The following is a 144,179-nucleotide window of genomic DNA, read 5'->3' on the forward strand; positions in this document are numbered from 1 at the left end:
TTTAAACTTTACTCAAAAGCCAGCTAACGTGATATCGCCTATGTATGTTGTATACAGTTCACTAATTTAACATATGTATGAGCCATGATTGATGATGTCTATTCTAGATGAGTAATGGAACTTCACTCTGTTATCCTTCGGCTTCATTATTTTCTTGACCTACGGACTTATCAGTTGCATCGATGTCCTCTGACTCTATCTTTGATGTAAAACTTCTCTTTGAACTGTCTCCATTGATTCCAGGTTGATTCACAGCAATGTTGAGTCTGGCAACAATTGAATCAGCTTTATTCACCATAGTAACTGCTGTGCGGGATAGAAATATGTCTTAACAGCAAAATGATAGTGATAAGCTGTTTTTTTCTCATTCAGTATACTGGTGGCATAGATAACATTAACCTAGGACACAATACAACAAATGCTATAAAAGGATAGACTCCCTTGATGAAGATCAAAGAAAGAAACTTAACACGCCCCAACATAAGAAGAAAAGAGAGTAAAATCAGCTCGAGTAAAGCAGTATGGAGATACAAGAGTGAACTCCTTTCCTCCAACCACAATTCAGAGAACAACAATCATCTAATCAAACAGAAGATCACTAGAGGAAACAATCAACTGTTGCCTAACTACCAATACTCGAAAAACCAAACACCAACGAATAATAGGTATGTCAAGTGTCAATAGAAGTTATGCTGGCTAGTTTTCAAACAGATTCAATCATAATAGTTCAATGTCAAATTTTTTTAAGTAAACAACATATGCTAATGGCGATTATTACTCAGCTAGTTCTCAATTTCAATATGTATAACCATTTCAAGTGAATTTCATGATCATTTACTATCTATTGATGAAATTCTCCTGTTAACACGAAAGCTGAGAATCTAGTCAAAGGTTCTATATGGGGTTAAACAACATACACTATGCTCCAATTTCATCTTAAATACAGACAACATAGAAAACTCCATAAATGAAAGTCCATTTATACTAGCCAAAAAAGTACCTACAAGCAAAAGATCTGATTCTTTCTTAGCTCTTTTGCGAAAAGAATCAGAAACAAGAAAAGCAAAGCATCGAAAAAACAGCATTTATCTTTTTTCCAAATCAATTGATGAATCCAACTTTAAACAAAGTCAACTCAAGAAATACCACAAAATTTCATTCACAAATTCAACATCCAATTTCCCATCTCGTTTCCACATCATCCACTACTCCAAAAAAAATTGTTTTTGTTTCCCATCCGGTGTCCGGTACCCATACTAGAGCCCAACTAATCCAGATTCACATCGGGTAGGGCTCCATTCAAGGAGAAATGTTCCCTACCAAGTATTTTTCCATACCCAGAGCTCAAATCCGAAACCGCAATACTTCAAATTCCGAACATTACAAAAAAAAAAAAAAACGAAGTAATAACCAAATGGGTCAGAAAGAATTCAACTATAAATGAATAAACCTAACTCCACACATCATAAAAAAGAATCTTGAAACACATTCAGCTGAATCAAAAAACACAAAGATAGTGGGATTTTCAGTAAAAATTACCGGGGCTAGAGAAAACCCACAAAACAATAGCAGAAAGCAGCAGTATTAAAGGGATAAGATGGATTGCATTTTCAGCAGATCTGAGACGATTTCTTTCCTTTTTAGCAACATGAGATTGGGGATTAAACGTCGGTAGTTCTTCAGTTTCAGTAGAAATTGTTGATTTCAGATTCGGAGAAGAATTAAAAAAGAACTCTTCAGATACTCGTGAAGAACTCGATGAACGGTACATGGCTGATTACAGAAATGGAGGAAAAAATGGAGTATTTTGACTGTTATTTAGGCGGGTTCTGGGAAGTTGGCAGGTAGCAGACAGCGTGGGAAATGCGAAGTCTTAATAGAAAAATGGAATTATAAAAAAATGAATCAAGTGGACCTATGACTAATTTATCACCGACGATAGTACTTATCGTACTGCTGAAGAGAAATTTATTGCTCGAATTTGACATCTCTGATTAATGACAAAATAATTTCAGCATCGCAACACACTTCATGTTGTTAGTGAAATTGATTCTCTCATATAGAAAGTGGATAATTAATCTAAATATAATTCCTCCAAATGATTTGATGAGATATATGAACAAAAATTTTGAAAAAAATTGTGAAAAATAAAGATAAGTTTGAGTGGATCACAAACACGTGAAAGAATCATATCAACCCTAAACATAATGAACTTCCAAATATGTTTGAGAAGTATTATACAATGGTTACGTTATAATAAGTTAATGAGTTAAAAGGGTAAAAATTGTGTTAAAATATTGTGATTTTTTGAGTTTTATAATTGCATTATATCGATATGTGAGTTTCTTATTATATATATTTCAATAAACATAGGTGATATTTGATCTATCCTTCTTATGGTGGACCAATTGATCATTTATTTGTGCTATAAACTATAATTTATATTGAAATATATATATATATATATATTACTGATAATAGCCTACAATGAATCACCTTAAAGTACTCTTGTTTGCTGTAAATAATGAATAAAGTACTCCCTCTGTCCCATATTATAAGTCATCTCTTTCTAAAAATAGCTGGACCATAATATATATTATTTTATTAAATTTATGCATAAATTATTATATTTTGTCCATTATATCCTTGATTGATTAATTAATTAATCGTGAAAATGTATTTTCTTTGACTAACCTAGGAACTCTACAAGTAATTAATTTCATTGGGAGAGTATTTCATTCATTAATTAACTATTTTCTTTATTCACTACTTATTCTATAAAATCTGTTTTTAAAAAAATATCAACAAACAAATTAAAAATAAAAGATGAAAAAAAATTCAAAAATAATCTTGAAAGTTGAAGCTTCAACAAATTTAATCAAGGAAGATGACAATTCAAAAAGTTCAAAGGATATAAAAATAGAAGACTCAACCAAAACATGTGAAGGCCAAATTGAGAAAAATCAAGATCCAAATAAAGGAGTTATGCACCATTTAAATAAAAAAACAAATGATTTGTCAAACTAGAACTAAAATTCATTTGTCGTCTAATTTCATTATCAATAACATCAGATTCAGCAGGAAAATTTAGATCAATTTGAAGTAATGGAATTTAAATATTTTGTGATGTTGTCATGTTTGCTTTAAGAATTTATATATAAAAATATAAAAAAACATTTTACACAAAATATATAGGAAAATTGAGGTGGGAAAAACTTGATTTTTAAAATTTTTTGGATCAATTGGTGAAAAAAATTGGCTCCAAAAAAGTAAGATTTAAATAGTCATCCAAATGCATTTATATTTTTGAAATCTAACATTTCATCATTTATTACAAAGTTATCATTGGCAAACATTAAACAAGGGCATAAGGGTAAAATTACCTTATTTCTTAATACAAGTGCAAATGAAAAATGTGACTTATAATATGGACGAAGGGAGTACCTATTACGGTGAACCCACGTGACCTAACTATATATATTATTCCCTCTGTCCTATTTTATGTGAGGTAGTTTGATTTGTCACAAAGTTTAAGAAAAAAAAGGAAGACTTTTAAAACTTGTGATTTAAAATAAATTATAGAAATTTGTGTGGTTGTAAATTATTTCATTAAGGATAAAATAAATATTTGATAGTTAAATTATTACTTAATGTAGAAATGTGTCATTTTTTTTAAACTGACTAAAAAGAAAAGTAAGTTACATAAACTGTAACAAAGCGAGTAGTTGAATTACTCCATTTAATCAACGGAAAAGGGTCAAAATTGCCCCCGAACTATATGAACTAGACCATTTATACCCTTCGTTACATTTTGGGATAAAAAATGCCCCTGCTGTTATCCTAAGAGACCACAAATACCCTCAAGAGTTAACACCCCAATTTTTTGTTGATGTGGTAAGCCACGTGGGACTAATCCTTCCACCTAAGCGTTACCAACTAGGATTCACTACAAAAGAACTAGACCTTTAGCGGCAACAACAGTCGCCACAAAAGCCCAGAAAATCGTCACTAAAAGTTTTTAACATTAAATTCTAATTTTGTGTTTTTTTCTTCATTGTTTTTAAAAAACCAAATATGATATCGATTAAGTAGGAGTTTGAAGACACTATATGTTTTATTTTTATGTCATATGTAAATGTATAAAATGTACAATGATGCATTATATATATATAGTAGGAGATTTGAATCGAGAAGTAATTTTGATTATTTTTCGTAATAATATTGGATGTTTTTAATATGGATATTGCAAGTTATTTATTTTAGAAAATTAGGTCGCAATCGAAAATTAATTATCATATTTTTTTGTTGAAAAAATAGGTTTTACTAGCGAATGGTTGTTGGAGCCTTAGTCGCCACTAAAAATCACTCATAACCTTTAGTGGCAATATTTTGGGATTTTGTGGCGACTTTGTCGCCACTAAAAGTCAAGTTCTTTTGTAGTGAATCTTAGTTGGCAAAATGCTTAGGTGGAGGGATTAGTCCCATGTGGCTTGCCACGTCACTAAAAAATTGGGGTGTTAACTCTTGAGGGAATTTGTGGTCTCCTGGGATAACTGCGGGGGTATTTTTGATCCCAAAATGTAATGGAGGGTATAAGTGGTCTATTTCGCATAGTTCAGGGGCAATTTTGACCATTTTCTGTTTAATCAATAGTCGAGTTGTTTAAGATAAAGAAAATGAGATGATCACGTCAGAAAAAGGTCTGCTCCGTAAGATGGCTCTCTTAATCTGTCATGCACAATATATCGATGGACTTAAATCTTAATTACTATTGAGAATTATACATTTCATAGAGTATTTATCTTAGGGAAAAAGTAAAAATATATCTCGAACTATCGTAAATAGTATGCAAATATCCTTCGTCATATTTTTGGGACATTGGTGCCTCTGTCGTCTAAAAACTAAAGCATATATGCTCTAGTTTTTGGACGACAAAGACACCAATGTCGCAAAAGTATGACGAAAGGTATCTGCATATTTACAATAGTTCAGAGGTATATTTGTCATTTTCCTTTTTATCTTATTATTGGATGAAGTGTTAAAATTTCAAATAAAGATTCATATGTAGTATAATAAAACATAATCATGTAATGGCATAGAAATAGGAAGTGCGATATCTATACAAACAACATTCTTTTTTGGTGAAGGACAATTTTATATTCTGAGGCCAAATTATTATTGCGACATATCATTTGGCAATTTATTTTTTATTATTTATTCTAATCTCCCTTCAATAAATTAAACTCAAGATTAAGCTAATTTTATTTTTAAAACATTTAAAACTGAGTAAAATAAAATAAAAATAACTATTTTTTTTAAGGGAAAATTGTATGAAATAGCAAACTATTAATTAAAAAATGTTATAGTCATAGTTTATTTTATTCGTAATTCGCAGCAAACGTCCCATTTTTTTGTCATCTGGTTCGGTATACAATTAGCCATTTTCGGTATACAATTACTCATTCGGTGTACAAATGTATAAAATGTGTTTGTGTTTGTATAAAACGAGAGAAAAGTGTATATACAAATACAAATACATATATTTTCGTCCTATACACTTATAATTATACAAATACAGATCTTATTATACAAATTACAACGTATAAATGAATTTATAGAAAATTGATCAATTTGTATAAAATTGGATGTATCTAGTGAATTATACAAATCAAAAGTTCCATAGCAAATATAAAATTTGTTATGAAGCGCAATTATGCAAACTATAGCTATAACATACAAATATGATTTTTATGTTTGTTTTTAATCTTAATTTGGTAAATTGATAAATAAATTAAGATAAATACTTTTGATAACTCCTGATAATTACTCCATCTGTCCCTAATTACTTGTCCACTTTTTCTTTTATAGTTGTCCCCAATTACTTGTCAATTTTCACAAATCAAGAAAGAACAATTGTTTTTACCTATTATATCCTCAATTAAATGACTAATTACTTTGAAAAATGTAAAACTTTTCATCCAATTCATAATTAATAGGGGTAAAATAATAAACTCACTATGTCATTAATTATTTTCTTAATTATGTGTCAATTTAAAAATAAACAAATAATTAAGGAGGAATAACTGATATGGAACAGAAAGAGTACATTATTTTATTGGTAAAGGACAATTTTTATATTCTAAGAGCAAATTATTGCTACATATCATTTGGCACTTTTACAGCGCATTCCACTTCTGTACTCTTTTATACTCTCTCGATTTAAAAAAGAATGACTCAATCTTTTTTTTAGTTTATCTAAAAAAGAATGACTCATTTTTTTTTTTAATAGTAATACTTTAACTTTAACTTTCCATGCGTCATGTTTAAGATCATAAGATTAAATGACAATTTTGACACATTTGACATAACTTTAATTTAGAACCATAAGATTAAATTATTATTTTTTTCTTAAACTCCGTTCCAAATCAAACTAAGTCATTTTTTTAAAACGAAGGGAGTACCTTTTTTTAAAAAAGAAATATTCCTCTCAATTGCTTAAATAAAAATAGATTCCTTTAAGATAAACATAGATCGTCACAAAAAACAATTCATATAAAACTTTTCTCTAAAAGTTACTTTACAAAAAGCTTCTTTGAAAAGTAAACAAAAACCAAATTAAAATGTCACCTTACAATTAACTATCGTGATAACTAAGGTTTGTGTTTCACTTATTCCTAACGTTGGCCTAACTCTATCTAATTTAGACTTCTGGAATCATTATTAGTTTACGATCATTTGAAGATATTTCCTTTATATTTTTAGGTCTTTAATAACAGTCGATTTCATTTTATCACTTTAAGAGTCTTACAAATTTATTTATCACGACCAATTAAAAAGATTCCATGAATCCCTTTATTCTTGTTGTACGTTATTTTTGCTTTTTGCTGACTTAATTCCCTTTCATGTGAGGAAAAAAAAAACTTTTATTGATAATTTAATAATTTTCACTTTATAATTTGTGAAAAATTTAGCGTGTTGATAATTCTTCTGGCAAAATTTAATAGGGTCCATGAATCCCTTTATATTTTGTGAAAAATTTAGTGTGTTGATACTTCCTCCGTCCATTTTAATTGTCATGTAGCAATTTTCGAAAGTCAATTTGACTAATTTTTAAAGTTAAATTAGAATATATTAATTTGATATTTTAAACAAAAAATTTAGGTATTCAAAAGCTATATGAAAAGTACTATAAATTGCAATTTTTTATATATCAATACAATGAAAAAATGTGNAAAAAAAAAACTTTTATTGATAATTTAATAATTTTCACTTTATAATTTGTGAAAAATTTAGCGTGTTGATAATTCTTCTGGCAAAATTTAATAGGGTCCATGAATCCCTTTATATTTTGTGAAAAATTTAGTGTGTTGATACTTCCTCCGTCCATTTTAATTGTCATGTAACAATTTTCGAAGTCAATTTGATTAATTTTTAAAGTTAAATTAGATTATATTAATGATATTTTAAACAAAAAATTTAGATATTCAAAAGCTATATGAAAAGTACTATAAATTGCAATGTTTTACATAGCAATACGATGAAAAAATGTATCGTAAAATGTTAATCAAAATTCTTATAGTTTGATTCTAAAAAGAACTGCGATAATTAAAAATGGACGGAAGGAATAATTTATTTGGCAAAACTTGATGGGGGCAAAATGCGTACACGTAAATAACGCTTCTAAGAAATTCCCAATTGTCTGCTGCCATCCCAATTTCCAGAAGGGTAGAAAGCCTTGTATTAAATTACCAATATATCCTTTATAATTTTTTTTAAAAATTTCATTTGGAAGTAATAGAAATAAAATAAAATAAATTTACCATCATGTTGTAAGATACAATAGTTATTGTCATTTTGTATTTTCTTTATACTAGTATTCAAATAAATGAAAAAACAAAACAAACATTATGCTAATTAGGTTTTGTTTATCAAATATTGTGTAAATTTTTATCTGAACATTTTGATAACTTAATGATAGGATAAAATCTGCATATCAATGGGATTTCATTCATACATATTGTAATGTTAATAGTTGACTTTTGAATTGTGATCTTTTAAAATTATGATCTCGAATTCAAATTGAATGAGCACTCATTATTATCAAACATGACACCATATCGTATTATTTAAGTTAGTGTTGTTGGATTCCTTTCAATAGTCTATTAATCGTACATTTTTTTATTTTTTTTAAAAATAATATTTTTGAATCTATTTATGAAAAAAAAAGTCTCATAATTCTATAAATTTACATGAGTTTGAAATTGATAAAAATAGTAAAAAGAAATTAAAAATAAAATCGTCATATATAAAAATAGTAATCAACCTCTATGAATTCACAAACTATCAGTCAACGAAGGGTAAAAAAGGCTAAATTTTAGTAATTTGTTGATTGCCAGTCTGTTTGACCACGTGGCACACACCAATATAATTGCCACGTCACGCCAGTTTAGGCTTCTTTAAAAAGAAAATAATTGAGACTTGTTTTTGCCAAATCATTATTTCATCATTTTGTCTCTCCGAACTTTCTCTTCTCATTTTCTCCGGCGACCCTTTTTTACTCCGGTCAGTTATCCGCCGGAAAATCCTGAATTCTTGGTGTATTCATAGCTTCCTTGATTGTACCTTCTCTTCACCGATCTCAAACTTTAATTAGTCATCATGAATCCAGAATAGTAAGTTGTTCCTTTTTTACATCAAATTCGTTGTCTTTGGATTTGAATTTCGAATAGTATCTGCTGTTTTGTTGTTCATAAATTAGTTTTTTGATAACCCTTTTTAGATCTGTTTCAATTTTGCCTCCTGAAAAAGAAAAAAAGAGTCAAAAGTTTCCATCTTTGTTGGGTTTTTTTTGTTTCTGTATGGTTGTCTGTATGTGGGGTTGAGGGAATTTTCTAGATCGTATAACATATTTATTGATCGATTTTACCGTATTTGCGTTGACCCTTTTTTGTTCTTGGGATTATAATTATGTGAACTTGGTAAATTCCTAGTATCATGTATTTAGAATTTTTCAATATGTTTTACTTGAGGCGAGGGTCTGTAGGAAACAGTCTCTGTCTCTTTATCTTTACAAGGTAGGGTAAGGTTGCGTATATGAACCCCACTTGTAGGATTACACGGGGGTATGTTGTTGATGTGCTTAGAAACTTAGATGGGAGAATGGAACTGCTGAAACTATATTTGGAAAACTTAGGAATTAGTGAAAGATCATGTTTTTATTCCTAAATAAGCATTAGTTATAGTTATATATATGGTGATTTAATCTTTTTAAGCTTTATTTTAATGAGATTAGATAGTTATGTGGTTAATTATTAGCTATTGTACAAAGTTGGGAACTGAATTATGAAGGAAGGAGAATTTCATCTATTCATGACATGTGTTTAGAGAACTTTTATGTGTAATCGTGGTTATGTAATATGTAAGGTGTGTTCTCTTCCATAAATAGTCATATGCTAAAAGTTTGCTGCACTTGGTGAGAGTTAATATATAGCTTCTATTATAAAAGTTTGATCTTGGTTACATGACTGTATGATGCTGATGTCAAGATATTAAATCCATGTTCTGTACTTTCTAATTAAACCATTAAGACATGTGAGGATTCTAAATTTATTGGTTATTGCTTTCTGCATTTTCCCAGTTTTATGTGCTAAAACTTGTAGAAAATTGTAGAGGAAGAACTTCTGTTTAAAAATTTGGGACTTGATGAACATATGTTATTTTTCTAGATGTTAACTCAATAGGTGCAAAATTATCGCCATGTCAATATTGTGCTACATCAATCTAATTAACTGTTTTTCGGGATGTTTTATGAACTTCTGTAGCTCAACTGACATTATAATCTTACTTGCAGTGACTATCTTTTCAAGCTTTTGCTTATTGGAGATTCTGGTGTTGGCAAATCGTGTCTTCTCTTGAGATTTGCTGTAAGTTATTGTTGATTTATCTGACCATTATGCTTGCATACACCTGAAGAGTTTTCTCCTTTTGCACCGTATGTATTAGTTTCTTGCTTGTGGAACTTGTTTCCCCAGATATGCAAAGTATTTCTCCTTAGCATTGTGATTTTTGCAATCGTATCCCTTTTGCTGCTGGTTATCTCCTCTTGCGCTTTCCCCCCTCCTCAAATTAGAAAAAATATGTGCAGACAGATGCCTGTGTCTCTGTCTATGTGTAATTTTCTCTTCTCGTTTTGGTTGGTAAAAGTTCAACTTATGCAGGGTGGAACTGGTGAAAGCTTCTGGTTAACTAATCTTTGATTCGCGATTTGAATGTCATATGTGTAGTTCATTTGCCTTTTAAAACTGCCCCATTATTATATTGTAAAGATTGACAATCTTTGTGGAAGGAAATTGCTTTTCTTATTGTTACTTCTTTTCTCTTTTCAGGATGATTCATATCTTGAGAGTTACATCAGCACCATCGGTGTGGACTTTGTAAGAGAAACTTCCTGTTCTTTGTAATGTCTCATTTTAATAGTTCAGCGGGATATTAGTAACAATTGTCTTCTTTTTTCTTCTAGAAAATCCGCACAGTTGATCAGGATGGGAAAACCATTAAACTTCAAATTGTAAGTATCTAATTTTGACTTGGCCATTCATTAGAAGTTTGCGTGCATTTTGGTTGCTTACTATAGTCTGCTATGCTTACTTACTACAGATATATTACTTTATCTTAAATTGTGATCCATTCTCCGTTTGATTTTGTTCCTTTGAGAGGCTAATATCTTTTCTGATGCATTGTCTCCCCCCTCGTATATGCAGTGGGATACTGCTGGTCAAGAACGTTTTAGGACAATTACCAGCAGTTACTATCGTGGTGCACACGGCATAATTGTAAGTTTTGTGTTTCCTCACATGTTGTTTTCTGACATTGTACTATCCTCTCTGTCCCGAGGTCTTACTGTGATGGCATCTTTGTCAGGTGGTTTATGATGTAACCGATCAAGAGAGCTTCAATAATGTCAAGCAATGGTTAAGTGAAATAGATCGATATGCAAGTGATAATGTGAACAAACTTCTTGTTGGAAACAAGTGCGATCTCACAGCTCAGAAGGTGGTTTCTACAGAGACAGCTCAGGTAATCAATCCCCTACACTCCTTGATGTGAATATACTCCATCATTAGTGTATTGTTTTCCCCGTAAAGACTTAGTTACTTGAATAGTTTGTCCAACGATCCATTTACCTTGTTGAGCTGTATATCCTAATTGATGGACAACCATTTTGTAGGCTTTTGCTGATGAGATCGGCATCCCTTTCATGGAAACTAGTGCAAAAAATGCCACCAACGTAGAGCACGCTTTCATGGCTATGGCTGCTTCAATCAAGAACAGGTTTGGGAATTTTCAGTTGACGTTACTTTCATCATAGTTACAGTTTGCTCTTTTCGCGAATGGGAAACTTAATATCTTATGCATTTTGTAGAATGGCAAGCCAACCGGCATCAAACAATGCACGACCTCCAACTGTGCAGATCCGAGGACAACCTGTCAACCAAAAGAGCGGTTGCTGCTCATCTTGAAAAAGGACGAAGCTCGATGATGATTCTGATGTGTCATGTAAAATTAGTCTCTCTTAATGGCTTGATAGGAAGACTGTTCACTGTTATTACTTTCTTTCGACTCTTTATCGACACTCCATTCTTTTCAATCTATTTGGATAAACAATATGTAGAAAATCTAGGAATATTGGTGAATACTAGTATTTGCTTTCTATTCTTTGGACCTTCATCAAAATGATTTTATCTGCAATTGTGCAATCTTAGTTATTAGAGTGTTACTATGCTTATGTTTTTTCATATGTTGATTGTTCCTCCTCCTGAATCTCATACGCCATATAAGTTTTGATTATCAACATCAATCGAGAGAAGTTAACTCATCATGTATATGTGATAGCTTATCTCATCAGTATGGTATAAATTATGGGATAAATAATTCAAAAGAGGAAAAAATAATCTCAGGATTATTATACCTTATACCCCGCACCACCAAACCACATCTGACGAGACGTGCTAAAATCACAACAATCTCTCTTTTTCTCTTATATCGAATAAAGAATGAAACTTTCCCAATAATAAATGTTTTGTCACTCTTAAAAATAGTTTACCAGTAATCACCACAAGAACAAGTTCCATTTTTGAAATGGTGAAACCTAGTTGTATCTCTGACAATTATTTCCCTATTTTCTATTGCTGATATAACTTTAGTGGCTTGGTGGCAATCACCACAAACTCTGAGGTTCTTGAATATCCTAATTGGCATTCCTGGTGGCAATTTCATTAAACCAAAGGCAATGGCTAACTTCTCACTGTGCCACAGAAGTAGCTGCTCTTTCTGTTCCTCGCCTACATCGTGTAATGAAGAGTCGAGATCAGGTACATAACCTGCTAACTTCATTTTCTTCTCGAGATCTTTTAGTTTCATGCGTATGCTTTCGAGATCTGGATGAAGTCTATCCCCTGATCTGAACTCATGAACCACTCTCCCAACCTCCATCCAACTGTATCCTGGTGTTTTGATAACTTTGTTTTCTTTCATTGATTTCCGAACTTTAGAAACACCTTCCCATTGGTTCTTGGCTGCATAAACATTAGCAAGTTGAACATAGCCTGCTGCATTTGTAGGTTCAAGGCTAAGCAAGTTCTTGGCAGCAAACTCTGCCACTTCTAAGTTTCTGTGGATCCTACAAGCACCCAAAAGTGATCCAAATAGTGCTATATGGGGTTTGAATTGCATCTTTCTTATCAAATCCACAGCTTCATTTAGCTTTCCAGCTCGTCCAAGTAGATCGACCATACAAGTGTAATGGTCTGGTTTTGGCTTAACTCCATAATTATTCTGCATTTGCTCAAAATATTGAATACCGAGATTGACCAAACCTGCATGGTTACAGGCTGATAGAACTCCAACAAAGGTTATCCAATCTGGTTTTATTCCTTTACGCCTCATCTCATCAAACAAGTTGAGAGCCTTCTCGCTTTCCCCGTGTTGAGCATACCCTGAAATCATGGCGTTCCAAGTGACAACATCCTTTCTTGGCATCTCACGAAACAATTTCCAAGCATCCTCTAAAACTCCACACTTGCTATACATGCTAATCAATGAAGTCCCCACCGTCATATCCAAGTACAAAGGGGACTTCACGACATGCTGATGAACTTGCTTCCCCAATTTCAATGCAGATAAATTACTACAACCTAGTAAGAGACTACTCAACGTTGAGTCGTTCACCTTTATACCCAATCCCACCATTTTCTTTACCAGCTTCATACCATCCTCTGCTCTCCCATTCTCAATATAACCCGAAATCATGGTGTTCCACGTAACCATACTCTTCTCTTCCATCTCTTGAAACATCTTTTCCGCCATTTCAACATTTCCTGATCTCATATACCCCGTCACAATCGCTGTCCTAGCAATCACACCTTTCACAGGAGCTTCCTTAAACAACTCCAATGCTGATTCCAATTCCCCAGACTCAACATACCCAGCTACCATTGCATTCCAAGTAACCTCATTCCTCACCGGCATTACCCGAAACAACTCTTCCGCTTCACCCATCAGTCCATTTTGAGAGAACCCTGAAATCATGGTATTCCAGGAAGCAACATCTTTATCCGGCATTCGATCAAAGAAACTCTTAGCAGCCTGAATATCAGCATTTCTCCAATAACAAGCTAACAAAGTGTTATACGACACAACATTCGGTTCAGGAATTTTATCAAACAGTTGGCATGCTTCTTCAAGAAACCCATATTTTCTTGAAAACCCAGCCAAGATTGAATTCCACGTGATTACTGTCTTAACCTTCACACTCTCGAAAACTCTAAACGCAGAATCTAAATCCCCAGATCGAATAAAACTTGTAATTTTCTTGTTCGATAGTACCACATCATCGATTTCAAGATGCTCAGAGTGTCTTGTTTTGTACGAAAACTGACCATTTCTTGAAAATTTTACGTTATTGGAGGGTACCAAATGGGACTGGCGAGAAGATGGAGCTGCAGGCAATACTTCTGGGCTTGAAATGTCATCTGGCTTTCGATAAAAAGAGGTGTAAGAGATACAAAAATGGCGATTACATGACAAGAAAGGAAGGGACGAAAAGGAGTAAACTTTGCTTCTAAAGTGATGTTGATAGAACATTTGACATGTTTGGTACTGTGAGGGAAATTTTATTTTAAGGCTAACTAATTCGGAATTAATTTTAGAATGAATTTATTTTGGGATTATAACTTTATTTTTATCTCATGTTAAAAGTGGACAACCAACAAGAGGATGACAAAGTTTAGGGTTAAAAAAATAAATCAAAGTTCTAAGTTATTTATTTTTGTATGGATCTATTTTTTATATCAATAAAATCAATCGGTATTTGTGTCAAAAATCATTTTGATATATATAAATAATTTGGATTATAAATTTAAAATTTTTAACTTCGTATTTATATATAGGACATGATGAATCTCATTAAAATTTTGAGATCGTTTGATAAGGTGTATAAGAATAGTGTTAAATATGGTGTATTAGTTTTATTGACACTAGTTATGTTTGCATTAGATCTATTGAGATCCTTTCTTATGCAATTGTGGTTTGTTATATTAAAAATAATATGCATTATATAATTTTTAAAAGATATTTGTTAACTAAGATCAAACACCCTCAACAAATACGGTAGAAAGGATGTGAAAAGAATTTTGAGCGGAGATTGTATCTCTAACTATGCTAATGCATGACTTAAAATCTCTTGTGTTGCTGATGCTATGATTTTCCATGTATTAATCATACCGAGCATAATATCAAATAGAATGTATAACTAAGACACAAACATTAAAGGAGTGTATCAAACAAAGTTAATACACATATTCTAATGCCAAGTAATCTATCAAAAGCGAAAGCTGAACGAGTTGCAGGCTACTGGGTTTTTCCATTATATATAAATATACTTTCATATCTTATTCTGTAAATCTCATTTTCCTTAATCATATAGGAACCTATGATTCAAATTTTATCTTTACTAAACGACCCCCTTGAGTGGAAAAAATATTCTTTAAAAATATTTTGAGTAACGGAATATGAAAAAAATTGGAATATCAATCAAATCTTAGAATTCTAAGTATTTATTTTCTTCAAATGGGCTTCTCTTGTAGGCCTTCTCTTAGCCCACCAAATATTATCCATTTTAATGCATGACTATTTTCAAGTTTTTCACAAATTGTCCTTAGGGTGGTCTTTAATTTTTGCCATTCAGATTTTTGGTTTTAATTTTTTTNTCTTAGAATTCTAAGTATTAATTTTCGTATAAATTATAGGAACCACATATTATAAGTAATAAATAACATCCTATCCCTTCTAGTTTTCTATTTACCAAAAATCCTTTAAAAATAATGTTTGTGGAATACATAACATTGTGCACGGGATACATTAGGTTTGATACATTCCACATAGCGGGATACATAGCGTTGTGCACGGGATACATTAGGTTTGATACACTCCACATAGCGGGATACATAGCGTTGTGCACGGGATACAAGCGAGATACATAGCATTGTGCACGGGATACATAGCGTTTGATACATTCCACATAGCGGAATACATAGCGTTGTGCACGGGATACATGCAGGATACATAGGTAAATAAGGGATTTTTGAAAATTTTGAAATAAGTAGGGACAAATGGATATTAAGGTAAGTAAAGGAGTGTAGTTAAGTAATTTGTCCTTAATTTTCTTCAAATGGGCTTCTCTTGTAGGCCTTCTCTTAGCCCATCAAATATTATCCATTTTACTGCATGGCTATTTTCAAGTTTTTCACAAATTGTCCTTAGGGTGGTCTTTAATTTTTTCCATTCAGATTTTTGGTTTTAATTTTTTTAATATTCTCTAATTTAATTAAAAAAAAATTGAGATCATTGTACCCATAATTACTATGACCTAAATTCACTGGGCACAACTAATCTCGCAGACTAAACTTATTAGAAAATATTTTGCCTTAAGCCTAATTTCTTATTTGCAAGACAAGATTTTTAGAGAACTTATTTCATAAGTCATAACTTATGTTGCCCCGTGTCATAAGTTGACCATTAAATTTATGTCTTGAGGCATAACTTGGGTAACTAAAGTTCTTAAGCTTAGTTTCTTTTGAGCATAACTTACTTATGTCTTGCAAATTTTCATTTTTATTTTATTTTTCGTTATCAAGGACATTTTCTATCTTTATTACTTCAAACTCAAAAAAATAAAAATAAAAGACCAATAATTTTAAGGAGCAAAATTTAAAAACAACTCAAAATAAGGGCATTGTGCAAATGACCCGGTTATTATCTCAAATACTTTTTGGATCTACACCTACCTACAAGACTTAATTATTTAGGCATGTGTCTCAATAAATTTCATTAGTTTATGATGTAGAGAATTAATAAAAATACACACATGGATCCCTAGTTCATTTTTTTTAATTATTTAATACTACTCGGTGTTTAAAATATAATTTTAAAATCATGATCTTTACAGCAAGTACAACCACATTTTATTTTATTTTTTGTCTTTTCAAGTATTAATTGATGAGTTTATACATGCACGGTGGGCGCCGTATATTATGCCCATTCTACAACTATACACATTTTTTTTAACGATATATACAATTTCTTAACAATAATAATAATATCAGCCTCGCCAAGGACATGGTTGAGTGACAGAGAGGTGAGTCTTTGATGTGGGGAGATCTGAAATTGAATCTAGTTCTCGTTTGCTATTCAATCATGAGCTCATCACATGAGACTTTTCTAGTGCGATTTATATCTCAGGTGTTGCTTGCGAGCTATTGCACAATGAGTAGGTTATCACAAAGTGCTCATTAGAAAAGCAGAGATTGTGGATTGTCCCGGGGGTTCCAACAAAACACAAAATTGTAATGCCAATATTTTGTGTAATTTCATAAGTACGATCTAAATAAGACAATGTATATGCAAACTTACTCCTATTTTTATGAAGGTAAATATATTATTTTCGATAGACATTTATATATACAATTTGTTCAAGTTTTGTTATTCTTATATATATAAAAATAATTTATTAGGAAACATAAGCATCAAATGTTTAACAGCAATCCTATCAATAATTATATATTTATAACGTGGCTAGTTTAGAATTTAAAACTAAAAGACATTTAGCTATGAGCAGGTTGAATAAGCGTTAGTTTGTACACGTTGAAGGTGACACCAACCAATTATTTGGATCTAGTACTTGGATTAAGTGCTCATTAAACTAGTGGGCGTTGATGTTAGTTAATTAATTAATAAATAAAGTGACAGTCAATCATATTGTAATTAAATCTATGCAATAGGGAACACATTATTAGACTGTGGATGTTCAAAAGGTAAATGATCTATCGTGGGCAACACTATTATATGTGGTTGAATTGTAATTAAATCTATGCAATAGGGAACACATTATTAGTGTGTGGATGTTCAAAAGGTAAACGATCAATCGTGGGCAACACTATTATATGTGGTTGAATGCTGGTCAATTAAGAATGTCCACGTTTAGAAGATGAAAGTAGTAGAGATGAGAATTAAGAATACTCAGATGATTGTATGGGCATATTAAAAGAGAGATAACTAAGAATCAATTTACACAGGACAGGTGGGAGTGCCCTTCTGTGGCGGACATGATAGAAGAAGCGAGGTTGAGATGGTTAAGACATGTGGAAAAAAAGTGTGAGGATTCGCTAGCTAGTGAGGAGGTGTGAGAGGTTGGCTACAACAAGAGAAAAGAAGTAGAAATAGGTCAAAGAAGAAAAAAAAAAAAGGGGAGAGGGGAGGGGGGAGCTGATTACACCCAACATGATATAACTTTAATTGATTTCTTTTGCAACATCTTATAGACAAAACCTTCCACTTGTGTCAAGAGATGTCAATACTTATATATATATATATATATATATATTTTTTTTTTTAAATTATTATTATTATTATTTTTTATTATTATTATTATTTTTTTAAAAAAATAAATAAATAAAAATTTGACTTCTATATACAATGTAATTTTTCGACAAAGGGGTGTCGCTTGATACCTCCTTGCCAAGGGTGGGTCCACCCCTGCTTGTTTTGTACATTATTAATTTGTTGACTTTTTTTTCAAGAATGTGTATTAATAAATTCCACCATCATTAATATTGTAATATTTAAATCAAATTAATATTATATAACTATATCTTAGGTAAAACAACAAAATCCCGTGTAATGAGTCAGAAAAACTTATTATTTTGAGTGGTTCCACTCGTTTGTCAATAATACTCCATTATAACCAACATGGGTTTGTGATGTAATGGTGAGACTGTTTCACTTCTAATCAGAGGTCTTGAGTTTGAGTCTTGGGTATGGAGAAAATCATGTTTGGAGTGTCAATCTTGAATGGGCCTTGCAGTATGTGATCCGCATTTAGGTTAGGCTCCAATGTGGGCTCCGAACACGAGATAAGAAACCAAAAAAAATAAAAATACTCCATTATACTTGTTTCTCTTTGCTAAGTGAGCAAAATAACTATTGAATCTCTTCATTTCTTGCATTCTTTGTTCTTAATCCATTTTCATATGCAACTTGTGTGATAATCTTTCAGATTTTAGACCTTTCTTGTTATGTCTAATGTCATCAAAAGAAGAAAAAAAGAAGAGAACTAAGGAATAGTAATTATACAAATAGATAACATATACTTCTTAAATTTGTACAAGAAGCATACATATTCTTTCATCCCAATAAACTCAAGATGAAGGACTAGGCAAAACACTAGGACTAGGCAAACAACTAGGCCTAGAAAAAATAAATTCTCTATTAAGATTGAGATTACTCAAATCTTTACCCTTGTACAATTTCTTAATATTAGCACCTTGTTCATTTAACAACTTAGCTAGACTCCTCTTAGCATTTGGTCTAAATGATTCATTTGATCCCAAATATCCATCCACCAAATGCAAATATGCTTCCAAGTCATGACAACATGCAACATCTGCATCAGGTTTCAAAAATGGAGACTTTGTTGTGTCAACTCTCAATTCTGTGCCAACATGTGAATAAGCCCATGGCATGCTATTGTCAAGCAAGTTCAACACCCCCGAGGCTCCGGTGTCTCTTAGTTTCTTGTCTATTGCTTCGCTCACAAACATCCCTGGAACTTTAGTGATCACGTCTTGCTTGTTCACGATACGTAACACCTTAACGTTTTTGGACTCCAGACGATTCACGAAACCTTTGTTGCCTACTCGAGGGCCACCAAAGGAAAAAACTGCGACTGGTGGAGCATTTGGTGAACATGTACTTATGTCATCTGCTACTAGTAAAGCCAATGCAGCACCAAGACTATGTCCAGTTACTGTTATACTTAGTGACTCCCCTTTGTACATCTCAACAAGTCTTTTCACTTCATTTACAACAGATTCAGCTAAGCTTGGGATTTTAGCTCCACCTGTTTTGTACAAGCTCAAAAATCCACATTCTACTTTAGGTTGTGCGTCAACTAATTCATTTTCTCCCGGCATTTGAACGAGCACATCGCGGAGATTTTCCCCCCACTCAAGACACGTTGCAGTTCCCCGCAACGCGATGACAATATCCCTCCTCCCCATACGTTGGATCTCGGCTTTATCGTCGCATACCGCGACGTACCCGATCCAACTCGACCTCTGGGTCATCCACCCGAGGTCGGGTGCCACGTCATCCACCCACTTAGGAAGTCCAATGGATGACGTGGCGTAAAGACTCTTAGTCACCTTGTATGACCTATCAGGCAACGACACGTCCCTTGCCACGTGAGCGTTATCATTTGCTGACGTGGCGGGGTCGGAGTGGAAACAATGGTAAGCAGCCTGAATAAACTCCCCATACCGGACTAATTCTCGCCGGAGATTTTCGTCCAATGGATCAAGAAGTCCTAACCAATCTTTACAACCATGATACTCCTTCCACCTACTACCAAGATTGTTCCTTGGAGAATACTCCATTGATTTCGATGACAACATTCTATGTAACCTAATCAAATGCCTTGGTGACATTTCTTCAGCTGCTTTCATTTCAGGCCAAATTCTAGACAAATTTAGCCCTTCCAACAAGTTCCTTCCCCTGTTTTCCTCTGTTTTTTTCTCCTGTTTTCCTCTGTTTTCCCCTGTTTTCCCCTGTTTTTGAATTACCGGCTCCGGCTTCGCCTCCTTTTGCAAAAGCTTTTCAAGATTCGAGAGATGTATTTTCGTCATCTCTGTAGTTGTTGTTACTGGTGCAATTGTTGTTAAACTTTGTGCATTTATTGAACTAGCTCTAGTTATTGGTTTCAATGGTGATGAATAGCCATTGCATTTGAAACTGGCTCGCCGTGTCGAAAAAAAATGGACACCGGTCGCCGGAAGTGTTGCTGCCACCTGCATTTTTTGATTTTATAGAGAGAGAAAGAGGAAGATATTTGTATGATTTAGAGAGAGAAAAAGTCAATTGAGTTATGGGAGGAAGAAGAAGCTGTTAGTTGGAACTAAGATGGTGTAAAGGGTATATATAGAGGATAATATTTCAAGAATGGGGGTTCGAGGGGTATAGTTTTTGTTATATTTACGGAAATACCATATAGGATTAATTGAAATGCGGCTAATAAGAGGGGTAATTGTGGGAAAAAAAAGTTAATTAATTGACTACTCTGATTAAGAGCTTGAATTTGATGTCCGAAAAGTCTGCTTACACGGTCACGTTGTAATTAGACTAAAATAACCTTTCAGGTTTTACCAGTTTGTTTGTTTTTGACATTTAAATGTCAAATTTGCCCTTGATATGTTGACTAGTGACTGCAATTTATTTTATCGACTTTTCTTATTCACACTTCATAATCAATACCTTCGATTTGACAAAATAATAGATTTAAGAATTTTGTTTTCTGTTCATAAATGGACTGCCCTTTTCTTTTAAATGAATAAATAAATAAATATGGTTCCTAAAAAAGAAACACATTCATATGCATAGGGACGCATCTACAGAGTATTGAGGGTTTACCTGAATCCATCATTAATAAATTACGAAATATAATATTTGAGCCTTTTGATCTAAAATATAGAATTTGCGACTAGTTATAAGGAGAGAAAATGATATTTTTAAGTCATTGTTATGTCTCCAGTATTAATTTTCCAACCTCTTTGTCATGCCTTTTTTTCCATCTGTCAAGGAAGCTTCACCAAGCCAAAAGAGGAAATACAACAATTCAAAGCAATTTCATTTTCTCCAACAAAAAGATGTAGAGTTTTCTTTGTGATTTTAGATATTTTGTGTGTTCAACATGCAGAGTCGACATAATTAGGATATATTAATTAAGTTTCTGGTTCAGTTGAATTCAATACTATATAGCTTTAATTCAAACTTTGTATACTAAAATTTCAAATTCATATGTTTCAAATCCAGTTTTGTCTATGTTGACGAATACTATCATATATGTTGTCATAGTATTAGTTTTGTGCATGTCAAAGTCATAGTTGAAGAGGATAAGCATTGTGATGGTCATGGAGAAACAAATCCTTGAAGGAGTTGATGAAGTAAAACATTTGAATCTTGAAAAATCTTTAATTATTACAAGTTATAGGAATAGAATTTCAAAATGATTCAAGTCAATTATTTTAGTAAAATGGCTGCAAATTTAGGCAATAAAGTACTACATGCATGGTTTAATATCCTTTTATATAGGTTACTTCCATCTTTCTCTTTTTTTATTTATTTATTAAGCTCTATATATTTTGCTCTAACTTTATAATATAATGTTGCTTCCATTGAGCTTCGATGTACAAAAAGATGGTCTTATATTTTGAAAGTTGTATATTTTTTTTTATTTTTTAAAGTTGTATATTTCTGGTCCAATAGCACTTTATATACCTACGTACTTATTTGAAACTATTGAGTCTGCTAACTATATACGCTGCTTCTTTATAAAATGAACACGTATTCTAACAGATTCTTGCAAAAATGACGTGCACTATTTTAAAAAATAATCACACATTCTATGGACGGTTATCAATAGTTATCTTTTAATATCTTGATCGATAGTGCGGTGGAACCTTGGTTACAAGTTACAATAATGGGTTCGGAAGAATTTAACGACCTTGACTCAAAATCATGTATTTGTCTTTAAAAAAATTAATATGTTCTATGTATAATACAGTAAGTAAAGAGAATTATGATGCAGAACCTATAAAATAAAAATCATGGTTACATCACATGTATACAAATATACATAACAATATATCTAGTATAATCCCACAAAGTGGTACTGGTGGTTCCGTTATTGTGTACGTATAAAAATTAAACTCAATGAAAATACTCATTATTCTTTCTCTATGGTAGCAAAAGTGTGCATTTTATCTAACATTTATGAACTACAAGTTGCTCATCATGTTGCTCCAATTACATATGCTAATTAACACGAGGTCGATAATGGTTATATCGATATTTATCTTCCAAGATATATATGATCTTCGTCTATTGCTCTATCATTGACATTTCACGATACATTAACGACAATATTATAATTAGTCACAAAATAAATTTACAGATAAGCCTTTTTAAATATGATGTTTATAATCTTGAAAATAAGTCAGATTGTTTGTTATAACAAGACACAAGTAAATGTTATCTAATAGTGTAAAAATTTCCTATACTGACAATGTATATAACTTAAATTTTATCGCAAATTATCTCAACATTCTTTTTTTTAAGGGTCGGCAAGACTTGTTGGTGGATCTTGCATTTTCGTGAAGTCAATTTCATGGGCGGAAATGCTAAACATTTTATTATATTACATATATGGAAGTTTTTCACATATGAAAAGTACTCTACTATTTGCATTTTTCACGTTTTTACTTTTGTAAATAAAAAAAATACATATTGACCACACAAATAAAAAAATCTTTATGTAAGGTTTCCATCAATATATATGTATCTCCTTGCCAAAGCACTATAAATTTGAATGCTTTAGTGGACATATCTTTTGGTTCAAGCAAGTGCTCCAAGAAATGACCCTTCATAAATCATAATCATTCTTGTTGAGAAAGTGAAAAAAAAACTATAATGTTCACTTAAAATGCCAGAAAAAAAAAAATGAAAGAGAAGAGAAGTGCCCCAAATAACACAAGTATAAAAAAAGATTCCCACTAGCACTTATCAAGAGTTTTGAGGTTGACTTTTACAATTATTTCTTTAAAAAAATTGTACACCTTTTTTTTTTCCACTTTGTGTTGGAAAAGTGGAGAGGTTGAGTATATGTCCATCACTTGGTTTCTATTATTATTTATAAGAAAAATAACACTTTTATTTCACACGATAGAGTTTTATAAGAAAAATAACATTTTTATTTCACGCGATAGAGTTTTATAAAGTTTGTAAATCTCCATAAAATTCTATAGAGTGTTATTCAGATTTCAATCTCAAATATAAGTTGTTTTGACAAATTGAATCTATAATTTTAAAATATTGTAAGATACATATTTTCTAGTCTTCTTATATATTATTAGACAATTTTTATTTTACTTTTGTAGTTCAGTAGGCTCAATAATGTCAATTTTTTTAGTATGATATTAGAGAAGACAAGAAGGTTTTGAATATCATGAATCTCACAACCACCCATCATCAAAATTATATATTTTCTTTAATACTTATCTTTATTATTTTGATTAGTGAAAGTGTTGATTAACTAAGATGGTTAAGGGGGAGATAAAAGGTAACTTAGACATTATGATTATGAATAGTTATGATTAAGAGTAGAGCCGTCAATATGGGCTAGGCCCGTTGGGCCGGCTTGACCTAACCCGTGATTTGATAGGATTGGGCTACGATTTTTGGAGCCCATTTAAGAAAATGGCTTTTTAGCCCGGCCTAAATAAGTCTGCCGATTTGTGGGGCTTGAAAAATACGGATAAGGCCGGTCCGTGGGCCAAATAAAAATAAAATAGAGGATTAAAAATAACAAGAGTTTAAACTCAAAATCTGTTTAGAATTTGAAATATTACAATTTAAATACAAATTATTTTTATAAAATATGTACTACATAAAATAAAATTTCTAGGGAATCACTACATAGGCTATAGCCTATGGAATATTGTCATAGTTTTGGTGTTTTATTGTGATCATTGGAAAACAATTAGGTTAATATTTCTATTTAGCTATTTATGTTTTTACTTGAAATCAAACTTAATAAATATTATAAAGATAATTTTATTAGTGAATTTGATTAACAAGTAGTAACACTAACACCATGTAATATTGTCTTGTCGATATTTATGATAATATTTTAAAATTATAATTTAATTTTAAAAATTATAAAAAATATAATTTTAAGAAAAGAGGGTTGGCCTGGCAAAGTCCGTAGCCCACGTACTTGTGGGCTGGACGGACCATTTTCTAACCCATCACAAAAATAAGCTAGTTCGGGTTGACCCATGAAATTTCAAAGCCTGTATAAATTAACCCGAATAGAGGGGGTCAACCCATATTGACAGCTCTAATTAAGAGACATATCTTTCTTATGATGAAGCATTCAAATATTTTAAAAGGCATATTACAAAGAGTGTTGATATTATTAAATGCAATATCGCACGTGAAAGTTGGAGAAGTGAAATTTTTATTCATCGACTTTCAAATCATACGCCAATAATAGAATTTTCTCTTTAAAAAAAGGCGCAAGCAAGTGATCATTTTAGGAGGTTGTTCAATATAATAATGCAACTTTATTTAATGGGTTTTGGGGATAGAAGCTTTAAGTTAAAGCAAGTTGCCAAGTGATATATATGTATTACTGCTTAATATTATTGTAATTGTTATTATTATTATTAATTGCAAACTGCTATATAATATAGTATAAACTTAATTAAGACAAGATTTTGGCAAATGAATTATGAAGTATTTTTTTTTCTTCAAAATGATTGATTTATGGCATATGAATTATGAAAGCTAAGCGTGAATACATTGTTATACGTATCATTCACTAATAACAACATATTTGAATTTAATTTCACAAATAATATTTTAAAAGAATAAAATATATGTAAATCTTAACTCTATTATCATGTAATGAAAACTGAAAATAGAAAAAGTTTGTGGGGTAAGAGGGGACAATGAGCTGAGGATGTATAGCGTCCATTAACTTTAGTGTAAATCAATAGTGGAGCAATTTTAATTAGTGGATAGAAATGATGGCACATATATATTGTCATAACATAATCTTGTCACCTCATCCACTGTAACAAACCGAAATGGGCACTATACTAATAAGAGCATTGGAACACGATTACAATCTTAAGATTCTAATTGCAAATCAAATTACCGAATTACAAATGAAATATTGAAATAACAGTAATTAAAGATAGAAGAAGAATGAAGATGAGAAGCTTAGACTCTAGAAGAAGAGGAGAGGACAAACATTTTCTTCAATACGCATAATCCCTAAATCAGTGACTGCTGCCCCTTTTGATGGAACCATTCTCACATCCACTACTCAACCCGGATCCCAAATTAACCTGGCCCTATTGCTTGTTCTCGGCCCAATAGCTCTTTCCAGCCCAATAACTACTTGTGTGACCTTGGTATTCATATTGGGTTGGACTTGGTTCATAACAATACTCTCGTCCTCAATAAGAACCTTGTCCTCAAGGTTCAAGTAGAGCCACACGGACAATATAATATTGAATCTTCCAAGACTCGAGTGTGTGTAAAGAGCTACGATAGTGGTGCGAAGTTGAAACCAAACACTGTCAACTTGCAGAATTGAGGAAACAATTTCATTGCCTTCAGAGAGTTCCATATTACCAAGAATCATAACAGAGGCCACAATTCTACAAAAATTCATCTGCCCTCTTTTGCCAAGCCAAACAATTGTCATTCTCTCTTTTATATTAACTGAGTTATGAGAAGAGGTAATACATGCTATTTTATAGCAATAAGATTGTTGGAGATAGAAAGTTGATTCAGGATCCCTCAATCTACACTTCTTGTTTACCTCCATGGGTGTCTCACAGAGAAGGAAGAGATAATGATGTTTCTGTTCCAGAATTATAACAAGAAGGGCTCGAGAGCTTGCGAGGAGAGAGGTTCTCATTGCTGCACCAGATGCTTTTCCAAGCTCTGCAAGTTGAATCTGTTCTGCCACAATGCGCTCTTCAACACTTCTATGGCCGCCGAAATGGGCAAGATAACACATAAGCCTTGTTATAGTTATAAACTTTCCACAACTAACCAAGATAGAAGTGTTTTTACTCTCAACGAGCACTACTGACTTGTGAACAACATAACCATCAACAATTGAAGCACCTTTAACCAACTCAACCTCACTATAAATCATAGCGAAACTCCGATGATTATTTTCACAAGCTTGTAGCGCAGCAAATTCATACAGTGAAAAATTGGGAGGGAAGTCAACAGTTTTATCACCCAATTCCAAAGTGTCATGTATTATTAGAATAATGAATTCATCAGCACCATATCCAACAAGAATATGCGTAAATTCAAGGGCAGGACCTGTAGCATAACTAGCTAATACGCCCTGAGCGCCAAAGAAAATCGTGATATCCTCAAGTGTAGGAAAATTACACAACCGATGCTCAATCAACTTCGTCATGGACTTGATGCAGTCTTGTAGCCATGCAATACAAACAATTGATGTAACTTCTTTTCCCTCTGGTGCCATTTTCAGTGCACTAGCCTGCTCACGTATTTTCTTTCGTAAAGCGAAATCACCTCCTATGAGTTGTGCTAATAGTCGTTCGGGAAATCGAAATAACTTGGGAAGACGTATAATATCTAGAGGTGCAATTGGTTGTATCTCCCTCGATGTAGCTCTTTGGGAACTATCATCAAACATAGGATTCACCTCAGAGTATGTATCATGCACTTTTGATTCCGGTATTACCATCTCGTATCTTTGTTGTCCGGGATCCCATACTTGAGTCATAGAGTTAGCATATGCAATGAAGCCATCTGTACCAATAGAGCCCAATAATAGTACTGGCTTCGTGTTCATCGTATAACCAATGAGAGCCTTAGACTTGAAACTTATGCCTAGATCCCATACATAAAGATTTGTTGCAGCTCCAAGAACAAGCACAATGTCATCATGATTAAACAAAAATTGACACAAAATATTGTGGGTATTGAATTCACAAGTAAATTTTCCATGCTCCACAACAAGCATCAATTCATCCGAAGGCATGGTACTTTGTGGAATATAATCCTCTGTCTCCAGAATTTGTTTTTCATAATATAGATCCTCAATAGTTGCAGGCTCCAAGAAAAACTCAGCAAGATACATGTCCTCAAAGGTCTCAAATTCAATTTTTGGTTTATTACAGCTACGAACGAGAGAAGTAGCAGTAACATACCTCTTTGACACATCTTTTGGAGAACACTCATCGATTAGTTAGGCTTCACTATGCTTAGGGCATGGTGCTTCTTCATCAAGCATTTTGTTTGGAGTATCGGGTTGCACCTCTGCGACTAGCAGGGGGCAGCAACTAGTGAAACAGTCGTTGAACACCTTAGGTGACTTAATATCGTCCAAATCAGCTACACAGCTAGAGGCAGAAGAAGTTTCCTCTATTTCTTTGGTGAAAACTCCTGTAAACATTTCATCGAGCATATTGTCCACATGACCTGAAAGGTCATTGATAAAAGTGTTCGGCAGGCCCTCAACATTATCCACATGGCTCGAGTTTTCTTCGTCCAAAGGAGAAGCAATTTCTCCGCTAAAGACTATAGCAGCACTAATACTCACATCTTCTACTATAACCTGCTTAGACGTAACTGAACATTTGTTCTCGATCTTCTGAAGCAAAGCTAGAATATTGGAAATGTGAGCATCCACCACAGGAGATTTTGCATGCGTTGGTTTCGGAAAACGCAGGGCTAACTTCTTCTTGAAATGGGTCCAATCAAAAAATTGTTTGTTGCGAAACATCCAACGGAACCACTCGAGAGCCTCACCATCGAGATATAAGGAAGGAAGAGGCAGCCAGTGTTCTTCGAAGAAGCCCAGAAAAGTGAAGTATCGTTCTGCCCTAGAAATCCAGTCCGCTGGACTACCGACACCACCGAATCGATCTAATACCACCCCTGCCATTAGAGTACGTCAATGAAAGCACCAATGTAACAAACCGAAATGGGCACTATACTAATAAGAGCATTGGAACACGATTACAACCTTAAGATTCTAATTGCAAATCAAACTACCGAATTACAAATGAAATATTGAAATAACAGTAATTAAAGATAGAAGAAAAATGAAGATGAGAAGCTTAGACTCTAGAAGAAGAGGAGAGGACAAACATTTTCTTCAATACGCATAATCCCTAAATCAGTGACTGCTGCCCCTTTTGATGGAACCATTCTCACATCCACTACTCAACCCGGATCCCAAATTAACCTGGCCCTATTGCTTGTTCTTGGCCCAATAGCTCTTTCCAGCCTAATAACTACTTGTGTGACTTTGGTATTCATATTGGGTTGGACTTGGTTCATAACATCCACTAATTAAATGGAACACTTTTTGGGTATTTTTCATTACTTTTAAGTGCCAATAAGAAACAAAATGAACGCACACATTTATTTTTTAAAGTTTTTTCACTAGTTATTGTATATCGTTGAGAATCGATTAATTTAGATTTATATTATCATAAAATTCATTTTAAAAAGAAAACACTTTCATAAAGTTCTAACGATCAAAACTCGAACCCAAAATCTTTAGGAACTTGAGAAAAAGATCTCGATCATCTAGCTAGGGCACAAAATCATTTTATTAGTTGGCTTTCAAAAGTGTAACACTTCTAAAGTTCTCGCGATGGGACATTATGCTTGTTCTTTTGAGGCTTTCTCGCAGTAAAGTATTTAGATTAATTAATTATTCTATAAGATTTGTTGCAAGTAGGCCGGAAGTCTGAATCTAGTAGCTCGCATGAGTATTCAGTCGAATTCAATAGATTTTGCTTAATGTATTAAATTTGTATTAATAAATTCATAAAATATGTACAAAATTGGATTTACAGTTCAAAATTTTCACTTAAAATTGTCATTATAAAATTCAAAACCCATAAAATTAAAAATTTTATTTTGCCTCCGACTGCAATAAGTTAATTGTTGTTGTAATCATACCAATAAGTAATAAAGAGCATTTTAGAGCTCCAATTTCTTATATATATATATATAGGGGTGTGCAAAATCGAACCAACCGACAAATCGAACCGAAAAAGTGTTATTGATTTATTGTTATTGGGTTATTGGATTAACGGCTTTTTAATGGTTTTATAAAAAAAAATTATCGGGTTATCGGTTCGGTATTGATTTTTAATATTGAGTTATTGGGTAAACCGATAACTCATTAAGACTAGTAATTTACTACATTTACTTGTACATAAATATTATATATTAATCTCAATACGTTACTAGTTATTATCTTTATCCTTTAGCCTTCAGTTCACACTTCAAAGTGACTTTTAGTTCACAGCTTCACATTATACAAAACGTTAAAATCTAAAGTAAGAACATTATTCCTCTTAATTTATCTTGTGTTACACTTGTATAGTTTTTTCATTACATTATTGTGTTGTTGCGTCAAATTTATTAGAGAAGTCATATATTTATTTTATAAGTAATTTTTTATTGGTTAAACCGAAAACCGAACCGTTAAGGACCAAAACCGATAAACCGAAAATTGATAAAAAATCTCTTATTGATTTGGTTATTGGTTTAACGTATTTAAAAACCGANATCTTGAATATTATATATTATACTTGGGTATAAAATAGAATTTTAAAAGTCCCACAAGTATAATATATAATATTCAAGATTGGGAAAAGTCCCAATCTTGAATATTATATATTATACTTGGGCCTAAACTCTCTTTTATAATATAGTAGAAAAAAAATAATAAAAAGGGAGTTTATGCCCATATATAATATTTAAGAAAGTCCCGATCTTGAATATTATATATTATACTTGGATATAAAATAGAATTTTAAAAGTCCCACAAGTATAATATATAATATTCAAGATTGGGAAAAGTCCCAATCTTGAATATTATATATTATACTTGGGTCTAAACTCTCTTTTATAATATAGTAGAATATATATAGGGGTGTGCAAAAATTGAACCAAAAAAGTGTTATTGGTTTATTGTTATTGGGTTATTGGATTAACGATTTTTTAATGGTTTTATAAAAAAAATTATCGGGTTATCGGTTCGGTATTGGTTTTCAATATTGAGTTATTGGGTAAACCGATAACCCATTAAGACTAGTAATTTACTACATTTACTTGTACATAAATATTATATATTAATCTCAATACGTTACTAGTTATTATCTTTATCCTTTAGCCTTCAGTTCACACTTCAAAGTGACTTTTAGTTCACAGCTTCACATTATACAAAACGTTAAAATCTAAAGTAAGAACATTATTCCTCTTAATTTATCTTGTGTTACACTTGTATAGTTTTTTCATTACATTATTGTGTTGTTGCGTCAAATTTATTAGAGAAGTCATATATTTATTTTATAAGTAATTTCTTATTGGTTAAACTGAAAACCGAACCGTTAAGGATCAAACCGATAAACCGAAAACTGATAAAAAATCTCTTATTGATTTGGTTATTGGTTTAACGTATTTAAAAACTGAAAACCAATAAACTGAACCAATAATATATAAAATCAAAAATGATGGAAATTCAATTGAAAAAATCCTAATTTTCATTTTTTTTTCATTATACACAAAATTTAATCATAACAGCTTCTCACCAACAACATAATTGAAGTGGTTAGAATGGTCAATTTATACATCAAGTAATTATTTACTTCTAAATGTTCTTAATTTTCCATTTCCATTTCCATGCATATATGTTTAGTACTTTTTATTCTAATTTGTCTTTATTTCTTATATATCATCAACTTCTAATAAAATATTTAATTATATAATCACATACAAGTTCTGTCTCTAGCTCATTAATATATGCTTCTTATAAACTTTATTTTTTTTATTAATATGTCATGTGTACTTTGGCGTTATTAGGTTCGAGAAGTACACATGGCGATATTATAATTCATACAAAGCGACAAAAATTTAAATATTTATTATATTATGGCCATGCTATATATATATTTAACACTATCCAGCGTGTCACACGTTAGAGACAGAAAAAAAATTATATTATATTATTATATTAACATGTATATTGAAAACTTTTACGTGTAAAAAACACGTATGATTATATTATACTATATAGTCAATTGGGCCCTATATAGTTGGAATTAGATTAATGAAGAAAGAAAGTGAGAAGAAAGCCAGTAAAATAGACCACCTGTTTTAATTGTTTTTTCTTAATAATATATATGAGACGCGTCTGTTATATATGTGTCATACAAAATCCCTCTGGTTTAGTAGATTTCTTAAAGTATATTCTATAAATAAAGATGGAGGAAAATAATATTATTCTGCTTGTGTACATGTTAAACATATAATTTATTTATGTTTACAGATAACGAGACACTAAAAGCTGCAAAGTTAGGACTTATTAAGTACATAAATTATATCTACTTTAATTAATTAGCTATATTGTTTATTTTGATTCAAAATATACTCTTCTCACATTTTACTAAAAACCGAGTGAGTACTGCCATGTGATTATTTTAGGCCAATTAATTAATATGGAGATAAAAATTGATAAAAAATTAACTCATTTTCAATTCTCAATTTACACAAACAAATCTTTTCAACAGAAAAAAGAATATCTTTGATAAGAAATGAGATTGGTTACAATAAAAATTATTTGCAATTAAAATTAAAAAAAATAGAATATCAAACTCTTCATGAACTTTAAACTATAAACATTCTACCCCACGTTACTTAAAATTAGATATTACTCTCTTTGTCTCAATTTATGTGATACATTTTGTTTTCGATAGTCAAACAGTTTAAGTTTGATTGAGAATTTGCTCATGAAATCTTTAATTTTTAAAAAAATGAAACTTATATATTTGTGAACTACGTAAAAAATAGTATTATATAATTGACAATTCGGTTACGTGTCCTTTGGACCCTTCACCCACCCGCCACCAGTGGAAGCAAGATAGCCCCCTATGTTAGAAAGCTGGGGGAAGAGTGCATTTCCATCGCGAAAGATTCAATCCAGCCACATGTTCCCCTCCACTCAATATCCGAGAGAGGGTAGGCTTTTGGCGGCCGCAGAGACGGTGGATAACGCAACGGATGATAATATGTACTTGGAAATAAGCAGATCATCGATAAATTTTTTCATACCTCGACTCTCCACCGAATGATCCTATCTCTCGACAAAAATCGTGTGAGTGTGCAGTTATGCTTCGGATGCTTCACTAAAAATATTTAAAAAATATATGAAAAATTATGATAAAAAATAGACATCTTTCAATCTCAAAATTCGAAATGTATCACGTAATTAAATTGGGAGAGAGTATATGATAGATATTATGATATCGACCTCCATTATTTTGGAGAAAAGAAGAAACTTAATGGATGATGACATCAAGCTAGACATGTCATTTGCCACGCCATATATTTCTACAAGTCAAAACGTGTACGATTCAACAAATACTTGGGATGTTGTAATTTCAACTTTTAAAATAATCTTATTCTAACCAATCTCATCTTAAATATATAGACTTCAAAAATATTTTCTCTGTCTCAAATTATTTATCGTGATTTTCAAAAATAGTTTTCTCAAATTATTGTTAATTTATAAAATCAAAACAAAATTAATTATTTTTTATAATTTTATCCTTACTAGTAATTATTTCTTGAGTAGACCACAAATACCTCAATATAGTAAATATTTAATGAGGATGTATTTATCTTAAGACACAATTGAGTGTCTTATAATTAATATGTTTTTAAGAGAAGTGTAAAAGAGAAACACAACAGATAATGTGAGACAACGAGAGTATATCTTAACAAAGATGTTGCAAATTCATGTTCATTGTCAATGGCTGCTTCAAACTATAGGCCGTCCATGTTAATTATATCTATATACCTTTATTTTTTGTGAAATTTCTTGGAATGCACCATGTAGCTTCGTTATCATGTTCCTTTGTTTATTTATGTAACATATTTTTCTTGTGAGTTCGCACATATATAATGACAATACATAATAAAATAAAGGCTTAAGTCATCCACGGCCCCTTAAAGTTGTACGCATATTTCATTTAGACACCTTAATTAGGACTATTACCTATTGAGCATTTAAATTGTTCAAAAAATGTACCTATTAAACACAAAATGTTGATATGGCAAAAAAAGTGTTTTTCACTTCCTATGGGCGCGTGAAAGTTTTTGAAATACTACTTTATTTTTATTTTTTTCCAAAAAAACTTACAATTTTCCTTCTTTAATTGACACTTGGCATTTAAATAAATTAAAATAATTTTTTAATATTTAAAAAAAAAAAATTCTTAATTCAAAAAAGAAAGAGCACCCCTACCCCCTCTTCAACTCATCTTCTTCCCCAAATTTAAATTTTCAAAGACAACTAAAGAATCTCCATTTTTTTCTTTTTCTGTTTCTTTTCAATATTCATAAAAAAAAAAACTGAATCAAATAACTGAATTTGCAAGAAAAATAACGAAAGTAGATTTTTGAACATTGGGATAAAAAAAATAAGTTGACGTTCCATCTCCATTTTCGGTCACCTCCGAATAAATATTACCATTCAGACAAAATTGTAAACTCACTAAACTTATCAAAAACAATATCAAATAATTTGCTAAATTAATTTAGGTCCTCTTGATTTCTCTTTACAATAGATTTCAAGATGATTAACCATGGGCAAACTTCCTTTATTCATCACTCTTGTACCAACTCTTTGAATATCTTTCTCTATCACGTATTAGGAATGAAAAATAATTTTTGATAAAATTAATTTGGGACCTTTCGATTTTTTTTTGCAATCGGTTTCCGGATGAGTAACCATTGACAAACTTCTTCATCACTATTATATCAATCTCTTTTAATATCTTCTCTCTCATCACATATTAGGAATACAAAGTATTTTTTTTAAAAAAATCGAATCTGCAAGTGATTTGCAGTGAAGGTTTTTGTTGTTTGAGAAAAAAAAATTGATGAGAAGAAGATGAAGAAGAAAGGGGGTTGGTAGGGTGGGGTTGAGTAAAATGGGTTTCATTTATTTATTTTATTAAGAAATAAATTAAAATTTCTTTGAAATATTTTTCATTCTTTTTAACATAAAAATAAATAAATCTATAGTTGTTGGGGTCAAGTGACACATGTCATCTTTTAATTAGTCATTTTTGTCATGTCATAGCAAGTGTATCACACACACTTTACCTTTGTTACTGATTATCGAAAAAGGTTTAATAGAAACAGGTTTTAGGTAGATAAAAGTGTTCAATAGGTACTAGTCCTAGTTGAGGTGTCTAAGTGAATTATGCGGACAACTTTAATGGACCACAGATGACTTAAGCCTAAAATAAAAATAAAAATTATACATGCGAAGAAAGCAAGATGATTCAAAATATAATATTTACGTTATTTCAAGGTGCATATACTTCCGCCACTATATACAACAGGATCAAAGCAACTGATATTGGTAGCAAAATCGATAAATAAAATAGTTTGTGATTCAAATCAATAAACTAAAAGGCTTAGATCAGTCTCTAGTGGTCTTGCATACTGTTGGACCATTGTGCACAAATCTAACCTCCCTTATTACATTTGCAAGATGAATGTTATTGCAAGTTTGCAACGTCTAATGTGTTTTTTCCATCTTGAAGAATCTAAGTTGATTATTTCACAAAAATAAAGTCAACAAAGTAAAAGAGTTCGTTTGATTTGTGGAATAAAAGAAAACGATAATTAAGTATAAGGCGATCAGAGGCAGAGCCAGGATTTCATATCAGTGGGTTCTAAATTTTTAAAAAGAACAACGATCTTAACCTAAAGTAGCAATCATCAAATTAATGAAAAAATACAAGTATTTAATTCACTAAAAACGAAGAAGGAAACAAATGAAAAGGGAGAGACAAGAGTACACACCAGAGGCCAGATATTGGATAGCAGCAATTAGATCAACACTAAAAGTTAGAACCCTAACTTTTGGAGAAAAAAAATTGAGTTAAACTTTTTGAATGTGAGTAGAAACATTCTGCAGGGGTGAACGATCTCGTTGGGTGCTCAGCGACCACTGGGCCAAACGTTTCAGTGTTTTTATGGGTTCGCAAGAAATATATATATACACATTATACTTCATATTTTATTATAAATCTAGAGTCTACGAAAAAGCTAGTGGGTTCGGCCGAACCCCCTTCCGCTAGAGTAGCTCCGCCTACCAAAAAATGCTCATTTTTTGGCGGTTAACTTGTGGGAGTTTTTAAAAGTCCCACTAATAATTCATTTTGTGGCATTTTATTATAACCCCCACAATATAAATCTTTTTATGGTGGTTTTATTAAGGAGGTTAGAAAATCGTCACAATTTATTATTATTTATTGGGATTATCGAGCCCCAAAAATTTAGTAGATTAGTTACTTTTAGAAATTAATTTATATAATATAATATANAATAAAAGAAAACGATAATTAAGTATAAGGCGATCAGAGGCAGAGCCAGGATTTCATATCAGTGGGTTCTAAATTTTTAAAAAGAACAACGATCTTAACCTAAAGTAACAATCATTAAATTAATGAAAAAATACAAGTATTTAATTCACTAAAAACGAATAAGGAAACAAATGAAAAGGGAGAGACAAGAGTACACACCAGAGGCCAGATATTGGATAGCAGCAATTAGATCAACACTAAAAGTTAGAACCCTAACTTTTGGAGAAAAAAAATTGAGTTAAACTTTTTGAATGTGAGTAGAAACATTCTGCAGGGGTGAACGATCTCGCTGGGTGCTCAGCGACCACTGGGCCAAACATTTCAGTGTGTTTATGGGTTCGCAGGAAATATATATATATACACATTATACTTCATATTTTAATATAAATCTAGAGTCTACGGAAAAGTTAGTGGATTCGGTCGAACCCCTTCCGCTGAGTAGCTCCGCCCCTGAAGGCGACCAAACTTTCATGCATATATGTTACCTTTAATTTGATCTAAACCAATTTAAGTTGATTTTTCTTCGTACAAACTTTGATTATTTAAAGTTACTTGGTAGAAAAGTAAACGATAGATGCCAAAATTTTCTTCCATTTTTTGAGAAAAAGAGTTTCAATAGCTTTTCGTGGAGTCGGTTTAAGAACTTAACAATTGATTTTTTTTTTATCTCTACCGAAATAAAATCGTGCTTTAAATATAAAAATATATTGTAAATAAAAGTGAAAAAATAATAAAATCAATTTGACTTAGCCCCATTAATTAGTGAAGGAAAAGATCAAACAACACTTGAGAATGGCTATTATTGCAATTGCAAGCGCCTTCTCATTTCATATGGCTTTACTACATTTTGACTTAATTCTTTGATTTATCCCTTTTTATAGTTTATATGGTTGGAGAAGACATAAAATTTGAATAATCTTTAGAAATAGTGAGTTCAAAATAAAAAAAAAAGTTTGTATATCAAAATCAATAAATTAAAAATCCTAGATCAGTCTCTAACACGTAGCTAGGTCTTGCAAATTACATTGTTGGACTATCGTGCACAAAACTAATCTCCTTTATTACAATATCAATGTTGATTTTCATAAAGATTAATATGTATGTATGTTTAGTACTTTCGCCTCGCTCAAAGTAAATTCTTTAATACAACTAAAATTATTATATCTTTACCATCTAAATTTTGAGATATTATACCGCAAAAATATAAACTTAAGCTCCACATTCTTTTTTATTTTAATATCGGAATATCTTCGACCACTCTTTTGTTACTTAGGTTGTTGAACGACAAAAACTAAAGAACATAAATTTGAGGGATATAATTTAAATTTAAATACCACTCCGAAATAAGATATTTGTGCGAATGATCCTAAATTAAATTACGATCCAAAAAATGAAATATTTGTACTCTTTACCCGTTTAGTTCCGGGGCCCAAGTTCTTAAATTGGATAATTGGTCCAAGATACATGGATTCTAGCCTGGCCCAATCTTGAACATGTTTATTTAGATTGGAGTTTTGTAAGTATCTCCATTTTGGGTCCTAAGTTTTTATTTCTATTTTTGAAATTATACTTATATACTTAGGTCTTAGCAAATTAGTCTTTAGAATAATATTAGAGCTGAATTTAATATTTTTAAATTATTTTTTAATTTTATAGACAAAGTATTAAAATATCATTTAACATTTTAATAATTTATAATTATCTTAAATTGTGATCTAATACTTTTTTTAAAATATAAATATTCGGTTTGTTCAAACAAAGTTTTTAGACCATAATTGAAAAAATCATGAATTATATAAAGTTTTTAAAATTAATTAATCATCTCAAAAGGATAATTGGTTAAAAAAAAAATTGATTTGTTTTTTCTTCTTGTTTACTTTGTATATGAAGTAATGTTCTTGCATAAAAGTAAAAAAAATAAAATTGTACTTGTTATTACACATTATATATATATATTTGAAGTAGGTTTTTTAAAATAATGTCATGCCTCTGCTTGAACAGATACACATTAACCCATTTGAAATTAAGTAAAAGTCTTCTTTCCAACCCTTTATACGATACTCCTTTCTTCATACAAATACTCGTAGACGAAAGAAACCTTCCTTTGCTCCTGTTACCGGATCATGATGAATCATACAATATATTGATGGTAGGTAAATAATGCAGGCTTAAAGTCTTATGCTATAAATACATAAACATGTAAATGATATACCTGTTGAGCTATCATAAAAGTAAACCCCTAAAGAAGCTAGAATAAGGACTAATTATAGATGAGAAATTGTTGATTGTGTCATAAATATTCTTATGTCCACATCCTAATTCCTCTCCCAAGGGAAAACTTGGTTCGTAAAGTTATTCTAAGATTATAATTTTGAGATTTTGGCTGAGAGATGAGATGAAATAATATCAAATTGAATGAAATAAACTTCAATAATAACAAGTACAACTACATCAACATATCAAAAGAAATCTCATCAATGGGGTTTGAGAGGATAAAGTGTATGATTGTACGTAAATCTTATCATTATTTGTGCAAGTAAAAATATTGTTTGCGAAAAGCCCTCAACTCAAGAAAAACAAATTCAAATAAAAAAAACAATATAGAAAATGTAACCACTTTTTTTTTTTAAAAAAAGAAGGCAAAACCTACAAGGATTTATATATTGTTTAATTAAAGTTATAAATTTATCCTAAACTAAATTTATATCTTCAACCAAAAAAAAAAAGTAAACTATATAATTTTAATTACAAACTTAATTGTGGAATCTCCTATTTTACTTGGCTACCAAACAACTCAAGAGTAGTGACACTTCTTAACCTTCTGCAAAAACTGGGGACTGATACCTTATGATCTATTAGTTATACGCTTCTGCTTGGCGTTAACTTTTAAGGGCTACAAAAATGGTGTAACTTCTCAATTGAATTGCCTTTCTTTCAAGGTCTTAATCTCTTTACCTATCTCCATTTTGTTCTTTTTCTTTTTCATTATACTGCCTGCGGTAGAAGATCTGATGCATGGTGAATAGGTAGTGGGGTTTTCTTTTTTCTTTTTGAAATTGTTCAAGTTTGAATCTTTTGCTGTTCTATGCCGACGTATAGAAAAATTACGACGACCCATTATGTGAAATTGTCATTCTTGATTGTTCTGGTAAATTTAATTGTATTTTTATGCCGACCCATGTTATCAATTGTTAGAAATCGTTTGTTGTTTTGGTGTTTTGTTCATGTAGTTAGCTAGTGTGTGGTGATTCTTGAGAATTGTGATGATTTTGTAACTTGAAACTTGTTGGGAATTGCAGAAATTGAGGGCTTTCTGCTCATAGAGAAACTGCAATTCCAATGGGGGAGTTCGATGATGGAGAGTATGCAGGGATTAATGAGGTTACATCACCCAGAGAAAATAATGCTAGGAAAGTTTCAGTCTTGCCTTTACTTTTCCTCATTTTCTATGAGGTTTCTGGTGGTCCTTTTGGTGTTGAGGACACTGTGCGGGCAGCTGGTCCTCTTCTTGCTCTTTTGGGGTTCTTGGTTTTCCCATTCATATGGAGTGTCCCCGAGGCATTGATTACAGCTGAAATGGGCACCATGTTCCCTGAAAATGGTGGTTATGTTGTGTGGGTTTCATCGGCTTTAGGTCCTTATTGGGGCTTTCAGCTAGGTTGGATGAAATGGTTGAGTGGAGTCATTGACAATGCGCTTTACCCTGTTTTGTTCTTGGATTATCTGAAATCAGCCATCCCTGCATTAGGTGGCGGGCATCCTAGAGTACTAGCAGTTTTGGCCCTTACTGTGGTTCTTACTTACATGAACTACAGAGGCTTAACTATTGTAGGATGGGTTGCTGTTTCGCTTGGTATACTGTCAATTCTTCCTTTTGTGGTTATGGGGCTCATTTCGATTCCCAAATTAAGGCCTTCAAGATGGTTAGTGGTAGATGTACAAAGTGTTGATTGGAACTTGTATCTGAATACTCTCTTCTGGAATCTGAATTACTGGGACTCAATAAGTACTCTTGCTGGAGAAGTACATAACCCAAAGAAGACTCTACCTAAGGCTCTCTTTTATGCTGTTATTCTAGTTGTTCTGTCCTACTTTTTCCCGTTGTTAATTGGCACAAGAGCTGTTCCTCTTGAGCGTGACTTATGGACTGATGGCTATTTCTCTGATATTGGGAAAATACTGGGTGGAGTCTGGCTCAGAGTTTGGATTCAAGGGGCGGCTGCAACATCAAATATGGGAATGTTTGTGGCCGAGATGAGCAGCGACTCTTTTCAGTTACTTGGTATGGCAGAGAGGGGGTTGCTGCCTGAGTTCTTCTCTAAGAGATCTCGTTGCGGAACTCCTTTATTTGGGATCCTCTTCTCAGCTTCTGGTGTGATTTTACTTTCATGGCTGAGCTTTCAAGAGATAGTAGCTGCAGAAAATTTCTTGTATTGCTTTGGCATGATCTTGGAATTTATAGCATTTGTATGGTTAAGGATAAAGTCCCCCCATGCACCACGGCCATTCAAGATACCTGGGGGAACTGTTGGAGCCATCCTATTGTGTATACCTCCAACCATTCTCATATGTGTTGTTTTGGCCTTGTCTTCATTCAAAGTCATGGTTGTAAGCCTTGCCGCCGTTGCAATTGGTTTGGTGATGCAACCTTGTCTTAAGCTTATCGAGAATAAGAGATGGTTGAAGTTCTCTGTTAGTTCTGATCTTCCTGATGATATTACAACACATGAACCTTTACTTCGTTGATTCCCTAATAAGTGCTTTATAAGGTACAACTACTCCTCTAATCATGACAGCAGTGACAATATGGAATCTTCAAATGCAGAATTATCATGGAATGCATGGAAAACAGTGTGAAACCAGTAGAAGTGGTTGTCGAGGTTTGGATGATCCTTCTCTTTAAGAATCTTATCGAAGCTTCTAATCTTGTAAGCTTTATTTGCCTCTCTCTTGTACCTATTTTTTTAGTGTCCGTAGCTACAATTTCTAGAGCATCGATAGCAGAAGAGGTTTATCGAAGATTTGATGATCCTTTTTTCCTTTATGGATCTTATAGTGGTACCTTCTACTTTTGTATTCTGTATTTCCCATCACTTGTGCCTATTTTATATTAGTGTCAAGTAGTATTAGTAATGGTCAATTAGGAATTGCTTCAGAAACAGACGGCGATTTGTTTTTATGAAGTGACTTCATTACTTGTGTAATGCACATTGAGCTAATAACAATGATAATGGTGGAGCTGCAACTGAATCCGTAATGTTCACAAATGAAACCATGTCATGGTGGAGCTGCAACTGAATCCGTAAGTGGACTTAGCTCGTTATTGAATGAGTCGAGTTTTCTCAAGCTCTATTCAACTTGTTTATGGTTAGCAAAAACTTGGCTACCTTAGATTTTTTATGCATTTTTTGACCTGGTAGGCAAGTTCTATTGGTTATGCTATTTTTGCATGTAACAATGTTTTCCTATATTAGAAAAGTTATGGTCATTTAGAACGAGATGAGTGAGTCGAGCTCGATATGAACTAAGTTCTCCATCGCGCTCAAGTAAATTACTTAATCAAACCAAGTTTCAGTTTGGAACTTAAGCTTGTTTATTAAACCAAACGAGCTGAGCATGTATTCCTCTGTCACTTTGCATTTATTCTCTTCGAAGGATAAAAAGAAGATATCAAGAAGTATTTTTGCATTCAAGGTTGAAGTCTCATCCAAATTAGTGGATCTTGCTACCAATCACGACGAGAGATTTTAAACGAAGAAGGATTCTCAAGTTTCAACTAGAAATAAGGAAATTATTGATGGCAACAGTTTTACCCCTAACCCTCCTGGTAGTCAAAAGAAGGTGCCGCAGTTCACCCCACGTAAAAGGTACATATTTTCTTGGATTAGAAACTGAATCAATAAGCTGTTGAGGGCATTCAATTGTTGCACTGCTTGTTGGATTCATGAAATATGCAATTGATAGCCTCTGCTTCTCCTTATTCACCACTGCCCTGTGTATAACACACTTTAACCTTCCATTTGTCCAAACATGCTAGAAATATTAGGGTGTATAATTACTCAATATACAAAAAACATGTGTGTGGTATGGCATAAGTCAGATAGTTTTCTCATTTCTGATGAAATTTTTGAGTACTAAAGATAGGTAATAATGTCTAAATGTTGGTTGGAAGAAGTTATACGACATTAAAAGCTGAGATAGTCATAAGTAGTATTGACTTCCAAGTTCCATCCATAAGTGAGGGCAAGCCATTTCATTTTCCCTTCTGATAGAAAGTGTTTTTCTGGGAGAACATGATCTAGTAACCTAACATCATCAAGTGACTTCCTAGTGAAACAGTTTCTTGAAAAATGATTTTCGTCATTCCAAACACGCATTAAGAAAATTGCAGTTGATCATGTAGTAGTAATAATTATGATTTCTTCTTTTGATCCTTTGAGAAAGGGAGGAGAGAATGACCTCAAGGGTGTCAGCCATATTGATGACAAATGAATTAGGAAGTGGCCTAACTCCAATCCATTGTTTGTCATCCTTGAGGACTTGAATGCCACCAACCTGGTCTTGATACAATATGGTTAATGTTTGGGAGTCTGAATGGATCCCTATTCCTACAATCTTCTCTGGAAGAGGACAAGGAGGATATCTGCTTATTCTAAAAATAGTGGCCTCCTTTTCTTCAAAGTTCTTGCTGAAGAAATCATCTGCAAGGCCTAATCCATGAGCCAACATCTCCATTATAATCATTCCCAGCTTCTCCATTTCTTCCATGTACTCTATCATTGTGTTGCTGTTTAATTTATCAGAGTTAAAAACAACATATTTGGTAAGATTTTTTTGTTTGAGACAAAGGTAGCCAAGCATATTTTTGGTAAGAATTTTGTAAACTTAAGTGTACTTTTTCTAACAACTTAAGCTTAGATGAGCTGGTCACACAATTTAACATGATATTAATTATAGATTCTGGTCTTGAGTCCAAATCTCAAATCTCAAATCTCACCGCCATCCTTCATCAAAAAGAATTTGTATGTGCTTAGCTAGGGATGGATGCAACCCTCCTGTACCGGGCTCATCCTAACTATTTTCGATATGGAGCATTTATAAAAACTTAAAAGGTTGAATTGATCAAATTTAAATCTTGAATTCGTCTCCGTGCCTAGCCCATCAAAATGAACCAAACTCGCACATTAAGGGACGTATTGAAGTATAGGTTGTTGTATGTGTACCTAAATGTGTGGTATTGGTCATCATAGACCTTTTTTGCAAATTGGACAACTATTTCAGGTGACTGCAGTAGCTGCAAGATTTCAGTCCAAGGCAAGTTCTTCTCATACTCGGGATTTTAGGCGTAATACCCCAATGGCAAGCTTGATGTTTTGCCACCTCTGAGCTTTTGTTCCATGGGAAGATCAAAAAGCTCGTGCAAGCGACTGGTAAAATTCGCAACTACCTCACTAGGCACCCCATGGTCCATAAGCTTAAAGAATCCCCATTTTTCTCTTGCTTTCACCATATCTTGGCAGATGTTTTCCTAAAGTTCTTGATTATTGTCCCAAATACAATTATTAGGACTAATCACTGAAATATATTGAATTACATCTCCGAAATCGTCATGGTTAAGTGCATGCTGTTCTTCCTGAGATCATATGAAATTCTTGACTTGCATTTGTTGCCATTCATTGAAAGTGTCTCAACATGCTCTTCTTCAATTCCAGGTGCCATTGTTAGACTATAGAGATTTTTGACATAATGTGTTCTGTGTCTCTGTATATACAACCTCTTTTGGCCCTGCTACTTAATAAATACAGAATTTCAAGGTGTCCTTTTCGATATTTAAGAAAAGAAAAATGGTATATCTTTTGCATTGTTCAGGCTTTTGTTTTCTTGTTGTTGCCACCAATGTACCCTAGGAAAGATCTCTAGGATTCTTTGGCACTAAGTCACTTTGGAAAACATTCATTATTCATGATGTAAAGAAATTCATGTTTAAGCAAACAAACCTCTATCGAATCTCAACAAAAAGAACGAAACTTAAAAAAAGAAAAGGGAAACATGAGCATAACAATGATCTTGAAATTGAGGTACATCTGTAACAAAATAGTATATAGGCATGGCCTGTGAAATGTAAATGACTATCTAAGAGGTCTTTACTAAATTTGAAATCCTTATCATAAATATAGGAACTATACTGCTTCGAAAATGCAATTTAATTATCAGTCTTTGTCCTGTTGATGAGATGCTTCAACATTCAAGTCAAAGGGTCTTGGCTCTTCACATTTCTTCGGGGAACTCCGTGTCTCCTCTGGCTGCAACAACAAATATCATGCCTTAGTTCCAAATGAGTTGCAGTCGGTTATATAAATCCTTAATATCTGTTCTACACCATTAAGTTAAGATTAGGCATATAATTTTTTTGTTTTTGTTTTTTTGGTTAGGATGGAGGAGGATTAGTTAGGATGAAAATAACCTCAAGAATTAGCTCGATATACCTTATCAGAAGCGGATGGACGGATGTCTTTTTGCAATCTCACTGAATCATGGAACATCAATGTATTGTGCAATGTTATCTCTTTCGGTAGTGGAGAGCTAATGAGACGAAAACCATAGCTTTCTATCCAGGTCCCTATGCACTCTGATACTGATGGAATTACCAGCTTTTCTACCTTTAGAAAGGAAAGAGTCTGCAACAAATAGGATCATCAGCTCAAGTAGTTATAAGAATTAACAAAAGAATTTACCTTTTGTACACTGGCAGTGTAAAAGTTAGGTCATGTTAAAGATAACTATAGGTAACCGTTCATTAATAATAAGATTAGTGACCTCAATAATCAGAAATATACCGATAGTGTAAAAATGAGATGACATTCTTACTGATTCAATGGCAGCCATTAGCTTTTTGCACATTCCTTTTCTCCTATATTCCTTATTTGTCGCGATGAAGGGCATTTCAGCAAGGTTTGTTCCATGAATCCTGCGATATATTAACTAGATGATAAGCATTTAAAAAACGCATACTTATGACTGATGTTGAGTCTGGTTTAAGAGAGATATATACCTTATGGTTGCTGCAGAAATGATCTCTTCATCCTTTTCTAAAATAAATGTGTAAAAGCTCCTGAAATTCACCCTGTTGAAATTTGACCTGCAAGAAGTTTTCATTAGGAAATAAAGAGAGTTCATGTGTTTATTCGTCAGTGTAATGGTGTGATGAGAGATTGTAGATTACCCGCAGTTGTAGACCAGACTTTTAACGACATCAATTTTAGTATGCCTGTCTATAATTTCCTCGAAACAATCTTCCATAAGTCGTCGTGCCACGACTAGTTTGGAGTGACACACAGTTCTTTGATAATCGTCTTCTATATTAATTCCAGAGCCATCATCTGTGTTCTGAAGAAGTGTCCATTTGTAGCTTTTATCAAGCTCATGTTCAACACCAAGATAGCGCCTCTCCAGTTCATCATAAATCTTCACAATAATAATTCAATTAAAAAACATCTTAGTTATCATTAGTAGTAGCTAATAAGCCTATAAGTCATTTCTAAGTACAAGGTCTATGTATATTTCTAAGCCTAATGCAGAGACAATAAATGTTATGTGATTTATTCTCATCTGCCTAAGTCTAACAAGACAGAGTTATCCGCTATTTGTGCTTGTGGGAGATAGCAGGTACCTAGAGGAGTAATCAAGCTACACACAAACTGACTTAGGCACCTCTTTTCACTCTGCTACAAGGAAAGAAACATTAAAATTAACTGCTTTGGAATAATGTGTATTACCTTTTTGCAGGTAAGGTCACAGAATGTGTCTTCTTGGGTCTTATTCATGTCTAAACTGACTGGTTCTCTGGCTTGACGGCACTCCCTGTGATCTGTACAATAGGAAAAAAATGTACTGTCTAAAATTGCAATTCCTTAGAGGATAAGAGTTTGCAACATAGAACAAGAAACTCAAAAGGGTACAGACAGAAGCAAGAATTTTTTTTTATCTTCACTTACATTTTCTCTCACATTGTTGACATTTCTGCAAATAATCATTTTCATAAGCAGGATCACCACAGATTTTGCACACACAAAATGGGCAATACCACGAACCATTAGGAACCTCCTGCAATTCAGAAACTCCACAATTTATTAGTCTCAGTATGATTTAACCCAATTAAAGATAGTTATGTAGTAAAGTAGAGCCTTGTTGCAACGATAAGAGTTGCAGTCATGTGACTAGAAGGTCACAGGTTAAAGTTTCAGAAACAACATTTGCAGAAATGCAACATAAGGTTGCATACAATAGATCCTATCCCGAAGCCTGCACATAGCAAGAGCGTAGTGCAGACTGCATATGATATGTGATCCAACCCTTTCCCATTTCCCGCACATAGTAAGAGCTTAGCTGATGTTTAAAGATAACTATATAGTGAAAATGATTTATCACCTGCATTCCCAAGCACTTATTATGATGGTAAGTAGAGCTGCAGTTGTCACAACACATCAGGTTCCCTCCATCAGCACAAATCATGCAAGCATCATCGTACGAGTCACTCGCATCATGGCTGGTTTCAATTGAGTTAAATCGATGAAATTTACTTTCTTCTGGTAGATACCAAGCTTTAACCATGGAAGACAAGAGTGAAGAACATGCTTCAGCAATGAGAATGTACTCATAAGGTTTGCTAGTTGTTCCTCCAGCATGCTTATAGAAGTCTCCAACTGTAAGAACAGTACAGCAACAAGAACATAGTATGCCTTCCTTCTTAATTTTCCCCATTTTCTTTGTTGTCTCCTCTTCTATGACAACAACTTCTGCATTTTCTTGAATTACCCCACAATCTATAAGCCATGTAAGTATTGTTGCTCTACTCTGTTTTTGGCCATTTACTTTCCCTTTTCTACTTATTCCTGCTCTTTTCCTCCTACCCCGCGTATTTCTCTTCTTACTTGAAACAGAAGAATCTTGATTATCCTCTGATGAAAATGTTTCATCCTTAATATGTTGCTCTTTCTTCGAATGGCGATTTCGTTTCCTGCTTCTCCCCATTGAAGAACTATCATGAGTTGTGTCATCTTCAGTGAGATAGCCTCTTATGGGGTTAGCCAAAAACTCTTCTTTAGCCTTTTTCTCAGGTAATTTTGCACCATATTGCAAGTCACTCATGTTGTACGAAGATTCCGAACTCCAAGAACTTGAACTGCTTCTCTGTTTTCTTGATCTTCCTGCCATTTTTTCAATCATAAAACAATCTCTGTTAAGACTTTTTTTCCTCATGTTTTTGAGAATGAAACAAATGGTGCTAAACTTACAAAAAGGTCAAATAATAGTTGTATACATATTTTTCTAGAATAAGAAATGCATGCATAAAACATAATAAATGAGTGATTTGTTACTCTATTCACAATGATTCTTGGTTTTTAATGCAATTATGCCAAGTTTTTTTGGAATGGTAACTAAAGAGGTAGATAGAGGGAGAGTAGATTTCCTTATCAAATGACATTATTACAAGTGTCAAGCTGGTTAATAGTTTTATGCAAATTTGGCATAGCAAGTTTAAATAACCTATAATTTCTAAAATTCTAATAGGTTTGAGAAATATCAAATAATTAAATTGGTTACATTTGTTTCTCTATTTTGATTCATTTTGTTGGTTAGGGACTTGAAAAATGCTCCAAAAATCTAATGGTGTGTTTGGAAACTATGGTGTAATTATTAGATTGTGTACTAAACGGTATAAACAACAATGTCAAATCAAGTAGCCCTTTACCTTTAATGAATTCACACGCAGTCACTAGCTTTCCCGATTCGCTGCTTTTCCTTTGAATGAATTCAAACGTAGTCACCAACTTTCCCAGTCTGCTGCTTACTGCTCACAACAGCGTTCGATCTATACTATAGTCAACAACAGAGTCAAATTAGGCCGATTTTTGCCTTGAATGGATTCACACACAGCACCAACTTTCCCAATATGTTGCTTACTACTCACAACAACATTCGACCTATACTACAATCCATAATATTGTCAAATTAAACCACCCTTTGACTTGAATCAATTCACACGAAACCACTAGCTTTCTCAATCTACTGCTTATTACTTACAACAACATTCGATCTATACTATAGACAACAATAATGTGAATCAAGCCGCCTTCTGCTTTAAATGAATTCACGCGCAGCTACCACTTTCCCTATCTGCCGCTTACGGTTCACATCAACATCCTACCTATATTGTAGACAAGTTGTTTGCTTAATCTCTTGTCCTTCTATTCATCCATTTCATAATTATACTATGTGATTACTATCAATTCTTTGCCCGCCGCAAAAATTGGAGACTGTAATTACTCCCCTTCAATCACAAGTTCCAAAAAAACCCTAAGTGTTGAGCATTTGTTTTTGGGCTTAAACATGCTACTTATTAACCTATTTTTTGGAAAAATTACTTAAATACACAACACTTCTTTACCTATTCTCAATATTTCCCTACTCTTTTACTAAAATACAAAAATTCCTTATTTTCCCCCAATTCAACTTAATCGGATACTTTATTAGTTTAAGTATCCGTCCGTTATTAATTAAAGTATCCGTGCTGCTATATTATGCATCCGCCCGTTAATTAAGTATCTGTGCTGCTAACAACTTAATAATTTAAGTATCCGCCCGTTAATTAAGTATTCGTGCTGCTAACAACTTAATAATTTAAGTATCCATCCGTTATTAATTAAAGTATCCGCGTTGCTATATTAAGTATCCACATTATTATATTATGTATCCGAAAAACACTAAAAAAAGGGATTTTTGATAATTAATGAAAGAGTAGGGAAAGGAAGTAATTTCTTTCTTATACTATGTCATTTGCCTAATTTTTACTATTTTTTTTTGTTTTTACTCTATAATTTGCTATTTGCACCCTAATGTATATGCTATTTTGTGACTTATACCTTATTCTATTATTTTTAATGATTTGCACCCTAATTTCCTTAGTTCTTCATAAAACAATTCACTTTTAATCATTTACAATGATAAAATAGAAAAATTAACAAATTATTATTTTTAAAATATAATATAATATGATTAGATTAGATTATTTTCTTCCAACAACATAACTGATTGTTCTAGTTAGGGGTGTCAATGGGACGGTTCGATCGAATTTTTTAAAAAAAATATGCCATCCCAAAATTTTAGGTATTTTATGATGTATAACCAAAATCAGACTTTTTAAAACCATTCCAATCATATCGGTTTCTCTTTGGTACCGGTACAGTTAATTTGCATTTTTTTTACTTTTAAAATAGCATCTCAAAATATATTATTATTAAAATATTTCTTTTGCAAATATGTTCGTGAAAAAGCACTTCAGTTCTTCACCAAGAAGTCAAGAACGTCAAACCTTGTTGCCGTATTGGTTGATCTTAAACATTTAATAGGAGTGTTTGCATATGTTTAGGTGTATTGTTTGATAGAGTATCTATTATAATATCATTTATTTTTAAACCCAATCAATTAAAGATTAAAGAGCAAATACTCAAAGTCGTTCAATCACTAGTCACCAGTCACCAGTCACCACTCACCAAAGGCTTAGGACCTAGGTTATATTTATATTTAAAAATTGTTATATAATATATTTATATATTAAATTTAACATATTATTGATATATAAAATATATTTACATACATGTAAGGTTATTCAGTTTGGTTCGATTTTTTTCATAAATTAAAAAGACCATCCCAATTATTCGGGATAATTATACACTTAAATATAAGTCCACGATTCTATTGAAAAAAATGACATAAATCGGTTGGGTTAGGTTCGTTTGTTTTTTCATACTTTTGACACCTCTAGTTTTGGTCTTTGTCTTTGTTAATACATGTACAATGAGATATAGATCATAAAAATTATGAGAAAGTTAAAATAAATATAAAAATTATATAATAATAAAATAAATATATATTAAATAAATTTTAAAAATCATAAATATAATATTGGATTGATTTGATCTCGGATTGCCTTTTATTAGTTAAAACCAAAGCAACTCAAATATAGTCGATTTTTTTTCAATATCAAATCAAGTCAAACAAAACTATTAGTCTTTTTTTCCGATTTGATTCAATTTGCCGTTTGGGGTTCGATTTTGTTCATCACCCCTAAAAAATGTACTAGAAATGAATGATTGTTTTTTCATTGTAGTGGAAAAGAAGTGACAAATGACTTGTATTTAATATTGTTTTTATTTTAATTCAAATCACTTTTTTATTTTTCTTTATATGTAATTTTCTATTTTATTCCTTTGTAAATAATTGAAACAAAATACTTTCTTATGATTTCAAAAAATAATAATGAGATTAGCTAGGATGCAAATCATTAAACATAATAAAATAAGTCATAAAAAAACATATATATTAGGGGTGTAAATCATAAATTAATCATTTTATTCAATTATATTGGCCACATTATTAAACACATAAATAGCATCAAGGTAGGCAATGAGGATATTTATGTCTAGCTAGATCAACTGATTTTACTTCATACTTTTAGAGTTGGAATAAGTTAACAATTTGTTAGCTCCTTTAGAATCTTATAGTACTAAGAAGGACAGGATATAAGTTAAATGGATGGATACCTATTATATCAAAGAACATTCCATAATTTGGTTAGAGGACAAACAAATTCGATTAGATAGAATAAAATATACTATCTAGATAATTTTCTCTGACTAACTTCGTAAGTTCAAAAAAATTCTATAAAAATATCAATATTAAAAAGGGAGATTAAACTAATCAGAAAATGATGCTCTATAAAAACATATAAAGGAGGTAGATATTATTGCAAGTATCTACATCTTTGCAATACACTACTTTTTGTGAAGTTAAAATTTAATAAAGTTATGTTAATGTACTCTTCTAAAGTTGTTCATTTATGATTTTTTAAGTGGCAAAAGAATGATACTAATTTGTGTTTTGATCTATTATATTCACTATATATATATATCCGTCATTTCCAAAATACTTTAACTATAGGTAAAGGTAGAGGCAGAGTTACAACTTTACTCGTGAATTTAATAGAACTAACAAAATAACTTAATTACATAAATATGTCAAGAATCCAATGAGTTACGTTTCTTAAAAGTTAAAATTCATAAATTCAAAATCTTAATTATATCTTTGATTGTAAGTAATGAAAATTCAAAAGAAACAATGACGTGGAATGATTCAACCAACAAGAAGTGAGGACCTTATACGGAAGGTTGGCATAATTAGGTGACTTGTAGGGAAATCAAATTGTAATTGATAAGCCAATTGAAAGATTGACTTTAAAAGGTTCTCTTGGGGTGCTATGTCAAAAGTAATGTGATTCCCGGGGGGGATCAGGAAGGAGATATAGCAATAGACGGCCTATTTTGAGCTTGAAAGAAGAACTGCTACGCCCTTGGCTATCTGATTAACGGTTAGTGAAATGATTGAAATTTTACGTTAACAGTTTACTAGTGTGGGTGTGGATTACTCATTTTCCTATTGGTCGAAGGGAAACTTTTAATCTCTCCTCATCTCTTTTTGGAGTTCTTGTTCTCTCCCACTGGCCAACGCAAATACTTAATTTCTTTGCACCTTATATTTGAATTCTTGTTAAAACCTTAATAGGTTAATTATATCCTTGTTTTTTCTTATAATTTGTTATTGAAACAATACTGGATTAAAAGACCTAACTAGAAATTAGAAATTAACCATGTAACTAGTCAGAGGCAGAGTTAGGTGGGGCTTCATGGGTTCGGATGAACCAGTAGCTTTTCCGTAGACCCTATATTTATACTAGAAAATTAATTAAATATATATGTGTATTAATTTGTGAACCCCTAACAAAATTAATTGACAGTTATTAAAGAAATTTATAACTCCCAAACTCTTAATCCTGACTTCGCCTCTGTAACTAGTAAACAACAAATTTAGTTGAAGAGCAACTAGCATCGTTTATAGTTTCTTTTAAGATCATTTACTTTGTGATTACCCCAAAAAAAGTAAAAATTATTACCTAATTTAGATCTTTGACCACCTAGAATAATAAAGAAAGAATTCGAAGAATTCTTACCCTAAGTCGGGCAATGATGGTGACATGGTGTCCACTACAACCCCTGAGTGGACAAGCCTAAACCCAAGTAACAAAATATGGAAGACACCAATTTATATAATACTTAAATAATAAAAGTGGAAGACAAGGATAATGTATATAGAAAGAAGAATCATATCATATATATCTGTAGTACGATACAAAATGTACAAAATAGGGCCGAAAGTGATCAACAGACAAACTAACACGCTATCAATCCCCGGGACCAGGTGTCACCTATACATGAGCTACTACGAACAGAAAATCATATATATATATAGAGAGAGAGAACTGACTAATCCAAAATACAAAATGAGAGTCAGTACAAAAGAACAACATCAACAAGTCTCTAGACGTCAAGAGCTCTCCACCAGTAGTGGAATTAGTATTTTTAATAAAAGGGGTTCAAAATTTGAAAAAATAGACACAAAGTAGTCGAAGGGGGTTCGACATCTACAATATAAACCCAAAAAATTATTTTAACCATATATAGAGTTGTCAAAATAATATGAAAAACCAACCAAACCGACCGAACCTAACCAAGCTGAATTGATTTATGCTATTTTTAAAATAAAATTGTGGACTTTTATTTAAGTGTATAACCATCCTGAACAATTGAGATGGTCATTTTAATTTATGAAAAAAATTGAATTTTTTTTTAACTGAACTAAATAACCTCACATATATGTAAATATATTTTATATATTAACAATATGTTAAATTTAATATATAAATATATTTAATAACATTTTCAAATATAAATATAACGTAGGTCCTAGGCCTTTGGTGACTAGACGACTTTGAGTCTTTGCTATTTAATTAGTCTTTAATTAATTAGGTTTAAAACTAATAGATACTTTATCAAACAATACAACAAAACTTATCCAAACACTATTATTAAATATTTAAGATCAAGCAATACTGCAACAAGGTTTTACATTCTTGTCTTTCAGGTGAAGAATTAAAGTGTTTCTTCAAGAACATATTTGTGAAAGAAATACATTAATAATAGTATATTTTGAGGTGATATTTTAAGAATAATAAAAACTGAAAATTAACCGAACCATACATATATCGAAGAGAAACTGATATGATTGGGATGGTTTCAAAAAGTCTAATTTGGTTAGATATTATAAAATACCCGAAAAATTGGGATGGTATAATTTTAAAAAAATAACCAAACGAACCGTACTATTGACATCCCTAACCATATATAAATAATATAATTTTTCGCTGAAGGTATGCTCACCCACCACAATCCAAATGCTCACGGAGGGTGGCTCGATATTCTTTTGACGTACTTAGTAAATTCATATGAAAATATCGTTCTCCTAGCAAAAAATATATTCAATATCAAGTGGCTTCGCCCGGGCTCGAACCGGAGACCTTCAGTGTGTTAGACTGACGTGATAACCAACTACACCACGAAACCTATTGTGTTCACTTTTTGAACATGTAGATACTAGTACATAACAAGAAATTGAACATCACCACTTTTATGATTTTTTTTCAAGTCTTAAATTTAAATTGCTAAATTTATTTTTCTGCATGCTCATAGAAGTTTAACACTTGGTACCTTAGTTCTTTAAATGTTAATGTAGGTATGTCTGGGAACCTCAGATTAATAGTGAAATTACGATTTTTTATAAAGGAAAATCAAAATATAAATAAGTATATACGAGAAATTAAAATTTCACACTATGAGGAATTTAGTAGCAATTTTGAGGATTTCAGTTGTGAGTATGAGCAAAAGGCTTGTGTCGGTCGCATTCTTGATCAATTTTTATTTTTTTTTTGAATTTGAAGTTTAATTGAAGTTCTGTTTAAAGTATCTTTCTAAAAATTGTTCATTTATGAATGATATAATGATGATTTGATCTACTTCAAGTTAAAAAAAAGGCACTCTTTGATACAATTCGCTTAAATTTTCAAATATTCTATAGCTAAACACCATATAAGTAAGTAGATTTATGATAGTTGTAATTAGCTAGAAGCCGTTATAAGAAGGAATCATATATGTTGATTGAGTTGTAGTTCATTTTGTTCATATAAAGCATTATATTATACTCCATATTATGTACTCATAGATTACGTTTCATCAATAAATATTCTATAATCTTTGTACTGAAAGTTCTTAATGTTTTCTTTTTAACTGATTCATTCAAACTTTTCTGTAAAGTTCATTATTTACTTTTAATATCTCTTTAACCGATTCATTCAAACTTTTCTATAAAGTTCCTTCTTTCCTTTACAAAAAGTAATGAATAATACATGAGATTTTATGTATTATATATTTATCATGTAACAATTTATTTATCATTATTAGCCATATAAACAATTCATGCATAACTAGCATGTAAACAAAACGATTCTTCATTGATATTATTCAACAATATTTTTGAAAAGTTCAAAAAATATATTTTCTCAAAGTGCCACTATGCATCCTTGACAAAATACCACCTTTGGGGGCTCTATGATAGGTTTCAAGACCATTTAGGACACGCAATTTAGTTAGGAGGATCAAAAAATCATCTAATAAATGGATAATGAGAAAATTAGTGTGTCAATCTTTATCTTTTGGATAGAGATGCCACCTTACTATTTTATTATTTTATACAAAACTTTTTTTTTACATTATTTTATTTTCACTAATAAAGGTCAGTATTGAGTTTCATGGCCCAAACCTATGGTTAAAAATAAGATTAATTGATAATTAGAAAAGAGCAAATGTGAGGAGGAGTAATGACAATAAAGAGGTCAAAGATAGGGATGTTAGAATTGGTATTAAAGATAATTGTCAATTAAAGACTATAATAGTCATTAAAAATATATTAGGATAATTCATAAAAAAGATGGGAAATATTAGAATAATTAATATATTAAATATTTATTACCAAGATATTAAGAAATTAATCAAGATAATAATACAAATACTTCTTTTTGAAGTATCAAAATTATTTTCCTAATAATCATTTCTCAAATCTATCATTTAATGTGATAATATTAAGTAGAAACGATATACATATATTGAAATTAGACTAAATTTAAATTAGCACCAAATAGCATCATTTAGGAAGACTAAATCTCAAATATCCATAGCTCAAACTCGAAAGGAGCAGACTCATCTATTGCATAACTTTCTATAGCAAAATATATAAATCAAAGAGGAGAAAATAAATTTCTCTATACTTCAAAAATCGATTAATTTCTCCGGCAATGGTAGTTGCATTTGTAGCCATAGCCAAATCCGTCGGACAACAATGCTTGAAGCGATCAAAACCCTACTCCAACTCTTACTTCTCCAGATATGGAGTCCAAAAATGGCAGTTTCAGAGTCATAGAACTCTAATCTTACAGTCGGCTTCTGAATCCGTCAAATTGGAAAGACTTTCCGATTCTGATTCCGGTAATTCCACTTTATTACTTCTGTTGTAGCTATTTGTGGAATCAAACAACTTTTTTTTTATTATAAAAATTTGGTTATAGAGGCTTGGCGGGTGAATTGCAGGGATTTTGGAGGTTAAATTGGATAGACCTGAGGCGAGAAATGCGATTGGAAAGGATATGCTTAGAGGATTACAGCAAGCGTTTGAAGCTGTGAGTAATGAACGTTCAGCAAATGTTTTGATGATCTGCAGTTCGGTTCCTAAAGTGTTTTGTGCTGGAGCTGATTTAAAGGTAGAAACAGCTTCCCTTATGCTATGTTTTTTTTTAACAATGCATATTTCTTGTGAACAAACGTGCAAATATTACATCTTTCTTTCTGTGTCATTTTTCAACCATGAAAACTGTGGGTTCAAGTCAAAAGGTGTAGTTTACTATTTCAAAAAAGAACAAAAAGAATCCTATTTACAATATGATCAATAAAGAAAAAGTAACTAATAAGTTGCTTTGGCACCCAAGGGTGTGGCTTAGTGGTTGAGAATCATGAGGTCTTAGGTTCAAACCCAGCACCGACAAAAACACTAGGTGATTTCTCTGACCTGTCCTAGCCTTGGGGACAAAGTTATGTGGTATCTGTTGCTGGTGGGAGGTGACAGATATCTCGTGGAATTAGTCGAGGTGCGCGTAAGGTGGCCCTAAAACGATGGTTATAAAAAAAAATGCTTGCTTTGGGAAGCACCTAAACTGTAAAGACTAAAGGCTCCAAGTTTTAGAATAAGAAATGTTTTTATCTGTTTTCACATTTAATGTTAGCTGTTTTCGTGGGTTGTCTCTGTAGTGTCATGTTGTCTTCTAAAAGATAGCATTTTTGTATAGCATGACATGTTGATTGGAAAAGCAATTATAAATTTCACAAGCTAGGAGACATCTGCCAAACCTACAACTTTTCACCTTTTTTTTTTTAAAAAAAAATATATAAACACCACTTTGTATTGCCATCTGAAGGAGATTACATTTGAAGAAGGATGGATTGGCCATACCTTCTTGAGAGATTGGCATACCAATCAAGTGATAATGCAAAAAGAAAACGATCCTAGCCAAAAACTAATAGTAATTCATACTCATGGTCTTCATGGAGGATCGTATGTTAAGGCATTGGGTTGACATCTTTTGACTCTAAAGGATGGTACACACCATCTATCCATATTTATGAGTCCTTTGACAACTCTTGGGATACTATTATAATGTGGGTAGATTTGTATTGAATCCAAGGAGTGTTGTGGTTCACATAGTTGTCTTCCAAGCTTCTTATAAGTACCTCCAGCTTCTTTGGTTCTTCAAAAATGTCTCCAAATGTTGCTCCAGACCAAGAACTGAGGTGGTTGCAAACTTTTTTAATTTTTTGGTGAAGGCAGAAAAAGGGGGTTGCCAATTTGGGCTTCATCCCAAGCTTTTTGGACAATTGGTAAGTACTCTTCATGCTCAGTCCAAACATTAAGAAATTTGAAGTACTTGATGTGGTTAGAGTTGTTGGTATCACAATTGATCAGGAGAGGGGCATGATCAGAACAGGTCCTTGAAAGATGAGTAACAGTAGTGCCTCCAAAGACATCAAACCATTGATCATTGTAGGCTAGTCTATCCAATCTTTTCCAGATGGTATTGGGAGGATCCCTATTGTCACTCCACGTAGATCTAGATCCCAAATAACCACCATCTTGAAGATTGTAATCAGTTAAGCAGGAAAGGAAGTCAATACTTTCTTCAGCTTTATAGGGTCTTCCACCTGTTTTTTCTTCAGCTTTTGTAATGACATTGAAGTCTCCAATCACTCCCCATAGTCCATTAACATTGTTAGCAATGTCTCTAAGGTCATCCCATAATTCTCTCCTTAATTCCTCATCACATTTAGCATACACAACACTAATGTGAAAAGATATTATAGGTTGGACTTTGGATATATGAAGGAGCATATGTTGATCTTTGTCTTTCAGGATGTCTATCTGGTGATCATTATTCCAAAAGATCCATATCTTATTGGAAATATTGTGGGCACAATGTTGATACTCAAGGATTCTTTTGAATCTATCAATCTTCCTCGCATTAACCATCGGTTCTTGGATGAACATGTAAGGGAGGTGATATTGTTGTTTGAAAAGCTTTAATCTTTCAGCTGCACCATGGGAACCAATACCCCTTATATTCCAAGATATTGTATTAATCATGGATAACATTAGGGTATAGATCAGATGGTGCTTTGTTTTCTGTATATGTCATCTTGGAGTTGGACTCCTCAGGTTCCATAACCTGATTGAGGTGCCCTCTTGGGGAGAGATTATTGTAGTTAGTAATCTTTTGTTGAGCTAGAGAAGGGACGTTAGCCACCAAACATCATGGTGGTTAGTTACGATACCTCACATGTGCTCATCATCAGACTTACAACTTTCCAAAGTTTCTGCGTCTTCTTCCATAGTAGTGTCCTTCTCACAGTCTTTGTAGGCAGTGTCTTCCCAATTCCCAGTCAGTTTCTGACTTAGGTTGTTCAATTGACTCCCATCGGGCTCAAAGATTGTATTTTTCCTTTTGATTTCCTCCAGTTCCATCTCTCTCACTTTCTTTCTTGTGTTCATTCCAGATAGTATAGGGTCCAATCCAAATAACGGTTTGATACCTATATCCTGCTTGTCGTTGTTCCTGTTTCTGCTCTCTTCTGCGACAAAGGTTACTTCAGGGGGTATGGAAATTTTCTTAGCAAATTTCCTACCCTTTTTATTGGTTTTGTTGAGATTTTCACCCTCCATTCGAATCAAAAGATTCTCTGGATCCTGATCCTGAAGCTTTATGTCTGGATAGTTAGTTTCCTTCTGATGTTTGTTTCTTCTTATCTTGCTTTGAGCTTTGAGGATCTTGGTTTTTTGTTTTTTCTTGTCCATATTATCGATGGTGGTTTTGTTGTGTACCCTTGTTGGAATTGGGTGATATTCTTCCTCTCTTTGGGAGGTTGAGGCAGTAGTATCTTCAGTAATCTCCATTTTATCCAACACATTAGTAAGTTGAGAGAAGTTTCCACTATTCTGTTTCTCCTGTGGTAGAACTCTTCTTCCTTTTGTCTCCTGTGCATTTTTCCAAACTCTTTGTGGCATAACATTGTTTCCTTGATGTTTCTCATTGTTTGTTGTTCTTCCTTTCCTTCTTTCGACTGTTTACCACCCATCCTCTTGTTGGTTAAGTCCGGGATCATTATCTTGTTGAGGTGGGTTTGCAGACATATGATTCGTATTGTTACCCTCATTTTTCTCTTTGTTGGTCATTGGAGCTTTCTTTCCATCAGTAAATTGGTTGTCCATTACATTTTTGCTTTGTCCAACATCATTGGTGTTTTTTCCAGGCTCTTGTCTTAACTCTGGATGAAGTTTCCTGCACTTTTCATCTCTGTGGCCTTGAACTTTGCAGTGGGAGCAGGATGCCGGAATGGTCTCATATTCCACCTTTTGAGTAATGACTTCCATCTTGCCTTCCTCATTTCGTATTTCAACATGAACTTCATACACAAGGGGTCTTGTTAGATCTACTTCAATTCTGACTTTGGCGGTTGCCGGTCTTGTTTTCGAGCTGGTGGCTTTATCCATGATCAATGGGGTTCCTATAGGTTTACATATTCGTTGAATCGCATCCCATTCATAAAGGCCATGGAAGGTCGGGAAGGTTGATCCAAACCGGAGCCAAGGTGGTTTCAGCTTCTGGTTTAAAGTTGGGTGTCCATCTGAGGATTTTCATTATATGAGTTTCCCCAAAGTGAGGAAGTTTTTCGAGTAGACGTTGAGGTGGTCATCGACAATGTCAAAATCAATGAAAACATGGTGCATATCGTACGCTCCGAATTTAACATTGCCTTTGCTAGAAATCATTTTGGCAAATTCTTTTCGAATAATGTCAGTTGAAGGTCGGATATGTGAGATATTACATATTATAATCCATTTGCAGGTTTGAGCGAGAAGATCGTTTTCTTCTTTCGTGAAAACCACTAATGGTTTTCCATCCTGGATTTCATATCCTCTCGTCTCTAGTCGAATTCGATTTTGTCTTACTGTTCTGTTAACAGTGGCGTTTGCGTAGGAAGTATGGGCCATACCTTTGTTCCTTTGAGCAGCTAGCCCAGGATTGATGGGGATCTGCTTGCCCATTTCAACATTTGTGCAGGCTTTTTTTTTGGTTCTGCCTCACTAGTCCAGAATTGCCAGAGTACTTGGGATCTGGTAGTGGTGGGAAATGAATTTGAAGGTTGGGGTTAGTGACCATCTGTGAGTGAGGGTGTTGCAGATGTAGCGGAGGTGGGTCACGGGGGGCAGGAAGGTCCACCGTGAGAAACATTGGTCGGAGCCGCAGCTCCAACGACTATAAACGGTCACAAAAATTGCAGAGGATTTAGTGAGAAGTGAGAGATTCTCTCTCTAGATAATGACTTTCTTTGATGAGATATGCATAAAGAAACAACTGCCAAACATACAATTTTCATGTTGATAAGTTCTCTGTTGTGTGATCTCTCTGGACTTCATAAGTGCATCCTCTGTGTGGTTGAAAACATCCTTTCAGATGTGGTTTTCTGTATGGGGATTGGTTTTAGGATTAGTTTATCATACGATTGAATAGGCTGATATTTGGTATCAGATGCTGATTTATGCACTACTGTAGTAGCATTTCTACTGTTTGTTATTCATACTGTGTTTTGTACGTATTGATAGCTAATTCACTTGATTGGCATTTGCTACGCAGGAACGAAAAACGATGATTCTTTCAGAAGTTCAGGATTTTGTAAGCACTTTGCGATCAACATTTTCCTTTTTGGAGGTATGTGACTTGTAATGCTGTTTCTTTTAATATTATTAAAGACCATAGAGTCTTAAAGCTCAAGAAGTTATTTTTCTTTTTTTGGATGTAAGAAGGGGTTATGAGTTTATACATTCAAAATTATTGGTTCATGACATCATACTGTATCTCATTTCTTCTTCTTCACTTATTACTTTAACAACCATAGAATGAGCCAGTTGTACATATCCTCCTTTCTTTTCTCCTTTTGAGTAAATATTCTTTTACTCAGGCTCTTCATATCCCTACAATTGCTGCCATTGAGGGTATAGCATTGGGTGGGGGACTTGAAATGGCAATGTCTTGTGATATCCGGATATGTGGTATGTTCTTCTTGTACTTCTGAGTTATGCCATAGTTTCTCTTTCTTTCTCTCTAGTTTGATGATCTGTTACTCAGGTGAAGATGCAGTGATGGGCTTACCTGAAACAGGGCTTGCTATAATACCAGGGTATTCTCAATCACACTGTATATGTTTGCTTATACAAAATCCGTAAATTCGGTCAAGGATGTGTTATGTTCTAATTCTATCAGATCAGCTGGATATTTCCACTATCTTGCAGTCACTTCATTTTTACTATTCATTAGTTTCAAACTCCAGAAGTTGCTTTAAATATTCTTCATGCTAAGATGTTTTCTTAATGCTACCCTCTTATTCCATTTTGTACTTTACAGAGCAGGAGGAACGCAACGGCTTCCTAGATTGGTTGGAAAATCAATTGCAAAAGATATAATATTTACTGGACGAAAGATAAAAGGGAAAGATGCTGGATCAATTGGTACGTGTATGACTTGTCATAGCTCATTTGTCAAGAGACAGAGCTCCTCTGTCTTTCCCAAACTCCCCCTCTTCTCTCTCTGTCTTATCAATACAAAATGAAGGTGATGTCTGCAAACCCCTCGACAACTCCATTGGGTTACCTGCATGCTCCCACGGTACAGCTGTATAACAGCATCCGCCAAGGTTTAGGCAGGATAGAATGAGATCCTCTAACTTTTTTGCCTATGCTGGAATTTTGGACCCTGTCTCCACTCTCCTATGGTTTTCTTTTCCAGGTTCTTAGAATGAAAAATACATGTCATGCAGGGCTTGTCAATTACTGTGTTCCTGCTGGTGAGGCTCGTCTCAAGGCACTTGAACTTGCTAGGGATATTAATCAGAAGGTTAGACATTAGTTATTGAGATAAATCATGTTTGATGTATTTATCCAGTGTGGCACCCTTTATGACTTCCAATAGCAATTTAGTCAGGAACTAAGAAGTAAAAAAAGAAACATAAAAGGACTACACCACTTCCTATATATAAAAAAGATATCCACTCTGTACTGTACACAGATAATTTCCAGTAATCTAGAGATTCATTAGAAGTATTTCTGGTACGAGTACTTTTTTTATCCTTTTGACTTTTTATGAGGTAACGCCCTTCGAGGCCATCAAGTATGTTTCTCGCTGCTCTTTCTTTTCTTTTGTGCATTTTTGAATGATATTAAAGCTCTTCTTTGGAGTTTCATCATCTTCCTTGGACCCTTAAGTTAATGGCATTTACTAATCCCATGCTTGTTTGTTTTCCTCTTTGTGCACCTTCATTTTTTGTGACAGATTTTCTTTCTGCCTTTGTCTTTTTCCTTTTTCCCATCTTGTTTTATCTTAGGCGGGCGCTCATTTATTATACCAATAGTTGGTTGCTTTGGATTTCTTTGTTGTTTTCCCTTTTTTTTTTTTTTTTTCAATTCTTAGCTAGTTTTTTGGCAAGTTCACATAGCCAACAAGTATTGCTCTATTGTTCTTTCCCTTTTCTTCCTTTTGATGCATTTTATAAGTCTTCTTCATGCGAGCTGAAACCTTTCTGTTTCATGAGCTTCTGAATATTTCTGGTTTCGTATTGTGAGTTGGATTAGAGAGCTAAGGCTGAGTAAAAAGAATCAAGTAAAAGCCACATTTAATAATTTCCACATGCTTTCCATCCTAGATGCTCATTTATCGAAAAATGTTCAGCTGATACTAGTCAAGCCTGTGCGGATAAGACATGGCAGTAGCTACCAAATCCAATCCTCCTTTTCCCCCTGTTACCTATATATGCTCTTCTAGTCCCAAGTTGAATGGCCATAATGCGTTCGATGAAGTGTTTGACATATGAATCTCTGACAGGGTCCGCTTGCTTTAAGGATGGCAAAACGTGCGATTGACCAAGGAGTGGAGCTAGATACAGAATCAGGCTTAGCTTTGGAGTGGGATTGCTATGAACAACTGTTAGACACAAAAGATCGCGTAGAAGGCCTTGCTGCATTTGCTGAGAGGAGAAAACCTCAGTATAAGGGTGAATGAAAAAATTGTAACACACCCAAAATAGATAAACTGATCATTCATAACGAAAACCAAAATAAACTACTCCAATTATATATCTAATTCATCATGATTCATTTCTTAGTTTTTCCCATTGTGTCTTTGCTTATAACGAAGCACTGTGAACAACATTCAAAATCCAACTTGGGAATACATTAACACAAGAGAAAACATGCAAGAGGTCTTTGAATACTTTTGATGATTCTCCAATTAATGGGGCATCTTTCAAAGGAAAATCAAGATAATATATATAAGGAAATGGTCAAAAATTGGGTGGGTGGGAAACCAAAACTAAATACTTAACCGTTTTTGAACAATTACATCAGATCAACTTAATTTATTCCTTTTCAGTTTGGCCAAAAAAACAAAGTTATTCTTACTATAATTATAAATAAATTAATTATAATATTCTTCTTTCACACTTAATAAGATGATTTATAGTTATATAAATATTTGAAATTTATTTTAGACTATATAATTTAATTATTTTAAATTTTATATCAAATCAAATGGTGTCACCTAACTTTGAGACGGAAATTTTTAGCTACATATATATAGTTTGGCCAAAAGAGTAACACGTGTAATGAGTAAATTTTAGCTTTGCAAAACGTATATAAAGAAGAGACCGCTTCAGAGTTCACACAGTATACGCTACGTCTCCTTCCAAAACAGAGCTAAGAGAAGTAGAAGGAATCCATGGCCGACATTGCTAAGAAATGGCTTCCTCTTGAAGCTAATCCTGATGTCATGAATCAGGTATCACTTTTTTTCATTTTTGTATCTTATTTACTTTTTTCCAATCTGTTCAATATTTTCATTTCCTGGACTTGAATCTTTTTTGGGTTTCATTTGGTAGAAAAAACGTGGAGTTTGCTGATCTTTTTCCTCAATTCGTCATGCATTATAGAATTCATTGAATTAACTTCCAAATATATTGATTTCCCTATGAAAAAAGTATCACATTTAATAAGTTGATCAGCTCAAGTGTTAATTGGAATGATTAGGGTAAGTTTCTTTCACCTACCTTGGAGGGCCGTAGAGAGGCTGTTTTTACAGAACCTTAGCTCGAGAAATAGAGATAATGTAATTTATTGACTCTATTTTGTTGTATGCTTTTATTTTTTTTGCTTAATTGAGCAGTTTCTTTGGAGTCGTGGTGTTCCACCGGATGAGGTAGAGTGCTATGATGTTTATGGGTTGGATGAAGAACTTTTGGAAATGGTGCCCAAGCCAGTCCTTGCTGTATTGTTTCTCTATCCTCTAACATCACAGGTTTGTTGTAACAAAGAAATAAGATTTGATTTTCTAGTTTGATGCTAGGTCATTAATTACATGCCGTGTGTTTTCAGAGTGAAGCAGAGAGAGTACAGCAAGATAGTGAAACAAAGGTGACTTTCATGAGCTCATGACCATATCTTTATGAACTATATCTTGTTATTAGATTATGACTGCAGTGCTTCCATCACCACCCTTTGATTTTTCTTACTGGTGAATGCTGTATTTACAGAATTCAGGAACTTCATGTCACTTTTGCTCATATTTCGATTTGACAAACGTTAAGATTATTCCCGTAACAATTATTTGGTTGGCCATGTTGTGATGTCTCTTAATAATGAGTGTTGCTGTTCTGAGTTGGTTGTTGCTTGATAATGTCATTGCATCTGCTTCACTGTTGTGTAGTTCATCATGTAACATTGTCTATTGTTAATCCTCTTGGACAGATTTTAGTTTAATTGGAAGTTTTACTTGCTGGCTGAGTAGGCAGTTGTCTTGCATGACCTCCTATTCTAGATGTAGGGGAGCCTACATTCCAAGTATCTTTTTTTTAATGAAGTGATATTAATAAAAAGCTTCAAGAAGATGCAATAGTTACAAGATATGGAAACTGAGCTTACAAAAAATGACAGGTTGGCTGTACAAATTCTACCTAAGCCAGAACTAGAGAGCTAATAAAGTCCAGAAGATGTTCAGCATTAATATCAGGATGCAAAGTGGACCAGCTAAACAGATTAGAAATACACCTAGCCTTCAAAACATCTAATGTAGTTGACTCCCCATCAAAACATCTCCTTTTCCTCTCTAACCAGATACACAAAAAACACAAGCAGGAACCATGTTCCAGCTCTCCATTGGCTCCAACTCTCATAAGCATCCTTAACTGAAAGAGGGGTGTGGTCCATTTGAGACCAAAGAGACGAAAAAAAACATGCTCCATATGTCTGAGGCCACCTCACAGTGAAGGAATAGTTGTCTGTTACTTCCAGCCTCCTTTCTACACATGTAGCATCTGCTTGGGAGTTGGATCTTTGATCTTACCCTATTTTATTCTTCTTGCTACTATCAATCTTTTATCAGTTCTTCTAAGTTGTGTTTTATCTGAATCAGCTACGTTTAATACAGTTATTGCTTTACCTTAGGCCTCAATTAGCAATTGTAAGGCCGACATGTCTTCATCCCAAAATAAGTAGATACGGAATCTCTTTGAAAGGTAACTTGAATTAGCAGTTGGACTGTGAACCATTGTCACTCGTTAGGCCTCCAAATATAATGGATTTGAAGGAGTGAAAGCCACTTGACTCTAAGGAGAGGGGGCGACTTTCGCCTATCTATAAGGACAGTTGGAGTTGACGGTCTCACTTGGATGAGTTGGTAAGCATTGCAATATGATAAATATTTGGTGCTTAATTGGATTTCAAGGATCTGTCACATAAATGCAATCATCAATTCGTCATTCTCTTCTCTGAAAATATTTCCTTGACATCCTTGTCAATCTCTTCCTCCCTTTCTTTGACTGAGTGGTATTGCAACGTATGAGTGTTTTAACTGTTACATGTATCCTATCTAGTTTGCTGCATCATTTTGAATTAGGAATTATTCATGAGAGTTGCGTGCAGGTGCAGGACCCCACAAGTACCATTTACTTCATGAAACAAACAGTGGGAAATGCATGTGGAACAATTGGCCTGCTTCATGCTATTGGGAATATTACCTCAGAGATAAAACTTGGTAGGTCATTTTAATTATCTTGCATGTAAATATCTATTGTTTGCATCAAATATAGAGTACTACCAAGACAAGTGCATTGGATTCCTTATAATCACATTGTGTTCTCTTAACTGGGAAGTTACCTAATATATTGATTTTTGCTTTTCAAGGGCTTCATTTATCATCTACAAGAGATGTGTAGTGTAGGAACTGGGTTTCTTGGTTACATCACAACTTATTCTCAAGAATGTATTATTTGAAAATGACCTTTACATTTTTAGTCAATCAATCAACTGTAGCTGTATCCTGTGTTAGTTGGAATCAACGATATGAACCTTTTATATTGATTCTACTACATTCAGGTTCATGTCATTCCAATTAATTTTTTCTTAACCATAAAATTCCCGGGGGCCAGTTGGGTCACAGTTCAATATTTTTTGGATAATGGGCCCATCCCTCTATCCTTCACTTACATACCAGTTTTTGTTTGTGGCAGTTCGAAGTCGTGATTCCAATTAATAATTTTTACTTTAAGGTGAATTATAAGTTCTCTAAAACTAGAAGTCTCTAAATTCTCACACTTTACAGAATACAGGTGTACAAGTCTACAACTGAATAATAAGTCACCAAGGCAAACTCAACTTTTTTCATTTTTGGTACCATAACCATATTCCCAATTTAGTCGTTAGAAACCACTATATTCTCTCCTCATGTTTGTTTGGACCTCCCTATTAGAGATATGTTCGTAAAGTTCCCTTGGACCAGGATATCCATATCTTCCTAGAATCTAGTTTTAGTTTCCTTATTTAATCTTGTTTACTGAACATACGAATGGTGTTGATGATCTCATCTTCCCATACTAGTCTTAATAAGATAATCTATCATCAATTTCTTTAACTCGTGCAACTCCATCTCTAAGTCTAGTTCCACATGTTTCCTACCCCATTCCTGTTCCAATCTAACTCACGATGCCAATACTTCTTTTTGTGCTCTAGATGAGGGCTCATTCTTGGACAAGTTCTTTAAATCAACTGCATGCATGGACCCGATGGAGGTATTCATTTTGGTTTAGTTTCATTTTGGTTACTGACGTAATATTTCCTAGTATTCACGAAGCGCATTAGCATGCGTATAAAATGCAGCGTGCTTCATTCCTTGAAAGTGATAGAGAAATAGAGGTTGCTCATTCAGTAGCAGCTACTGCTGGTGACACTGAGGTAAGAGTTCACGTGTCTTCTTATTTTTCTAAATAAATAATGTAGTGAAGATGCGACCAATTGTAGATATAAAATGATAGTTTTCTTTTCATGTAAACCTGGTGCATATTCTCGGAAATAAGAGAGGAAGGTATTCGGTTCAAAAATGATACGGCAGTCAGAACAGCTTCAGTCCAAAATTGACTAAGGACAGAAGCAAGCTACAAGCCAATATACTTTTTCTTGTGCGATTTGAACCGTCTGACTAGTTCGAAGTCTGATAATGTATGGTGCCTCAATATCCCTTGGCCTACAGGAAGTGTTTGTTTCAACTGTTGCTAATGTGATTAATAAACAAGCCGAATATGGCGAATTCTACAAATAGCTTTATTAAACTTTTATTGGTGCATATTGAACCTGCATAAGATGCAATGGAAATTTGACTTTGTTTCTAGTTAATTTAAGGGCCTACTCATTGATTTTGNCTCATTCAGTAGCAGCTACTGCTGGTGACACTGAGGTAAGAGTTCACGTGTCTTCTTATTTTTCTAAATAAATAATGTAGTGAAGATGCGACCAATTGTTGATATAAAATGATGGTTTTCTTTTCATGTAAACCTGTTGCATATTCTTGGGAAAAAATATACTTGTTCTTGTGCGATTTGAACCATTTGACTAGTTCGAAGTCTGATATTATGTAGTGCCTCAATATCCCTTGGCCTAGAGAAAGTGTATGTTTCAACTGTTGTTAATGTGATTTAATAAACAAGCCGAATATGGCAAATTCTACAAATAGCTTTATCAAAACTATTATTGGTGCATACTGAACCTGCATAAGATGCAATTGAAATTTGACTTTGTTTCTAGTTAATTTAAGGGCCTACACATTGATTTTGCTGAGACATTCAAAACTTGGCTGTATTATTACCACAATTGAGAAATTACTTCATCAGTATGTAGTTCAAAAGATTTTGCTATGGTAAACAAACAACTGCGGATAGTCTGCAATTCTAGAAGATGGTTGAGGACCAATAAAGAAATGTGTTAATGTTCTTGCAAAAAAATAAATAATCTTCAAATGTAGTTACAAATATTTTATCAACAATGAGGTGATTCTCATGCTAAATGTCATTCTTGAGAAGTTTTTTTAAGTGCACTCCATTACCGAATTAAACACAAATGGTCGGACCTTGAAATCTAGGGACACAGAAATGTGCTAATACCATCTTGGAATTTGGATAACATGACAGCACTTCTTTTTTCTATTTCTTGTACACACGTGTCCTGTAACTTTCAACCAAATGGGCATGTGCTGTGATATTGAAATAGATTTGAATAAATAGAATTAGTATTGTGTTTTAGTTTTGTTGTTCTGCTTATTACTTGGCTTCTCTTATCAAGCTATGGGTTATGGAATATGTAAATTTTCTCTGCTTTTGACATTTTCGGCTGTTGAGGTTCTGTTATAAAATCTTTGCAGTATATTGGTCAATTCTTGCCATGCCCTGTAGTTTCAACTTACTGTCTCCATGACCTTGCCTTGTCCATCACAGACACGACTTATGTGTTTGTATCCCGGCTAAGAAGTCCAGGCTTATTTGCAAAGTGCACCACATGGAACTTGACGCCTTTGTTCGGGCGAGGAAGCACTTTCGTGCTCATAGTTTTTGAACAAAATTTAATTGCACAATAGTTAGTGTTTTAAAACTTTGGTTACAAAGATAGCAAAACCATCCTTCTGTTCGAACTTTGATCAGTTTCTCTACCACTTTGAGTGTATGGATCCAAATAGAGTGATTGTTATGAAATTTTCAGGTCATGACCTCCTCTATATCAGCTTTTGTATAGCGATAGTGACAGTTAGCTTAACAATCTAGTGTAATATTATATGCACTACAGATCATATTCAACTTTATGATGTCTGTTAATAGTATGCACCAATCTGGTGAATTCTTTTTGCAGGTTCCAGTAAATGTGGACACCCATTTCATCTGCTTCACATGTGTTGATGGTAACATTCTATCTTTCTCTTTGGACTGCATAAGGACCTAATTCTACATTATGAAATGCACAAATAGCTTTGGCTACTTTTTTTTCCTTTTTCTATGTTTGAGAATGACCAGATGGAGAGAAATGACAGCACAATTTAAGCATATGGTCGCATTGAACATACAATTGGAGGCTGTATATTAGCGAACAAGTTGCATTTATATAGTGATTATCAATTATATTAAACCTTAACATCCCATATTTGCACCTAAAGCTATCATACAGAATTCGAGAAGTAGCATAAACTTGTCACGTTGCAGGACAACTCTATGAACTTGATGGAAGGAAGTCCAGACCAATTTCACATGGTGCATCTACTCCAAGCAGCCTGTTACAGGTAACCTTCAATATTTCTTTCCTTTTTGAAACCTAGTGGCTGCCGAAAGTTAGACCAAACAGTGAGGGAAAATTGGCCTGAAACCCAGATTTCATGTCAATCTGAACCTCATCGACCACGATCTGTATTCACTTCATCCACCACAACCTGAATTCTTTGACCCCATGAGATCGGTTAGAACCTGCATGTTGGAAGTCTCCACCATTTTCACTTATCTGGGCTTTGAAGATACACACTTTTACATGAAAAACAAATAATAGTACTCACTACCTGAAAACTCTCTAGCAGACCAAATTGAGATGGGGAAATACAATAAAACGTGTTTGACAATGGCTGACCATAGTGTTTCCCCAGTAGATGCGAACCTGCCCTTTTACAAGTCCATGATAAAAGTCCTTTTCATGTAAAACATTAGTATTAACTTTAGAACACACAATCTGATACACTCATTCAGGGTGCTGATTTAAGTAATCAAACACCATACTCCAATATGTTCTTCCCAGAGGAGCCGTTAACCATATTAAATTCACAACAATTAAGTGATGAATGGAGGTCAGAATGTGTATGAAACAATGATTTGGCAAATAACACTAGTTATTATTGGTGTAACCAGAGAGTTATCTAAAATTATCCGTAGACTGCTGTGTGGAGTATATTATTCTTTTAAATTCTTCTCTAATCATAACAATTCTCGACTGTTGCAGGATGCTGCTAAAGTTATACAAAAGATGATGCAAAAAAATCCAGACTCGATGAACTTCAATGTCATTGCCATATCGAAGAGAGTTAAAGGTGATGCTCCATGAGCGCAGAGTTGTATGGCCTGTGTATCTTTTGGTCACATTTCTAATGTAGAAAGAGCTAAAGATGGACTTATGTCATCACGTTTTGACATGGAACCATTTCCACTGCATACCTTGACTGAGATCCTTTTGTCTTTAGCCACTGTTGTATAAAAATCAAAGACGCACTTGTTATACAAACCTTAGACAAAAAGTTGTAGCGCAAATGTTAAATCAGGTTTGCCTTAGAAATGAGTCGGTCCAACATTACCGATTTAGTTGTCTAACGTAGCTATTAAGCTAGCGTTTAGCCATATATTTCCAAATATTCTTGGCAAATATTATTTGGGTGAAAATTTGGATAAAATTTTACCATGTATTTGGCCATAGTATTTGGGAAACATATTTCACTTTTTAGAAAAATATGATTTATACCCATAAATTTTAAAAATTATCAAAACTAACCATAAGTTTGTATTACAAGTCAATTGAATCTTCATTGCAACAAATAACAAGTAGTGTCAGCAATGTGATAGTTTGGAGTGAGTGTAACAAGCATCATTCCATACATCGTGAAGTAGACAAAGCACATGACTTTGTTATCGTGAGTCGATTGTTCATCATTTTCATCAACAATCATATCATTACTTTCATATTCACTAAATATTTCATCACTACTTTGGTGTTCACGTAAAAAATTATGTAATACAACGCAAACAACTACTATAGATGGTGTTTTTATAAAAGATAAAAGTTTGGTATAAAATTTCAATTTTTAAAAGATCCCAAATAATGAGATTTGGCCCAAATATTAGAAAAAACTAGTATTTGGGAATTTGGGATATTTGTCAAAAATATTTGCCAAATAATAGCAAATTCTATGGACAAACACTATTTGTCAAATTTTTCTCCAAATATTACTTGAAAAATCTATGGCCAAACGGGTCCTAAGTATTAACATATATACCAACATGGGTTGTGGTGCACTAGTGGGAATGCTTCACCCTTAATCAGAAGTTTCGGGTTCGAACCCTGAGTATGGAGAAAATTATGTTGGAAGTGCCACCCCTGAATGAGCCCTGCAGAGCGCGATTCAAATTTAATCGGAGCTCCAATGTGGATTTAGGACACTTGGTAAAAAACTAAAAAAAAAGTATTAACATATATAATACGCGTCTCGTGTGGGAATTTAATGAAAACAATTACACATCAAGTAAGAAGTAATCTATTTTCACCATAGACATATATACCATTTGTTCGTTTTTAACTTAGACATATAATATAAGAAAGTAAAAAAAGAGTAAAAAAGAATTTTTAAAGAGAGTTTTAAACGTATAATTTTTGAATATGTAATCTAAAACACATTATGTGGATTGTGGAAAGTTAGATTAAAAAATGGAAATTAGCAAACTAGTTACAATTCCTAATTTAATTAGTAAAAATATCTACACTTTAAAATAATTATTTAAAATGTCAAAATATCAATATTTCAGAAAATAATTTGTATTCAAATACTATTATTTGTCTTTCCTTTTATTTCTCAAAACAGTTCAAATACATCCACTACCCATTTACACTTCTTCCTAGGCTTTAATACCATTAAATTTATTTTTTATCTTTCAAGTTTTCAATTTTTTTTCTCTTTCATCAACTTTTCAGTTTTCACCATTGTCCCCATCATTCATGTTTTTTTATTTTTCTCTTTCATCAATTTTTACCATTATTCTCTCCCTCATTGTTGAAGAAAAACTATTCATTCAAGTTCATACCAATTTGTTCAGATCTATCAATTAATTCAAGAAATCTCTCAATTGATAAAGGTATTTTCGAAGTCATCATTTATTTTGCGAGATTTCATGAGATTTTATTTTCAAAATCACAAATTATGTTGAATTTTGGATTGTATGTATTACGAATTTTCCATCATTTTTTCGATTTTTATGTGAGTTTGTTAACATACTCATCAAATATTTATGCATTTTGGATTTTTAGTATTTTAAACACTATTGTTCGATTTTTTTGTGATTTTGTTTTCATATTTTTAGTAGATTGTAATTTGTAGTAATCTACATTAGCATTCATACATAATATATTGTTTGATTTTTTTTTATATATATTCATATTTAATAATTTTGAATTTTGCTTATAGGGTTATTAATGCACAAGTGAATACAAATTCAAATTTGGATTTGGTGAAAAAAATCAGAAAAAGGAACATAGCAGACGAAGAAGAAAGAGAGAGTCAGAGAAGAAGGTTGCAAAATTGTATTCATACTAGAATAATATTCATATTAATTTTTATTTGTCAATTGTTTTTCTTTTACTCATCATTTGTAATTTTATTAAGAACATTGTATTTCTTTTTTAGTTTGAATCATTCATAGAGGTATGCCAAATGGATTTGTATTTCTTAAGTATAGATGTATCCTATTTTTTAATAGTCAATTTGTATTATTTTTTTTAGAATATTGTATCCTTCCTCAACAGATTGTATTATTTTCACTATGTATGCTATTTGTTTTCCAGAATCTTGTATCCCTATTTCTTTCATAGTCAATTTGTATTTTATTTTTTTAGAATATTATATCCTTCCTCAACAGATTATATTATTTTCACCATGTATGCTAAATTTTTTTCCAGAATTTTGTATCCTTCCATAAATCATATTCATATGGAATGATTAGATTATATTGAGATACAATCAATAATATTTTTGTAATAAAAATAAAGAAAAATATATTTGGCAGTCATGTAACACAATTTTGATCACTAAAATACAATTTGTAGTTTTCATTATGAAAGTAAAAAAATTAATTTTAATTTGAATGGTAAAGTGAGCACATAAAATGTAAAAATTATTGGTATACAATTATAATGAAAACATAATAAAAAGGAAAGTTGATCCAATCGAATGAAAAATGATTTTTTTTTGAAATTGTAACTGATGAAAATTTTAAGTGATATGTTCCTTTTTTAAAAAATATTATCTCCCTTGATTTTCTCCTTTTTAAATAACTGTAATCTTGAAAATCAAACAAATAAAAAAATACATAAAACAAATACATAACAAACTAAAATATTGACATTTTTGATAAATATTGAAAGTGTGGCTAAAGAAACTCACCCATTAAATGTCAAAATATTAANCCCCTGAATGAGCCCTGCAGAGCGCAATTCAAATTTAATCGGAGCAGTAATGATGGTTTCGAACTTGGTTGAAAACTGAAAAAAGACTATTAACATATATAATACGCATCTCGCATGGGAATTTAATGAAAACAATTACACATCAAGTAAGAAGTAATCTATTTTCACCATAGACATATATATCATTTGTCCGTTTTTAACTTGACATAAAATATAAGAAAGTAAAAAAAGTAAAAAAGACTTTTTAAAGAGAGTTTTAAACGTATAGATTTTTGAATAAGTAATCTAGAACACATTATGTGGATTGTGGAAAGTTGGATTAAAAAATTGCTTAAAAAAAAAGTTGTTTCATAAACGAACTAAAATGGAAAGTGAATGTAATGACCCGACCCGACCCATTTGTGCCAGTTCTAGGGACCTTCTTCCTCCGACGCTGATGAAGAAAACGTTTTCCTTCGTACCAACTCAAATAGGTTCAAATTCACCAGCTCAGTGGACTATTCACCATTGCAAATGAACCCCGCCGCCGCCGCCGCATATGTACCGAGCTAAACCCTTGCCCCATTTTCGCCGGAACCCTAATTGCTTTCCCCACAGTCTCTGTCTCACTCCCATATAATGCTTCTGTTTTATAGAAACTTGAAACATACCCGGAACTTAGTCGAAATTTATCGGAATTATCATCCATTTCGGAACACTTCTGGGTCATGTAATTTCAACGTCAAAGGACCTTACTTTTCTTCTAGATACTACTGTTCTGGGAAGAACAGTGATGAATGGACTGAAGATGTAGAATATCTGGATGAATCAGGGAGTGTCATTTACTCCGGGAAGGGAATAAGGTCGGTTGAGCCGGGGCTGGATGACCATGTAATGGTGGGTGGATTGAAAAAGCCTATTTTGAATACTTCCGCAGTAGCAAAGCTTGTTGAGATAGTGAAGAGGTGGAGATGGGGACCTGAAATGGAGACCCATTTGGATAAGCTCCAATTTATACCAAATATGACTCATATTATGCAAGCATTGAAAGTTATGGAAGATAGTGATGCTTCATTGAGTTTGTTTCGGTGGGCAAAGAGACAACCTTGGTATAAGCCAAATGATGCATGTTATATCACACTGTTTGATAAATTGAACCAAAGTAGAGATTTTGATGGAATTCAATCGGTTTTCGATGATATGGTTCTTGATTCAGGCGAGAATGGGGCGTCGTCTTTGTTTAATGCGTATAATCGAGTCATCCAGTACCTAGCTAAGGCAGAGAAATTTGAGGTAGCATTCTGTTGTTTTAAGAAAATTCAAGAGTCTGGCTGCATAGTTGACACCGGGACGTACAATTCCCTTATCACCGTGTTCTTAAACAATGGTTTGCCATATAAGGCATTTGAGATATATGAGAACATGGAAAAAGCTGGGTGTTCATTAGATGCATCGAGTTATGAGTTAATGATTCCAAGTCTAGCTAAGTCAGGACGTCTTGATGCAGCGTTCAAGCTCTTCCAACAGATGAAGGTGAACAACTTCCGACCAGGTTTTGGGATCTTTGCCTCGCTGGTTGATTCAATGGGTAAAGCTGGGAGGTTGGACACATCACTGAAGGTATATACTGAAATGCAGTGTTTTGGGTTCAGGCCATCTGCTACTATGTTCGTATCCTTGATTGAGTCTTTTGTGAAAGCTGGAAAACTAGAGACTGCTCTAAGGCTGTGGGATGAAATGAAAAAATCAGGGTTTAGACCTAACTATGGGCTGTACACCATGATTGTTGAGTCCCATGCAAAATCTGGGAAGCTTGATGTTGCAATGTCTGTCTTCTCAGATATGGAGAAGGCGGGATTTTTGCCCACTCCGTCCACCTATTCTTCTCTCCTGGAGATGCATGCTGCTTCTGGTCAGGTAGATGCTGCAATGAAGCTTTATAACTCAATGACAAATGCGGGTCTGAGACCAGGACTGAGTACTTATACAGCCTTGCTAACCCTTCTTGCTAAAAAGAAGCTTCTGGACGTTTCTGCAAAGATTTTACTGGAAATGAAGGCCATGGGATATTCAGTTGATGTGAATGCTAGTGATGTTTTGATGGTTTACATTAAAGATGGTTCTGTTGATCTTGCTTTAAGGTGGCTACGGTTTATGGGTTCATCAGCCATCAGGACAAATAATTTCATTATCCGGCAGCTTTTTGAATCATGCATGAAGAGCGGGGTGTACGAGCAAGCCAAGCCTCTCCTTGAAACATATGTGAACTCTGCTGCCAAAGTTGACCTCATTCTATACACTTCAATTTTAGCACATTTAGTAAGATGCCAAGATGAGAACAATGAGAGGCATTTAATGTCAATCTTGAGTGCTACAAGACATAAGGCTCACACTTTCATGTGTGGGCTCTTTACCGGGCCAGAGCAGAGGAAACAACCAGTTTTAACTTTTGTAAGGGAATTTTTCCAAGGCATTGATTATGAGCTGGAAGAAGGAGCTTCAAGGTATTTTGTTAATGTCCTCCTCAACTATCTTGTTCTCATGGGACAAATAAATCGTGCTCGTTGTGTATGGAAAGTTGCCTATGAAAACAAGCTTTTCCCCAAGGCTATAGTGTTTGATCAACATATTGCCTGGTCCCTTGATGTTAGAAACTTGTCAGTGGGAGCAGCTCTCGTTGCCGTGGTACATACGCTTCATAGGTTTAGGAAACGGATGTTGTATTATGGTGTTGTCCCTAGGCGGATCAAATTGGTTACTGGACCAACTTTGAAAATTGTGGTGGCACAGATGTTAAGCTCGGTGGAATCGCCCTTCGAGGTTAGTAAGGTTGTTTTGAGGGCCCCAGGAGATGCGGTCCTGGATTGGTTTAAGAAACCAATTGTTCAGCAATTTCTTTTGAATGAGATTCCATCAAGGGCTGATATTTTAATGCATAAACTCAACATACTTTTTCCAACATCTGCACCTGAAATTAGGTCGTTGTCCCCTCCTAAACCTATTTTTGCTGGAAAAGCAATGTAGTTGTTTCCCATGTGTAAAATGGCCTAGCTAGAGATTTGGTTTCAGTTTTGCGGGTGCTAGAGATACAATTTCTATGTCAAAGTTAGAGTGTCCTTTAGTGGATTGGAATCTAAGTCCATTCTAATAGATAAATATTGCATACAAGATACATGTTGTCTGTACTTTTGATTCTTACGTCAGAACTTATTGGCAGTGCTGGTCTGATTTACTGTTAAACCTATTGTACTCAACAATCGACATTGAGTGCTTTTTCTCAAAAGTTCAGTGCTCTCATCAAACAATAGAATCAAAGCTAATGCTACTTGTATCTTGCTTTTCAATGTCTGGAAAGATCTTTCCCATTCGTATGGTTTAAATTTACTTTTGACTCCAGCTTGGTTCTTGAAGGGGAAAATATACTTGTTCGTTTGCAATTCTATTCTTTTGACTAGTTTGAAGTCTTATAATTCTTAGTGCCTCAATATTATCGCTTGGCATAGAGAAAGTGAAATTCTTATGTTAGAAATGTTGCTAATGTGATTAATAATCAAGTAAGTATGGTGAATGCTTCAAATAGTTCTAGAAAGAAGTTGGTTAAACAACTGACCCCCCCCCCCACACACACACTCAACACACAAAAAAAAAGGAAAGAAGTGGGGGTGAACAAATTTCTTACAAATGAATCTGTGGTGCAAATTGAACCAGCATAAAGTGTGATTAACATTTGACTTTGTTTCTAGTTGATTTAAGAGCCTGCACACTAATTCTGCTGAGACATTCAAAACTTAGTTGCATTATTACCACAATTGAGAAATTACTTCATAAGTATGTAGTTCAAAAGATTTTGTTATGGTAAACAGACAACTGAGGATAGTATACAATTCTAGAAGGTGGTTGAAGACTTATATAGAAATCTGTTAGTGTTCTTGCAAGAAAACCAAATTCTTCTTCAAGTGCAGTTATAAATATATTACCAACAATGAGGAAGTGTTTATGCTAAATGTCATTCTTGAGAAGTTCCTTTTAAGTATGCACCGTTGCCGAATTAAAGACGAAAGATTGGAGTTTGAAAATCTAGGGACACAGATATGTGTTGTACCATCTTAAACATATGACAACACTTCTTTTCTATTTCTTGTACACTTTTGAAACATCAGTTAATCAGAGTCATATCCTGTGGTTATAGAAATAATCTTCTACATTGGATTTTTATTTTATTTTTGCTTTTGCTGTCAAATCGCCCATTATCACATGTCTTGTAATATTGAAACTCGTGAACTTCCTTGGGAAATATTGTGTTTTAGTTTTTTTGATCTTTTTATTACTTTGCTTCCCTTATCAAGCTATGGATTATTTAATACGTAAATTTTCTCGCATTTTGACAATTTCTGTTGATGGGGGCTCTGGTATAAGATCATTGCAGTATTCTGGTCAATTCTTGTCATGCCCTGTTGTTTCAACTTATGTCCACGACCTATATGTTTGTATGCCGGTTAAGGAGTCTAGATTTATTTGCAAAACCAACCGCATAGAACTTGGTCACTTTGTTCATGTGAAGCATCACTTTTGTGTTCTAGCTTTTGAGCCAAAAGTTGATTTGCACAAACTTCCTCAAGGTCTTCATATGTTGACAACGTTACCCTACAACTCATGGGAGGCCCTCCTATTAGAGCTCTTGTTGTAGTTATTCGATTAACGGCGCCTCAATTGCAATTTAGTTCTTAATATTCTATAAAAAAAATTATTATATCAAATATTTGGAATTGATATTTCATGTGTATTACTCTTGTATTCTCTTCTATGTTAACAAATTTAATCATCCATCTTGGATTTTTCCTTCTCTATGTGTTGCTTTTCTTTGCATCAAGTGAAACCGTTCAAGCTGTGTACACCTGGGCAAGGAGGCTTTATCATAAGATTTTCAATAGGAGAATTGTCCTTGCAAAAAACAGAAGTGACTTGAGAATTGTCCCTGCCACTATTTGGTGGACAATATGGAAAGAGAGGAACCTTAGAGTTTTTGAGAATAGGGAGAGTAGTATGCAACAAGGCAAACTAAATTGTATTTTGACCCTCTGTTTTTGGTGTAATCAGATTTACTCTAATGATACTGTCTCTATCATTGATGTCTTAGACTCATTATAGGGATAGGCCAGTATTATTAGAGTTCCTTGTGTAAATATGGTTTTCAGTACAACCTATGTATTGTTCTACAGAAATGGAAACAATTACCATTTTCAAAAAGAAAAAGAAAAAAAGGAAGAGATCTTTATGACGTGGCACTAACTGTGATTGACTGGGTTAATCACACCTTTCTTTTGCCTTAAGGTGCCTGTGTCAAATTTACAAGACATGGGTAGATGCACTTCATTTGTGCTCTTTGAAATGGACTGTAACCTGATTGAAAAAAATAGTATCCTTCTACATCACTTTGTTAAGTTCATATTCTGTGTGACACAAGTTTCTCTTTCATTGTTTCATAGCTTTTGTCTTTTTGGATGATTAAAGATATGTTCTGCTGCGTTTTTGGGAATATATTGTTTCATAGCTATAGTGATGTATATTGTTTTAGCAGTCTACAGAGACCTTCTCTAAAGTTCTGATCTAAGATTTATATTTTGGAAAAAAGAGAAACAAAGAACATGAATATACTTTGAGAATTCAGGTCAATTGACTAGATTCAAGAAAAACATAGAATGTGACTATAAGTCTTCTTTGCACAACTGACTGGAAACCAATCTTGAATTGCAATTTAGGGCTGACTTGCATCAGATAAAACTAACCAAGTAGTTGCTCTTGCTCATAGGATATTATCAACACGGTGATAAGAATGATAACCTAATTAAGAGGACAAATAACAGCCCCTTATTGTAGGGTTAGCATCTTCAAGTATACCTCATACCTCACTTTGACTGTGATGTTTGGTTTTTCCTTTGGTACACTTCGAACATGAACAGAACTAATACTATCGCCAGGTATGAGACATTACCTGCTTCAGTTATCCAATAATACACTCGTCATCGTGAAGAGAAAATATGGTCTAGGAAGAGTAAATGAAGAAGTCAGAGGAGGGTACTAAATACTAGCTCTGAATAGCTAGTGTCTTGAGTTGAGAAATAATTCAGGAAAGTGGATGATGGTAGGGTAATAGGGTTAAACCTGCTAAGCTTTGTGACAGAAGTATTTTATCTTTTGGTGTTATTGAATAATGTTGAGAAAGACTACTAACCTTCTTTGGTGAGAAGAAGGATTCACGCAAGTGGAGAGTGGTAGACTGGTAGCCTGCTGTAGCTGTACAGTGCAAAATAGATGCTCTTTCTGATTTAAAGAATTTTGATGACGACTGAAAACCTTTTGTATGGTTGCATTTGCTGCATCTTTAAGTTCATAGTTCTTTTATCTTTTATATAGCTGGTGCTACTGCTATCTGTTACATAGGCGCTCTTTTGGTGCAAAAGGAACAGCAGAAAAAGTACATTCATTGCAATGTAGCTCCTTAAGAATCATAACTGTTGAATTGATTTGGGCAGTAGATAAAGAAAACAACCGTTCTTTTTTTTTGTCACAATATTCAGCATTGTTTTTGATACACCCATTCTATAAAGTATGTGTATTTAACTGAGTCTCCTTTGTTGATTATATACTTTCTTTCTTATTGGATTTTATGTTTTATACACTGTTTTCCTCGCCTTTCACTTGGATTTGATGTACTTGAGCTGAGGGTCTCTCGGAAACAGCCTCTCTACCTCTACGAGGTAGTGGCAAGGTCTGCGTACACTCTACCCTCCCCAGACCTCACCTAGTGGGATTTCACTGGATATGTTGTTGTTGTTGTATTTAACTGAGAAACCTCAGCACAAAGGTTGTAGGCTTGAAGAAAATGCGTCGTTCAAGTATTATCTTTTATAAGTTGTACAAAATCATTGGCAAATTTGTGGCCATCTCAGTTCAAAGTCGGTAATATTTGTTGTTTGCTCACATGAACATAGTTGGTTATTCTGCTTAGACTTTGGTTATAAAGATAGCAAACCCATCCTTCTGCTCGAACTTCACCCTGTTTTTCTACCACTTTGAGTGTATGGATCCAAATAGAGTGATTCTTATGAAGTTTTAACGGCATGAACCTCCTCTATATCAGCTTTTGTATAGTGAAAGTGATGGTTATTTCAACAATCGAGTGCATAATAGTATGCAACAATCAGTGCATTCTTTTTGCAGGCTTCTGAAAATATAGACACCCATTTCATCTACTTCACATGTGTTGATGGTAACACTCTCTCTCTCTCTCTCTTTATGGCTCTTTATGGTCTGCATATAAACCTTATCAACTCGATTAACCTTATGGCTTAACAACCTAGATTTGAACCTTAAGCTATCAGTACAGAAGACAAGAAGTTGCATAAACTTGTCACATTGCAGAACAACTCTATGAACTTGATGGAAGGAGGTCCTGACCACTTTCACATGGTGCATCTACTCCAAGTAGCCTATTACAGGTAACCTTCCTTGTTTTTTTTTCCTTTTAAGGCTGCCGAAAGTTAGCTTGGATACTGAGGAAAATTGGTCGAAATTCCTGAATTTCAGACCTCAAACTGAGCTTCATCCACCGCAATATGAATTCTTTAACCTGTTAATCAGTTAGAATCCTGCATGTTTGGGAGTCTACAAAAATTTCACCTATTTGGGCTTTTGCAGATGTATAACACGTGAATCTTTTACATGAAAAGTGAATATTAAGCAAGTACTCACTACATGTGTATTAGTGAACAACTTGCAATAGTATAATTGATTATCCAAACCTACCCTTGACTTTTGAACTCTTCTATTCAAACATGGTCTACAGCTGTGCTCTTAATTGTCTTTCCTTTCACATTGTTTTTCTTTTTTTTTGTAATATATTACTTTATCAAACACAGAGACTTTGCAGCAACGTTGACTAAAAAGCTTGATTTCTTCCCCTCTATATATTTGCATAGATTCCTCAAATTTTCAGTACCAACTCTTTTTTTAATTCAAACATGGGCTACATGCAACTCTCAGCTGTGCTCTTAATTGTTTTTCTCTGTCAAATTGCTTTTTCTTCATCTTTGTGCCCTAAAGATCAAAGCATTTCCCTTCTAAATTTCAAGAAATCACTTACTATTGATCCCTCATATGATATTTGTCATTACAATTTTTCAAAATTGAGTTCATGGAATACGAGCAGTGATTGCTGCTTATGGGATGGAGTAACATGCGATGAGATGAGTGTCCATGTTATTGAGCTTGATGTCAGTTGCAGTCAACTTGTTGGAGTGATTGATTCTAATAGTAGCTTATTCCAACTCTCTCATCTCAAGAAGCTCGTTCTTTCTATGAATGACTTCTCTTCTTCACGCATTTCACCTGCATTTGGAAGGTTTTCAAGGTTGACCCATCTTCATCTTTCTGACTCGCATTTCTCAGGTCAAATTCCTTCTGAAATCTTTTCTCTGTCAAATCTCACTCGCATAGAGTCCTTATACCTTAGAGGTAACTCCCTGAATGGTACAATACCATCCGGTATGTTCTCCCTTCCATCACTAATTGAATTAGACTTGAGTGATAACCACTTTTCTGGTCATCTTGAGGATTTCAAGTCCAATTCACTAAGATCTATTGATTTAAACAATAATCAGCTGCAAGGTCGTCTTCCCAAGTCAATTCAAAACCTTGTGAACCTAACATGGCTTGATCTTTCATCAAATAATTTTAGTGGCGATGTGGATGTCAGCTTATTTTCAAACATCAAAAATCTTCAGGGTCTTGATCTTTCATATAATCGTTTCTCATTAACCAATGAGAACAGGGCTAATTTTACTTTGCCAGAATCTCTTTTTAGTTTGCGATTGGCCGCATGTGAAGTAAAAGAATTGGAGTTTATAAGACCAGTAAAGAAACTTTGGGACTTGAATCTTTCGAATAATAAGATTCAGGGAAGAATTCCAGATTGGGCATGGCCTATTTGGCTTAACTTGGACCGTCTTAACTTGTCCCACAATATGTTGACAGATATGAACTCAACAAATATAAACTCAATTTCTTATCCCTCTCTATATATCATTGATTTGCGGTCCAATTTTCTTCAAGGGTCACTTCCTATTCTACCAAATTCCGCACAATACTTGTTCATGTCAAACAATAATCTTAGTGAGGAAATTCCTTCATCTGTTTGCAATTTGAGATCACTAAAAGTCCTAGATTTGGCGAAAAACAACTTGATGGGAGAGATACCACAATGCTTGGGTAATGTCAGTAGTAGCCTCGAGGTTTTTGATATGCATCAGAACAATCTGTCTGGGACAATTCCAACAACTTTTGGCATTGGAAGTTTACAACTTAGGAGCCTCAACTTGCATGACAATAAGCTACAGGGGAAACTCCCACGATCTTTAGCCAATTGCAAGGAGTTGCAAGTTCTTGATCTAGGAAATAATCACCTCAACGACACATTCCCCATGTGGTTGGCAACTCTACCAAAGCTGCAAGTTTTAAGTTTGAGATCAAACAGATTGCATGGTCCCATCGGAACATCAAGGATGAGGAACTTGTTTCCTGAGCTTCGAATCTTAGATGTCGCTTACAATGCCTTAACAGAAACCTTGCCAACAAGTTTGTTTCAACATTTGAAAGCCATGAGGACAATTAATCGAACAATGAAGGCACCGGTATACCTTGGAGACCAGTACTACCAAGATTCTGTAACAATTGTATCCAAGGGAATGATGCTTGAACTTGTTAGAATTTTGACGATTTACACAGCTATTGATCTTTCAAGTAATAAATTCAAAGGACCAATTCCAAGTGTCATGGGAGATTTCATTGCACTTCATGTGTTAAACTTATCTCATAATGGATTGCAAGGTCAAATACCTCCATCACTCGGAGATTTATCTTCAGTTGAATCATTGGACCTATCGGGAAATCAACTTTCGGGAGAGATACCACAACAACTGGTTTCTCTTACGTCTCTTGCGTTCTTAAATCTCTCCCACAATCATCTCCAAGGATGCATCCCTCAAGGACCTCAAGTTCACACTTTTGAGAACAGTTCATTTGCAGGCAATGATGGATTACGCGGACTCCCAATTTCGAAAGGTTGTGGTACTAATGATGGTGAAATAGACACAAATTACACAACATCCTCTCCAGATGAAGAAAGCAATTCCGAATTTCTGGATGATTTTTGGAAAGCTGCTCTTATGGGCTACGGAAGTGGACTATGTATTGGATTATCCATAATATATTTCATAATTTCAACTGGAAACCCAAAATGGCTTGCAAAAATGATTTTAAAGTTGGAGCATAAACTTATGATGAGATGGAAAAAGATAGAGCGATGGCATAGGAATCACAGAAGAAATAATCGCTTCTAAGATAAGTTAAGGTATTCAAGTTAAACTTTACACTGATCTTCTATTTTTTATACTTTCGTTATAAGAACTACTAAATATGCTCTATCCTAAGCATATTTGATTTTGAAATGGTTCTGCCTTTGTTGATGTCTCGAGTTCCTAATGTATAAGAAATAAAAAGATGAACTTGTTCTACAAAAATTTAACAAACAGTTGATTCCGGTGGAAATCACTGAGTGAATCCGATTGCTGCCTCAGTTTAAGTCTCTTGTTTGGTGGGTTAAAAATTGTTTCAAGCAATAAAACAAAGACAGTACCATAGAAATTAGAATGAAGTAAAAGACGAAAGAGAAATAAACAATTATGAACATACATGACTCATTACGCCAAATACAAATGTTGTTACAACACCATTCATATTCTCTGCCACAAAATCCAAACCAACACCACATGACTCACACATAACTAAGACAAAAGTAGAAAATAAAATTGAAAACAGTACAAGTTGTGCATGCAACAAGCAAGCAGCATTTTCTTCCTTGAACAAACTTTGATGATGTTAAAGACTCTTTCAAGTAGTAGTCTTAACCTGTTGCTGGGCTTGATGTCCCAATTGCTCTGCTTTCTCCTTAATATCATGGGCCGCATGGGCTAGCCTATCTCTTGCATAATCTAGCTTATCCGCCCCAATTGGATGCTTCCCAGTAGTGTACCTGCAACCATAACACCGATTCCGAATTTAAATTTGAAGGTACATTCATTCTTGAACTTTTGACCTCCAACTTCAAAGGGAGGATCAAAGATTCAAAATGGTCAGTGTAATTTTCCTATAATTTATGTGGCACTGTCTGATCAATGTATCACATAATTTTTTTTGAATAATTTCATCATTTTGCCCTTTTAGACAAGCTTTAGTTAGAGCTATAGAAATGTTATGGCACCGCTTAAAATTACAAAGTTCCGAAAAATCATTTCTTAAATCCCGTATCAAATCAAATCATAGAAATTAAAGTACTCTCTCCGTTTCAATTTATCTTATTTTAATTTGACACGGAGTTTTAAAAGTAAATAGAACTTTTAAACCACAAAATATTAAATTAAATATATGCAGTGTGTATTAAACATGTCAGGTAGTAATATGAAATCAAAAAATTGTCGAATTAAAAAAAAAAAACACCTTTTTAAACAAATTATAAAAGAAATAAATACAAACAAATTCAAACATAAGTGTGTAACGTTTTAAAAAAAAATTAAACTCCATGCTTAATCAAACCCCAAACAAGTAGAAACATAGAGTATTAACGTTTTTTTTAACTTCATGCTTAATCAAACTCCAAACAAATATAGAAACATAGAGAGTAACAAAAAAAAAGAAAAAAACAAACTCCGTGCTTAATCAAACTTGGCACAGAAGTAACATTTGAAATGTTGTATCTGCGAAGGTAACGTACCTGTACATCCAGTAGAAAACAAAAGTAGCAGTAGCACCAAATGCGGTAGCAGCCAGCAACCCACCCAGAATCATGAAAATGGTAATAGCAGCGGGTACAAGAACCGGGCTAAAAATAACCAACAAAGGCGTTGCTACAACAAGTCCAATTACAGTTACAGCAAGGGTCAACCCGGATAACACCATCAATGACCCACCCACCGTCACCGCCGTAGTGGTTTTAGCCACTTGACGTGACAGCTGCTGGTTCTGCTCATGCCTAACTGGTTGAATCTGAGACATTTTTTTCTTTTTTTCAAAAAAAACACAGAATTTTTGGAGAATTTTTTCTGATTACTTTTTTTTTTGTTTTGTTTAAAGAGATGAATGGAGAGTTAATTAAGTAAGGAGAGTAAATATAGTGGAGAAAGAGATTGGAGTATTGTTGCATGGTGATTACGTGTAAGAATGTGAGGTTGCATGTGTTTGCGGACTGACACGTTTTTTTTTTTTGGTGGAAACTGAAACTGAAACTGATTTTTATTATAAAGCTAGCTGGCTTACTTGGATCTTTTGAATGTATTTTCTGGCGATATTATCAGCAAAACTCCATTTTTTTGACATAAATTTGATGGTAGTGATAATGTTAATCAAGAAAATTTAGGGATATAGATACATTTATATTTGATATCAGATAAATTAAAATTGGGAAAGAGACAAGCACATGAAATGAAATGATGGTGAGCAAAATTTTATTATGTATACATGTATTTATATGTATTTGATGTATTCATTTGGGATATCAGGAGAGACGTAAGGGAGGTGAGTGAAACTTGCTTGTTATATATACTCCAGACATGTGAATTCACCTGAATACAATGTATCTAGAATAAATTACATATAATTTTGACTCATGTATCCCGAGATATATGTATTCAGACGTATATGAACGTATCTGGTTACACCAAAATCTGATGAGATACATAATACTGCAAATTAGAATGTATCAAAGTAACAAGCTTCTAAATTGTGAAATTTATGTAAATTATCCTTCAATTTACGTGATATTATTTTGTTTGAAATAAAAAATTTAAAATACATAATTATTTATTTTAAAATTGTGATATGAATGTAAGCTCCGAGTTGCATGTTTCTCTCCTGAAAATTCAAGTCATACGATTTTATCTTTTTCTTTCTTGCAGAATAGTTTAAGATTTTTTTATTCTTAATTAAAAAATTTAAGTTTAAATCATTAACAATAGGATGAAAAATCTATTAAAAATGTCATTTCAAAAATAAGGTTAGACACATATACAATAATTCAAATTCAAACAATGTTAAAAATAAATCGTCCCGCATTTCAATAGTCTGTGACCAGTTTCAGAAAAAGAGAAAATTTGAATTAGATTACTGCCAAACAAAAGAGTTTTAACTTTTATATATCCTGACATAAACTTTTTATAAATTATCAGATTATATAAAATACATTTTTATTTAGTACTATATAACGTAATTTGATTTGGTATGAAATTTAAAAAAGAAAAGGCTTTTAAAAATTTATAATCTTAAATATATCGTTGTTAATTTGAAAATGGGAAAAAGGACAAATTTACTTCTGAACTATCGTAATTGGTATGCAAATACCCTTCGTCATATTTTTGGGATATTGGTGCCCCTCCCGTCAAAAAACTAGAGCATATATGACCTTCAATGTACAGAAGACTAAATAGGGACAAGTGGCACAATTTTATCCATCGATCCAATATTTAATAAATGTCGGATCGATGAATAAGATTATGACACGCATATTCCGTTACGATAAAACTTGTTGTGGCTATTTTTTAAAATATATAACCGAAAAGTATTATGGACTCTACTTAAATAACTGTGATATCTCTTGGATCAAAAGATTAACATATTGGGCTTTTATTTATGGATAAACCGAATTATTACTTGGATTCAAACAAAAATTAGTGTTGGGCTTTGTGTGTGGAGAATACACCGTAAGGTCCGGTTTTTTGTAATACAAATAGAAAAAATTACGCGGTTAAGCAAACTTATACTACTTAATTACTCATCATAGCTATAGTTTGCTATAGTTATCACTCACGACTAACATTATACATTAATTACGTGGGCTGACTTCGAGTTTGTATAATTAGTCATGTTTGTATATATATAATTCGCCATAATATACAAATACATATGTATAATATACAATTATCTAACCGATATACATATATAATTCACCTCTCTCCCACTCTCTGCCCTCTCTCCTCCCTCTCCCAATCTTGCTTGCCATATATACAAGGGAAAATTATATAAATAGCAAACTATTAATTCATATTAAATGTTATAACCACAGTTTGATTTAATTGTAACCCGTAGCAAACAGTTGTTATTCGCCTCTCTCCCCAGCTTTCTCGCTCGCCACTCTCCCTCGCTCTCTCACTTTATACAAACACAAATGTATAGAATGCATTTGTGTTTGTATAAAGCGAGAGAAAACTGTATATACAAATACAAATACATATATTTTCGTCCAATACACTTATAATTATATAAATACAGATCTTCCCCTTCCCAGTTCTCTTTTGCCTTTCTCTCTTTCTCGCTTTATACAAACACAGATTATACAAATTATAATGTATAATTTGTGTTGTATAAAGCGAGAGAGATTTGATATACACTTAGTTTTATTTCGATTCAATTGTATACAAATTCAAATTTCATGCAGATATACAAACACATAGAATTGAATTGAGAGACTGCCAGCTATTTATACAAACAAGAGACTACCAGCGATTTATACAAATAAGAGGCTGCCAACGATTTATACAAATCTGATGCTCCATAGCAAACATAAAGTTTGTTATGGAGCGCAATTATACAAACTATAGTTATAGCATACAAATATGATTTTTATGTTTGCTAAACCTAAAATTTACTCTATATACAAATGCATATGTATAATATACAATTATCTAACCGATATACATATACAATTCACCTCTCTGCCACTCTCTGCCCTCTCTCCTTCCTCTCCCAATCGCGCTCGCCTCGCTCCTCCCTCTCCCAATCTCGCTCGCCTCTCTCTCCATCTCCCAATCTCGCTTTCCATATATACAAATACATATGTATAAAATACAATTATCTAATCGATATACATATACAATTCACCTCTCTCCCACTTTTTGCACTCTCACCCTCGCCTCTCTCCTCTCTCCTCTCTCTCCCAGTCTCGCTTGCCGCTCTCCTCCCTATGACATGTAGCTACGAATTGTAATTATTAAACTATAGCTATGGAGAGTAATTAAACTATTTTTGAATGGCTATATGTGAAGGTTCCTCATAAAAGAAAGGGAAACATTTTTAAACAATTTATTCTACTTCTAGAAGTTGTCTACAAAAACAACGATGATATAATTATATGAGAAGAAATTATACTAATGCTAACCTGATCGAATAATAAAATGGAACAACTTGAACCAATATATTATAGTCCAACATGTTGTTAGGGTTTTGTCCTGATTTTGTTACATTATTTGAAGTTTATTTTTTTCCTAAAAGAAAAGACAAAACATTACCATAAATGTTTTTACTTTTCCTGAAAGGAAATATAATATTCTTCCATATTTGAGTTATTCTTTCCTTGGAAGAAAAGTTTGGAACTCTATAAATTGAAGATCCCTATTCTTATAGCATACAACAATAGAATCCACAATGTAGTCATTTAAGAGTTTTGTTTATGGGGAGATTTTCTCTCTACAGTTTTTATGTTTTTATTAGTTTTTAATTATGTAGGCCAATTGGTCATATCATATAATAATAACATTATGTCTTTTAATATAGTTTTATGTGTCGTCTAATTTATCCTCATATGATTTGCAAATTATAAGCTTCCGCATGACGCCTCAATTCACCTTCATAACCCAATAAGTGATATCAGAGCACATGGTTCATCGATCCCATGGTCCGACGGTCCTATGGTTCAATGAGGTTGAAGAAAGGCTTAACATGATTTCAAATCAATTTGTAATCAACGTGATGATAATGAAGATTTTTGTGCTACTACATGTGGAGAAAAAATTCAAATATATTTTCAACAATATCTTGCTGCTCCATCGTCAATTTTCAACTCATGCTTATTTTAGAGCATGGGCTCCAACTTTCAACCCCTGCAAACTTTAATGCTCGGGCTCCACTTTTAACTCATGTATTTTTACTTTTAACGCATGAGCTCCACTTTTAACTCATGCATCTTACTTTTAACGCATGAGCTCCACTTTCAACTCATGCATATTACTTTTAACGCATGAGCTCCACTTTCAACCATGTTCATCACTTTTAACACAGGGCTCCAATTTTAACCCATATCAATTTTTAAATCATGGTAAGCAACAGTGATACATGAAAATTGTGTGAAGAAAGAGGATCAAGATTATGATGCAAGAAAATTCAAGCCAAAAGGGAAGATTTGTTAGGGTTTTGTCCTGATTTTCTTACATTATTTGAAGTTTATTTTTTTCCTAAAAGAAAAGACAAAACATTACCATAAATGCTTTTACTTTTCTTGAAAGGAAAATATAATATTCTTCCATATTTGAGTTATTCTTTCCTTGGAAGAAAAGTTTGGAACTCTATAAATTGAAGATCTCTATTCTCATAGCATACAACAATAGAATCCACAATGTAATCATTTAAGAGTTTTGTTTATGGGGAGATTTTCTCTCTACAGTTTTTATATTTTTATAGTTTTTAATTATGTAAGCCAATTGGTCATATCATATAATAATATAACATTATGTCTTTTAATATAGTTTTATGTGTCGTCTAATTTATCCTCATATGATTTGCAAATTATAAGCTTCCGCATGATGCCTCAATTCACCTTCATAACCCCAACACATGTTAGATTCACAAATAGAAAAAAAAAAAACTCAATAAATTTACTCTAATTATTTCTAGAATATGTAGGTAAACTTCTAGAAAGTCAAAAGTAGTTATTATTGCATTAATGTTCGGCATGTTCAGTAGTTTACTTCATAAAATATTTTCAGAGGAGAAGCAATTAATTTCCAATCCCAGTATGACCACAAAGATGTATGTCAGCAAAAAAAATAAAAAAATTACAAAGATGTGAACATACTGAATGTAGTGAATTTTGAGTGTTTTAATAAAAAATTTAATGAACTACTACAATGACAACTTATATAATAATAATACAAAATCTCCGATTGGTTTATGCTTATTTAGGTCTTAATTTAGCATTTTTAAACGGCAAAAAAAATTCAGTACCTTTGGTGGTTAATGTTGAAAGTTTAATCTTTACTTAAAAACTTAATAGTAAAGGTTTATTAAAGTTGTATTTAGATGGATTTATGAGCTTATTAAGAAAGATATGATCCTGAATAAGAATATTTAAGATAAGATGGGAGTGTCCTATGTGATGAAAAGATATGAAAGGCGAGAATAAATTATTTAAGCATGTTAAGAGGAGATGTATAAAAAGAAACCCTAGAAGGGAAATATGAGAAGCTAATGCTAAAGGATCAGAGGAGAGACAGAGATAAGTCGAAAAAGTATTGGAGATTGGAGAGGTGATCTAATGCTAGAGGGTCGGAAGAGAGGTAGTTAGATAGAGATAGGCCGAAAAAGTCTTGGAGATCAGAGAGGTGATCAGACATGACATGGCATCGAGAGCTTCAACTTTAAAAAAAAAAAAAACCTTTGATAGGAGGACGTGAAGGTTCTTTTTATTATTGTTATATTTCACCCGGTATTCGGCATCTACATTGGAGCTCGACTAAATCTGGATTCACACAAAAAATTCCCCGATTGAAAGGTGTAACGCTCCCTAACAATGTTAGGCACTCTGTATCCAAGGGGAATCAAATAAAAATCTTTTGATTAAGATAAGGAGTACTTACCACTCTACACAATTCTGAATAGTTAGTATATTATTGTTGTTGTTATTGTTGAGTTGAATCAATAATGTAATATTTTTATTACGTGTAGATTACAAAATAAATTTCACATTGTAATATTCCGTGTGAGATTTAGTACTATATTGACATCATGAACATGTCAAGCAAAATTCAAGTTCACTCTTCATCATTGCTTTCTAGAAATTGTAGTCAGCTTCTAGAAAGTCAATAGAATTTTATATATGTTGATAAATAAATTAATGCCTGGCAAATCTGCAACACTTAATGGGAATAAGCTTGAGTGGTGTTTAAGTATAATTAATTAATATTTATCTTCTATTAGCTTATGTTTATGTAGGTCTAAGCATTTATAATCCTTTTTCACATTCTAAAATAGGGACAAACACTTTTCTTAATTCAAGTTTCTGACAATTTCAATGATTAACTGTATATTAATTGAAAATCTTTGAACAAAGTATTTTGAGATTAAGTCTTCACCTCTGGAAGTTGGATAACTTGATTTGTGTGTTATTGACTTTATTCATGTGTAAAAGTTTTTATAATGACTAAAACATCTACTTATATCTAATAATAAATGAAGATTGTAGATTTCTGTTGAAGACTAGTAAGGCCACAATTACCTTCGATCGAAATTAGATTCACTGTCTTTCGGGATGGCTCAGTTGGTTTGGAGAACGGTCATCCATACAGATGACCCAAGATCGATCCCCCATTCAATGTCTTCTGAGTCGAGTCTGTTGGATAGGACTCGCTTAGTACAATTTACATCTTTGATGTGGTTCGCAGACTATTACAAAGTGGGGCCAGAGTTTACCTAGTGCGCACAAAGTGCTCACCCGAAAGACAGAGGTTGGTAGCGACTGTGGGTTATCCTATGGTTAAAAAAAATAAATTAGATTCATTGATAATATTTTTACAAAACTTCGATCGATAGCTATTTCAAGTTGTCTCATCGCAAGAAAGTCAAAAAGAATAGAAAAAAAGAAGTAATTTCTATATTAAAGAAACTCAGGATGTAAATAGAACCAGTAATGTTTACATTACCTAATTAGAATTAGTAATTTAGTATAACAAGACTTATCTCTCTTATACTTTTCTGCTTTTGAGGTTCACTTTTATTTATTAATAATAAAATAATAAATAATATTTGATAAAAGAAAATGTTGTTTTTCTTTTTAATTTAAAATAACTTTCTAGACATACTTTTACTTTAATACCTACTACAATTACTACTTAAATTGACTGCAATTTTCCTTACGGTCGAGATTAACTAAGTGATCTAAAAAGTCAAAATTATTTAATATCGAGTGGAATCTTATTAAGTGGGTATCTGAAAAAAGTTAAAGTATACGTAGATCTTATCTACTTATCACTGACGCGTGAAGGTAGAGATGATGTTTTCAAAAGACCATCGGCTCAAGTGCATCAAACTCAAGCAAGTGAAGAAGAAAATATTAAAGAAAGCAGAATGGTTAATAAGAAAAACGATGTAAAGTCTACACGAAAGAAACAGTAACAACAACAAAATAATGTGATAATTAAAACATAATAAACAACTTATGGCAAGAACTAGACCTTTTATCGTAATACAAGATCTCCAATTCTTCCTATCTAGAATCATGTCCTCAGTAATATAAAGTTGCGTCGTGTCTTATCTAATGATCATCTCTTCTCAATACTTATTCAAACTACCTCTACTCTTCCGTGTAATTACAAAACCAATTAATTCTGAATCGAAAATTTTAAAACTGATTTAATCCAAACTTATTTGTGTTTAATTAATTAATTCGATCAGTCTGAATGCCCGCACCTACTTTCAAATGTTATTCAACTTCAAATATTTTTTTGGACCTCTACCAATTAAACCTGAAGAAGAAATCATGATTATTGCGGATTTTCAGTCGTGATATTTTAAAATTTGATTGATGATTTGACAACTAATTAGCCTAGATCAATCATACACATGTTAATGTGAGCTGTATTAATAATGGATTTTTTTTAGTATTATATTAGGTTATGATTAGTAAACTTTCTATGTGACATTTAACAGATGTCACCTGCTTTTGTTTTTTTTTCACATTTGATGTTCTATATATAAGAGAGATTCGATTAAATCTGAATTTATAATTATAAAAAAAAATCAAGTAGCGATGCTCTTAATAGTATTTTTCATAATCTATACATAAAACTCAATTTCTAATTGTGAACCATTTTTGGGTGACGTTCATAATCTAACGGTGGAGCTACAATATTTTAATTTATTTTTGCTTTGGGTGACGTTCGTAATCTAACGGTGGAGCTACAATATTTTATTTTATTTTTGTTTAGAAACGGAAGGATTTTATTTAATAATAATTAACGTTCATCCATATAAAAGGGAAGTGTTCTATATGAGACAGTTCCTTTCACATTTCTTTCAAGACAATTCCTAACAAGGAAGGAGATGCATAAAAAATATAGACAATATTTAGTGTCATAGTTGGATCCTTTGACTTCCTTCCGTATTCCGCTAATGGAGTTAATACCTCAAATGGTCACTGAACTATGCACTATTTTCTTAGAAAGTCACTCAACTTTGGTTTTTAATTCAAAAGTCACTCAATTATAAGTTTTTTTCTCAGAAAGTCACTCAACTTTGGTTTTTATTTCAAAAGTCACTCAACTACGAGTGTTTCACTTACAAAGTCACTAAACTATGAATGTTTTACTTACAAAGTCACCCAACCTATTTAATTAATTTTTTTCATTAAACTTACAAACATGAAAATTTTATTTCTTACTAAAATTTTAAAAAATAAAAAGATATTCATTTAAATCATTTAATAACTCGATCCGCTAAAAATATAATATATTACCTTTTATTTTACCCCTTTTCTCCAATTGTGTGTGAATACAACGATCTCCATGCATTATTCATAAAATATAGAAATTACAAAATTACTTTTTTAGTAAATTCAAATTTTTAGTAACAATTATACATAATGAAGGAACAAAAAGAAGTGATTAAAAAAAGATGACTTGAATTTGTTAATTATATTTCTCCTACCGTTAAGTTAATTAAGATTTTACATGTTTTTTTTTTTTTTGTAAAATGGTCTTTACATGTTGTTGATTTTAGAGTGCTAGAGTTAAATTAATTAATTGGTTTAAATGAATATCCTTTTATTTTAAAAAAAAATTGGTTAGAAATAAAAAATTCATGTTAGTAAATTCAGTTGAAAAAAATAACGAAATCATTAAAATAATATATTTCTAACGGATCGGGTTATTAAATGGTTTAAATAGTTAGAAATAAAAATTTCATGTTGGTAAGTTTTAATGAAAAAAATCAATTAAATAGATTGAATGACTTTGTAAGTGAAACACTCATAGTTAAGTGACTTTTGAGTTAAAAATCAAAGTTGAGTGACTTTAAGAGAAAAGAACTCATAGTTGAGTGACTTTTTGAGAAAAAAACTCATAGTTGAGTGACTTTGAAGTTAAAAATATAAAGTTGAGTGACTTTCTGAGAAAAGAATGCATAGTTGAATGACCATATGAGATATTAACTCTCCGCTAATGCGTCGGCTACTCCATTAGCCTCCCTTGGGATATGATTCAATGACCAGCAGTCGGCACAAATATGTGAGTATATAGCATTATCATTATTTAGAAAGTTTAGTAATACATGTGAGTCTGTTTGGTGGAGCTACAATATTACGTATAAGTTCGAACAAACTTGATAGTTTTTTTATTTAATTTAGGAAATTCAACTGACTAAACGAGCTAATTGAAAATAAATTTAAAATTTATAAACTTATCGACCAAAATGACTTGTGTTAGACTGTTATTGGTCTATTTTGGGTGTTACATCATGAAGTGGACAAAGAAAGAGTTGAATAAGATACTGCCTAGTGACACAATCCTAACTGCAAATTGAATAAGCAACGACAACAAGAGTTATTGAGACCCGTCATCTTTCTGTAATAATCTATAATTTATTTTGTTTCATTCGATTTTTTGGAGGAGTTTCAATTAATTCAGATCGTGCTTTGTAGGATCCATTCAATAGAGGCAGATCCACATGTATAGGTAGGGGTGTACGTGGCTCCGTTAACTTTGAAAAAAATTATGTATATATATCTTGAAAAACTAACAGAAATTAGTACATAATTAACAGTAGCATAGTAGTGTCTAGGGGTGTTCGTGGTTCGATTTGGATCGGTTATTGGTTAAAATCAAAACCAAACCAATCTAGTCAGTTTTTTAAATATCTAAAACCAAACTAAATCAAACGAAAAAAATAACCGTCGGTTTGGTTATTGACGGTTTGGTTCGGGTTGGTTCTATTTTTCTGGTTTTTTCAGTTTGAAAGTAATAAATTTTTGAGGACATATGTATCTTGATAGACACAAACACCTATTACATGAGTAATCCACTGAAAAACTATTATCGGTTCAATTAAACAATTAAACAATACTAAAGTTATCATTACACGAACAAAGTGATTCAATTAAGAGAAGGTGTAACTATCTTATGAAAGGTATGGTAGGTAAAGACTAAAGTAATGAATTTTGATGGATTTGGACTTGTGACTGTAATAGATGAACTAAAATTTAAGTGTTAGACTTGAGAAAATAATAAAGTTAAAGACTTAAGTTACTTAAAATTTAACAAAATATTTATATTTTATTTATGAATGATATATAAATAATTATAAAATTTATATATATAATTTATCGGTTTGGTTATTTTTACAGTTATTTTTTAGTAAACTCAAAACCAAACAAAATAATATCGGTTTTTCAATATTTAAAATCAAATCAAACCAAATATCAATTTTTTAATCGGTTTGGTTTGAATTGCGGTTCGATTTGGTTTTTTAACCATAACCATGAACAGCCCTAGTAGTGCCCTTGTGCTACTCGTACAAACTAGAGCAACCACCCAAAATCTTCAAATTCTGAATTCGCGTTTGCCATTTAGAGATAGCGCTCCCAATAACATTCGGGGTGACCCACCGTCTGTGATCTCTTTTCTTCTTCTTTTGTGTATTTTTCAGTTCAGTTTGTTGAAAATGAGATAAAAACTAAAGCCATCACAATTAAGAAAAAATATTCAAATTACTATTTAGTATGATGAAACAAATAGTATTGTACAAGCAAATGGATATTGCATCGTTAAATTTTAAATATTTATCCATTGATTAAAATATTAACATTACTATTTACCACGAACACATATCAACTCTAGACCAATATAAATATAATTAACCATTTTCAATGATAATTACATCATTAATTGGAAAAGAAAGTAGAAGAAGAATTTCATCATTATGATAGTTATTACTTATTACTTTACAGTGGAAATTCATTCATTCAACTACAGGCCTATCTTAGAAAGAAATAAAAAAGGATCACATGCCTATTCGAGATAATTAATCCTAAGATAAGTTATTTCATCAAATCATAATGATAAAATAAATAATCTAAGGATTATATAATACCTTCAATCAAACGTAGAATAAAATTTTTATCTTGAAATTATTATACCTTATTCATAATACCAAACGACTCTAGGGATTGAATGGTATATGGGAAAAAATAATAATTTTGAGATTAGTTTTATCACACGATTGAATTGATGATTTTAGAATCTCATAAAATATCTTTGTTTATCTCATAGGTCTTACCAAACTATCCAAGCTCAGATATTTGATCCGTGAGAAAACCGACCCGACCCATTTTATACCACTTGAGGGACCGTCTTCCTCCTCTTCCCCGGCGCATTATCCGATGACGACGATGAAGAACATTCCGGCGACATTGATGACTTCTTCGACCTGACTCTAATGGGTTCCGGCTCACCAGAATTAATCCTCAGTGGGAAATTCAGCATTGCACGTGAACCCCTCATGCGAAACGCCGCTTTATCATAAGCAAACGCTGCGTCCTCCGCCGTCTCATACGTACCCAACCACACTCTTTGCCCATTTTTCGCCGGATCCCTAATTTCCGCCGCAAATTTTCCCCAAGGTCTCTGTCTCACACCTCTATAGTGCCTCGCCGTCGGCACCGTCTGTGGCGGCGCTGTCACTACAGGTTGTGGTGGTGGTTCCACTCTCACCTCCGCCACCGTATACTGCGTCGCCGCCGCAAATTCCGCGAAATTCCAAATTTCAGGCTCCGATTTCACATTTGGGATTACAGGATCCGATCCATATCCAACGTCATTATCATTAAGCAAATCGGAAAGAAATTTGTCAGTTGAATAATCAAAATCATTCGATAAGGAATTATTAGACTCAATACTATTGTTTCGGCTATAAGTTGAGGTTGAATTATCTGAGCTTGTTACTGGATTTTCCCATTCCCAATCTTCAAGTAATTGAAGCTTAATTGATTCAAGAAGGGCATAATCATTTTCAAAATCTATATTTTCAAACATATTTCTAGTTGTTAATTATGGGTTTAAAAATGTTGAGAGTGAAAAAAAAGAAGAAAAAAACAGATAGAAAACTGGGGAAGCTTAGAACATTCTTGGTGAAAGGTGAAATGGAGTATTTATAAGAAAAATGGTTCATGCACGGAGCTAATTTTCATGATTGAGATGATTAAAATAATATTTGTTGAAGGAAAGTTTGGAAGTTGCTGCGGAGGAATTCAACATCCATGAAGTTTCTTACATGAAGAAAATTTACAGGAGATTTGTACCACGTGCTTTCTTTTCTACTTTTTCGATTCACATTTATCTGTCAAATTTGAACTTTAACACAATCAGTAAGAAAATAAAGATCCAAATAAATACTTTTATCGTGAGCAACTATTATTGGATAGAGGAAAGATATTTTATCATATCATTCTTATTAATTGATATTTGATATTAAGTCTAGAAAAATAATTTAAGGAACAAATAATTAATGTTTAAAATAGTAGACAAGTAAAAATAGAACTTCGGATAAAAGAAATGTTTGGATTTGAACATACGAGGGGGTTTGATGTATGGAATGAATCCTATATTGGTAAACGACGAGAATTATGAGTGTTTCTCCTAAGACTTGGATAATCTTTTTTTTAGTTAGTTTTGTGTGATGAATTAGGCCCATAGTCAAATTTTATGGATTGAGTTTGTGATATTAATCATAATCACTTGATTTTTAGAATTCAAAATTTGAATTTTGTTAATTCAAGTTCAAAAGTATATAATAAATCAGTAGATTGATTGGATGACATTTTTTTTTACACTAGTTTAATAAATTTTTAAACATATCTAAATCAAAACTATTAAATCTTGAAAAACTTGTAATTAACTCACTAGGTTTGATCCTATTTGAAATCTATTATTTGTAGGTCCTTAGATAAATTAAACATATATGCATAATTTAATTACACAAACGTTACTAAATTTGAATAAGCTAGTAAGTTATTATACACTAGATCTCTCTTGCATGAGTAAAATAAAATATATAAATTTATTAAGATTAAGTGGTAACTAATATATGAATACTCATTGATTAAGTATATGATTAAATGATTAAAATGCATGTAAAAACATATGCTATATATATCAATGTATCAAAATATACTATTCTTTTAAGCTCATTCGACTCAGATAAATAATAATCAGATGTATCAAAATATACTATTTCTTTGCAAAAGAATATCTTGCATTTACAAGATATATTTATAATTTTCCAGAAGAAAGTGGAGAAACATATGGAGTTCTGGGAACAACCAGCTTGTTTCCTCGAATTTCTATATTCCCAAATGGATCATCGGGATTTACAACCCAATTATTTGAATTTGGTTATCTAGATCGGATCTATGCCAAACCAGATAATTATTTTACTTTCTTGATTTACTTTTTTACTTAAGAGATACGAAAGCAGATAGTCAACTTAAACTAATCAACTTTTAAATTTTCTCCATTTAACTTTTTTTCCTTAAAAAATAAAAGTCATCACAAATTGGACACTCGACAGCAACTTTTCAAAGTTTTCAACTATGTTATGGCAATTTGCTTGTGATATTCACCTACAATGCTACTTTGGTTTATGGATAAAAAAGTCACAAAATTATTATTTTGGGATTTTATTATTTTGGATTAACTTTTTTCACTTTTCATATGAGATAAAATAACATTAAGTTATAGGTATAAATTTATTTTAGAACTAGTTATAATATCAACTAAATAAAATATAAATTGAATTCTCGCATTGAATTTCCCATCTTAGTTCATGAGTCAAACAAGATGTTTGGTTTAGTAGATTCTTACAAACTTGATTAAATTTTATATTTTTCTTATAAAATTTCTTCATTTTAACATATAAGTGAATTGAAGAAAGTCATTTTATATAAAACTTTACGTTTATAAGTTGTCATAAGAAATAACTTTCTGTTTAAAATCTGAAAAAAAAAAGTTAAAATTTTATTTGCTAAGGTATTTAAAGGGTAAAAGATCAAATTTGACCCTAAGTTTATAGTTCATGAATAAATTATACCCTTTAATCCTATATTCAAAAAGTTACTGCTTAAAAATCTAAGAAATATCTTTACACTATCATTATATATAATTTAATTTTTAATACGTTGCGTTCCAAATCTTGTCTCTTCACAAATTTAGCCGAAAAAGGTAAACTAGATTTGTCTTTTTTAAAAAAAATCTTTTAGGTTAGTGCTTCATATATTAAAAGTAAAATAGGATAAACTTGTAAGTTCTACTCCATTATGTTTACTTTTATTTATGTATTATATTAAAACTATATTTTATTTTTATTTTTCACTTTAACATATTAGGAAATTTTTATTATTATTTTATCCGTATTAATTACTTATTCTCTAAATCATTTTCAAAATATAAAAAATCAATTAATATAAATATAATAATAAAATATTTATTTTAATCATTACTTTTTCAAAAGCATGCAATATTCCGAACAAATAAAAAGGGACAAAAATGTAAAGTCCGATGACTTTTATGTTTATTTCATTGACAACTTCCGTTCCCGATTTTTGTAATAAAATAAGAAGAGATATTTATAAATATTAATGTCCAAGCTTGCTGTTGTTCCAATAACATATTATTAATATCCGGTATCGTTAATATTCTATCTATTGCAAGTGGGGGTTAGGGTGATTGGAGTCGGAGTCATAATCAAACATGACACTTGTTCGATAGACTTGGTTAAGAAATTAATAAAATTATATTTATATTATCAGTTATAATTTTTTTGATATGATTAAATAAGCGCTTGATCCTAACTAGTATCGTATCTGAATATCAACATCAAACGGTGGCAAAGGTTCAGCTATTCTGTATTCTATGCATTGAGCTCAATCAGTTAGTGTACATATGTGTAAAGGGGAAGGTCCAATTTTCAGGGTATTATTAGCTACCCATCTCATTCAAAAGAAGAAAAAAAGTGAAAGAGTTTGAATATTCTGATCTTTAAAAGAGGAAAATGAATTTGGGAATGTACATTTATTTAAATTATATCTTTCTTATGACAGGTTTCAAAATAGAGATAATAGGAATATCTATATATTCTAGTGTAAAATCAAGTATGGTTTGTGAATATGCTTTCACTTAGAGGCGGAATCAAGATTTGAATTATATGAATTTGAAATTTTAGTTCTTTTATATTATTGAATTTTAAATTAATAATACATATTCTTTAAAAAATTTAAGACAAATATAAAATTTAGATTAAAGCTAATAAGTTCAATCGAATCAATATATTATACGGCTCTAGTCCTGCTTTAACTTCAAAACCACTCCTAGTTCCATAAGCCATTGCGTTTTCACAATGGACTTTTATTCATATAGTGATATAACTTGTTCATTTTTAGTTGTTCAGTATTGATTTGATATATTCATTAAAAATAATAAATAAATAATTTTATTATATTACTCTTAGAATATATTAAATTCAATTTGAAAAATAACTATAATAGTATAATTAATAACAAGGCTAAATTAAAAATTAAATGATAAATTATTTGTTAATTGTCTAAGCTAGAAAAGTTAAATTGAGCATATATTTTTAATTTAGTTGAGAAGTAAAAGTGTACGGAGAAAGTAGCTCTTCTTTTTTATGTACTCCCTTGTCCCGGCCATATGACTCACTTTTTTTTTTAGTTTATCCCAAATAGACACACTTATATAATAACAATTTAACTTTAAATACTCATGTTATCCTTAATGAAATGATTTGTAGCTACACAAACATCTATCACTTATTTTAAACTACAAGTTTCAATTTTTTTTAAAAAAAAATCAGTATCAAATCAAACTTACTCATATAAAATGGAACGGAGGAAGTAATATATTATAGAACTAATAGCCTCATGAGCTGTACAAACTCTATAGACAATTTTGTTTCTTCCTATGTTGATTAAGAATATAAAAGCACCAAAATTTCCAAATTATAACCTGCTCAATTTTTTTTTTCCTTTTCAAGGTATGACATCAACAAAATATATAATGAAAGTACATTGGAATATAATAACTAATAGTAACTCTCATTTGCTATCAACTCTTAATAAATACAAGTGGGAATTAATAATTAAAATCTTACAATTAATTTGTTTCAAAAGTTTGATCACTGTGGTCCTGCAGTCTATTTATAAAGAATATGTTTAGAATAATATATAAAATCTATATTTTTGAATTAATCAGAGTCGTCTATATTTTGCACTGCTGCTTTAACAGCCGTTTGATCTGAAAGACTGCACGTACGACAATGTTGACTAAATTGGATTCTCTCTTTTACTTTGACTAATTAGATAATTATATTATTGTCCAAATAGTCTTATGACTTAAAAAGGAATTATTTGATCCAAGTACGAGGGTTGTTACGTGTCCAATTTTTTTGTGTTTGTTCAAAGTTTTAAGTTATAAAAATGGATTTTTTTTTTGTCTAAATTGAAAATAGTTAAAATGCTATATATTCAAAATTCAGATAAGTAAGCATATTTTGTGGTCAAATAATTGGTTATATTATTCCCATGATGTACTTTTATTTTCATATTCTTTTGGGATGAAATGTAAAGAGTAACTATGAAGGGTGTGTTCAGTAGTAACAATCCAAGCAACTCCGTTGATTACTCGAATTCATAGTCTTTGGGTTTAGAGTGAGGGTATTTATTATCCGAGCAACTCCTCTTGTTTATCGATGAGTTAGCATTACAACAAAAATAACTTTTAGTAACAAAGATATACATATTAACAAAAAGTGCTAAAAAATTATACCGGCTTTAGTTAATTTTCATTAGATCTAATCTCACTATATGCTTTAACGACATTTATAAAGAGTGCTAGTAGAACATTTGTCACTAACAACAATTAAGCTATTATCAACAATTAATTGCCGTTTCAGATATTTCTGGTGTAGTGTTAATCAAGAATTAATTATGATAATAACATAATAATGACGTTCCAACTAAATCAATGAATGAAGTATATTTATGATTTTGAAATGCGTGGACAGACAAATTACAATGTTTTTATAATCTTGAGACAAATCATATTCTGTTTCTTGAATGTCTAGTTGAACTTCTGGAATCTAATTAGGTGATTACATATTTTTATTTTTATTTTTTATTTGGGGTTAAAAGTTTGGAGTCCTGATTAATTTCGAATCGAACATTATAGGGCTCATTCGGGGGTGACATTTCCAACAAAATTTTCTCCATATTCAGTGCTAAAATTTTAGACCTTTGATTAAGAATATATCAGTGTCATCACAACCCATGTTGGTAATTAGGTGATTACACATGTCCTAACTCATATTTTTTGTGTGTCAAATTAATTGTTCTGTTTTGCTTATCAAGAACTAAATTAATTTATTTTTTAAATTTAAATTAAATTACATCGGTTTAATATTTTTGAGACCAAATTTATTTTTGAAATAATAAGCGACAATTTAAATTGGACAAATAGAATAATTTTCTATTTGATTTATGTTCAAAATTGAAAGAAGACGATAAATCTTGTCTTGTTTTGTAAACAAAAAGAAAACATGACATGAAAGGTATTTAAAGCAAAGAAACAAATAATTTCAAATAATGAAGTTCCAACTACATCAATAATGAAGTACGTATACTATTACTTGTGATTATAAAATATGTATAATTGACAGAATGAACATTATTGTACGTTCTTCTAGATTTTTATTCAAGCATCTTGAAAATCAAAAGACTTGAACATGCTGTTCTTTATTTTATGAGTATATTCAGATGAGAAACCAAATATAATAGTACTTAATTTACTACTACATTATTATTAGTTTAGTACTGATTAATTTAATTAAGCTGATGTACGTGTAAAATATTTCGTAATTGATTAGCACTTTTATCTGTCCATGTTCTATCCAATGCCATTCTTAAGGACTAGAAATTGTTATTTTATTTCTTAATCTAAGTGTGGAAATCATCTTATCTTAGGATACGAGTAACTTTAGGCGGAAAAATCAATAAATAGTGTAGGTTTAGATTTGCAATAGCGATTCTTATAAACAATTTTAGCAATTTTTATGCAAAGTAATAACGTTGTTGTCTTACGATGCTATGAGAGATGCTTCGTTCTTAGTTACTATATTTGAATAGCTAAAACGTATTTCATTGATTATAAATTCTTAAAATACTTTGACTTATTAATTAATCAATAAGGAGTATAATTTTGTAGTACGTTTTACGTACTTTCTAAGTATGTAAAATTTTATTTTTCAAAAAATTGAAGAATTTATATCAAACACTAATTAATTTGAATTCCATACTTCAGATCAAGACAAATAGAATAGTAATCTCTTCGTTTTGATTTGTTTATCTAATTTTGACTTAATATATATATATATATTATTTTTTAAAATTTTTGTTTTTATTATTTTAAATTTTTTTAAAATTAAATTAAATTTTATGATCTTAAATTAAGAATAATCAGTGAAATAAAAATTTCAATAAACCAAAGATTACAACTAAATAACTATTATTATATTCTTATATTTTACGATCTTTATCGACTACAACCGATTGACGGAGGCATCAACCCACCACCTAGTAAAGTAAATGACAACACAAAATGACTGCAACCTACTCCCTCCGTCCCTTTTTAGTTGTCCACTTTAGAAATGACACACAGATTAAGGCAACAATGATTAGCACAGTGAAGTTACAATTTTACCCTTATGACAACTTTTCACTTCAAAATTACAATCACTTATTTAAATTCAAGTGAAATAAATTGGAGGAAAACAACATACACTTTTACAGTTTTCAAGAAGTGTAAATAAGGGTATAATAGGAAAAAATTTGTTGTTCTTTCTTGATTTGTCAAAATGGACAACTAAATAGGGACAACTAAAAAAGGAAATATGGACAAGTAAATAGAGACGGAGGGAGTACCTTTTATGGTTGAGCTTTAAAGAAGGTAATTCAGAAAAGTCAATATGTATGACTAAGTGAGTCAAGTCAAAGGTTTGGATAGTCAACAAAGTTAGGGATAGACTAATAAAAACAGTTTTAGCCATATTTGCTGACTGCTCTATACAACTACGCTACAAATGATGGGCAAACACCCCGTGCGGTTTCAAGCTAATCCGAATTCGAGAGTTAAATAATATAAATTTTGAATAATATTTTAAACTGTATATTTTTTTATCATATTAATATAAGAAAATAATAATTTATGATAATACTTTTTATACAATTCTATAGATACTGTTGGTCTTTGGATAAATAGTTTCAAGCTAATCAGAATTTAAGAGTCAAATAATATAAATTCTGATTAGTATTTTAAAAATATTATTTCATTATAGTGCTATAAGAAAGTTATAATTTATAGTAGTATTTTTTATTTAAATTTTACATCTTTATATATTGTTGGTCCTTAGAAAGATAGTTTAAAAGGTTTGACAAGCTAGCATCGGGCATCCATATTCATTAGAGAGAGTATTGAAACATTATTGAACTTGACGCAAATTATTAATTCATCTATGAACTATTGACAGTCTTTAAAACACCTCTCTACTTGATTAACTAAACTTAGATACACCCTCAATATGTTACATGACATAACAAGTGGTTTCAAACTCTTATAAGAGCATGAAACTCTTAATAAAAAGCTAAGAGAAGTGTTGAATTAGGGATGTATTTCACTCATTTTATGAGATCGAAATGTATTTAAGTTCAGTTAATCAGCTAAAAAGAGTGTTTTAAGAGAATCTGGAAGTCCAAAGGGTATCTTTTTTCTTTTAAAATGTATAAATGGACACTGAATTTTCTTTTATACCAAAACGGACAACTCGTTGATGGGGCAGCGAGATCCTTTCTTTGATCTTTTCTCGCTGCGGGGGCAGTGATTTCATTTTATTTTTTTTTTAAAAAATCATTCTTAAATCGCTGCGGCAGCAATATCTTTCAAAAAAAGAATTTTATGCATTTGTTTTCTTCCCAATCACGGTTTTTTTGGTGAATAGTCAAACTTGAAATCTTTTTTATAAAATTCCTTCTCCGTAATAATATTACAATATATTAATAGTCAATTTTTTTGGTAACTAATTTTTTTATGTTATATTATAATTTATATTCCCAATAATAACAATTTTCGATTTTTAATTAAAAAAAAAATCAAACCACAAATTGTATATGAAGCAAATTATTATTCAATATAAGAGAAAGATTGAATTTTATACGCCACTAATGGTGTTACAATTAAGAAAGGATCTCGCTGCTGGGGCAGCTGGTATTAAAAAAATTTCAATGGCTCATTATGCATTTTGAAAGAAAAAAGTGGAGCCAACAAAAATAAAAATTAATAATTCACACTAAATTTAAATGTGTTTTCAATACTTCTCTCAATTTATTATTTCATACAAATGGTTTAAGTTAGTTAATGTTATTAAAATTAATATTATCCTGAAATAAACATAGCTAATTAACCTAAATGTATCGCGCATTCCAATGCTTTTGCACATTTCTTGTCTTTTTGGTTTCTCAATTATATTTAAATTAATATGTTGATTAATTTGAATTCTGCAAAATTTATATATGAAGGAAATTGTTTTTAACATAATTTTTGTTGTATTCAGGTTCAAACCAAGACGCTTCTAGAAAAAGATAAATAAAAGGATCCATTACATTACAATTTTTATTGGCATAAATAATTCAGAATTTAAATTAAATGAATTTATTTTTTAAAATTTTTAGTGTTGAATTCAAATATAGATTTATATCTACTATTTATTACACATTTAATAATTTTTCACATATCAATTTATACGCTATATCAAAATATTAAATTCAAATGAACCTATTTCTTAAACGGGATCCTCCCATATTTACTCAATCTACGTGCAGTGTGTACGTACTAACGATACTACTATTATCTGTTGAAAATATATACTCCATGGTACTCCTATTCTTCTGTTGAAAATATATACTCATCAAGTATGAATTGATATCCCTACTCATTAAGAAAAATTGTATTATATTCTATTGTATAATTTATTTACTCAATCAACCTCCCCTTAGAATTTTTGGTATAATGGTTTGGCAGGCCCATTCGGAGATGACACTCTCAACAAGATTTTTTCTATACCCAAGCTCAGATCGAAATCTTTGATTAAAGGTGAAACAGTTTCACCACTGCTCCATAACCTAATGTGAAACTTTATTCACGCTCACATTCTTGTTGCATAAAACACATTAAAGAAGAAAATATTTCTTATCAAAACTTTCTCATATCAAAACTCGAACCCTATATCTCTGATTAAGAATAAAGAGATCATGTATCCGTCTCCGCCGCACTCCTCGATCGTTTAATTATTAATAATAGTGACAATGGACTAGAGAGTAACCTGAACTTTCTAAAGGAAATCATTTGTTTAAAGTAACCATTCTGTTGAAAGTTGATTTTGGTCTATTTTGGGTGTTGCATGCTGCCTGATGAATTCATCAAACTAAAAATAAAGTCATATCATCTAAATTGAAAATTGTAATAAGTTTGAAAATTTTGTATGAAGTAATAAAAAGAAAAATGGTTTACGTATTTTTTATTTTCAAATGTACAAAAAGTCTTGTAAAATAAAGTAAAAATATACAAGAACGTGACTCGTTAATCCAAACATCATCATTTGGAACAAAATTAACACCTTTTTAAAAGGTTTTTATGTTTTTATAATCTTTTTTTCATCAAGTAGTCATTAGTTGGAACTATTTATTTGATTGACAAAACAAAAAAGTTGTGACGAATTTCTTGATTTGGGAGTATTCACATTCCACCGTTGTTCAAAAATGGTTAATGACTTTATGTATATACCATATCATTAGTTGAGAATTGTGATTTTATTCAAAAATCAATTTTATTGAAAAAAAAAAAATAGCTTGTGTAGGTGGAAAAATACTGGGTAAATACGTGGAGTATGTGATAATTAATAAAGAATATCCATGAAGACTCTTTTGGTAGAGTGTTCCATTCAAAGATATGTATAGTAAAAGAATAAAAAAAATAGATGCGTTAGATATATTCGTTCAAGACCTTATCACTTGCAGAGAAATATTAGCTAGCACACGTAACGATATTTTGACGGAGGAGAGGAAATCGTAATTGAGCACAATACTTTAGAGCTTGAGTGGAGATTTTCTATTGATTGGTTTGTTATCTCTGCTACCTATAAATTTTAAAAGGGAATTCAAAAACAATACATTGATATTCCTATACTCCAAATTCTCTATATTTTCATATCTTGAAACACAAATATTCTTTGATCTTATAACAAATTTAACTGAATTATTTTTTTAATACACAAATTCTTGGCTAGATTTTAACAGTCAAATCTAGACGACGAGCTAGAATTTCAAATTGTAAGACAAAATTTGTCTTAGCATGACAATAATCACCAGAAGTTCTAAGTTTTATTCTAGGTAAAAGGTAACTTTTATAGTATCAACGCCCTTAAATTACCTTTATCTCGTATATATTTAACAGCTCTAAAAAAGTCAAAAGTTTATTCAAAACGGTAATAAATTTGATAAAGAATAGATAGGTGGTTTCTACTGAATTTTTAGGAATAAAATCTTTACATTAATAAGGCCAATAAGTTCATTCATGTATTTGTCCATAGATTTTTAGTATTTAATTATAAATAATTAATATATATTTTAAAATTATTTCATTCATGTATAATTTACTATAAACACTTAATATAAATAAATAATCCCTCCGTCCCAAATTAATTATTTACTTTCAGAAAATAAAGTTTAACAATTAATTTGGACGGAGGGAGTACTTGTTTAGTGCTTGATGTTCAACTATAGTTTTTTTTCTTGATTAGTACATATTTCTCACTTTGGTAATAAAATTAGACACTAGATTCCAAACTTGAAAGTCCCAAACCAAAAATGCATTAGTCGGAAGATTGATAAAATAAAGAAAATTTTTTAAAAAATTGCATACTCGCGCATGACGATAACCACTAACTTTTGTTATTATANGGGAAGAGGGGAGGGGAAGGCGATGGGGTCGAAGGCGAAGTTTGAAACGCAAAATAATTTATGTTAGTCTAAATTTTTCAACAAGCCATCTGACATAAAGAATAATAAGTAGTACTTTCTTTCAAACGTTTTAATATTAGATCATCTTTTGACTAATATATAAGTGGATAGTTTTAATAAATTCATAAATTATAAAATACATAAGCTTAAGCATCACCTTATACACATAGATATAATACACTAGATATACGTATAAATGTGAACCCCGTCACTATGATCCGGTTTGTAATAAAATTCTACTAGTTGGATTGAATACGTAAGTTTGACTTCTTCTTTTTTATATATCAATATTTCATTACTGGCGTATTTTTTCGATAATTATTTGATTATCGTTAATTTCATCAACCACAGCCAAAAAATTAAAGAAAGAACAAATTCATTACTTCACCCAAAATAATAATTAAAAAAAAAAACAAACAATTTCCGTCGGATAATTCTATTTTTTATTACTATACAGGGCCCACTTTTAGGACTTATTGTTCGGTTCCCTGAGTAACCTTCTTCCTCCTCTTCGTCGACGACGCCGATGAACAATGCTCCGGCGACATTGACGATCTCTTCGAAACGACTCTAACAGGCTCCGGCTCACCGGAATTAATCCTCAACGGAAAATTCAGCAGTGCACGTGATCCCCGCATGCGAAACGCCGCCTTGTCGTAAGCCAATGCCGCATCCTCCGCCGTCTCATATGTACCGAGCCAAACTCTTGCTCCATTTTTCGCCGGATCTCTAATTTCCGCCGCGAATTTCCCCCACGGCCTCACTCTCACACCTCTATAATGTTTTCCCTTTGGCTTCGTCATTGTAGAAATCATCGCAACCGGTGATTCCACTTTCACCTCCGCCGCCGTCTCTAACGGAGCCACAAATTCCGGTAAATTCCATATTTCAGGTGATTCGATTGACATTTGTGACTCCAATTTGACATTAGGGATTATAAAATCAGACGTCTCGAATTCAAATCCAAATCCTTCATTATGAAAAATTTCAGGTGTATAATCAAATGAATTAGTAAACACATTGGATTCAATGCTGTTGCTCCGGCTGAACTCTGAGGATGTTGAGTTTTCAGAGCTCGTTAATGGAGCTTCCCAATCTTCAAGTAAGTGTCTTCTAATTGATTCGAGTATCGAAAAATCATTTTCTAGTTCACAATTCGAATACATCGTTCAATAAACTTCTGAATTTTGGTTATGATTTTTTATATCGAAGAGAATTTAGTACAAATATAGCAAATAAAGAGAAAACAGAGGAAGTTATGAGATTATTTTTTTTCTGGATTAAAGCGGTGAATGACGTTATTTATATGGAAATTTGGTTCATGCACGGGTGGGAAATTAAATTTTTGTAATGATTAAAATATAGTTTGTTGGGAATTTGAGCTTTCCTTGAAACTTCTAAATGGAGAAAAGTTCTAAGTTTTTGAGAGGGAAATAGAGAGTTTCAATAACCACGTGTTGTATTTGAAAATTGGAAATTAGGAATTTTGAATATTAATAAGATAAAATTATTGATGTTTAAAATGAAAGTTGTAGTTTTCTATTTGTGAGCCGCATTTTTCCAGTAGTTCACTATTTTGTAGTCGACATTTGGACCATGACTTCCATTAAATTCTTTCTTTTACGTTTCGTTAGAATTATGATATGATTGGTGGAGATAAATACTATGGGAGGTGTGGAGGTGAGTGATGGGATAGGCTTGGTGACAATTTGAAGTATTGTATTTGTTCTTTTCTTTTATTTATTGTTATCCTAGTTTCTTATTATTTATATTTTTAATTTTTATTCCTATATACTGCCTTTTTGTACTTCGAATATCATATTCTTTTGTTGTTATTATTCTTTTTTCTTTTCGAATTAGGTATGTAATGCTTTCCATCTATGGTTTTTCAAAAAGGAAAATGACTAGTCTTTTTTCGTGTAGAAAAAAATATATGACTGTATAAATAAATACACGATCCTTCTAACTTGGTGACATTCACAAATCACAATATAGTCCTAAAGGCTTTTAGAGTTTTGTATAGAAGGGGGATTTTTGAGACACAAGTGTTACGTGTGTACCTTTTTTTATTCTAAAAGAATTGTTTGAGATTATTTTCTCTCGATATTTTTGTACACTCTCTAATGGATTTGTCATCTATTTTTGTGGATAAGTTTGATTGATCGAACCATGTTAAATATTTGTGTCTCTTTTGACATATTTCTCATTTGTTTTTGTACTCATGGTCTTTCGAGATTTACATTTGCTAGCTTCCACATGACACTTGATTATTTCGATCCTAACACAACCTTCCTATTTTCACTATATAGAAATAAGGTTTGGGTACATGCTACATTCTTCAAACCAAGAGACATACATGATATTGAAAATTTAGAGTTCTATGTATGTTAAGTTTTCAATATTCAAACTCATCCCTTTCATCTTAAAATATCAAATCTCAATGTTGATACTTGGCATTTAGGTCATCACTACCTTGTTTTTATTTGTCTGCAGATAAGTAAGATATTTCCCTTGAACAAAGAAAACTTAAACACGAAACTTGTAAGTAAAATTTTCCACTTACGTTTTATCTTTTAGGTTAATCAATACACGAATTGATAGTAATATAGGAAGTTACACTTGTAAGTTCTTAACAATTATAACATCAACTTGTCTTGTATAATATTCTTCATTTTAATTCCACGTCAAGAGAGAGCCAAAATGTTGGACAAGTAAAAAGGCAAATATCTTATTGGACCCTCAATTGACATTGTTCATTGATTTTAGACAAAAATGAATTTGTCATAGGGCATTATTTTCTTGTATTAAAAAAACACAAGATTATCCCACTTGTTATGTTAATTAAATTAAGTAGTATACTACTATTTAGCACATGTGTCTATAATTAATTGTTTAGTTCTTATAAATTTAATTATTTGGATTTCTCTTAACCTTCTAAAATTCTATAGTCAATATCAACGATGGCTTATTGGTTATATGGTACTTTCAGGAATAACCTCCTTCTTTGATAGGTCTTGTACGCCATATCCTCTCAAATTTAGGCATACAAAAGTAAAACATTTTAATTGTGTTAGTAACCAATTGAGCCTCTTCTAGACTCTAGTAGTCCATAGATATGTGTCTTTGTGTATACTACAATATAGTTTGGCTACATAAAGAAACTCTAACACATTATCATCGAGTTCCATCTATGAAAAATGAAATTTCATAATCAGGAACGAATCTAGGAGGGGGAAGAATATTCACTATTCCTTGGACAAAAATTATAATATATATATATATATATATAGGTTTTCTATATTTATGTACATATATAAATTCTTAATCACCTAAATAAGATGTAAAAGGTTAGCTCAGAGTAGTCCAAACATTCAAAATGTACTCCAACGTTTAAGGTCCGATTCTCACTACTTGACAACTGCATTATTGTTTACGTACTTATCTACACATTTACATCTTAATTTTTTGAACCTCGTGAATAAAATTTTTGATTTCATCACTTGTAATAGTAATATTGACTATTTTTCAAAGATTGAGACAAAAGAAATCCATATATCCTACGCGATACATAATATATTAGGTTGTCATGACCTAACTAGGTGGCTGTGGCCAACAATTAGTGGACTCACTCGACTAAGCAAACTCTCAAATTTAATATTAATAAAGTGCAGACACATATGATCAAAGTTTAACCGGATGAAATTTTAGATAATTTATCTGAAGGATCACATGTATGGAATTGTTCCAAATTGATGAATGTGCAAAAAAATAATTTTAAAGCAAATACAAATTAAACAATAATGTCCAAATAAAAAACCTTGTGAATTTTTACACGGACTATCATATCTTATACGTAAAATAATAACAATAAGCATAAGATCTATTATAAAACTGATCAGGTATAAGTTACTATAAGCTTAAGCAAACAAACTTGTGAACAAAAATAACCGCTACTGGATTTTTTCTTTTGGGAAGCTCATATAAATCGATTTCGATTTTATCTGTTTCAAAAATATTTTACTCTTAATATGTTCCTCGTGAAAATAATTTCTTATGTGTAATAATAAAAATATTTTATAAAAAAGATATAAAACAAAAAATAGTAAAGAATTACGAAAACAAATCTCCGGTACATCAACGTAACACTAGGAACATGTAGTACCCCATGTGTCGAGCTGACAAGTGACGACATGAAACTGATGATTATCCAATTTTTATTTCTATTAATTAATCCAACTTTATAAAAGATAAAACTGCTAATTATATTTGCTTACATGAGCATTCGAATAAACAACAATATTTTGTATCTGCTTCTAACTTTAACGTACGTTACTAAATTTGCAAGATTTGGGAAACAGATGAATCTTAACTTTAAGTATATTTTTTTTAAAAAAAGCCTCCACACACACAACATATAAATAGATAAAATAATTTAAAGACGATGGCGGTTCTATTCATTAAGACAGTTCTATCATTTTCTAAATTGATTAAGAATAAAAACTGTACTATAGTTTTTTTTAAGAAGACGGAATTTTTTGTTATATAAATACAACAAAATTAGACATGCATGGGAGAGATGATTAGACATGATATGACATAAATTATCAAGGACATGATTCTAGATAGAAAGAAGTGGAGATCGCGTATTATGGTAGAAGGCTAGTAGGAGTAGCGAGTGTTGTCTTGCCGTGCGGAAGTTTAGTGGTTGTCATAGGACTAGTCGTGCGCTTATAGTAATTCTTGTCATATGTTATTTATTGCATTTCGATTATCACATTACTTTGTTGTTGTTACTGATGTCACTATTTTCTTCTTCTTTTTACCCGACTTTGATAACTTGAGCTGAAGATCTTTCGGAAACAACCACTTTACCTCCATGAGGTAGTGTTAAAATCTGTGTACACTCTACTCTCTCAAGACCCACGATTTCACTGAGTATATTATTATTATAAGTATAACAAAATTAAAAAAATAGTATACATATCATTTAGACATCATTGTGTTTCTCTTTTTAAACTAGTAGATATATTGAATTAATATTTCATCAACAACTTTATTCAAATTTTTGACCAATCTTGAAATGTTCCTATATATTTATAAGACTACTTGTAATGTTTTTACTTAGTCGCAGAAAAACGTTTTGATATTATTGAAGAATGGCACATATAACAATGCAGACCAAATTGTATTTGCTCTATGACTTTGACATGAATTTATATTACGTATTACTATTAAAAATTTAAAAGAAAATCCTAAGATGGAAAAAAAAATAATGTACGAACACTGCCTCTACATGCCAAAAATAACAAATTAAACATGCATTTTTGGTCGCAATGTTTGAGGGACTATTTAGCTTTGAACTTTTTGTTTTTTACTTCTATCTATTGTACTTCCCCGTTCTAAAATAGTTATCACATTTTACTTCTCGAGAGTCATAAGAATAATTTTTAAAATCAAAATATTATCATTTGACTCTGAAAAAATATATTGACTCTCAAATGAATTTTGGAGGGACTTTCGAGTCTTCGACAAATTCTCGGGGCTGCAATTTTTAAAAAAAAGTTTTAACATTGCTCCACTTGTTAGTGTGGACAAAATCATATATATATATATATATATATATGCTTATAGGTGAAAGAGTTATATGTAAGTCTTACTTTTATTNTATATATATATATATATATGCTTATAGGAACTCTGTAATAGATCTCACTAATTTATCTTCAAAGCTCAAAACTTAGCATGTGTAGTATATTTGAGCTTGTGTTATAATTTTTATAGCTTTTTATTTCTTTTTCTATTTTGATGTGAGATTCTTTAAGTGTTGTTAGATTCGAAATAATTTAGTGTATATCATGAAGAAGCTAATAAAGCAGATCATGAAAAATAATAAAACAGATAACAAAAGAGAATATATATCAAAAGAGTCTTATAAATAATTTAACGTGATTTTGTCAATTGACCTACATTCCGCAGATAGATATAAATAATTCATGAAATTAAAAAAAATCAAGAGAAATAACTTCACAAAATTCACTTTAAAAAGGAGAGGTTCACGCAATGAAATGGTGACACTTGTATCCACAAAATTTCCCTCTAAACAAAACACTCAAAGTCTTTAGAACTACATTATAAAGGCTAACAAATGAGAAGAAATGAACTTCAATGCGTTGAGTTCAAAATATTTCCCAACAAGAGAGATATAGTAAGATATTTTGATATGATTTGACTAATGCATACATATAAAATTCAAAGAAGATAAAAAAAAAATATTCAGAATAAACCGCATAATAATCGCTTCAAATCAATTTCTTCACAAAATAAAACACTTTACCTTTCAAATCAAATTAGAAGTTCTTAATACACTAACATAAATTGTGATAAAGATGGTTGAGGTCCTTCCCCTTTAATCTGTAATTAGATCTAATTTGATTCCAAATAATATTATAGTGTTTAATTGTAGATAAAATTTTGATTGCGAAGTTAATGATTTTATTTTGTTTTTAAAATCTAAGACGAAATAGAAACTATGCACTATATATCAGTCTATTAAGAATAATTTCTACGAAGTTACTTTGATCAACAATTTAACACAATATTTTCTTAATAGACTTAATCAACCTCACATTTTATCCAAATAAATGTGTGAGACACATTTGTTTTAAATTTCAACACCAAACTGCATATAATATCATGACTTTTCATGCTTACTAAGAAAGCTAATATTGCACTCAACCCAAGTAATTAGTTAGGTAAAATATAATTAGCAAAATGTGTTTAAAGGGTAAGACTTTTTTAGCTTCTTTTTAACTTTGTACGTCTTTTAAAGAGTGAAATTCAAATGTATAGAGTATTTTATGTGTTTTTTTTATACTATATAATATATTTCATTTTTATGAAAGTAGATGTCCAGATTACTTGTACCCCGATTTCGTATGATAATTTTCCCATGTCAGTTGGAATAAATATTTCTAAAAAAATTCAAAATTTCAAACGTGACTTTTTTTTAAAAAAAAAGGAAGCTGCAGGTAATTTTCTTAGCTTTGTTTTGTACGGACAAGTTGGCTGTCTAGTTTATAACTAAAACGATTGCAATCTTTATATAAATTAATTGCAAGTGGCCAATCAAGTTGGATTTTGAATTTTAATTTTAATAAATGAAGAAACATCTCCTTTTGGTTCCTTCTAGTATTATTTTTATTAATAATATAGAAGAGGCTATAAGCGCACAATTCATAAACGATATATATATGCTTGAGTTATGTGATTGGAGTCTAAGCTAATTTGTTGCTCTAAATGTGTGAGGGCTACTTCGGTTAGAAGTTCCGTTATACTCATTGATAAATTTCATTTAAACACTCAAATTATGATTTGTTTCAAGGGAAAAAGGACAAATATACCCCCGAACTATCGTAAATGGTATGTAGATATTCTTTGTCATACTTTTGGGACATTGGTGCCTTTGCCGTCCAAAAACTAGAGCATATATGCCCTTTAGTCTAACGGAAGACTAAATAGAGACACATGGCACAATCTTATCCATCGATCCGATATTTAATAAATGTTGGATTGGTGGATAAGATTATGACACGCGTATGTCCGTTAGTATAAAGGGTATATATGCTCTAATTTTTGGACGGCAGGAGCACCAATGTCCCAAAAGTATGACAGAGGGTATTTGCATACCATTTAAGATAGTTTGGGGGTATATTTGTCCTTTTTTCCTTGTTTCAATTAAGCATCTAAACATATGATGTTTATTTCTATTAATGCTTTCGATTTAAGTACTAGACCATTCATACTTCTTGATTTAAATTTGTTTAAATCAGTTAACCCACTTTGTGTTCATCAACAATGCAAGCACATTCAAACAAAATAATGCAAGTACTTTTCAAGTATATTGAGCTAAATCAATTATCGAAATCAACCATAACTAAATAATGAGTTTTCAATTTTCAACAACACATAAGAAAAAAAGATTGAGAGTTGAGACAATGGAGGAAGGAGGAGCACAAATTTTGACGAATATCTATATTTACATACGATAATTTTCTTAACGCGGACAAAAATCAAATGTCAACCTAAAATTATTACCATGTACTCAAAATTGAATTAATGCAATATAGCAAATAATCCCATAAAAGTAATTAACATGCTACACATACATAAATTAAACTACATAACCATACGAATATTCGAACTATATATGTATGTATAACAATATTATACCAACTTATACAATATGAACATAACGTTATACCAACATATACAACATGCACATAATAATCTACAAAATATATGTCAAATTATGTACATAAATCATAATATAGATATAAAGTCAACCCAAAATATATGTATGCGCCTTCTCAAAATTGGAATATTTACTTGCCATTAAGATTGAAGGCCAAGTTAATATATCTATCTACGTGGTAATATATGCCAAGTTTATAAAAGGTTGAGTTTAAATAAATTGATGTACCTAAAAAATTATGAAAACAACAATACTTATAGATATATAAAATCAAAAGTTCAAAATAATTACACATATACCACAATTATAACAGATAAATTAAATAACATTATGAAGTAAATCTCACTAATTAATTATAACCACATTTCTCATGCCACATAAAATGGCAAATTAGTCCAACTCCTATATATAAACTTCCAAGAACACTAAGAACAATTCATAATATTTAGTCAATGATAATAAATTATGGCAAAAGTTCCAATCTTTCTATCGCCTCCTCCTTCTTATTATCACGTATATATCTATGTGTATCACAATTAGTACATAATTTAATGTATTGAGAGACATAAACATAATTTAATATCGACAGTTTGCATGTCTGATCCATTTAACCCTAATTTTTTTTTATTGTGCATATAAATGTAGACGATCTCTTTGATCTCACAATGCTCAATATTATTACTCTTAAGTGTCACTACACCATTTTAGGCCTACGGCCACACTAAATCTGGACAATGCTTGTAAAGTGTTGCCAAAAATATTTTTGGGAACGCTTTTAAAATGTAGCCTAAATTTTTAACTTTTGGCATCGATAATATTGGCAGCACTTGTAAAGCGTACTCTTTAATGGTATAGGCTACACTTTATAAGCGTTGTCATAAAATGAAATAAATGGCAACAACTATTTACATATATGGCCACACTTTTAAAGTGTCCTATTTTTATAATTATAAAAACAACACATTAAAAGTGTGGCCTTAAAGTTTCCACCAAAATATTATATTCCCTCCAACATTTTTAACTCTCCCTCCCATTTTTATTGGCCAAAAATATTAATTGATAAAACATTAATAAAAACTTTTCTTTCTCTTCTTTCCTAGAACATACGCTTTACTCTTCTTTCCTTGAACATAACTCTTTGTCTGTAGAACAAACTTTTCTCCAGAACTGAAGATCTAAGAGAGGAAGCTGAAGAACTGAAGAGCTGAGCTGAAGATTCTCTTCTCCAGAACCCGATTTTCTCGAAGAGATGAAGAGCTGAAGCTAAAGAACTGAGGATCGAAGAACTGAAGAGAGGAAACTGAAGAGCTGAGCTGAAGATTTCTCCTATACCGATTTCGTGAAGCGTAAGTACCGATTTCGTACAGTTGAGATTCCTTTTTATTCTCTACTAATCATCTAGTACTAAAAACAGTCAATTGATTGAATTTTTGTTTTGTGTTTAGAAGAAATTGATTACTTTGGGGGTTCTTAGAGCTGAAATTTCAAAGTAGGGGAAGAAATTGCGAAAAATCTGAACGTCAAAGTTAGCCCTAGGCATATTGAGCAGACGAGAAAGAGGGAATTACTACTCGAAAGCATTTGAGTCAGTAAGTATCTATCTTTGTTTTCCTTAATATTATAAATTTTGAATTAAACTATTCAGCTCTGTAGTGTTCAAGACTATAGTAATGCAAAGAAGCCACAAGTATAACTCAGTAAGCTCAACTACACAAAACGTTACAGTCTCTAAAATCCTATAACTTTGTAAGCTCAGCTACACAAAAGTATAGCCAAATAAAATCCTGTAATTCTACAACTCTATCTCCGTAGTGTTTAAGTCTAACATACACACAAGTATAGCCAAATAATCCTATAACTCTGTAAGCTCAGCTACACAAAACATTACAGTCTCTAAAATCTTAATTCTTGAAAATGTACGCCTATAGAGATGCTTTGTGTATGCAGTTTATTAAGTTGTTGGTTATTGCTTCCCAGAGGATTTTTTCGATATGCAGTCCAGACAGTTTTATCTCTTTTGTCAATTTTAGTTGTCCATCAATCTTGGGTAGTTTAATTTACTTGCATTGGAGGTTGGCTGATATTTGGAATATTACTTTCTTATTCCTGTGCTTTTTACAAAAATTACAGAGTCTTCTCTTTTGATATGTAGCCATACTCTATATTGGATGTTTGGAGGAGTAGGAGTTCCACTGTTAGTTTCTCCTGTTTTGTGACTAGAAGCTCCTCTTGTTTTTCTGAATGATATTGTTTGCTCATTTGCATAGGGAACATGTTTATTTTACCAGATGAACATATTCTTGATTAATATCTTTACCAGTTTTTAAGCTTTTCAGCTCTAGAACAGTCTACTCAGGAAATTTGGGTTGGAGAAAAAATATAAAGTTGTGTATGACAAAGTGCTGGTTCTATTTTCTTGTAAATTTCTAACAAGACTAAAAAAAATCCAAACAAATATTGTAACTCAATATACCAAAGCAACAAACTTCTATACAAAACACACGAAAGAATTGAATAAAAAAAGGTTCAGGAGGCAGAACTCTGTTCTGCTATTGGAAATAGTCTGACTGCTTGGGAACAGAAGGTTCAGGAGGCAAAACTTTGATGCAGAATGGTTGAATATGACTGGTATGTTTCTGAATAAAGGAGGTGCATAGGTTCAGATTATAGAATTTTTGATGAAGGAAGCTGAGTGATCTGGTAGTCCTGGCAGGTTCAGATTGTAGGGTGAGTCATGGCAGTTAACTACAGTAGATAAGAAAATTGATAAGAACACCCTACATATGCCAGCTGCTACTTTACAGTGCAAAAATATATGCCTAGCACTCTCCAACATTGTCTAATGGCACATATAACATTCATCAAGGCATGTTTTTCCTTCTCTAAAATCCAGTCAACTTTAGCCTTAAAATCTGATTCAACTTGCCTGCTTTAGATCGTGTTAATTGTTTTCTTCCTATTTTTAGAACTTGGAAGGCTACATAACACTTGAAGTAAAATTAATGAACTCTTTTTACAATCAGCTTTCCAGTAAACCTTATCACAAGATTCTGTTAAGCCTTGAACACTTCTAGAGTTGAAAATTTTCACAACTCTTCTTATTCAAAGTCCTTCTATAAGTAATATTTCACCCTTTAGGATACAAGATTATAGCTAATCTTGCTTTAGGTCAGGGATAACTTAGAATGAATAAACTCTACGAAACTTTAAGTTTTTTTTGTGTGATCGACTATCTATTATAGGATCATTGTAATGTTTGCTTGAATGTTTAAACATGGTAGTTGATGTTTGCTTAATCTTGATTAGTTCATTAAATTGTGTCTATCCTATTAATTTAGTTTCTTTCTTAATTGTGTCTATCCTATTAATTTTACTTATTTTTCCTTAGACATATAATCAACATTCAAAAACATTTGTGGAGGATTCAAGGTTTGATTTGGCATAGCACAAGCGCCATAACTAGGTAAGAAACTATTATCATCTCATAACACCTGATTCTGGTAACTTACTCATGACTTTTAAAACTTATTTGTGAAGTAATTAATGATTTAATGATTGTTACTTGAAGATTAAATATTGATATATTTTTCTAGGAATTCAAATATCCCATCCAAGGATTAGATGGATTTAGCAAGNCCATCCAAGGATTGGATGGATTTAGCAAGGNAATTTAGTTTCTTTCTTAATTGTGTCTATCCTATTAATTTTACTTATTTTTCCTTAGACATATAATCAACATTCAAAAACATTTGTGGAGGATTCAAGGTTTGATTTGGCATAGCACAAGCGCCATAACTAGGTAAGAAACTATTATCATCTCATAACACCTGATTCTGGTAACTTACTCATGACTTTTAAAACTTATTTGTGAAGTAATTAATGATTTAATGATTGTTACTTGAAGATTAAATATTGATATATTTTTCTAGGAATTCAAATATCCCATCCAAGGATTAGATGGATTTAGCAAGGTATAGCAAACCGTATATTGATGGTGTTGAATCATTCCTAGATTTTGCTTACTCTTATGAAGATCCTCAAGGACAAGAAATTCAATGTCCATGTGCAAAATGTTGTAATATTCGTTGGACTCGAAGGAATGTAGTGTATGATCATCTAATATGCTATGGATTTGTTAAAGGTTATACTAGATGGATCAATCACGGGAAATGAGATATCAAGTTGAATATTGACGATGATATGGATTACTCGCGTGATGATATTGATGGGTTGTTAAATGATCAATTTAGAGATGTTGCACAAGCTGAAGGAGTTTATGATGGTCCAAATGAAGATGCCAAGAAATACTATAACTTATTTGAAGAGGCAAGCCAAGAATTATATCCTGGTTGTACAAGATTCTCTAAATTATCATTCACACTTCGTTTATATTTGTTGAAGTGTTTACACGGATAGAGCAATGAATCATTCACTTCTCTTTTAGAGTTATTAAAAGAGGCGATGCCCGAGTTGAACATTCCTCCGTCTTACAATAAGACCAAGTCTATGGTTAAGAATCTCAGTCTTGATTATGAGAAAATTGATGCATGTCCTAATGATTACATGTTGTTTAGGAATGATTATAAGGATGATGAATTTTGTCATACTTGCGGAGCTTCACGATATATTAAAAATCCTGAAGTTGATAGTGAGGTTGAGCCTTCTAAAAAATCACATCGAGTTTCAACAAAGACTTTGAGACACTTTCCATTAATTCCTAGACTCAAAAGGTTATTTATGTGCTCAAAGACGGCTGATTCTTTAAGGTGGCATGACGAGGAGCGTTCTAAAGATGGAAGGTTAAGGCATCCCGCTGATGGTCAAGCATGGAAAGATTTTGATAGGTTGCATCCAATTTTCGCAATGTAAGACTTGGATTAGCAAGTGATGGATTCAATCCATTTCGAACCATGAGTATATCTCATAACACATGGCCAGTTATGTTGATGGCGTATAATATGCCGCCTTGGATGTGCATGAAATCTGAATATTTTATACTTTCTTTACTTATACCTGGGCCACGATCACTTGGAAATGACATTGATATTTACTTACAACCATTGACAGATGAGTTAAAATTGTTGTGGGATTCTGGGGTTGAAACATATGATGCTTCAAGAAATCAAACTTTTCAAATGCGAGCAGCTCTTATGTGGACAATCAATGACTTTCCTGCATATGCTATGTTGTCTGGATGGAGTACAAAAGGAAAGTTTGCTTGCCCTTGTTGTAACTATAACACTAATTCTCGCTATCTTAGGCATAGTCGAAAAATGTGTTAAATGGATCATCCATGAAGATCTAACAAAAGATCTTTCGATGGAAAAACTGAATTCAGGCCTCCTCCACCTTTATTAAAGGGAATCGATGTGCTTAATAGCTTACAAGATTTTGAAAATGTATTTGGAAAAAAGAGAAACAGATCAAATGATGGCCTATGGAGAAAAATGTCAATCTTTTTTGAATTACCTTATTGGCAACACAACTTGTTACGCCACAATCTTGACAATGCACATAGAGAAGAACATAGTTGATAGCATACTTGGAACTCTTTTGGATATTCCTGGCAAAACAAAGGATCATGCAAAAGCCCGGTATGATTTGAAAGAGATGGGAATTAAAAAGAATCTTCATCCAAAAGATATTGGAGATAATAAGAGAACAAAGTTTGCAAAAGCTTGCTTCTCAATGACAAATGGAGAGAAATCAGTTTTTTGTGGAGTTTTAAAGACAGTCAAGCTACCTAATGGTAGTGCCTCCAATATATCTAGGTGTGTGCAATTGGATGAAAGAAAATTGTCTGGTTATAAGACCCATGATGCTCATTTCATGTTACATTACATGCTTCCAATACCAATTAAAAGCATCATTCCGGATCATGTGGCTATTCCTTTGATTTGTCTATGTTCCTTCTTCCAACGTTTGTGTCAAAAAGTTATCATATTGGAGGAACTAGATTGCTTAGAAGTAGAGATCAGGGAAACAATAAATCAGTTGGAGCGAATTTTTCCTCCGTCATTTTTTGATATAATGATTCATTTGCCTATTCATTTGGTGAATGAAGTGAGATTAGGCGGTCCAGTTCAGAACCGATGGATGTATTCCACTAAAAGAGAAATGAGTACATTCAAATCATATATCCGCAACAGACGTTATCCAGAAGGTTGTATAGCAGAGGCGCGTGTGGAAATAGACTGTATGAATTTATTTTCTAGATATCTGCACAGGGCAGTACAAACCAGATTTAATAAAAGTGCCTGAAATAATGATGAATGTGACCCAAGTAATGCAGAAACAGTGAGTTTGTTTCCTAAAAAGGGATGTCCTTCAGGAGCAAAGAAAACTGATCCAGTTAGTTTAGATAACAAGTCACTAAGTCAGGCACATGCATACTTATTGGGAAATTGTGATGAGATTCAAGAATATATTAGGTACTTTAATTTTATATAGTATTTTCTTTTGTATAATTAATTTTTAACTTATTTTATTTATCATTTTAACAAAAAAGTGCATATTGTGTAGAGAGCATAAGCAAGAGGTTAATAATCATCCGCGAAGATCTAAATGGAGCAAGGCCAAGGACCATTGTCAAAACTTCTCTCAATAGTTTGAAATTCGTACTTTGTAAGTGGATGTGCTTGATTTGATAAAAGAATTGTCTAGAGGACCAAATTCTGTTGCTAAAAGTTACTCTGGGTATCTCATTAATGGATATAGATTCCATATTAGGCAACGTGATGCAAGGCATAAAACACAAAATAGTGGTGTTACAGTTATTGCCTCAACTACAAGCTTTGCAAGCTCTAAGGATAAGAACCCGATTGCTGCAGATTTGACTTATTATGGTAGAATAGTTGATATAGTTGAGTTAGACTATTTTAGTCATTTTAAGGTTGTTCTGTTTAAGTGCGATTGGTATGAGGTTGAAAAAGATATTTATGGCCTTACTTATGTCTATTTTAACAAAAGATGCTCTCAGGAAGAGCCTTTTGTGCTTGCATCTCAAGTACATCAATGCTTCTATGTGCAAGATCCATATGATCAAGATAGACATTATGTTATGAAGACTGTTTCGAGAGACTTGTTTAACATGAGTGATGAATTTGAATCTGATCTCCCACAAAGTTATGAAAATGAGTTGTCTGAACACTTGATGGGACCATCCATACTAGAAGATGATGGTGAAGTTACCTTAGTAAGGACTGATATACCAGAAACTGTTATTGATGTGCCTTCGGAGGAATTTGTTACTCAACAACTTGAGGTTGAGTATGAAAAAGAGTTTGAAGATGAGTCTGAAAAAGAGTTTGAAAATGAGTCTGAAGAAGAGTGTGAAGACGGGTCTGAAAATGAGTATGAAGACGATTCTAAAGATGAGTCGGACGATGAGTCAGAAGATGACACACCATGAGTTTTAATATTTTTGTGATGACCATATAGTGCTAACTCACTCTTTTTGTTATTTCACTGTTTTTGTACAAACACCTTAAGATATCTAAGTATGTTGTTGTTGTTGGTACTTGTAAATTGTGGTATTTGTTGCTTGTATAGGGTGAATCATGCATGTGCTCCAACAAACATGACTATACTAGATCTAGTCAGCTTTCTTGCTGTTCCTAGAGTCAATGATTATACTTACTTTTCTCAGATAAGAATTCTGAATTATGATGCTTTCTAATTCAGACATGCTTAATGAAGTTCTTCTATAGATGGCATAGGAGGTTCTTTTTTTTTTCTGCAGGATCAAGCTGTTATACTTTTGTCCTATTTTGTAGTGTTCCTAATGCATAGTTTTTTTGCTACAACAGAATTTAGCTGGGATGATGTGAAGGTTGATAAACATTGAGAAGGCAATGAAAGCAACACAGTGAAAGTAGTGAAGGCAACACAGTGAAGGCAGCACAGTGAAATAAGTCCTCTGTGAAGGCAGTGAAGGCAACACAGTGAATGTATAATTTTTTTGCTGCAACAGAATTTCACTACTCATTCTCATTATCACAATGAAGGCAACACATTTAAATCTTTTAAAGTTATACTTTTGTAGCTTTTTCTATCTAACAATCCTAGAACGTATATGATTATGAAGCTAGAACCTCTTCTCTTTGCAGGTTTATTTTTTCTATTTAACAATCACCTAATTATTGTTTTGTAGGTTAACTTACTGTAGGGATAGAAAAAAAAGAAATTAAAAGAAAGCGGGAGGAATGAGTCAATCAGTAGCACTAAAGAAAAAGGGTTCGAATTCGAACAAAGCTCAAAGTCCACTGAAGAATCTGAACTTTGATATGCAATACCGATCAAGTACTGAATTGGCTAACCAATTCAAGATTAAGAGAGAACAACTTGCTAACGAACGTAATGATAAAGCTAAGAAAGAGCATGCACCAATAGCACATAAAAGAAAGAATTCTGAGGATTTCATTCCACAACAAGGAAAGAGTAAATTGCTTGAGTACAAATCAGTAATTCATTAGTCTTCGAGGGAAGAGCTTGGTACCTCACATATGGTTGTTGGGAAAGGACAAACTAAAAAGAGCTTATTTCAATCCGGAGAGTCCATTCAAGAGAAAGGAACTAAACTTTCTATGCACAACTTTAGGTTCCAAACGTCTTCCAAGAAAGGTGTTACTACTTCAGTACATGTGACGGGGGAAACTCTTGGTAATGCAGAGGAACAACATGATATTCAAGATTTACTAAACTTCAAACAGGTGAAGAGAAAGTCGGTCCTACCGGCCACAAGTCTTGATCAGTTTCTGGAAGAACAACAGCTACAAAAAGAACATGATATTCATGATCTACCAAACTGCAAGCAGGTAAAGAGGAAGTCAGTCATACCAGCTACTAGACTTGATCAGTTTCAAAAAAAAAACAAGCAATACACATAGATGATGAAACAAAAACTGATAACCACAAAGTAGCTAATGATCTTGTGGATCAAGAAGAAATCGGCGGGGATGAGTGTGCTATAGACGAGGAAATTGGCATTGATTGTGGTACAGAAGATATTTCTTAAGCGTTGTAAGATTTATTACTTATATAAAAGAAATTTCTTATTTCCTTACTGTTACGTCAATCTAGGAATATTGGAGCCGAAAAAAGTTCGCGGAAAAATAACATGTAAGGATATTCACGCACGAAATTTGAAAGAAAGAAAGAAGGTGACATTTGATAAAGGACAAGCAGTGGGACCAACTGGTAAGATAGTGTCGGAATTAACCAACTTTATAGGAACAATTTCAAGGAACTCTAGATTCATCAACTTGATGTACACTAGTTGGCATGCGGTGCCAAAAGATAAGAAAAAGCGCATGTGGGAATATATCAATGTAAGAACAATCAATTTTGAGATTGCATATTTTATTGTTTGTTTTTACTGACTGAAGCTAAATATATTTTATTTTGCATAGTCCAAATTCCTAATTCCAGTAGAAGGAAAAAAGTGGGTGATGACTAGTCTTCGTGATACTTGAAGGCGATACAAACAAAAAATTAAAGAGAGATATTTTGATAAAAATAGTACCGTTGATGATATGCTAGCAAAACGTCCTGATGACATGCCAGAAGAACAATTCCGTCAATTGATCAAGTATTGGAAACACCCAACTATTCAAGTAAGACTAAAATAGTGCATTTCTACTCTTCAACTTATTTTGCATCATATCTATTTTTTTTTTTTTGTTTTATTTATTAATTCAAAGAACTTTTTTTATTTTAATATAAGCCATGTGTGAGATGAATTCTCGAAATAGGAAAAAGCAAAAGTGGAGGCATCGAATGGGACCTATTAATTTTGCAAGAGTACGCGTGGCATTGGTAATACTTAGCAGACATTTCGTAAAAAAATTGAATTTCATGAGACCAATCCACTTTGTCTTTTTGGATGACAAACTTACCATATCTTAAGCTTTCTTTAGAACATATTGATACGTTTTTTAATCTCTTTTGATATAATTTGTAGCGTGCAACCAAAGAAAACAATGAGAAACCATCAAAGTCTGAAATGTTTATTGCAACTCGTACAAAGACGGGAAAGGATCTTCACATCGATACTCAAGTTGCAATAGTAAGTTTTTTAAAGTGGATTAGTGATGAATTTAATTCAGTTTTAAAAGTTATATATTGCTAGGAGGGTGATATTTTTATTTTAATATGCTTGAGTCACTAGAAAGAAAGAAGTACTTACATTTAATATGGATGTCAATTTAATTCAATAGGCTGAACTTCAGAATCGCCAAAATTCTGAGGAAACAGCAGATGATGCTTTTATGGCAGTGTTTGGAAAGGAGCAGCCTGGTCGAATTAGGTGCTATGGTAGATCAGTGACAACAAGTTCTTTAAAGAAAGATGAGGAAACTAACGAGCTAAAACATAAACATGCCAATGAAATCACTTCTCTAAAAGAAGAAATGAATGAAATGAGAGAAGAAATGTGATATTTCTTTAGTCAATTGCTTCAAAACAACCTTGGATTGAATGTTCGAGATATGCCAGGGTGTGTTCGATCTAACATTGCTTCACCTATTGATACGAGTAGTGCACAACCTGTAAAAGGCCAAAATCTTCCACATTCTTCTGGGTCAACTCATGATCCAGATCTTCAAAAAGTATTTGTATTTTTTCAAATGTTCTTTTTTAGAGCAATAAGTTAGAAAATTAGTATACCAAAGAACTATATCCTATGTGATTGTAAATTTGTGATAGTTGGCTAATTAGTCCTCTCAGTTTCTCTGAAAGTCTTCTTTGTGGTAGTTGACTTATTAAGGTAGTTAATTTGCAAGCTTTTTAACTTTATGTTTGAATCTTTCAAAGTAGCTCTAGTTTTGGCATGATTGATCTAGAATTTATGGTGGTTCTGCCTGTAGTTCTTCTTCCCATTAGTTGCTGATTTGTGTGTAGTTGTGGCTCCAGCCGGCAGTCCTTGCTTAGTAATGATAATAGGAGTCACAAGGCCAATAGGTATATCATTTTTAGCCTGATTTTTGTCTTAGTCGAACAGCAAACGATTGGATAATAATATAGGGAGCTGGTTCAGGGCAAAAGTTGAAGGGTTGTCAATTGACTTTTCGAGCTCTTTCTAATACCTTTATTGATCTCTTAAGGAGGATCCATTTCTTCAGCTTGCTCCAGTTCGTAGACTTTGGTGGCTCAAATTTACTCTTGGTGATAGTATTATTAATTAGCAACAAAATCCATTGTTTCTAATTGACTGTCACGATGTCTTAAGCTTTCGTAGAGTGAATTTGTACTGTTTCGCTCTCTGCCACCTGTATGATCAGTTTTTGGTGGCTCTTCATCTTGAACAATGTCATTAGTGACACTCTGTGTATTGGATGAATCATCTCGAGTCAATGTTGTTAGGATCTGACTAACTGTTTCTCTTATGAGATTGACAGCATCATTTATGCTGAAACTTCTCCCATTGTGGCTAATATATATCATCATTTTCTTCCGAGAAATCTTAAGAAGAGTTGTATGTATTCGTTTCAGCTAGTGTTTTGTTGTTATTTATCTCATCGAGTTGTTCATTCCCTATTTTTGATACAACATCTGAAAGAATATGTTGTGATATCAAATGCTACATGCTGATGTGCTTCTGTTTTTTCACCTATTTTCTGTATGTTTTGTCTTCATCTTCTGCTTCTGTTATCTGTTTGTTTGCAGAAAATTTAATACATAAAAAGAGGAGTTTTGTCTTCATCTTCTGCTTCTATTATCTGTTCGTTTTGTAGAAGTGTTCATGACTTACATTCACTACTTGTTGCTGATTGATAATATGAGTGATCTTGAACTTCTGGAAGAAGAATTCTCTCGATTGCTTCTTGTACTAGCTTAACGCTTTAATCTCTTGGTTATTTGCATCCTGATTTGTAGTCATTGACTCTCTTTCGGAATAACTCAAAAATGAGTCAGAACCTTTTGCTGCACAAGACTTGTTGCCACTATGCTTGTGATTATCTTCATCAGCTCCACGGATCACTTTGCTATCCAATTTTGTAGATTCATCCGAAATCATATGTCTATGATCAGGCTCCACATGCTCCTATTCTACAATCTGATTTTTTGTTCATAATTGGTTTTAATTTTTAATTTTATTTTAAATGTGTAGGAAAATGGAGGTGGTCAAATTTGAAGGGTCGCCACAAGTCAATTTGATCTCATTGAAGTGGATGATGAAGAGTTTGAACTATTGTAAAAGTTTGAATACGTTATAGTTGATTTTGTGAATTATATTCATTGCTAGAATATATTGAACTATTGTAAGAGTACTTTTTGAACAATTATTGTGTACACATATTTAGAATATTGTTTTATAAGTATGTGTATGTACACAAGACATACTATCTTTTGAAGTTTATTGCAAATCTATATATTTGAGTTACTTATTAGCTAATTTGATGCTTGAGTTTATTTATTGCAAAACAATATTGGTGTTTTTTAATTAGAAATTGTGGCATATAAATATTTTATAGCCAAAATAATATTGCCACACTTAAAAGTGTAGCCGTAGGACTGTTAATTGTGTATGCACATGGGCAAGGACTACACTTCAAAGTGTTGTCATACATAAGATAGAAAAGGCAACACTTTAAAATTATGGGCAATATGGAAGAAAAGGCCACGCTTGAAAGTGTAGCTGATAAGGCAACACTTTTAAGTGTAGCTGCAAAGTGTGGCCTTTTTGCCTTTTAGGCTACATTTGAACGTGTAGCTAAGAAGGCAACACTTTTAAGCGTAGCTGCAAAGCGTGGCCTTTTTGCCTTTTAGGCTACGCTTTTAAGCGTAGCTAATACGACAACACTTGAAAAGTGTTGTCTAAAGTCAAAGGTTACACCTCTTTAGGCTATCCCCAAAAAAGTGTTGTCGAAAGTCAAAAAGTGTAGCCTTTTATCAAAGGGCACACTTTTTGCTAGTTTAGACAACACTTTTCTAGGGTGGCCGTAACCCTAAAATGTTGTAGTGTGTGTTTTTTTAATGTGTATTCAGATCGTTTGTTTGATCAAGTTATAAAGTTGAAGTCCGATGATTAAAATAAAAAATAAAAGAAATTTGAGAACATAATTTGATGGTCTTTTCTTATGAGTACAATTTTTACATTTATTGAAATTGAGCTAAATTTTGGTACATTTGCATGTGTTCATATTCTCCTTGTAACATTTATTATGTTTGACTTAATTTTAATCTTTATACGTGTAAATTTTTTTTTTTAATTTCTTCAACTCAACTAAATAGATAACAAAATCGTATTCGGCGTAATTCCACAATTTAACTAAATATAAGAAAATTATTTTAATTCACTATCATTTCTCGCAAATTACAATCGCACAATGTGAGGACAAAGTTAACTAGTTTGGTATATTAGGAAGTGTTTTCTTTATTAGAAAATGAATGTAAAACTATATATATTTATAGTGAATTTTTGAGGAGCTTATAGGGTCAATCGGTCAATTGATTGATTTGCCCTTCTCCTCAAATTTCCTCTATTTTATATTTAATATTTATTTATTTATTTTCTTATTGACTGCCCATCTCCTCATATTCCATCTATTTTATATTTAATACTTCTTTATTTATTTTCCTTTTTACTATATTTTGTATTTAATAATTAACAAAAAGAAATAGTACTATAGCTTAGGGCCAGTCAATTAATTGATCGATTTGCTCTTCTCCTAAAATTTCTTCTATTTTATATTTAATATTTTTTTAATTTATTTTGCTTTTTACTGATATGTATTTGAAAATTAACAAAAAAATAATACTATAAATTACAATATTTAGTATTTCTTCGTTTATTTTATTTTTTTTAGTATATTAAGTATTTAACAATTATAAAAAATTAGTACTATAAATCACAATAATAAAAAATTTAAAATAGTTAAAAAATATATTAAAAATTCGATCAACTTTCAAAATTTCACCTATGCCATGTAAATTGAAACAGATGGGGTAACATATATTATTTGAAAAGTACGTTAATTAAGAGTACCATAAATCACAATAATTAGCGACTATTAAAAGTTGATAAACTCTAAAACTTTCACATGCGCCACATAAATCACAATTATTAAAAACTTAAATTTTTTAAATATATTAAAAATTGATTAACTCTCAAAATATCACATGTGCCACAAATATTATTTGTAGGACCGTTCATCATTATGGTTAAAATACAAAGTCGAACCGCAATCCGAACCAAATCGATAAAAAAAAAAAGATATTTGGTTTGGTTTGGTTTGGTTTGATTTGGTTTTAAATTTTGAAAACCGACACTATTTGGTTTGATTTTACTAAAAAAAACCGCAAAAATAATCAAACCGAACCGATAAATTAGATATATAAATTTTATAATTATTTATATATTATTCATAAATGAAATATAAATATTTTGTTAAATTTTAATTAACTTAGTCTTTAATTTTACCATTTTCTCAAGCCCAACACTTAAATTTTAGCCCAACTATTACAATCCTAAGTCCAGGTCCATCAAAATCATTTACTTTAGTCTTTGCCTATCCATCTCACATGTGATAGTCAGATTTTCTCTTAATTGTATCACTTTGTTCGTGAAATAATAGCTCCAGTATTGCTTAATTGAATCGGCAATAGTTTTCATGTGATTGTTCATGTACTAGGTGTTTATGTATATCGAGATGCGTATGTCCTCACAAAAATTATCACTTTCAAACCGAAAAAATCAGAAAAACTGAATCAAACCGACAATAACCAAACCGACAGTTGTTTTTTTCGTTTGGTTTTATAAATTTAAAAAATCAACTAGATTGGTTTGATTTTGATTTTAACCAATAACTGATCCAAACCAAACCATAAACACCCCTAATTATTTGAAAAGTACATTAAATAAATAAAGTAATATATATTGGACCTAGCTTACTCGGGATTTTGTATTACTATATATAATAAGCGGGAATAGAGAGGAGCTTGGGGTCAAGTTTTCCAATTTACAAAGAGAAGAACTAAGTTTCTTTTTATCACAAAGCTGACCCACCTACTTTAGTTCATTTTTATCACAAAGCCGGCCCACCCACTTACAAATGCATTGTAAAATTCTGTCTCCTCTAATTCCCACTTATTATACATAGTAATATTTTTATTTTTATTTTAATATTTTTCTTTTTAAATAGTACTAAAAAATAAACTAAAAATATTGCAAATTTGGTTAACTCTCTAAGTTTCACGCATACGGTATAATTGGGACGAAGGAAGTACCATATATGATTTGAAAATTACATTAAAAATACCATAAGTCATAATAATTAACAACTTACAATATTTGAAAAACACATTAACTCTGAAAATTTGACGTGTACCACATAAATTAGAACAAATGAGGGTAACATATATTTTTTTTAAATTACGTTAAGAATACTATTAATTGCAACTTAGAGTATTTAAAAACATATGAATTAGAGCAGTTTGGGATCAAATTTCAAAATTTACAATGAGAGGAACTTGCTTTAGGTACTTAGGGTCAAGTTTAGAAATTTATAAAGACAAGAACTAATATGAAATTTAACCTTCATATACTACTTTATCTAATTTGAAGTGTGTGTAGTGCCTTTTTCCTAATAAACTTTTCACTTCTCTTTGCAAGTATCTAAAATTACTTCTCTGTACATCTTTCGCTTCACTTTCCCTAAAAAAAAAATTTTAATTTAAAACTCAAACAATCTCAAATTTAAATTAACACTGATAATTTAGAAAAATGTGATTAACTTTCAAAATTTCACATGGACTTCATAAATTGGGTTAAAAAGTAACATATATTATTTTAAAAATTACGTTAAGAATATTATGAATCACACATATAAATAGACAAATAAAATAACATTTATTGGACTTGTGCTTGCACGGGCTTCATTATATCTAGTCTAAGTATATATGACAATCTTTTAGAGGTATCCTTTTCTTTGTACTACCGCAATAATATGTATGGTATGATTCAATTATATTAATCTTATTGAGGTATAATAATATATAACGGTAGGGATAACATGGTAGACAAGACGCTCTCTTCATATTTCACTTATGTGACTATACTGATTATATGCGTAATTTATTTTCAAAGGTACATTAATATATTTCACACATAGTATAATTAACATCATAGTAGAATTATAATGGTATTTTAGGTATAATATTATACATACTTGGTATAATTATTATTTTTAAATATCTATGCATATTGATTTAACTTTCTGTGACCTTTTTAATGAAAAATATTTTTCAATTGAAAAAATACCATTTGTATTTATGGTATAAATATTTTTTTTTGAAAATACCATGTATACATATGATTTAAATATATTTGTGAATGTTTTATGAATAATGAGATATACGGACATAAATAATATGTTAATATCCAAATTTAAAATTCCAAATAAGCGAATGAAATGAGGGAACAGAAAAAAAAAAAAAGGCATTAAAAAGGAGAGGAAAAAAAATTAAAAGACAAATATTCTGTCCAAAAAAATAGAAGGAGTGGGATTGATTAATTGGATCCAACAAAATTTTAGGGATTTTTAATTGAAAGTTAATATTTACTCCCCATGAAATAATAACTAGCTCATACCGCTATTTTTATGCAAATACTTTTTAAACACTGCCAATTAATGTCAATGCTAAGAATTTTTTAGACGATTTTATTTTATTTTTGGTTACTGATCCTCGTATGCTGTAATTCAGTCAAAAACAAAAAATTATTAAAATTTAATTGTCTCAACTTAAAAAAATAAGATTTATTCTACTAGTGACGTAAATTAAACCCAATTTTATTAATCGAAATTTAATCAAACCCAATATCCAACCATTATTAACACTCTTTTTAATTTTAAGAAAGTACTACTCAAAAAATATCTTTAAAGACAATTAATTAATGATAATAACTTAATTTCTGCTAAATGTGTATTTCTAGAGCAATTAACACTCTTTGAAAATATCCTTAAAGACTATATTAGCATTGAATCTTATGACAATTAACTAATGTCGGTAAAGATTTTACCATTCTTTATTAATGTGTATATTTGTTACCGCTAAAAATTATTTTTGCTACCTGGAAAATCGTCTCATTATGGTTTCGTCAGTTTATTCCTTGATTCTTGGAACATTTTGGTGGGAAAAAATCTAGCTAATTATGATATTACATTTATTATATTACCGATGAAAATCCTATATATGTTGCAACCATGACATAACAAATTACTCAGAATCAAAAGCATAGTCAATAATTATGACAAATTTTTTAGTCTTTCTCCTAGTAATTATTGCATATTTGTGAGTATTCAACTTAGCAAATGCTGGAAATTATCTTGGTGATTTGCAGTGCACATTTAATGTTAGGAATTTGAAATGCCTCAAAAATGATGATTGTCTTGATAAATGCCTTGAGCTATATGATAAAAAATTAAATGCTGCTTCTTGTATTGGAGATCCAGGAAATACTGAGCCTAATTGTGTTTGTGGATATAGATGTCATAGAAAGAAGTTTATTTGATTGATATTTATATGTATATGGGATAATGCTTCGAAATCAGATTGATTTGAAGTTGAAGGTTTGTTCGTATATGCCGTTTAGATATTCAAGTTATATTGTTTTCTCATAAACATGTAACCTTACAAGTTGTGAAAGCTATAAAAATTTCTCCAATTTTTATATATACTCTTACATAATGAGAAAAATGATATTTTTAATAAGATATCTGAATATTCTCAAGTGTTGCGTTGATAAATCACATATCTTCATGTTTCTTTATAAATAAATATTTGTGACGACAAACTTTCAAATACATAAAATTATGTTAAGATCCATTAGTTAATAATAGTAGTAACTAGTTGTTCTTTAATTCTTTCACATAGTACGAATTAACTATCTCTCCAAGCCGACCATGAAGTCATTTAATCCTGAGATAGATTTATTAATTAAACTAGATTTCATGTTTTTTTAGTAGATTGTTTTCATAATACTTCAATATATGTCACTAATTAGTCATTTCTACCACATGGATTAGTATTTAATTAGGTAGAAACTAATGACTTCATATAGAGATTTCACTATCTCCATAATCCATATCAACAATAAGATTAATTAACAATATTCAATGAGAGTAGTTGTTGAAAATAGACCGTTTCAATTATTTAACATTAATGTAATACGAACCAATATTAATTATTAATACGTGACCCTTTGACTCCTTCTTGATTTGTCCAAGATTTAACCAAGATAATTAAGCTTAACATAGGTACTTAAGAGTATGAACAACCTAACACAATTTCAAAATAAGTTATCTCGCAATTTGATCTCGACCAGGATAAACTTATTATAAAATTACTTATTCATTATTCCTCGTATCAATCGAGTCGTTAGTATTATTTTTTTTAAAAAAAGCTATAATAGACTTTGTGAAGTCAAAAACGAAAATGCCATAAAAATTAAAGAGCAACATTGGACTTTAACCTTTTTTCAAATTCTATTGACTTAGTCCCTTGGATTTGTTCAGATAAAACAACGTGGGAACGTATATGAATTATTTGTGATACTTTTAGACCAAAATAACTTTTGATACCTTAAAGTACAAGAATTAATTCCCTTTTCTTCTTTTTCAGAAATTCTTCCCAATGTAAATTAACATAAAAATCAAGATTCTTTCTATATCCAAATGTCAACTTGTGCCATTCTAGAAGCCATTTTTCATTGATATTACCCCATCAAAGGCAAGAATATATCAATCGTGATCCTAATAAGGAACTTCTTTCTTTCCATATATTTAATACTCCTTCGTCTTAATTTATGCGATATAGTTTGACTTGACACAAAAAAAAATTTAATTTATTTTAAAAAAACCTTGTGGTCTAAAATAAGTTATAGATATAAATCATTTCATTATGAATAAAATTGACATTTAAAAGTTATATAATTATTCTTTTTGAAACTGACAAAAAAGAAATAACAGTCATATGCATTGAAATTTAAAAAAAATAGTATTTAATTAGCTGATCCAAATTAATATATCCTCGTAAGCAATCATAAAACTTTGTGTTCAAACTTTGATAGCAACTTTTATATTTTAAAAAGGAGATTTCCAAATTCCAATCACTTCCATTATAATGTTAATAATTGATTAATATAAGAATTTGGACTAAGCTAACAAGCTTTAACTTACTCAAATCAGTGTAATACCTACTTATAGCATATTACATATGCCATCAATTTATTAATTTTGATTTTAATTTTTACCAGCTAATTAAAGATATAATAATCATTTGAAAACAACATTTTTTCAGGCCATACAGGGGTGGGTCTAGAGGATAGCAACTAGCGAACTCTCCTGATAAAAAATTACATAAGGTAAGAAATTGGCCCACGGTGATTACAAGGTTCAAAATAATACGTTGTCATTGTTGTTGGATTATGCGCTAATTATTGCTTAACTAATGATGATCTTAGCACTTACTGTTTATTTTTTATCAATAATCCTGGAAATACCTAGGAAAGAAACTTACAACGGTACAAACTAACAAATTTGAAAAGGACAACGTGGTTAAATTTACCTCATGACTAAATCTACACCGTTGATCTTGCATATCCTACAAAAAAAACAAAAGATCAAACGGTTCAGAAACAAAAGAAGACCCAATCTGCTTTGAAAAATACTCAATTATAAAGTCATCCGCTATTTGACCGAAGCTTCGTTTAAGAACCACAAAGGAAGCTTCAAACTATATAACAACAAAATTATCTTTTTAGAAGAGTTGTTATATATATATAGTCTCATATTCCACTCTTCATCACAACACTTACAAACATCAATACTAAAATTCATCTTTCTCTTTCAGTTTTTTTTCTATACTTTTTCCTATACTTTTCGATCTCGATGGAATATGTTGATGAATTTTTCGCTTTAGAGAAAATCAGAACTCATCTTCTCGGAGAATTTTCACCGAAAACATTGAAATTTGGGGCGGAATTAACGAGTAGTAAGTGTAGTGATACTGTGACGGAGAGTTGTAATTCTGAATCTGCTAGTTCTGATTCTCTTCCATTTGATTTTTTCTTCGATATTGAAGCTGATTTATTTCAATTTGGAGCTGGAGTTTCTAATTCTAGCTCCGAATCAGCTAATTCGGTGCATAATCGAACAGATTTTGTTAAAATTGAATCGGAGCCGTCGATTTCGAGCTCTGATTATGAGGAGAATCAGAGCAAATGCTTTCAGGTTAAATCGGAACCTCAAGTATTCATCGATCTTACTTCACCGAAATTGAGTAGCGCTAGTGATCGGAAACCTTCACTGAAAATTGATTTACCTCCGGTGAAGAAATATGAATGGATCGATTTTGGTAATTCGGCTCACTCGAATCCGATTGTTTCGGTTCCCGTGAAACAGATAAGGAAAGCTGAAGAGAAGAGGAATTACAGAGGAGTGCGACAGCGGCCATGGGGAAAGTATGCGGCGGAGATCCGAGATCCGAGACGCCGTGGTTCTAGAGTTTGGCTTGGAACATTTGACACAGCAATTGAAGCGGCGAAGGCTTATGATAAAGCTGCATTTACGATGCGAGGAAGTAAAGCGATACTGAATTTTCCTTTGGAGGTAGGGAAGACTCTGTCGTATTCAAGCTCCGCCGTGGAAGGCGGCGTGAAGCGGCGGAGAGATTCGGCGGAAACTGAAGAAGAGAAGGTAGTGAAGAAGTGTAAGGAAGAGGAGTCATGGCCATTAACGCCGTCAAGTTGGAATTTCGTTTTTGAACAGAATTGTAACGGAATGTTTAACCTCCCTCCATTATCACCCTTATCTCCTCACCTTGGCTGTTCGCAGCTAATTCAAATATGAGTGCAATACATGATATTATGAATCTAGTTTATGATTGTATGTATATGAATGAACTTTTATAAACAAATTACCTACTTGTTCATACTTCAATACTATTTTTTCGTGTCTATTGCTTTTATACGTATTGAGGATTCATACAACAACGACAACATATAGTGTAGTCGTGCAAGAGGTTCGAACATTGAACCTTTGAGCTGAATTTGAACATCCTTATCATCTTCCGTGGATGTTTGATATTCGTTTTGAAATTCTAACTCATTCAAATTTGTGTCACGTAAGATCTATTAGAGGGAGAACCGTTTCCTATTGTCATTTTTCCCAATCCCAAACTGTAAATTAGGTAGGTTGGATTTCCTTCTATAGTTGTTCGATTTTAAAATTCTTTATTTAGGCTAAAATTCATGATTTAATTTCTTATAGCATATATTATTGACATCCTTGGTAAGTTTAATTTCATCTCTAAATGGGAGTCTTGTTTAATATGTTTTCATCTTGCTATTTTTAGCTGGAAAGATAGTTCCTGGTAATCGCAAAAAGAAATATCATCCCAATAGACAGTCGAGGATCTCTCATAAACAATCTTTCTACATCCACGAGGTACTAGTGCTAAACTTTGCATATTTTCTACCTTCTTTAGAGTTTATTTGTGAATTTCACTGGATATGTATTGGGTTATGAAGGGTGATTAGAGCGTCATGCGGAAGCTTACAATTGTAAATAATATGATTGATAAATTAGATGACAAAACTTATACTAAAAACTAATATTATTATATGAAAACTAATATAAAGAAAAATATTAAAACTGTTGAGAGATTAAATCTCCCCATAAACAAAACTCACTAAACGACTACATTGTGGATTCTATTATGTTATGCTATGAGAATAGGGATCTTCAATTTATAGATCTCCAAACTATTCCTCTAAGGAAAGAATAAACCAAATATGGAAGAAAATTATATTTTCCTTTCAGAAAAAGTTCAAGTATTTATGGTAATACTTGACTTTTCTTTAAGGAAATAAATAAACTTTCAATAAGGAAAGAAAATCAGGGCAAAACCCTAACAAATCTCCCCTTTTGGCTGGATTTTCTTGACAAAACTTGATTCGTCTTCTTCACATGCATGATATCTTCGTTCTTCATATAATCTTCATCACTGCTGCTTGTCATAGTTAAAAATAAAGTTTAAAATATATGAGTTAAAAATGGATTAAAAATATTTTGTTTTTATTCTTAAATAATCGCAAAAAGAAATATCATCCCAATAGACAGTCGAGGATCTCTCATAAACAATCTTTCTACATCCACGAGGTAGTGCTAAACTTTGCATACTTTCTACCTTCTTTAGATTTTATTTGTGAATTTCACTGAATATGTTGTACGTTGTTGTAACACTAGTACATTACACATACGTAACCAAGTTATAAGTTTTCATCGAACATTACTTGTGCACAAACCAAAATAATGAACTCGAACAAGTATTGGAATATAGTTTACCCTTAGCTTTTCCCTAAAGTGCAAGCAAACAATGGATTTCTAGAAGTAAAGCAAAAGTATAATGTTCGAGAAATACTCAACAGAGAAGAAATAAAAACGTGTTACGTTTACCGTGTACATCAATAATTACTTGAGGAAACTGCAATTTCAATTTTCAAAGTCAAAAGAGATAAAAATTGCAAAAGTCTATCTATCTGAAAAAAAACATTACTAGTACTTCGTATTACTGTACTTATTTTTTATTAATAAGAAGATGTCAACGTGGCAGCATAGAAGAGCAAGTGAAATAGATCGTTTCAGCTAATTAGAATTGTGGTGCGGTAATAAGTACTCATTCATCCTTAATTAAGGCTTCGAGTTTGAGTCCTTTTGTGTATGGATGTGCCTTCATTAGAAAATGCTTTATCTCTCAATGTGAAATTTTCTGACTCAAATCTTCAATATAGATATCGAACAACAAATATAAAAAGAAATAAAAAGAAATCGATCGTTTGACTGCAATTAATGATACTTAGTAATATAAATTCAAAATACTTTGTCAAAATTAAGAACCTCTAAGTCTAAGTCTCTAACCCAAACAAAAAAGATATTTCAAAGTTATTCACATGGTTCTAAAATTCTTTCAATATTGAGTGAGTTTTTCAATTTTAATATTTTTCTGGATAAATTTAAAGGACTATACACATTTTCAATTTATAAACATGAAATTGAAAATTCTTCTTATATTTTTTAAACAGTTAAACTAAGACGTTTAAATTGAGATAAAAGAATTAGTACTAATTTATCTCGCTCTGTCCACTTTTACTTATTGATTATACTAAAACTATATGTCTAATTTAAAAAATTAAAAGATAACTTATCATTTATTTTATAATATATTCTTATTATTAATCATAGTTAATTTTCAATATATATCTCAAAATATTAATTTCATAAAATTATTGTTCTATTTAATGCTTCGAATGCGTCAAAACGGAGGAAGCATAACTTATTACGTTTACTCCAAGAAAGACATGTTTATCAATTTCTTAGGGAGACCGATAAATTCAGAATTTTCATTAAACAATTTAACATCTATTATATATATATAATATAAATTTAATTTTATATCGATAATGCAGTTTTCTATCAAAAAGATTCGAATGAACACCTCAATTCTTGCTAGCTTAGCCCCTAATTATTATCGGTGGTTATGTTAGCATCTGCATGTTATTTGTCTCTGACTATTTTTATGCTTTGCTGTTAACGTTGAACGAAAGACAACGAAAGGGGTCTCCATGCATGTATTATTTCATTGTTGGTGGTATCAAATTTTTCCTAATATTTTTTTAATCTCTATTCTATTATATTAATAAAATTTGGGGCCTTTAATTTATTTTGTTGACTTTGAACACATTATCATGTTGTTTGACTTAGACAAATCACCGGTCTTTTTTTGCTTCCGCCTCCCGATGTTTGAAATCCACATTAGAATCTTGATTAAATTCGAATTGCACATTGTAGGATCTATATTAGGAGGTGGCACAGAGGCGTATTTAGGATTTTGAAATGATGGGTGCACTGTTATAAAAAGGTTGATCTATGATATAAATTTGATCGATTCGACATTTAGATTTTTACTATTGAAAACCGTTAAAATTTTAAAATTATAGGTCTAAAATTAATATATACCAACTACGACTTGGAAAAGTGTTATCTAATTTTAGAAAGAAAAATAAAATAAGATAAATATAAAATTCAAATTTCTAACCTTATGGAGAGAGGTGCACCCAGTCATAATCGCATTATGTGATACTTCAAGTGTGGGTTCACACATCCATATTTCAATATGTTTTTTAAAAATATAACACTATTATATATGATCTCGGGAGGGGACCACGGGTTCACGTGAACCCGGTGACCACCCCTCCTAGATACGCCTCTGGACTGGCGCTCCCAACAAGATTTTCTCCATATCCACGGCTTGAACAAGAGACATCTGGTTAAGAGTGAATCAGTCTCATCACTGCACCACAACCCAACATTCAACTCGACTTGACTTGACTATTACTAAGTAGTTTTAAGTTGGTGGCTCTCTTTTTTTCCTTTTTATATATCTCTCTCTTGTACTTCTTCCGTTTTAGTTTAATTTTTTATGTTTGATTAGATAAGAGTTTAAGAAAATAAATAAATAAATTTTATCGTCGTTTATTTTTGTAATTTATGAAACTTCTAGACCGAATCTAATATTGTCATTAATATATGTATGAGTGCTGCATTACTCCTGAATCTAATATTGTTCCAAAGGACAATTTTTCGACTATATATATTTACACACTTAAAATAATAGAAACAAAAATCTGAGTGATGACCTAAAAAGGGTATTTGCGTATATCAACTATTATAATTGTGGAAATTACACTTGATGAACTTAAAAATAAATGATTTTACAGCTTTGACCATGCTTGCCTCATGAGATAACTGGTAAAAATTTAAAATTGATTAACGTTAATGTTTTGTACCTAAGGCAAACGGGATCAAAAGTTCAACATTACACCCCTAGAAAGTTATTCATGACTTTGGGCCAAACCAAAATGTGGGCCGCACCATATTAGAGTTTGGACTGAGTAGGGAAGCTACATATGAACAAAGTTTGGAAGGTTATAGGTCCTTTACATGATATTTGATTTAAGGAATTACACTCATTAGATAAAGTATTTACCCAAAGAGGATCCAACCCAATGTAATTATTTTGATTGGACCGAAAACTCAAAATATTTACGTGATTACACCCTTTGGTTTTATTCACTGAACCACTGCTAATACCATTTGATGGTATATATATATATATATATATATATATATATACTCTGATAGTATCAAACACTAATGAAACAATCTTTTCACTGAAACATTGTATGTTCCTCCTTGATGTTATCAGATGGTATCAAGCAGTAAACGACTTAGTAGTTAAAACAGGGGATACAAAAGTAATGGGGTAGTCACTGATAAATAGATTCTTTTTTGGGGTGAGTATTCTTTTCCCGTTGATTTAATTACTTAACTTTTCTAACTTTTATTTGTTTGTTAGATTATTAGAATGGTCAAAGTAAAGGATGAACAAAACATATTGGATAATCAGATGCTTAACAAAGTTTTAATGTCTCATTATGCTTCTTGCCTCCTTTAAAACAAATTAAGAAGTTGATATGCAACATCTTAACGCATATGGTGTCTTTGTATGGTACTATTCAATAAAGATCGATAAAACAAAAGCTCTCAAGCAATAATTTAATTCCTTGTGCCAATCATATTTTCTAAGAATCCATCATTGGATCCCTCTAAGAATTTCTTGTTACCATTTTATTTGTCTTTTTTCTCCTTATTTTTATTCTCTAGAAATTATCCCCATATATTAATTAAAACTCGAGGCTTGTCTTATAAGTTTTCTTTATTTTATTCGTATTAAATCAAGGGAGACTTTCAAAAACACTTCTTCGCTACAGTTCACTATTACAATTCACAGCTATACTTTGGTTTGCAACACATTTTTATTAGTTGATTTTTTTGTGGGTTTCAGAGAAAAAATATATAAATATTAACTTATTTGTATCAAAATGAATACATATTAGGAGGAGAGAGGCGAGCGAGATCGAGCGGGGGATAGAGTGGACGAATACATGTTGTATTCGTTGTATGACGAATACAATTGATACATAATACAAATACAGTTGATACAAAACACGCATATAGTTTTTCGAATACAATTAATTAAATTACAAATCTCTCACCTATATTTAATTGCAGTGATACATAATACATTTGAAGGAACGGATGAATGCATATTGCATTCGTATGAATCACAAATACAATTGATACAAAATACAAATATAGTCGATACAAAATACAAAAATATTTTTTTGAATAATTGATATAAAATACAAATCTCTCACCTATTTTTGACAGAATACAATTGATATATAATAATTTCTTCTTATTGGTAGGGGCGAGGGGAGAGCGCATTGGGAGGAGAGAGGCAATGGAGAGAGGGAGAGAGGAGAGAAATTTGCTATAAAATCCTACATATAACTATGAATTGTAATATTTTAAACTATAATGATTTATCATAAATACATATCAATGTTTGCCTTGTTACGTAATTTTCTCTAAAATCAATACATGTATTGTAGGTAGAATAGATTAAAATAAATAATCTGAGGACATCTAGTTTAGAAAAATATGTACAAATTACAAAGTATATACTTTATATTAAGTATAATATAATATATGATATACAACATATATATTAATAATGTATACTTCAATTATATTGATAAACTTATTATTCGATGTATATATAGCCGTAACTTTCTCTTAAAATATTTTATTAACAAGAAGGTACAACTGTGTACAACTCACTAAGTTTTGTACTATCATTTAAGTGGTATTCTTTGGAGATAGTGATCTTACTAGATACTCCTAATTGATTGCAAGTACAATATTGTTATTGTTCTTGCCACTTAGGCACCAATAAAAAATCTCTCTCGACAAAGATGAATAATTAAATAAAAAGGATCCCAAAATTGTTAGAATATGTTTTATATAGCAAGATATGTTTAATTGATTCATGAATATGTATTGGATGGACACAAAAGATTGTAACTATCAATACAAGTATGGGTAAATTTTTAATTGTGAACTCAATTATTATTACATGCTAATATGAGGTTCTTGTATATTTCATAAATTTCAAATTCTTAATTATTTGTGACAACAAGTCTCGTATGGAGGTAAAACTATTTATAACAAAAGTAATTTCATAATAAATCTCAAACACAAAAAATTTATATTTTCTCATTTTATGCAGAAAAATCTAAGTAGGCACTATTTGGACATGATTTTAAATCATTGATCTGAATTCAAGTTGATTCGAAGTTAGAAATCTTATTTGTACATAGTTGTAGTTCACTACAAGAAAACTGTGAATTACATGGGGATTTTCCTGGGAATTAGTATGAAAATTTGCAGGAAAATAAGTTTCCTGCGAATTTTCATACTAATCCCTAGGAAAATCCCCATGTAATTCAAACTTTTTTTGTAGTGGGTTTTTCTCATAAATATGAAATACAATAATATGTGAAAACTATCAAACTTTTCTAATTTTTACAATCTTATTAAATGAGCAAATCATAATTCATAAAGAAGGTGTCGAATATCTTAAGACGCCGTATTACTAGACTATGTTTCTTTTATAAATAAATACTAGTGATTACATACTATTATAAACTTTCAAATTAATAGAATTTTACAAAGATCGACTGGTCCTTCAATAATAGTAATTAACTATTCTTTAATATAACTTTTCGACATTGTATATTTAATCTCTTTGTGCCGAGCATACAATTTAATTTAATTTTTGTAAAATTTAAAATTATGAACTTTTTTGAAAAAAAAATATAAACTTATTTGTCTAAGTTTTAATTTTTCTTTTTTTTTTAAAAGTTTGAAATCAAAATTTCAAATTACTTTAGGGATTAAAG

The 144,179-nt window shown here is 31.9% G+C and overlaps 14 protein-coding genes, 1 long non-coding RNA gene, 1 other non-coding gene and 1 pseudogene across 24 annotated transcripts in view; 9 read left to right on the forward strand and 8 right to left on the reverse strand.

Moving 5' to 3' along the window:
• The window catches only part of LOC125878337 (uncharacterized), a 2,028-nt gene extending 142 nt beyond the window's left edge, over window positions 1-1,886 (reverse strand). The window contains exons 1-2 of one of the 2 annotated variants that reach the window (XM_049559574.1): window positions 1,540-1,880; window positions 1-303 (exon numbers count right to left, since the gene is read on the reverse strand). The exon at window positions 1-303 is cut by the window's left edge and continues 142 nt beyond it. In XM_049559574.1, coding sequence (XP_049415531.1) covers window positions 131-303; window positions 1,540-1,771 — 405 coding nt within the window. In that variant the 5' untranslated portion in view covers window positions 1,772-1,880 and the 3' untranslated portion in view covers window positions 1-130. Of the gene's footprint in view, window positions 307-1,539 lie in introns of both variants that reach the window. The other variant, XM_049559573.1, reaches the window with a different exon arrangement.
• LOC125878333 (GTP-binding protein YPTM2) overlaps window positions 1-11,760 on the forward strand; it is a 182,990-nt gene extending 171,230 nt beyond the window's left edge. For all 5 annotated transcript variants that reach the window (XM_049559566.1, XM_049559568.1, XM_049559564.1 and 2 more), the window contains exons 2-9: window positions 8,649-8,672; window positions 9,851-9,923; window positions 10,386-10,433; window positions 10,520-10,567; window positions 10,761-10,832; window positions 10,921-11,076; window positions 11,228-11,331; window positions 11,423-11,760. In XM_049559566.1, coding sequence (XP_049415523.1) covers window positions 8,659-8,672; window positions 9,851-9,923; window positions 10,386-10,433; window positions 10,520-10,567; window positions 10,761-10,832; window positions 10,921-11,076; window positions 11,228-11,331; window positions 11,423-11,519 — 612 coding nt within the window. In that variant the 5' untranslated portion in view covers window positions 8,649-8,658 and the 3' untranslated portion in view covers window positions 11,520-11,760. The remainder of the gene's footprint in view (window positions 1-8,648; window positions 8,673-9,850; window positions 9,924-10,385; window positions 10,434-10,519; window positions 10,568-10,760; window positions 10,833-10,920; window positions 11,077-11,227; window positions 11,332-11,422) is intronic.
• Window positions 11,761-11,971: 211 nt separating this feature from the next.
• On the reverse strand, window positions 11,972-14,346 carry LOC125878311 (pentatricopeptide repeat-containing protein At4g16835, mitochondrial). Its single transcript, XM_049559536.1, has one exon. The coding sequence runs from the start codon at window positions 14,140-14,142 to the stop codon at window positions 12,100-12,102; it is 2,043 nt and encodes a 680-aa protein (XP_049415493.1). The 5' UTR covers window positions 14,143-14,346; the 3' UTR covers window positions 11,972-12,099.
• A 4,352-nt stretch (window positions 14,347-18,698) lies between these two features.
• Window positions 18,699-20,496, reverse strand: LOC125878312 (phospholipase A1-Ibeta2, chloroplastic-like). Its single transcript, XM_049559537.1, has one exon. It carries the CDS (start codon window positions 20,403-20,405, stop codon window positions 18,753-18,755), a length of 1,653 nt encoding a protein of 550 aa, XP_049415494.1. The 5' UTR covers window positions 20,406-20,496; the 3' UTR covers window positions 18,699-18,752.
• A 17,915-nt stretch (window positions 20,497-38,411) lies between these two features.
• Window positions 38,412-40,880, forward strand: LOC125878314 (probable polyamine transporter At1g31830). Of its 2 annotated transcripts, none has more exons than XM_049559540.1 (2): window positions 38,412-38,569; window positions 38,930-40,880. In XM_049559540.1, exon 2 carries the CDS (start codon window positions 38,970-38,972, stop codon window positions 40,374-40,376), a length of 1,407 nt encoding a protein of 468 aa, XP_049415497.1. In that variant the 5' UTR covers window positions 38,412-38,569; window positions 38,930-38,969; the 3' UTR covers window positions 40,377-40,880. The 2 variants fall into 2 exon arrangements, with proteins under 2 accessions (XP_049415497.1, XP_049415498.1); XM_049559541.1 differs by having other exon boundaries at window positions 38,435-38,656.
• Window positions 40,881-40,971: 91 nt separating this feature from the next.
• On the forward strand, window positions 40,972-45,613 carry LOC125878339 (uncharacterized). The gene is made up of 3 exons (XR_007447744.1): window positions 40,972-41,497; window positions 42,912-43,060; window positions 45,417-45,613. It is a non-coding gene; the product is annotated as an uncharacterized LOC125878339 (long non-coding RNA).
• On the reverse strand, window positions 43,415-44,786 carry LOC125878338 (increased DNA methylation 1-like). The gene is made up of 4 exons (XM_049559575.1): window positions 44,683-44,786; window positions 44,499-44,598; window positions 44,117-44,308; window positions 43,415-43,933 (listed from the first exon to the last, which is right to left on the reverse strand). The coding sequence occupies exons 1-4, from the start codon at window positions 44,784-44,786 to the stop codon at window positions 43,841-43,843; spliced, it is 489 nt and encodes a 162-aa protein (XP_049415532.1). The 3' UTR covers window positions 43,415-43,840.
• A 7,459-nt stretch (window positions 45,614-53,072) lies between the features above and the next one.
• Window positions 53,073-53,146, reverse strand: TRNAV-AAC (transfer RNA valine (anticodon AAC)). The gene has a single exon. It is a non-coding gene; the product is annotated as a tRNA-Val (tRNA).
• Window positions 53,147-54,815: 1,669 nt separating this feature from the next.
• LOC125878318 (probable enoyl-CoA hydratase 2, mitochondrial) lies at window positions 54,816-62,396 on the forward strand. Its single transcript, XM_049559545.1, has 8 exons — window positions 54,816-55,120; window positions 55,223-55,392; window positions 59,872-59,946; window positions 60,197-60,287; window positions 60,364-60,415; window positions 60,640-60,743; window positions 61,052-61,128; window positions 62,113-62,396. Exons 1-8 carry the CDS (start codon window positions 54,931-54,933, stop codon window positions 62,287-62,289), a joined length of 936 nt encoding a protein of 311 aa, XP_049415502.1. The 5' UTR covers window positions 54,816-54,930; the 3' UTR covers window positions 62,290-62,396.
• A 450-nt stretch (window positions 62,397-62,846) lies between these two features.
• On the forward strand, window positions 62,847-69,893 carry LOC125878327 (ubiquitin carboxyl-terminal hydrolase 3-like). 3 transcript variants are annotated; one of them, XM_049559554.1, is made up of 9 exons: window positions 62,847-63,063; window positions 63,448-63,579; window positions 63,657-63,695; window positions 65,202-65,313; window positions 66,288-66,346; window positions 66,435-66,509; window positions 68,451-68,499; window positions 68,798-68,874; window positions 69,579-69,893. In XM_049559554.1, the coding sequence occupies exons 1-9, from the start codon at window positions 63,004-63,006 to the stop codon at window positions 69,678-69,680; spliced, it is 705 nt and encodes a 234-aa protein (XP_049415511.1). In that variant the 5' UTR covers window positions 62,847-63,003; the 3' UTR covers window positions 69,681-69,893. The 3 variants fall into 3 exon arrangements, with proteins under 3 accessions (XP_049415511.1, XP_049415512.1, XP_049415513.1); XM_049559555.1 differs by having other exon boundaries at window positions 65,208-65,313; XM_049559556.1 differs by lacking the exon at window positions 66,435-66,509.
• A 3,326-nt stretch (window positions 69,894-73,219) lies between these two features.
• On the forward strand, window positions 73,220-76,122 carry LOC125878308 (pentatricopeptide repeat-containing protein At1g79490, mitochondrial). The gene has a single exon (XM_049559534.1). The coding sequence runs from the start codon at window positions 73,422-73,424 to the stop codon at window positions 75,804-75,806; it is 2,385 nt and encodes a 794-aa protein (XP_049415491.1). The 5' UTR covers window positions 73,220-73,421; the 3' UTR covers window positions 75,807-76,122.
• Window positions 76,123-80,604: 4,482 nt separating this feature from the next.
• LOC125878310 (receptor-like protein 9DC3) lies at window positions 80,605-84,732 on the forward strand. Its single transcript, XM_049559535.1, has 2 exons — window positions 80,605-83,190; window positions 84,601-84,732. Exon 1 carries the CDS (start codon window positions 80,804-80,806, stop codon window positions 83,177-83,179), a length of 2,376 nt encoding a protein of 791 aa, XP_049415492.1. The 5' UTR covers window positions 80,605-80,803; the 3' UTR covers window positions 83,180-83,190; window positions 84,601-84,732.
• Window positions 83,508-84,941, reverse strand: LOC125878336 (oleosin L-like). Its single transcript, XM_049559572.1, has 2 exons — window positions 84,610-84,941; window positions 83,508-83,871 (listed from the first exon to the last, which is right to left on the reverse strand). Exons 1-2 carry the CDS (start codon window positions 84,888-84,890, stop codon window positions 83,730-83,732), a joined length of 423 nt encoding a protein of 140 aa, XP_049415529.1. The 5' UTR covers window positions 84,891-84,941; the 3' UTR covers window positions 83,508-83,729.
• A 10,888-nt stretch (window positions 84,942-95,829) lies between these two features.
• Window positions 95,830-97,040, reverse strand: LOC125878328 (ethylene-responsive transcription factor 1A-like). Its single transcript, XM_049559557.1, has one exon. It carries the CDS (start codon window positions 96,959-96,961, stop codon window positions 96,260-96,262), a length of 702 nt encoding a protein of 233 aa, XP_049415514.1. The 5' UTR covers window positions 96,962-97,040; the 3' UTR covers window positions 95,830-96,259.
• An 11,399-nt stretch (window positions 97,041-108,439) lies between these two features.
• Window positions 108,440-109,340, reverse strand: LOC125878330 (ethylene-responsive transcription factor 2-like). The gene has a single exon (XM_049559558.1). It carries the CDS (start codon window positions 109,227-109,229, stop codon window positions 108,537-108,539), a length of 693 nt encoding a protein of 230 aa, XP_049415515.1. The 5' UTR covers window positions 109,230-109,340; the 3' UTR covers window positions 108,440-108,536.
• Window positions 109,341-126,049: 16,709 nt separating this feature from the next.
• Window positions 126,050-129,082, forward strand: LOC125843147 (uncharacterized; annotated as a pseudogene).
• A 7,033-nt stretch (window positions 129,083-136,115) lies between these two features.
• On the forward strand, window positions 136,116-137,247 carry LOC125842399 (ethylene-responsive transcription factor 5-like). The gene has a single exon (XM_049521689.1). The coding sequence runs from the start codon at window positions 136,204-136,206 to the stop codon at window positions 137,161-137,163; it is 960 nt and encodes a 319-aa protein (XP_049377646.1). The 5' UTR covers window positions 136,116-136,203; the 3' UTR covers window positions 137,164-137,247.
• The last annotated feature ends 6,932 nt before the right edge of the window (window positions 137,248-144,179 follow it).

Source organism: Solanum stenotomum, chromosome 10, assembly GCF_019186545.1.
Source record: "Solanum stenotomum isolate F172 chromosome 10, ASM1918654v1, whole genome shotgun sequence".
NCBI lineage: Eukaryota > Viridiplantae > Streptophyta > Magnoliopsida > Solanales > Solanaceae > Solanum > Solanum stenotomum.

What these genes read in the sequence shown, in the direction of transcription:
- LOC125878311 (XM_049559536.1), bottom strand. Translation starts at nt 14,142, where the DNA reads ATGTTCTATCAACATCACTTTAGAAGCAAAGTTTACTCCTTTTCGTCC.
- LOC125878312 (XM_049559537.1), bottom strand. Translation starts at nt 20,405, where the DNA reads ATGCAGGTGGCAGCAACACTTCCGGCGACCGGTGTCCATTTTTTTTCG.
- LOC125878314 (XM_049559540.1), top strand. Translation starts at nt 38,970, where the DNA reads ATGGGGGAGTTCGATGATGGAGAGTATGCAGGGATTAATGAGGTTACA.
- LOC125878338 (XM_049559575.1), bottom strand. Translation starts at nt 44,786, where the DNA reads ATGAAAACTTCTTGCAGGTCAAATTTCAACAGGGTGAATTTCAGGAGC. An exon ending in ATTTCTGCAGCAACCATAAG is followed by an intron (nt 44,599 to 44,682) that starts GTATATATCTCT and finishes AATATATCGCAG; the next exon opens with GATTCATGGAACAAACCTTG. An exon ending in GTCCATCCGCTTCTGATAAG is followed by an intron (nt 43,934 to 44,116) that starts GTATATCGAGCT and finishes TTGTTGTTGCAG; the next exon opens with CCAGAGGAGACACGGAGTTC.
- LOC125878318 (XM_049559545.1), top strand. Translation starts at nt 54,931, where the DNA reads ATGGTAGTTGCATTTGTAGCCATAGCCAAATCCGTCGGACAACAATGC. An exon ending in GTGCTGGAGCTGATTTAAAG is followed by an intron (nt 55,393 to 59,871) that starts GTAGAAACAGCT and finishes TTTGCTACGCAG; the next exon opens with GAACGAAAAACGATGATTCT. An exon ending in CAACATTTTCCTTTTTGGAG is followed by an intron (nt 59,947 to 60,196) that starts GTATGTGACTTG and finishes TCTTTTACTCAG; the next exon opens with GCTCTTCATATCCCTACAAT.
- LOC125878327 (XM_049559554.1), top strand. Translation starts at nt 63,004, where the DNA reads ATGGCCGACATTGCTAAGAAATGGCTTCCTCTTGAAGCTAATCCTGAT. An exon ending in TACCTCAGAGATAAAACTTG is followed by an intron (nt 65,314 to 66,287) that starts GTAGGTCATTTT and finishes TTTGTGCTCTAG; the next exon opens with ATGAGGGCTCATTCTTGGAC. An exon ending in CTACTGCTGGTGACACTGAG is followed by an intron (nt 66,510 to 68,450) that starts GTAAGAGTTCAC and finishes TTCTTTTTGCAG; the next exon opens with GTTCCAGTAAATGTGGACAC.
- LOC125878308 (XM_049559534.1), top strand. Translation starts at nt 73,422, where the DNA reads ATGCTTCTGTTTTATAGAAACTTGAAACATACCCGGAACTTAGTCGAA.
- LOC125878310 (XM_049559535.1), top strand. Translation starts at nt 80,804, where the DNA reads ATGGGCTACATGCAACTCTCAGCTGTGCTCTTAATTGTTTTTCTCTGT.
- LOC125878336 (XM_049559572.1), bottom strand. Translation starts at nt 84,890, where the DNA reads ATGTCTCAGATTCAACCAGTTAGGCATGAGCAGAACCAGCAGCTGTCA. An exon ending in GTTTTCTACTGGATGTACAG is followed by an intron (nt 83,872 to 84,609) that starts GTACGTTACCTT and finishes TTATGGTTGCAG; the next exon opens with GTACACTACTGGGAAGCATC.
- LOC125878328 (XM_049559557.1), bottom strand. Translation starts at nt 96,961, where the DNA reads ATGTTTGAAAATATAGATTTTGAAAATGATTATGCCCTTCTTGAATCA.
- LOC125878330 (XM_049559558.1), bottom strand. Translation starts at nt 109,229, where the DNA reads ATGTATTCGAATTGTGAACTAGAAAATGATTTTTCGATACTCGAATCA.
- LOC125842399 (XM_049521689.1), top strand. Translation starts at nt 136,204, where the DNA reads ATGGAATATGTTGATGAATTTTTCGCTTTAGAGAAAATCAGAACTCAT.